We start from the raw sequence: 144,179 nt of genomic DNA, 5'->3' as shown, positions 1-144,179 counted from the left end.
CTTACAGGTCAGCCCGACTTTTGGGGCTATGGAACTGGCAGGAAAAGGGGACTTTCTCCTTAATCTGTTGTAATCATTGTATGATGTGTTGTAATATTTTATGATGTATTTCCAGGAATAGGATTTGCTTCATAGGTCAAAGCACATAATATTTACTCTCTCCCACAGCCATGAGAAGTTGATGTTTAAGCTGTTTGAGCTAACTAAGCTATGTGTGCTAATAACAACATACCTGGATTCGAACATTGTCGGCTAAATAAAATGTAATAAAAGCCAGTGTTCTTGAGGTGGGTTGTACCTTTTCATTAGGCAAACCTTTTTAGTCCATTAGCACCAGCTGTACCAGTTCTGCTGCTGTGTGTGACTTCCGAACCAATCAATTGTGCTGTGTGGAAGATTTATGGTAAGATTATACCTTATACTGTTATGTTGTTCAACTTTGGCCTTGTATGTTGTGACCATTTGAATATCAGAGTCAAGGTGCCATGGTATAATGGCACAGGTACTGGTATTTATTGTTTTAGGAACAGCTTGGTCCAGTGACACATGCAAGTTCCTCTCTTATCTTTGTATATACCTGTAGCTGTGCTTTTCTCCCTGCTTTACTCAGAGGACTACTTTACCACCATCCTGAATGTACTTCTCCCATGTGCTCATGTATTAAACTTCTATCCTGTAATGTCTCTGACTCGGTTTGCCTCAACATAAATACTGTACATACAACATAAATATGAACATTTACTGCCCTTAGAGGCCTATGTAATTGTGTGTGAGCGCCACACACAGGGAGTGACATTGATAAGTGATTGATGTCCACAGTGCAGGCTCAGTGTTCTGCTGTGAACAGTAATTGAAATGATGGCTGGAAATGAGGTGTTCCCAAAGAACATAAAGCAGCCTCCAGTTTGCCTAACCTACAGCTGTCCTTCAACTGTAGGGAGTCAGGGACTGTGTGTGTGTGTGTGTGTGTGTGTGTGTGTGTGTGTGTGTGTGTGTGTGTGTGTGTGTGTGTGTGTGTGTGTGTGTGTGTGTGTGTGTGTGTGTGTGTGTGTGTGTGTGTGTGTGTGTGTGTATTGTCTGACATGGGAACATTTGGTATGCAGCAAGGCAAACAACAGTACACTCCCCATTAAGCAACCCATACCAGACATATCAAATGAATGATGTCCAAGGGAGAGAGAAGCATGGGGAGTGTGTGTGCACGCGCGTATTGCTGCATAGACTCAATTAAATGGAAAGTGAAGGATATTTTCAGAAACACAAAAAGGCAGAAAAACTTTGTAAAACCGCTATATTTGTACAACTCGTACAATTGAGAGGTTATTTACTGCACAAGGAAGATACTGTATAACAGCAGTGAGTCGGATATCACAACAACAATGGCTGGCTTTATAACAAACTGGGCAGAAACCACTGACAGCGGGGCAGAAATACCTCATTAATGTTTGAAATAAGTGGAGTGCTTCAGACAGACAGGGCTGATAGTATCTTAGAACATTTGGCACAAATAAGGAACATACAGTATAACGTGCTGTTTGCGGTTTAGATAAAGGATGGAGAGCATGTAAGAATTATTCATAGAAAATGATGTAATCTATCACTCCCACGTTCCCAAAAGCGAGTGCTTTTGTAGACAAAGAAAAGCTATCACATTATTCTCATTTCTGGTATTAGAAAACTCCAATAATGGCAAGTGAATGTAAAATATAAAATGGAAGGTTTAAATCGTGTTTTAAATCATGTATTCATCACAACACAATTCTAAACTCCTACTTGGCACAACTCACCCCCGGGTACCGGGAGCGCTGCAAGTTGGAAATTCATGCCCCACCCAGTTATGCAAAACCCGTTGTAGTTGTTGTCAGAGTACTCATGGTTGGTGCTGTGTTGTCGGATGCAGCACAGAGCAAGTGTAAGCTCTCTACCTGTGCTCAAACAAGCATGACAGCACACTATCAAAATATAAATATCTGTTGCGTTGATCAGACCGGAGTTTGACCGTTCGTGGTGGAAAAAGTACTCAAATGTTGTGTGTGTGTGTGTGTGTGTGTGTGTGCATGTAAACCTATATATCGGACATACACCATATACACTAGGCTATATGTACTGCATGTGTGTGCAGTGTGCACAATCTATAGGTGATAAATTGTACATTCTGACTTATATGTATTGACTGTAAATATGTTAAGCCATTCATTAAGAGACCCAGTCTTGAGTCAGAGCCTATAAGCTTAACTATTTTAATTGATCTTTATTTTGAATGGCTCTTTAGTTTTACTGATCCTGTGTCCTTATCTTATGTATACACACATGCATCTATTTGAGTGTACGTATATGTGTATGCATGAACTGTATGTATGTGTGTATGAAAGAGCTTATCATGAGGAAGTGACAGCTATGGGTTAGGGTTGACAGGAACATCTGTGACGCAGAGATAGAGGGAGGGACAGAGAAAGAGGATCCAGAGAAACATATCAGGAGACACACACAGAGCGAGAGAGAGAAGTGATGGCGGAGACAGAAATGACATGGCTCAAAGATTCCTCATTTACATTAGAGGAGACAGGAAGGTCAACAAATGGTATAACCAAATGTGGCATTTAAAGGATATGACCAGTGCTTTTTCACACACACATGTATGGTTTCATCAGCGTAATCCATCATTGTCCAAACATGGACAAAAGCCAAACACTGCACTGCATTTACATAGACATACTTCCATGGTGACAGACTAGTACTACTCGCTATTGTGAAATCAGCAGAACCCTTTAGCGCCGCAATCATTAAAAGCCACTTTCCATCTGGCAACCTTATTTTGGGCACGTCATAATATTGTCAAATCCCCCCGCCCCAAACTAGCAGATCTACAAGCTCGTGTTGTAGGTGAGGAAAACGTACCATGGCTCGAAGCAACAGATAAAGTTGCTCAACAATATTATTTGGATTTACAGTATGTCATGCAAAGGTAGCTATAAAACCCAATTGACCTGTTTCTATCTCTTTCCCGTCTGCTCTCACTCTAGCTCTACCCTCTCTCTTCTCACAGAATACTACAAAGTGATGGAGCATGCTAAAAAAAAAATCACCCACTTCTTTACACCTGCAAACCGGCGTTGTTAAATATAAACCTGACAAAAATTTCTACCAAAGTTCAACAACACTCGACAAAGTAACTTATGTTTCCAGGAGCTTTTGACTGAAGATAGAGCATATTTGATGATCTTGTGGGCATTAACTTCGATTCATAACGATCATGCTACTGTCAATCTGCCTCTACATCTCCGAGTACTTCTTTTTGATATTTTGGGGCATATTTCTGCCTTTATTGATAGTTATACAGTGTACACTGTACAGAGACAGTAAGCAGGGAGAGAGAGTAGGGGAGTGACATGCAGCAAGGGTCCGCCAGGCTTGGGAATCGAACCCAGGACTCGCTGTCAGGCATCAGAGCCTATGGTACGTGCCTTAACCACTCGGTTATCATCGCCCCACATCTCCATGTCTTTTTAAGGAAACTACTGTACCTACAGTAATAGACCTCTTATTATTTCAAATAAGATCAAATCATAAAGCATTGGTTCTAAACCGTAGTCTTGAGAACCACCCGTAATGCATTATAAGAGGTACCACATTACCTTATAGGTGACATCTAAGAGGGCGTAGCAGGGTTTGAGGCTATCCACATCCACCGGAACCAGCAGACGAGGCTCAGCAGCCAACACCACCAGGTGACGCAGGGCCTGGAGGTGATAGCTGTGGGAACAGTAGTGACATTCACACTTTGACCTCGATAGAAAATACTATGAAGTACTACTACATCAGTAGCAGTAGTAGTAGTAGTAAAAGGAAGAGCACTGCAGCAGAGGCACATGTGTGGGAAATTAAATTCCAGGTCAGCAAAGGTACATGAGAGACCACCATGGTAGCATAGAGTATACAGTATATAGTATTACCTTAATAAATAGTACTTTATCTAAAAGTAATATATTATTGTCAAAGGATCAACTTTATATTTTGTGTCTGAATGTGACTGCTGAATGAGTAGAAGTGATTGTCCATACTGTGTGTGTGTGCGTGTGTGTGCATGTGTGTCTTACCGGTTGTCAGTGCTATGAACAGGAAAGTGGGGGTAGAGGGCACACAGCAGGGCAGCAATGGATGAGTTGGAAGTGCTCAAAGTATACCTGACACAAAACAACAACATAGTAAAAAGAAAAAAGGTACAAAGTAGACAGAGGTAACAGTCAATACAGGGATGTGCACTGGGGAATGTACCCTCACATACAGTAGTACTACACAGAAATGAACAAGCACATTTGAATTATAGATGTTCAGGCTGCTGAGTGAGCTTCACACCAAGATTTTTCACAGCCTGAAAATCCAGTTTCAAGTAGTTTATGGGGCATGAAACATTTGTGGCATAATACAACAACACAGTATACAATACAGTACATAATGACTAAAGGGTCACAAACCGTCCCCACAAGATGTTTTTTATATAGGATCATTGCCTGTGGTGGCCCTTCAACCACTTTTACCCTGGTGCCCTTATTTGTCATCATTATAGGTGACATTCTCCCAAAATGTTCAATTATTCTAACATTAAAATAAATAAATAAGACTATTCTAAATTGTTTAAACTTCTTCACATTTTGTTAGCCAAAGTATAAATCTGTCTTAAGTGGTTAGTACTATATTTAATATGGAGCTTTCATTTGCAATAGTCAATCCCTAACTCCATACCACATCACCCCAACCTCAAAGTGGAATCAACGTGCCAGCATCCGGGTTGTAAATTGAGGCTATATACGAATAGAAAATGACACTTTCCCGGTTTTAATGGGTTAAACAATAGCTTACCCCATTTTTAAAAGCACACAGTAAAATCCTGAGTGTTCGTTTAACTCAGGGGCAGGTGTTCAGGGGCCCTTAAAGGTCAATTTGGTTACATTTATACACCCTCAAGAGTAAAATGAACACTCAAGATTTTACAGTGCAGGTGTGCATGCAAGCTCACAAAAGACCCACTTAAACATAACAGTCAGCTCTTAAGTGTCTCCAACTAACTACTTCAACTAATTATAATTGCTGGGTCATAAGTTAAGGGCTTTTATGGAGAGGGAAGGGTTACTTGTTAGGTCAACTGAGTTGAGGGGTCAACTGTGTTCTCATAAAATGAATTCTCTAGAGATTGTGAACAATAGAGATAACCAGGAAAATTACTGTGCCCCTCTTTTATATCCATGTGTTTCATCTTGATTTATATTTATGTTAGCACAGTCTGCAGAGCATGCCACACCAACATTTCCCTGCTTGTACAGTGAGTGACAAATAAACTCTTTTGAATCACAAATGTTTTGCAGAGCATGCCACACCAACATTTCCCTGCTTGTACAGTGAGTGACAAATAAACCCTTTTGAATCACAAATGTTTTTCCTTTGCTTAATGTTTTATGTAAAGCATTATTGTTGAAATGTGCAAGCCAAATAAACTTGCCTTGCTTACAGTTCAATTTGGTTACATTTGTACAAATGGATAATGGATTTTACTGTTAAGTTAGTCTATACCATTGATATATCTTTCTTTATCTCTGTACTTCTGTGTAACAGCTTTTAAGGAAAAAAACAAGAATGACAAAGTCATATTATACCAGCTTGTGCCAAGCTATTTAACCCTTGAAAAGTACTGTCATGACTCTTGCATCTTACTAAATATTACCAAAAAAAAAAACGAAATATTAAACTACGGTTAAATTAAGGTTCCTTTCACATATAGTTTACTTTTTAAAACTTCCGGACCAAGAACCAAAATTGTTAAATTATTAGATCATTAGAAACTCTGCAGCTGCAACGAGGCACTCAGGTCAGGATTATATTAGATAAGAATTAATAGATTAATAAACTGTGTCTCTGAAACAGTGTACTGTGTAATACTGCAGTTTATATTAGAAGCATAGTAGTTGTTATTTACTTTTTGTCCGCTATTCTTTAGTTCTTTTCCCTATGCTTGCCAGAGGGTGAAGAGTAACGTGTCTTTGTCTACTGTAATTGGCGACGGTAAATTAGCAAGTGTTCCGCTGAATTCTGTGACCGGAGCTCTTACGCCTGTTCAGAGTATGGGAAGGCATTGCAGACACCCCATTGCCTTAAAGGACAGCCAATGAGGATAAAAAGTCACGACTAGCGCAGCAACTGAATATAGACCAGCTTGCTTCACAAGCTGGTAAAAAAAGTGTAACTTTCACTTCAGACTTCTGCTGAAAAAGCACCTTGAATGGGAACAGAAACTCCAGAACAGAAACCAAGCGACAGAGACAGCAAGGCTGATGAATGAAAGAGACAGATTCAGACATAGACAAGTCAAGCAAAACCAATGAGACGTTATCAGGTAGTAGTTTAAAAAATGAAATGAATGAGAAAGACAAGAGATACAAGAGCATGTGAAAAATACATAGAAAATGAATGAAACCGGTTAAAAACCAGAGCATGTGACTGATAAAACAGATGAATGAAAGAACCAAAGAAAGAGATGCCAGGAGCCTGCTCCTGTAACCACAACAAACCCCTCTCTAAATAACCTCACTGGCTTTACATTTGACTACAAATAGTCCTGACCAGAGAAAAATGAAAAGGCTGAGGTGAAAAATTGGTTGAGGTGGGTTGATATTTGGAACACATAATGAGTGAGGAGGCTCATTGTCTTGTTTATATAAACCTGGTGTGTGTGTACACTGTACATCTACATAATTCATGTGTCTTCTTTCAAAAATAGCAGTTCCAAGTCCTGCTTTGATATAAAAAAAGAAAAGCGGTGTCTTCTCCTCCGTGTCATCAGCGCCCATACCCTGGGTGGGGTTGGCGAAAGGGCCTACTCTGTGTGGAGTGTGCATGTTCTCCCCGTGTCTCCTAGGGTAGTTAATACCCTCACAAAAACATGTAGTAATGCTGTTCGCTATATCGCCTCCCCCGTGACAGCCTGATGGAGGGGAAGGGAACTGGTTGGAATAATGTGTTCCTTCCATGCGCTACGTCCTACCGGGGAAACTCCCCCCTGTGAGGTGACAAGAAGGTCAGTTGGCTCTCATGCATTGAAGGAGGCATGAGCTCGGCCCTGGGATCCCTAGGCTGTCGGGGTAGTGTAGCGCCCAGGATCACTTAGAAAATTGGCACCGGGTGAAAAAGGATTAAAATATCGTGGGATAAAACATTTTAATAAAAAAAGTGAAAGCCCTAAAAATGTGTCTCTTTTAAATTTTGAATTAAAGACCAATTAGGGTCGCTATTGTCTATTAGGGTAAGGTCAGAGAGACTGCAACAGATGGCGATGCCTGTGTAAGTGCACGGGAGAGATGGCGGGTTTCAGTTAAAGCCTTCTGATTACCACCAACATGCTACACATATCCCAAGCACCTATGACGTGCGCTTGCAAGCCCACAGACAGACAGACAGACAGACAGACAGACAGACAGAGAGAGAGAACTATTGTAATTGCTGCAGCTCTCTGGCAAGTGAATCTGAAATGGATTTACCCATATGGACCAGTTCTGCTTAATTATAAAACTTTATCTTTGGTTTTAAAATTAGACTTATGCATTGTACTTATGTTCATCATCAGCGGGGACGGTACTCACTCCCAGGGGTGTATTGGTGATTTTTTGGGCGGCGGAAAGCTATTTAAATGACGGAACAATGAAAAAAACGCACGGCACACGCACATCGCACGCATTTTATTTTACCTCAAAGTAGGAAACATGTTTTTATTGGAAATGTTTTTTAGCTTAGTTTTTAGCTTAGTTCTAGTCTTTTTATATTAATAAAACTAATTCAAGGAATGCCTTGAATTATAGGAGCTGAAACCAAAAGTTTGCTTTGAACGAGTATCTTTCTCTTCTTCGAAGGTGGCTGAGGCATTGCTGCGTGCAGATAGGATACTGGCAGCAGCGGCTGTGTTGCTTACCGTGTTGCCTATGTGAGGAGTGAGGATGCATTTACACACTGAATTGTAAACCTGTTATGCAAAGCAGCCATTTAGGTACTTGGCTCAAGTTGGCTGTGGCTCATGAATCGAGGTAGGTGGACGCGTTCTAGCCATAGAGTTAAGGTTCTAGCATGCACACGCGGAGATCCGTACCGTGCCATACCTGAGCGCTTGGCCGCACACGTGAAAAAATATTACCCCCAAGCCGTGGTGTCACATGAAGCGACCAAAAAACATCCCTGCTCACTCCTCAGATTTAATGCAGCCAAGACTGTCTGTGCTCTGTCTGTGACTGAGGCCTCCCCTCTGCTGTAGTAGAGGTGGGGGTGACAGTCAGAGATGGGGATCGTCTCAATGGGGAAATGAGCATTGTTTTACAAAGCCTTGCTGAAAATATTATTATACCTGTATAATGTAGCCTGTGCATCGGGTCCAGTAACCAGTCTAGACCCATCAAGCAGAAGGAGCGAGTGTACTTGCCGGCAGCGGTAGCTGCCAAGGCACTGCCGGCAGCTGCAAGCTGGCTATATAGCATAGTTTTAATTAGGTTAGGTTTAGGCATGGTTTTACTGAGGTTAGGGTTAGGCATGGTTTTACTGAGGATAGGTTTAGGCAAGGTTTTTACTAAGGTTAGGGTTAGGTTTAGGCATAGCTTTACAGAGGTTAGGGTTAGGTTTAGGCATAGCTTTACAGAGGTTAGGGTTAGGTTTAGGCATAGTTTATCTCACAGCCACCGGCAGCTGCTGGTGCCTCCAGTCGGAAAATGCACTTGCTGTCCCTCCCATTAAGGTCCGTTTCGGACCGGGTCAAATTATCCTCAGGTCCTTCCGGAAAGGTTCCAACTTTTTGGGCCTGTGCACACCTCCACTGCTTTTTTTCATACAGTAGATACTGTAAGTATAAAATATAAAACAATGCATTTTTGTTCATGCCCCCCTCTATTGCAAATCCCTTCGCAAATGTGTAATTCACGAGCATGCATGTGTGTAATCCTCTCTTTCTTTTCTGCTTCCATCAAAGGGTGACAGTCACAATGCCATGTTACGGGCCACAATTAGCTTTGTGTGTGTGTGTGTGTGTGTGTGTGTGTGTGTGTGTGTGTGTGTGTGTGTGTGTGCATCATAATGCTTACATTTCACCTCCCTCCTGTCGGGGATAATTGCTCAGGTCAGCATTATGTGAGTGTGTATGACCTCAATCGTACCCGTTTATGTTTGAGGTCCTGCGCATCACATTCATTTACTATGTGTCATCAGCTCATTTTCATGTTACCCCCTCCTAGGAAAGAGTGTGACCTATATTTAAGTAGGCGTACGTCTCCTATGGGAGTGAACTTCATATACACAGAGTGCACTCAATCCATGCCTAAAAGCCCCTCATTAACTCGTCTCCTCCCTTTCATCTACGTCCTCCCATGACTAAAGAGGGTTAATAGGTGAACTCAATTAAAGGAGGAGTTCACCCAAAAAATGACTTATTTTCTATCAATTACACACCCCATGAAGCCTTGATTTCATGGATTTATTTTTGTTTTTGTGGCATTCCTAAGACAATACTTTGATTACCGTGTGTATTTCTGGTAGGAGACACAAATAATCTACTTTGTGTCTCCTACCGGATACATTAGCCGGTAGGAGACAGGAATCAAATTATTAGCTTAGGAATGCCACAAAAACAAAAATAAATCCATGGATTCAAGGCTTCATAGGGTGTGCAATTGATAGAAAATAAGTCCTTTTTTGGGTGAACTCCTCCTTTAAGGGGTCCATGCTTTCACCTGGAGTCTACATCATGATGGAGGCCTTAGTATGTTCTCATTGAAAAATATGAGTGTTGTGCTTGCTTTAAATGATATCCTGTTTATTATGTATATTATGCTTGTACTACACCTGTGTGTATAACTGTGGCTGTTTCACACTTCACTCCTATGCACTGCAGAACCAAGGCCTAAACCATACAGTGGTGTGTGTGTGTGTGTGTGTGTGTGTGTGTGTGTGTGTGTGTGTGTGTGTGTGTGTGTGTGTGTGTGTGTGTGTGTGTGTGTGTGTGTGTGTGTGTGTGTGTGGCCTATGGGTGTACAGTATATAGCGTATGTGGGTGTTGTTGGTTGTCTCACCTCCCTCCCCCCAGGAACAGGAGGCCCAGGGCCATGTGATGAGCCATGTGGAAGCCATAGTTCATCTCCCCGCTGGTCCGTTTGTGAAGGAAGCGACAGAGCTGCAGAACCTTGAGGTTCCCTGACCCCGACATCACCATTGACAGGGACAACAGCACCATGGACAGACACGTCTGCAGGTTGTAATGACCAGTCTAAGAGAGACACGTTTAATACAGACAAATTAAATCAAACTTTATTTAGACCGTATGGAGCACATTTCAAGCATTAAGCATGCAATACGATGCATTTAAATATGAAGTGAGAAGGTAATAAAATAATAAAGCAATAAAATAGGGAGAATAAATGCTACCAGACAGAAAGGTGTAATCACCAGACTGAAGGAGTAAGACTGGCAAAAACATTGCATACTTTATCAGACCCTGCCTTTATTTATCCTGGATGAGGGGTTGACCAATGGACAGAGAGGATGCTAAGCTGGCTGATAAAGCAGCTGACCAATCAGTACAAGCTAAAGTGCCACTGTGTCTTGAACTGTCATCGTAATGAGTGACCTCGCTCGCTTTGGATGGAACTCACTGCATGTCAAACATGGACGAAAACTTGACTGTTAAATATTGCTCCTATGGATGATTAATGGCACAGGAGTTCATCCATGTTCAACAGCGACCTTTGATGTTCAGAGGATGGCTGTGAACGGTCGGGATGACACTATAGTTTTGTTTGCCAGAGCAGCTCTTCACTGACAGCAATGTTAATCAAATGCTATTTTCTCCTCTCGATGATTAAGTAAGGCTGTGTGTACGTGATGAACATTATCGCCTGTTGAAAGCCAGCGAGAGAAAGACAGACAAACTATACCAAGACGGCTGCTAAACAAACCATGCGCATACAGACACATCTGCAGGTCATAAAGGATACTGACCACAGTGGCAGGTGCAGAGGTCAGACACTTCATAAAGCTTCTGGCGAACTTGTAGAGGCATTCGAAGGCATCAGAGTTCGCGGAACCAGCAAAGCGGAAGCCCACAGCCATACAGGCCCCGGCGATGATGTAGTCATGGGCTTGGCTGATGACAGGAACAGGATTAAGTGTCAGATCGCATTTCTCTCCATTTGCAGAACATTCTTTTGGTTATGTTTCCACAAAAGTATGTGGAAAATAGAACACACACTGAGCGTTGAAAACATGGTAAAACGTAGTACCAATATGGGAAAGGAGAGGCACAGAGCAATACAGCTGACTGATTTAACCCTTGATATTTAAATGTCATTGAAATTGAAATTAACTAATAAAAAGCTGTAACTATCTAAACTCTCCATGTGAAATGGAAGACAGAAAAGGGCATCTGAGTCACTAGTCAAAAATCCTTTATTCAAGCAGAGAGACACCGACGTGTTTCAGGGTATTAACCTATACCCTGATTTTGGACAGTTTGACAGACACAGCTTTTTATTAGTCTATATTCAATCATCCTCAAAGAGCACCAGATTGATTGATTGATCTCAACAGTACATAAACTATTCTTTTACCCAGAACTTTCCTTTTGTTCTTTCGAAATTAACTTTTTAAATGGCCGTTTTATTTACAGCTTTGATCAAGCTGTAAATAAAAACGCACACTTTTTGGGGGGATTGAAAATATTTCCTTGTTCTCCAAAACTGAATCAATTTACAGTATTATTATTCTAACAGTGTTATAAGAGCATTCGATACTAGGGCTGTTCCCTGATATGTAAATGGGATAATACATTCCAGCCTTTGTCTTCAGTACTCACGCCAGTGTCTCCATGTTGAGATCCTCTGAAACCACGGTGTTGCCAATGTTCTCTAAGATGATCTAGACAGCAATGAGGTCAACAAAACTGTATGATTATTAAAACTTCAGTAGACGAACACATGATTTATTAGGAGGATACAGTGGCTGTCCTGTGGAATGAAGCTGAGGTGTATGTATATATACTGTATGTGTGTGTGTGTGTGTGTGTGTGTGTGTGTGTGTGTGTGTGTGTGTGTGTGTGTGTGTGTGTGTGTGTGTGTGTGTGTGTGTGTGTGTGTGTGTGTGTGCGCGCGCGCACGTTATTACCTGGGGAACATTACTGCTGACCCACTCAGCATTTGGCAGGATCTCATCCCACATAATGATACACCTAGCTAGAGTCTAGAGAGAGAGAGAGGACAGAGAGAGTGAGATAGACAAAAAGTAAGGAAGAGAGATATGGACAAAAAAAGAGTGATGAAGTGAAAGTGAGAGAGATGAATGAAGAAAGAGAAAAGGGGCAGGTGCAAATGAGCTGTTAGATGATTAGAAAAAGGTAGAGAAGTAGACATGAGAAAAATGGTCATTCACACACACACACACCCTCAGTAGCAGAAACTCAGGTTTGATGAAGTCCAGCAGGAACATGGTGTCTGGAGCTTTTAGCCAATCAGCAATCGACCTGGAAGACAGAAATCAGGAAGTGACAAGGAGGTGTTAATAAAACCGATAATGGGTTGCCCATTAGGAAGACAGACTCTGATGGATATGGGGGGGATGACTCAACTCTCTTGACCACCGGCACATCAGAGCAAAGCTCTGAAGGATGCCAGAAGGACCTGTTTAGGGCTTGCTCAAGTGTGAAGAATTTGTGATTTGGTGCTTGGAGATGAACAAACAGCGAGGTTACAGTGTGGTGTGCTGTGCTCTGTTCGGATGCTCAGTAGTAAAGCACCTTCAATAAGATGGAGCTAATTGTCTGGCTCTGTGCATTACAGCGCAGGTTGAAGTCCCCTGTGCATAACACGGATACACATGTCTTAGCCACAAAAAAAACTGTCTGTGTAGTGATGTACTATACTGAGGTCAATTCAATGTCATAGCCACACGTGGACACACACAATTAGGGTTGGGTACCGAAATTCGGTAGGAACCCGAATAAGAAATGGTGGGTACCGGGTACCCATACAAATAATCTAATTTCGGTTCTGCATATCGGTTCCTAGACGTGCTATTTTTTTCCTATTTTCTCCCCCTTTTTTTTCCTAGACGCGCTAAAAAATATCTGTCAGGACCTGTCTAACTTGACTGCGACTCAACTGTTGGAATAAAGGAGAAGATGTTACTCTATTCATTAAATGTCTTAAATTGACTATGGCTTAAAAGAACAAGTTACTTTTGTTAAATCAACATTTGACCTCTTATTTTTTACCATTTTGGAATCGAAATAGGGAACCGTTAGGAACCGGAACCGATAAGCAGAACCGGAACCGGACCCATAAAAATCCTAACGATACCCATCCCTACACACAATCCCTTAAATTTGATCATCTCTCAGGGTTGTATTAACTAGCGTTATTTTACTTAGTAGTCAATTTATTTCATCTTGTTCACATTTTTCCATTTTGATTCTGTAATTCAATTTAGTGTGTCTTTTTGAGTCATCATGATTTTAGTTTGTACTTTCTGAGATGTGATATTCTTATTAACGGATTTTGTTAAGGGTGTAACTAAGTGATGTAAAAGAATAATAATTCCCATAGTTATCATAGTTATATTAGTTAGTAACAGAAAATACATTATGATTTCATTTCATCACATCAGGAGAGGGAATTATACTGGATACAGGATAAACAAGTGAAATTGGATGTGATGAAACCAAGAAATAAGCACACAAAATTGGAATTGGACCATACATTTGGAGCTGATAAAAGGGTTCTTCTCTCCTGATTTGATAAAATTGGCAACCCACCTAAACATTTATTTTCTGTTTACTAAAGAGCTGGAAAGGCAGGGAGACCCCTGTTACAAACAAGCACTATAGCAACAATTATTATTATAAGCTTTTTCTCCCCAATTTAGTCGTTATGCCAATTGATTCCTCCCCAAACAAATTTTTCTATGTTGTCACTGCTGTTGTATCCTAGTGACTCACCTACCAGTGAGGAGCCCCAACGTATGACGTAGAGCTTTCACCCTACTCCTCCCGCCCAACACTGCCTGCTGACAGGTGCTGCCCCAGGATTACGAGCAGTGACAATGATCACCCTCCCTGCCCGGTTTCCATCCCCCGAACACGGGCCAATTGTAGCAACAATTACTATCAGAATATAGAGCTTTAACATTTGAACAAAAACATGTTTTGTTTTATTCAAAAATATAACTTACAGCACATTTAAAATCTCACCATGCACAAATTGCAACGTTTTTTTTCTACAACATGGCCAAGGCCAAGTCATGGCGAACAGGGTCTGTCTGTCTGTATGTATGCAAGTTATGTCTATACAGTGGGTCCCTGCAAAAGAACACCAATCAAATCACAGCTCACACCGCTATGGATAGACTGCACAACTAACCAGAAAATGTAAAAAGACTAAAAACATCTTAGTTAAACCAACATTGCTCTTGTGAAGCGGTTTTATACTTATAATGAAGTATTTGTCCAAAGGAGACGCAGACCGTCACCACACTAGTCAACAATGCAGTAGGCTGCATCAGCGCTCCTGTTTTCTGACCTAAAGGGGCGTGTTTAACATCTCCGGCGAGAACAGCCGTGTGATCCCATTGGTTCACCGATCTGTCCGTCAGCCCCCGCCCCGTCAACACAACATTACGAGCGACGCCCACTGCACTCTGGTTGGTTGGGGAAATGAAACACTTCCTATATCGGGTACACCGACGCGCTGCTCCAGGCTTTTATTTTTTAGCAAAACTAAGCCTGGAGATCGAGGCTAACAATGCAGTGACGATGCAATCTGAATATTTCATGTATAGAATAATGTTATCATCTGATGTCAGAGGTCCACATGGGAGTCTTGTTGTGTCCTCACCTGTTGTTGGTCTTCAGGTAGATCATAGCGAAGGCCAATGTGGCTCCAGGACAAGTGACGTCAACATTGATGGTGTCACCTTCCTGGGAAAGGTAGAATAACATAATCACCACACAGAAAAACTGGGCAACATTTCCTCTTAATTACTGATTGATTGTTGGTGGTATATCGTGTGTGCGCGTGAGGGGGGAGGGCATCCTTCTTGGTTGGCCGTGTAATGGGTTACCGATAGTAAATGCAACCTACAGTGAGAACTACATGTGGTTGTGTTTGTACAGTATTCTGTTAATTCCATAGTGGTAGTTGGACTTATACGGTCTATACATGTTGGTGTACCTTGATCTGGTAGCTGGGGGACTTGTGTTTCTCACGGTTGGCCCCGGCTTGTGTCCTGCGGTGTCCCCCGACCATGTACTGATAAAGCTGCTCAGGAACATTCAGGTCTGTCATACCTATCAGGTTACTACCATGCTACAGGGAGGGAAGGAGGAATGGAGAGCAGAGAGAAAGCATGAAGGGAGTAGGATGACAAGCATACAGGATCGAAAAAACGAACGAAAAATGGTAGAGGAGGAGTAGAGAAAAGAGGGAGAGGAACACAGAACAATCAATTCAGCAGAGGGATGGGAGGGGGGTGCAGTGTGAGAATATCTCTTCTTCCTCTTTCTCAGTGGACCAATACAAAAAGGACCTTTACGTGTATTATGACAGGTCGACATCATTCTTTTCTCCTGGAAACAAAGAGGAACTCATGTCATTCACTCAACCCCAACTGATTTGTGTCACTGGGCCTTTCTTTGCACCATGTGCACCTTTAAGCCATTGATATGCCTCTGAGGAATGAAATGTGCGCTTACTAATTGAATGAACATAACCTCTGATCTTCAGCTTGTACTGGTAAGCTATTGTTGTTAAAGGAGTATTTACCTACAAGGTGTTGTCTTTGTCTTTTGTCTCGTGCTGAGTTTTAGTTTGTAAAACATTCATAAAATTGTGTGTGTGTGTGTGTTGTTCTCGGTGTGTAAACCCATTTAGACCTGAGGCCGATTCTAAAAACGCCTTTTATATTTCTGACCTAAGTTTTCTGAAAAAATTACAAAAAATGTATGTTGCTACATACTGTACATAGCAACAACTACCCCAAAAGGGATTCCCAGATTGAAAGGTAAAGTTACATATAGGGGTTCCCAGTCTAAATGGGTTAATCTAAGGGTATGTGTATTTGTCTGATCCTGTCAGTGTCAGGCTATTGCGATATGTCCGTATGCATGTGTGCAAATTGCGCGCGCGTGCGTGCGTGCGTGTGTGTGTGTGTGTGCGTCTTGTGATACGCACCCCCAGACAGACCATGCCCAGTGCCAGTCCAGCAGCCAACGAGTAGGACTCTCTATCTGTAGAGAACTCCATCTCAGGACCTGGGAGCCGGCCTAGAAAACACACAACAACTTTACTGAATGTATTTACCAACACACCAGGTTATTGTCAATAAATTGGTGTAAAAATTCAATTTCATGACCAAAAATCTAACCTAATTTCAACCTGAATCTGCATGAACACAGGTTACAGAAAGATGAGACTCTCTGAGACGTATTTTAGATTTGCTGGGCTTATAACTGTCACTCCTAAAATGTAGGCTTTCCAACTGTTGCTCTTTATAAGTAGTTTTCAGCCCTTCTGCTCAGGTGACCACAAAAAATGAAGCAATTCCATACTCGCAGGCTCTGAGGCAGGAGCACCCAAAAATCAGGAAAGTCAGGGGAAAGAAAAATAAATGTACCGATTTCAGCAAGCAGGACCTCAGCATTGTGTCTATGTCCTGTTCCCTGGTACACTAGTCCAATGCCTACCACCGCTGCGACCTGTACAGCAGGAGAGGAGAGAGGAGAATCAAACACATCCATAAGGACACATGGCCACCCGAACACACACCTGCAGTGTATGTCAGTGGTTCTCAAAGTGGGGCCCACTCCGGGGACCCCCAGGGTACCACAGGGTCCCCAGCTAGATGAGTTAATCGAAATTTGTTTGCCCACACTTTAACCCTATTGTACAGTATATACAATGGCTATTTGAAAGTAGCCAAGCTCACAACGTGTTGCGTGGAATATTTTTGAAAGACAACACAAATCTTGTATGGTGGTCCTGGGCACAAAGTATTTTCAAATGGGGGTCTGTGGCCAAATACATATTAATATGTTATATTATATGACAGATCATACCCCCATATGTACTGTATGTTATATGACATATCAAACACACACACCTGTCCTGTACTTTATGTTATTATGACAGATCAAACATACACCGTAGTTATATAACTGTTCAAACACACACACCTGTACATTATGTGGAACATCTAGCTCAGTGGAAGTGGGCGGGAGCAGGGCGGGGATGTGGATGCTGAGCAAACGGGTGATTGACATGTCCATAGTTCCCAGTTTGGCTGATGACACACCCAGTAACAGACCGATACTGGTCATCTCATGACCCTGACAGAGAGTGTGAGGGATACAGTTAACAGATATAAAGTGGGCCTGACGGATGAATATGGCAGATTTAAACATCATTTCACACAGATGATGAATCTAAACGTTATTAGGCCAGTTCAGTTAGTTTCAGGAAAATACTTATATCACATACAGTAGGTGTTAAAGCAATGTTGGACTTTGGTAGAGCCTTGAGTTGTACAGCTACAAGGGAATGATGCAAGTCCAAATTACGGATGGGGGCAGGAACTATAATTATGTACACAAAAATAGATCACCATCCATTTAGTGAATAATTCACAATCTTATCTCAAATCTGCGCTACCAGCCCTTTAGAAACTGTGCTGTTAGAAACCCAATTAGAAAGGTTGACCGAAGGATAGCATTATAGGAAAGGCCATTGGATTAGCAAAATCAGTAGGGTTCATCCTGGACTCTCTACTAGATTATGAGATGTTTTGTGTGCAACTCTCATGCTCAAATAGTTAGGGACAGGGTGCCAAAAAGGAATCACTACTTCCGGTTCTTCTGATCACCGTGCACAGAATCAACAGAACAAGGAAAATATTCGGATTTATACCTTTCACAGGTAGCAATATACAACCCAAAGTTCAACCAAAGTTCAACATCATTTTAAATAGTGCATTTGGAAAAAAGATTTTACAGTGTACCATTTCATGTCAGAATTTGACATTTGTTGGACACTTATTACCTTTCAAAACCATGAAGGCATTTATTTAAGTATGGGTGGCCCCTAAATCCTGACAGTGTTAATACCTTGCTCTACACATTGATCCACTGCTTAACATTGACAGTGTTTTCCTTTAAAATGTAAACATCACATTATGTCACCAATTGTTCTCTGGCATGTTCTCTGTGGGAAGAAATGACTGCTCACCAGGGGCTGCATCTCTCATTAGACCCCTGTGGACAGCATTCAATTCAGTGTGCCTGTATGTGTCTCTGTTGCCACTTTTGTACAGGGATCATGCAGTAGTGGCGTAAACATGAGCCATAATTAATGCCGGCTTTGCTTACATTTTTTACACAGAACCTATTAAAGCTGCCCATGTGTGTGCTTTTTCATGGCATGCCGGCGTCCCAGAATCAGATGTGTTCACAACAGTGTCAACATCTAGTATCACACTAGGCTGTATGACAGCTGTTGTAGGCAGATTCTAAATTACATAATTTATTTACAGCTACAGTAATAACCCACGCATTTATTGGACAAAATACTAACACACAATGGTAGCAGACCACACAGCCACACAAGCTCAGTTCACTAAATCTCTTGTCTCACACACACACACACACACACACACACACACAAACTTAACTAACTTGCATCTTGCCCGTTTTCTAATGTATTACATGAGAAAAAGGGCAAGATGCAAGTTATTACAGTAATAAAGGCTGCCTGTCTTTAATGACAGCCAGTCAGGTCAAATTGTGAAAAAAAGTTGTTTGTGCGATCAGAAATACATTGCAGGAGAATTTGAAGAGAAACTAAATTGGATGTTGCTGAGTTCAATACAATTGAAACCCTTCAATTCATCTCTCTCACACCTTGGCTCATTTGTTATTAATTGATCACAGATATGTCTGTTGTGTGACATAGTGTGACAAGCCTAGATGTAAAGTTAACTACATTTATCATGTACACTACCCTGTACATCTATTTCATGCAGGTTCAAAAAGCCTTATAGCAAGAAAACATATGCCATAAATGCCGTTGCCATATTATTTTCAAGTCACATTTTGAGTTCAGAGTGAATGAACAATCAACCCCGGATCATTCTTTTTGATCAGCTGTACTTTTGATTTAGCAGAATTTAGTCCTATCTGATGGCATTTTGCTAGCAGCATCCTGTTATTTTGCTCATCTGAAACTGGGAGATGGCTCACTCTGGTTCACGGTTTTCAAAGACAAAGACTTTCAGTTTGACTGGTTCCCTGGCTCTGATGTGTGTTCACAGCTCTGATCTTTACTCACTCAGACAAATATGTGTGCGCGATTGTGTGTGTACGTGCATGCGCCATGCATACAAGCTTGGGATTTACATGTTCGTTAGTTTTTTTAATCTATGCTACAGTCTCAGCATACAGGAACACGCACAAAACACATTTACATGTGTAATAAAGGGAAACTTACAACTGAAAGGATTCTAATTAAAAATGCTTATCTGGAGCGCCTCAGTGTGGCTGCAGAGTTCAATGAATAATAATCCGATTTAATCATTTAACAATTGTATCAGACCGCTGAAAACGTCAAACTCCTTTCAACACAGTTTCAGATATATAGCGAATTTCGTTTACATTAATCAATGAATTCTTAACTAATCTCTCAATTGGAGAACCTCAGTGCCCTGCAGAGTTTAAATCAGACTGTTGACAACGTCGTCGTCAGGTCCTCTCAGTAAACGGTATAGTTTGGGAAATTCATCGATCAAATAAACATGTTTAGGCCTACATGCGATGCACATTTCCCTCTTTATGCAGCGCTAGTGCCTAGTTGTTTAGATCTCATAGTCTGAGAGGACGTTCGGCCTGGTGAACGTAGCCTATTGCACAACTGCCAGTTCAGTGAGTTACGAGAGAACGCAGACAGAAATAGTAGGCGGTGAACAAGGAAGAGACTCTAACTAGATTGCGCCCTCTGCTGTTTGCATCGCTTTCCAGTTTGAATTGACTTTAATCGTCTCACGATAAATCGTTACATGCCTATATGCTAGTCAATTAAGTACAGTATAGACTGTACTGCATATTGCAATATTTCAGGAGTTGCGTGTAGAGCATTTAAATTAACAGAAACAAATACATGCTAACATAAGGATCTGTGAATAACAGTGGTCATGCCTAAATTCTTTTGGGTATTTAGCAGTCTTGTCTAACTGAAGAAGGTCCTGACTTTGCAGCCAGACAATTGCAGCTCTGTGATGGACTGTCTAGGGCTGGGTACAATAACCGCATTACCACAGTTATGTGATGCATACCACGGGGTTGAGCTCATTGCCGCGATTTTAAATGTATTTATTTATTTATTTTTGCTGGTGAAAGTTAAAGGAAGGCATATGGTGTGTGATATAAAAACTAAGCTTACTATAAACATTGTTTAGTTAATATCATCATCACTGACTGTGACCATTCAAAATGTTTTTGGGGAGAAACTAAAGTCACTTCAGTGTGAGGAGGAGAGGCTGTGGATGATTTGTTTTGTGTCCATCGGCTGAGTACCGTACTTGATCTACAGAAAACATTCAGCTGAATAAACACAAGACACAGACAACTGGAGGTAAGTTGCGCTAATTCTCTATGTGGGTAAAATGCACAGAGGGACGAGTCTTGTTGACCTACTTTCATGTTACTTCCCATTGAAGCAATATGCATTTGTGATGAAAATACAGTATACCCACTGTAATCAAACAGACCAACTCTAATCTACAATCGGAACAAAAGATTTCCATCAACCCTGTCTTACATCATGGATTCATTTTCAAACTACAATTTTGGTTGGTCGAGATGGCAACAGCAGCAACTTGGTGACAGAGGTTAGCGATATTTATAGTTGAAATGCAGTATTGATGAAAATGTACTTTCTTTCTTTTTTTCGCTTTTACGGAAGAGGTCTACCTTATACCCCATGCATCCTGGTATAGACTCTAGCATGCCCAGTGAACTGGGCCAATGACAAAGTGAACAGATGTGTTTACCTTGGTGAGATAGTCATGTATATTGAGTGTGGCCAGCTTGGTGAGGTGTCCATTGAGTCCCAGAGCCATAAGGAAGCCTGCGTACTCATTGGCCAGCTCAGGACTCTTTGGCTTGTTGTAGGCTATCCATGCTGAGTCCACCTTAAATACAAACATACAATACACATGCTATTTAGTCCAAAGGCCAGCAACTTTTCATTGGATATGGATACACTGCTAATTGAAATGAAAGAAATATAACACACAAAAACGTCTTTAGTTTCAAATGACTTTATTTTTCTTTCTGAACTTAATTTGTGTAGTGATGAAAACAACATACATACAAACAATACAAAGATACCCAGATATCAAAATACAAACACGCACACATACCTGTGAGGCAGGGGCTATCTTTAGTCCAGCAGCCACTCCATTATGGAAGCTGGACCAGCTGGTCATATTGGGAGGAACGTCAATGTTACCACTGTTCAGGTCCACCATGGTGTTCCTGGGAGGAGCACGACCTGGACAGGATCAAAACAGACTTTTTATACCATCTACCAAATCAACCAACCAGTCAAGAGTTTCCACAAAATAAATCATGTTTCCATGATGGGGAAAGAATATTATTACCTGTGAGATTGAGTTTGGGAACTGGCAGGGGCTCGGTTGGTACAGGGTGATAGGAGAAGAGAGTGAACAGACCTCGACCCACTGGGAGAGACATGGTCCTCTGACACAACTGGAGGAGTCTGAGGGTGAGGGGGCAGAGAGGGAGGAGGAAGAATAGTGTTTGTAGGAGGGGGGGGGGGGGTGAGTGACACAGAGTGAGAGAAAATGTGGGACACAAAGGTGAAAGAAGAAATTAAATTAAAGAAAAATAGAGAAGACGAACATTTGAAAATGCATGTACCACACCACTTAACTCACTTGTTCTCTTTCTCCTCTATGTACTCATGGTCTGACACCTCTGGTAGCTGGACCACACTAACCCTCACAGGCCTGGAGCTCTGGAGTAGCCTGCGAACCTCATGGACCCTCAGGTCCTGACTCCAGATCAGACCCGTCACCTGAAAGAGGATGGGTGGTTAAAACAGAGGATGTATTTCTTTAGGCTGGTGCTGAACCAGATTGAGCTGGACCCTCTCACCTCCTGGATGATGTCAGACATCCCGTCCTCCTCCTCGTCGGCCTCTGTGGTAGTGGGAGGTTCCAGAGTCAGACCCGAGCCTACAGACTGGACACACAAACAGACAAACACACACAGTGAAGAGACGCACATGTAAAGCTAGGTCCATATAGTCATTGTCGGGCAGAAACCTTTTTATGTCCAAAGAAGCCGTTACTTTTCAGGACATGGAAAAAAATGTCCTTGTTCCAATGGATCTAAATGTAGTTATTATTTAGTGAAAAGCTCTTGTTAATATTTTTCAGTGGTTAAATAATTACAAAATACACAGACAGACATACCGTAACCACTTTCACTTTCAAAATCTTTCAAAAGTAGTGAAAATAGCTGATCTACAAGCTCACAATACATCAAAGAAGCTCCCACAAGCTCCCACTACCACAAAAAAAAAAAGATTGTAAATAGTCTATTTTCGCTACTTTTGCACAACATTGTTGTACAACGAAGTAGGGTATTAAAAAGGTGTAGTAAGCAATTTTTCAAAATAAGTATTAAATAGTTCTATTTTTTGATAGCAATACCGGTTCCGATTCTGATACCGGGGATCCCCCTGTATATCCAGTTCTAAGTTAACACGGGATACCAATTTCATCCAATCAGGGAAAGAACTACCATTTTTTCATTTTATTTATTTATTTATTCATTCGATTCTAACATTTAAAATAAAAAAGTAATCAAAAAATGGCGGTCCCTTCATGCATTAGAAGGACAACATCAGTCACCAGAATCACCAGAACCATGCGTTTCAATGAGTGTAATATGGTCAATATGGAATTTGAAGTTGAATGGGCTTCGATAGGAGGGGGGCGTGTCTGATCTAATATTTAAATATTGAATAAAGCAAATTAAAAACTGTAGTGGGGTGCACACAAAAGCCAGAGTAGACCTCAGAAGTGTTTTAAAGTGAAATTTCCCTTTAACCCTTAGAGCGTAAACCCTTACTGCCTTGTTTTTGGCCAAGGTCATCTTGTGAGCTTGCTTGGTCAGGTCCTGTCGCCCAATCAACAGACAGACCTCCTCCGACCAATCTGAAACCGGTTGTTCCCGACAATGGTAGATGGCCTCTCTGATTGGCAGCGCCACACCAAATGGGACGGACTCCAAATCTTTCAGGGTGAAGCCTGGACGAATGAGAGGAAGAGAAAATGAGATAATAGAGCAGTCCTTCAAAGTTCTGGTCTTTGTGACTGATCCTACTGCTAGTTTTATATTCCATGTATTCCATTCCATGGATGTATAGATAACTAACTGCATTTACCAGCTGTCCCAAGTTTAAATTAGGTGGGTAGAAGAAAACCAATCTCAGGCCAGCAGTATGGCCCACATAGGGGCACTGCAGGCCTGAGATTGGAGGTAAGCAGGAAGCCATGACCCATGCTGGCCTGTGATGGAAACCCCACCAGAGTCCATCTCACTCAGTTAATATGGCCTGCTTATTGTTATTTTATAAACATGTGCTTGTCTCACCTGCTGAGGTAAGCCAGACAACAAGCTTCTCAGCCAGACTCTCGTTGGACGGCTCAGACCTCATACTGCTCTGCCTGGAATTAACACACAGAGCATTAGCAATTGCAGCTGAATAGAAAAAATGAAACTTACAAGGACTTTAGCATTAGCTTTCTGGAGTGTGCTTTACCATTAGATAGATTTTTGTTGATGAAATACAGAAAATAAGACCTGGTTTACCTTCTATAGGTTGATTCACTGACACACGACTTCTGACCTGAGAGAGGAGGTAGAAGGGAAGCAGGAGATGTTTTAAGTAGAGAAGACAGAAACAGAGTGTAGAAGGAGAGAGAGAGGGAGAGAGATTCAAACGCTGATGAAGGCCTGAATAGCCGAAACACGTCCATTTGTCATGTCAATAAAAAAATGCTAAGAAAAATCACCTTGTGAATGATAAAAATCATTTTCAATTGTATTTCACTTTGCTTGTTTGAGAGCTGATGTAAGTAGAGTATGACTGTTAGTCGGGCACAAGATATCATCTCATATCGGTTGTATTTTTTTGTAGAATCCATATGCTATCTTTCCATTACGATGCTTGTTATTTACACCCCTAATATAAAAAATGCATATGGACACACACACTGAATAAAGTCAAATTATGTATACCAACATTAGACACTCACCTGCAGTAAGCTTAACCAGGTACTTTGAGATGTCAGATGAGATGGCATTCTCATCACCAACGATATAGAGAGCATAACTCTGATAGAAAAGATCAGGAAGAAAACAAGGCAGAGAGAATAGTGAGAGAGACAGACAATGAAGAGAAGGAACAACAGAGGGGGAAATGGGACAGGGAGAATTATGAGGAGAGAGAGAGCAGAGGAGGACAGGAGAACAGACCAACAAGAAGAGAGACAGAAAAAAGTCAGCATCGTCTGCGCATTTAGACCAGAACAAAACTGGACAAGCACATTAACAAGACATACAGTACTGTACTGTATGTCTCATATTATGAGTCAAAGCTAAGCACTGAGGGCTAGGGAACTTATCCAACCTTCACATAATGATTCACTTTTTATTTCCAGGATGCTTTGCTGTTAAGCATCATTCAAGCCAGGGCTTACATGAGAGACTTCAAGTCGTACATGAACGTTAAGTTATTATATGGCTGTGTCATGATGAGACAAGCTCTATGTTTTGGGACATTGATTTGATTTGGTACACCATTACATTAAAGACAATCATAGAATGTTTCAACACATATTCCTTTCACGTGATTGATGAGTTCAAGCGGCAGTTTGCCACACATTTTTGGAAGGCAACAAGTAGGTGTGTAAATGTTGATATATATATATATATGTATATTTTTTTTATAAAGTATAAAGTATATATATATTTTTTTTAAATAAAGTTTTACCTGTTCACCGTCAATGGCGGTGAACAGGTGGATTTGAAATGACGGAGATCTCCGTCAATGGCAGGGAATGTGTTAAGTACAAAACACTAGCATTTTTTACATAAACTGACAAAGATTTCTGCAAAGTGTCCTGTAAAACCCTCAGTCTAACAATATATTTTGTCTTTCAACTTTATCTCTATACAGGAAGCGTCACAAACTATATGGAGATGAACTGCAAGGCTAGCTTGTTCACATTAAATTCATATCAGTTATACAGAGAGAGACGGACACATTTTGCAGACAAACACTGCATGACCATCTGTTTTTTGTGACGGTCTGTTTACAGAATCAGAATCAGAAGACTTTATTGCCATGACATGTAGACATGTTAGGAATTTGCAGTATGCGTCTCTCTCAGGCTGGTAGACAGACATTTCGATTTTTTCCTTCATTAATGTCTTGTATTCAATCAATATTCCACATGTTGGCCAGCATATAAAGATTAGAATTCTATTATTTATGTCTTTCTCCACTGGCCTGAAGTCGGTCTGCCTTACAGCAAGTCTCTCCACCAGCCTGTCTGTCAGTGTTTGTCTGCCCACCTGTCTGTCCGTGTGCTGGTCTGGGTGTGATGGATAATCATTGTAAACAAATGTTTGGACTCAATTTGGTGTTCCTTATGTGGTTAAATGAAGGTTGGATGAAGATGTATGAGGACATCAGCACTACACGTACACACTCCCACGTGTGTAAATACAGGACATACTCCTCGGAGAGCAGATCTGCGCCAGGCTGGGTTGCCTACCCAGGGTTGTGTCAGTCACGGGGAGAGACTGTGAGCATGCGAGGAAGGTGCGCAGGCAACTACAGGCAACAGGTACGGAGTATCAAAACCTTGTTTGACGTCAATAATCAAATTTCTGCAACAAACAGTGACATTTATGTCATTTGTGGCGCCCCCTATGGGTGGAAGTTAAATTGGTTCTGGCTTGGCTTGTTCATCAATGTGAGATTCAACCAAAGAAATGTGGTCTTCGTCAGGTGAGACCTCACCTAATAATCTCAGACACAGATGGTGCCCGTCCGGACAGACGAACTGCGATAAATATAAACATACACACATACATTCTAAAATCACACCTCACTCTTCTCCATGTACTTATGACAGAAAATTGCCTTTTATGTTCACCAACAGAAAACCAAGGGAAACCTACGCAGTAAAATCCTCACAGTTAATGTATCCATTTGTACATTGTCTGTGTAGAGGTGTGCATAGTCACGTAGCTCATTGCCAGATGACGTTTGACCACCAAATTGCACCATATGTCAGGTACCGAGTTACAGATCTAATGTACATTAAATGGCCCTTTGTTCTGATTTGATGAGAATACACTGTATTGAGTCATTGCATAGTTGCTGTCAAACTCTGATGAAAATCAGATAGTAATAAAATTAGATGATATGTCAGTGGAGAACAGTTCAGAAGATAGTATTTTTGTCATAATTGGGGGTGTGTGTTTAAAATGTTCCCATACCAGAACCAAAAGCCTCGTCCTCTGGCAGATGCCTGGCAGGAAGGGGAAGGGCAGGACTTCCTCCCCTCTCAGACAGCTGCTGAGCCAACTGAAGATGCTGGGAGGCTCCGCCCTCAGGAATAACGGACGCTGCATCTGGCCAATCTGAGCTGAAAGGAGTGTGTGTGTCATTAACACAGTATATGTGAGGTTTCCCCTCACATATTGTGTTCAGATTTGTTGTTCAGATTTGTTTTACAGTGATCCGAACAACTAAAATATTGATCCACATTACTTGTCATTTCTACTGCATGTACATTCAAAAAGGCAGGACTCAATTAGGTAACCGCTCCTGCTCACTCAGATCAGCTAACACAGGACTGAACCCTTCCTATAACACCCTGGACAAAGCTCCCAACTGTAGAATAAACTCCCCATAGACCATATCCATATTCACACGGTGACCAGGTTGGCAAAAAACGGGGTGGCAACGGGGTGGCATTTACCTTAATAGCCGCCGTGTGAATATGGTCTATAGCAGTCTCACTCCCAATTTACTCACTCCCTAGCACTTCACTATCCCTGTACCTCGCAGGCAAAACTGTTCTATTACAAAGCTGCCAATATTTCGACAAAAGCCTTCTTCAGGCTATCAATACCATTAATACCCCCCCCCCTCCAACTGTTTACTGTACATATTTTTTGTCTCTTATTTTTAAAATGTTTTTATGATGTTTTGCATAGTAGTGTACTTTACATCTGTCCGTCATTAGTGCAAAGGACCCCAATGGAAATCTTGGGTTTTAAATCATATTAGCTGACCGTGTATTGAACTGTACTGTCATGTGCTCAAGAAAACTTTCAACCATGTTTCCCCTCGCTTGAAATGACTGCAATTTGCTGGTAGTTTTGGCATCCTGTGGGAACGTGCGCCGATTTCAAATGCCAGTCTTTCCGTATTTTTTGAAAGATTTGGAAGACATTAGAAAAACACATTTCAAATTGATTATTTTGTTATAATTTATCAGATTGATTATTTTGATTATCTCTTGCACCACTAATGAATTGGTAAATATGTCTTACCTTGGTCTATGAGGCATGTTTCAGTGAAGCTGCTGATGAATGAAGGGTAGTCTCTCCAGTACTGATCTACATAGTGTTGCAACTGCAGGTCCCTGGATATACAGAATAGTTGTGAAAATCTATATTTCTTATCAAATAATAAGGTTAAGAGTACTAGTACTGTTAACTAGTACTTAATCTAACGAGTTACCACCCAGTGGTAAAACAAATGTGAAAATCTCAGTCCTCTCTCATCACTGGCATCCCACATCTTTTGCCCCAAAATCTATTCACTAAGAAACAGACTTACCATCAATTCATTATTAACCCATTGAGACCTGAAGCCGATTCTACATGTCTCCTAAATCTCAACAGTATTCTGGAAAACGTATGTTTCTATATCAGTGGTGCTCAATCTTTTTCATGTCAAGGACCCCCAAAATGATATGTATTTGGCCGCAGACCCCCATCAAAATATTTTGTTCCAGGGATCCCCCAGAAGCAAAGATTTGAGTTAAAAACGGTTCGCTTTAAAAATATACATATTCTAAGATTTGCACACATTTTCACGAATTTTCAAAAATAGCAGATCTACAAGCTCAGATCTACAAGCTCGTAGCACGGCACCGAGTGCCGCACTACGAGCTTGTAGATCTGCTATTTTTGAATAGCCCAAAGTGTAAAATAATGCTTTTTAACTCCAATCTAAAAATGACACAGTTCCAGGTCTTAATGGGTTAAAAACAGAGAAAGACTTGAGTGTAACTAATTACCATCTATTTATTAACAAACAGACTTCAGTGTAATTACCATCTTTTCTTATTTCTAACCACAAGTGTTACATAGTTTACCCAGTATTAATGTACATAGAAGTATTAGGGGTAATCTATTCTATCCTCACACTGTGGTATTTGGACATGTATACTTTGCCAAAACAATTAAAATAAAATATATTTTAAATGTAATAATATAACATAACTAATAAAGAACATATTTATTATTTTTATGATCCTGTCCACTAATTATCCATGTCAATAATGTCCATACTGGTTCTAACTCCACTCTTTTCTCATGGCTTTAAATGCTCCTGTCACTTAACGTTGTATTATTCTTATGTATTTGTTACATAATATAAGAATGAGGGCAGCGTAAGTTGAATTTGGAGTACATTTTGGTGTGGGGTGAAAATTATTAAATATGTCAGTAATTTTTATAAGTTATTTGTCATATCTGCCCTGTGCCAATTTTTGATTACGAAGCCTAAAAGGCAAACATACATTTAATTTGTATTCATATGTTCCATGTCCAATGCCAAAAACCCAATGAAATCGTTAATCACAATTATTTGTGTGACAATTAATCGTCAACTTAAATGTTGTAATTGTGACAGCCCCTACACGCCACTTCCTGCAGACCCACAGCTACCTGGCCAGTTGTTGCAGCACACAGACCAGAGACTTGGCTCCAGCTCGCTGTAACTCATCCAGCAGCAGTTCCTGGTAGAGCAGATGGAGAACATAGAACAAGGCAGGGATGTGGGAGAACAGAGGAGCTGAACTGTCCAACCTCAGGCACGAACTGGAATGATCCGTGTCCGAGGGAGGGGTGGCATTGCCAGCAGGGGCAGGGTAGGACACCGTCGGTCCACACACAGGCTGCCTGGCCATCTGACGGTGGTAGTGGGAGCCCATGAGGTGCTCCCAGTCCTTCACAGGGAAGTCATGAAGAGGTCCGTTAAAGCAGTGTTTCTCAACCTTTTCCCCCCAAAATAATCATATTTGAAAAAGTTCTTAACACATCGGGTGCCAGCATTTTTTCATAACAACTTACCGTGGGTGCCAGCATTCTCCCCATTGACTGCGCTTTGCTGTTTAAAGTTTCCGCGTGCGTTACAAGCAAATCCACGCAAAAAAAAGCATCGATTCATGTTCTGCCATGAGCCTGGCTACTGCCTGGAACCATAACATTCCCCTCGCGGGGTTACAACGGGGGGGGGGGATCGCGCATCGCGCATGACCGGTTTTCCCCACAGGAAACAGATTCGGAGATATAGGCGTTTCAAAGTAGGAAATAGACAGGAAGCGGATGGGGGAAAAAAAAATGTTTCCGGTGAGCGATCTGGCACTTCCTTCGCAGGATTACAACGGGTGCTCCCAGAGCTGCTCTAGCCCCGCCCGCGCGGAGAAAAACGAAAAAAACAAAAAGACTGAAATCACGGTTCAGACCGTGTTCGGCACCGAAGTTTCGGAACCGCCACTATGTAAACACACGGTTCAGACCGCGTTTGGCACCCGATGTGTTAAAAGTCCAGATGACATTAAAATTGTCACTTTAATGTCATCTGGGGAACCCCCCAAAATCATGTGGGCCCACATGAACTCAGATTTGGTTCTCGACCCACAGGTTGAGAACCAATGCGTTAAAGCAATACTTCACCTATCAATTACTCACCCCATGAAGCCTTGAATTAACAGAGATGTTTTTGTCCAATAATTGACTAATTTAAGTTAATAGGACACTTATCTTAACAAGAGCAAAACCATATTTAAAACCATTCTCTCTGAACCTGGAGCATCAGTAGGCTTAACAGAGATTGCACTGTGAGAGTTGTTTTGGAGTTTATATTATTCTTTTATATAGCTTTGCTTTGGTCTCCTACCGCAGCGGACACAGCAAATATTGAATTATTGGATCGGGAATGCGAAAAAAACAAAAACATCTCCATGAATTCAAAGCTTCATGGGATGATCACAATTATACACATTTCCAGTTTTCCCTGCATGTTCTCTAAAATGATAAATTCAATCAGCACAGCACGCAAAACAGAAACTTATGAAAACAAGAAAAAACGATAAATTATCCATAATGACATGGGCTGATGTCTTTCTAAACAATCATGTCTATGCTAATATTAGGGAGTAGTACTTTTTTTAAACCTGCACCCCTGACAAGGAAAATGTGAAAATTAAGCAGTGAAAAGAATAAAAAATAAATCAAAGGGAATCTAACCACCAACCTCATCAGAGCCTCCGTCTGAGGGACGAGCCTTCTTGGCTGCAATCACTGGAGAGAGAGGCACTTCAAAGTGGAGCTGGAGGGACAAAAACAGGTGCAAGCAGCTCAAGAAACAGCTAGCTGTAGCAGTCATAACACAACATCCATACATCATGGTATACAACAACAGTTTTCAACTCCAGTACTCAAGGGACTGCTGTGCTGGCTACCACATTGTTAATTGCCATCACCTGGTGTTCCAGACCTAACCAAACCCTGATTAGAGCGCTTTAAAAACAAGGGCACTAGGTGCCTATGATCATATATAACTAGACCATACCCGGTCGACGCATCCGTGGGGGGATATGCGCACATGATCTGACAACCCGGGAGGCGACATTGTTTGACACATAAACGCTGATAAGAAGCTGAGATTTGATGAAATTAAAAAACGGGCTTCACAGTTGCGTTCAGATGGTAATGGTCAATGGCTGTGTGCAAAATCAGAGCAATTGGTCCAGCCACTGAGGAGAACCGGGTTGTGACACCACTTCACCATAGGTTACTAGAATTATAGTAGGATATCTCACAGCGTAGAAACAAACAGAGAGACAACTTCCATTTCCCATAATGAGGCGGTGTGTACACCACAGTGTCACATGCCAGCATACTCACACTGCGTGCCCAGCTCAGGTGTTCAGTGTTGTAGCCCATGAGGGACATTAAACAGGTGACAAACAGGTTCCATTCAGTATGAATGCCGGGACCACCAGGTGCATTGTAGATGTTGTACCACTTCACTAAAACCTAGACGATAAAGTTCAACATAAATAAAACACAATACATTACATTACATTACATTACATTACAGTCACAATCACAATACAATCGTCACAATACAATCGTCACAATACAATCGTGACATTAGATTGAAAACATTGGATTTGAGGAGGAACATCAGTGTGGGTCTATCATAGTTACAGGTATTATGTATTATTCCAAAACACTTTCTTAAGTATAATATATATTAGCATTGCATTTGATCATGTCTGCAGAGAAGAATGGGTAACATTAACATTTAAGCTTAAAAGTGCAGGCCTGTACCCGTGTGCTAATTCACAGTGGGGCAGTTCTGGAGAACGGCTCATCCGATGGAAGTCACACCTTTGCGTCATTTTGCAGCAATTGAAGGCGATAAAAGTCATTTGTGGTGCGTTATTAGCGGGCGACTCACAGTGCCAAGGTGCATGTATTTGCGTATTTATTTAGTATTATTGTGAACACTTATCAATAAGGCTATTGTAATTGTAAATGTCTGCACACATGACACGCTGTCTATGTCCTGCTCGTTTATACGTTTAGAGTACTAATGTGGTATTGGCAAATGTTTTCATTTTTTTGTTGTATTTTATAATTTTTGGTTGAATATGTTGCACTCCTTGTTATTGTTTTGTAATTTGTTGTACTGCTTTGGCCCCATCTTGGTCAGGTCTCACTTGCAAAAGAGGTTTACCTCTCAGGTTTACCTGATTCTTCTGGTTAAATAAAGGTTACATTTGAATACATCTTGTTAAGTGATGGTCCAGAATGGCAAAGCTTTGTTAAGTATTAACCCTAGTAGCAAAGCAAAACCCTGTTCTATTCAACACACCACTGTTTTCTTTCTTACCCACCTTCATAGCAGCTTCCTTTGGCAGGATGAAGCGGATAGCCTGGAGGCACTTCCTCACTGGTGTGGGAGCAGAGAAAGGCGAGTAAGACAAAGAGTGAAACAGAGTCACCCTTTCGACAGATCTATGCAGGTGAGGAAGCTCTACAAATGGAAATGTCATAATTTCATATAATAATCCCTCAATACTGCTAAATAATTGTTTTTAAATTTGCATTAGGCATGATTTTTGTGTTGCTGTTGATAACAAAGGCAATTCCCTGATATGGAAATTATATGGCAACAAGGAACAGACACTCAGTTGTTTGATTAATAATGTTTACTTTTCTACAGTCATCTTGCTCAACAGGAAACATTGTCTCTTGTGTTTGTAGAACATTACCACATAAGAAAACATCAGGTAAGACCATTTATTTGGCTTACGGTAATTATAAGTTTGCTTAAAATTCTCTACACAAAAAAGAAGGAATAAGAGTAACACCATCATTGCTACAATGATTAGTGTTACAGTGTTATTTCTCTCCTTCCACTAATCAGATTCCTAATCAACTTCCTCCTGTGATCTTAATTGGACGGCAGAGCTAACAAAGGTCAAGGAAGAGGTAGATAAATGCCATTTCATTAGAGGAAGAATACCTCATCTGTGGAATCAATTATTAAATAATGGACGGAACAGAGCAAAGTAACATAGTATAATACACACACAGAACAATGCGGACACAGACGGACGCGTATGAAGGCTTTTAAGATTCCTAGGGCTAGCTGTAACAAAGACTATGGGAGATTAGATGTTGGAAGGTTAACATTAAGAGAGGAACCTGAGGTCTAAACAGACACCGGCACCAATTAGTGGTTGCTTAAACGAAAGCAGAGATACATTAGTTCACCTCAGCTTTAACCGGCTAAATGATAATAGTGAGGGCACAATGTGTGCTAACAACCCCTACATAATTGGTCTATAGCTAAAAGGAACTGGCAGGACACAAACCTTCTTACTCTGTTAATTTTTATGTGACTGGTCAAGCATCATTAGTAAACTGGTTAAACAGAAACAAATTACAAAGTTAGTCCCACCAATCATCAACGCAGACTTATTTTATTTGTCTTATTGGATCCCCTTATATGCAACAAAAATAATACTAGTTATGATTAGTTCAATTCGATATAATTCTGGACTGGTCCATTATATGGTATTCATTCATATATTCACTGTATATTTATATTTACTGATAGACTGTATGTACATACATATGTTCACTCATTCAGAGTTCCAGTGAATATCCAGTATCTAGGGCCAGCAGTTCAATATTGTATTTTATCTATATTTTCAGTTATCTTGGTGTTGTTCTTGACTCTTACCTATACCGCTGGTGTTTCATTCTCACTGCTGATGCTACTTTGACACTGAATTTACCTTATTTGTTCTATTCTTTTTCGTTTTTGTCCATTCTATTATACTCTGTTCTATTCTATTGTCTCCTCTAAGCACACACATAGGCCAAGGAAGAAATGCCACACACCCTATGATTGGCTTCCAAAGTTTGTGGTGGTGGCTGTTTTGCACAAAGTCCACACATTATGAATGCAGCACCCTATTGCTGGGAAACTTTGCACGCACATTACCACTAAGCCAAGGAAGAACCTCCCTCCCACATTACTAAAATCTCCTCATGGTGGCGCGACAGCCCACTTCACGTTTTGGCCTATAACTCTTGAACCGTAGGTGGTACAATCATCAACATCTTTTCCCTGTATTCCTTGGATCATGACAGAATGTATAGGCCCGGTTTGTGCCAGATTATTTTTTTTGCTACAAGCAAACAGATTTTGTCCAAAACTCACAAATCGGTACACATTATCTCTGGGGTCAAGTTATCAGTATAACTTAGATTTTTCACCTCCCATTCTAAATTGCTATGACCAAAGTTTGCGGGCGCTGGGTAGGCAGCCTGGAGAACACCCGTGCTCCGTGGGGAACAGTTTTCTAGTTTATTTTGTATTTATATCTATCCTTAAAACACAAACCTCGAAGAAAAGAATAAAACGGAATAAACTCTTTACTAATGTAGGTGGCTTAATCATGATCAGTCAATTGATGTGTTTGTGTGTGTGTGTGTGTGTGTGTGTGTGTGTGTGTGTGTGTGTGTGTGTGTGTGTGTGTGTGTGTGTGTGTGTGTGTGTGTGTGCAAAATAATATCCTCCATCCATCAACATTTTACGTCATTGTTAGCAGCATGCAGCAGCACTTAAACCTAATTTCCACATCCTAACTGCAGTATGACTCAGCCGTGTGTGTGTGTGTGTGTGTGTGTGTGTGTGTGTGTGTGTGTGTGTGTGTGTGTGTGTGTGTGTGTGTCCACATGCGAAAAACAAAATGTTATACAATCGTAATTGGTCAAATCTCTTGCCACATACAGTTGTGTGCTTGTGTATGTTTAATATTGTGAGTGTGTGTGCATGCCCATGTTGCTTGTAATGCAGCCAGTGTTAATCTCACCCAGCTCTGAAGTAGCAACCTCAGGGACAGAAATCCTCAGCATCGACCCGTTACCCAACTCCTGCATACCAAGGAGAGAGAAGGGAGAGCGGAAGGGACAGAGGAACAAACATGGAGAGAGACAGACTTAACATACACCGTTTGTCAGTAATGGAAATGTCACATTTCAAACACTCAATTGGCAGCCTTGCTGCAGTTTAAGATGTCATTGAGGTAATATCAATGTATTGAGGTCCAATACAATACAGTAAATAAGTATATATATTTTTATTGTATTGTTTGTTAAAATACACATCATATTAAATAGCGCCCAAGTCTACATGTGTATGTCATATTGAAGAACTTCTTTGACTACACATCATCATTACAAACATGAATAATAAATAGTGTTGTGGAGCACCCCTACTAAACGAAGAAAGGAAATATATATATTCTGAGAGACTGTCTCTACAGAGTAATGACAGGGCTTCAATCAGTGGGTCCTGTGGAACTCCAGCTAGCTGCATTAGCTTCCAGAATTAGACGACAGGGGGGACAAAAGGTTAACTGATTGCTTGTAGCATGTGTCATGACAGCAGCCTTAAGACACATGCTGTATGTCAATGTGTGTGTGTGTGTGTGTGTGTGTGTGTCTGTGTCTGTGTCTGTGTCTGTGTGTGTGTGTGTGTGTGTGTGTGTGTGTGTGTGTGTGTGTGTGTGTGTGTGTGTGTGTGTAATTAAAAGAGCATGTGTTTGTGTGTATCCGTTGTTTGATCTGTGCATGATGTATATACACTTTTTCCCCGCACTGGATAAGAACATCTGTTAGTGCTAAATGCTTCAAATGTAAATTATAATTGTATATGTAAGCAAGAATGTATGTATTTGTGTTTATGTTTATATAGGCATTTAGGGGTATGCAGTACATGTGTGCCTGTTTGAGTGCATTTTTCAAGTGTGTGTGTGTGTGTCCCTAGGCTGTCAAAATTGTCTACACTCAATCTGACAGCACTCCTCCCGAGAGGCAGACACACGCATGCGTGCACAGTGCACACACAATCATAAACTTTCACTCCCATGTTGTTTCCTAGGCACAACCACTGAAAAAGAATAACACACACACACAGAGCAGTGACAGGAAAAGCCTTCCAGGTGTTGTTGCATGTCGCATTTTAAGGCCAGACGGACCACACATATTTTGAAATAACCGTCCTCCGGCATCTCCTGTTAATGCTGCGTGTTTCACTTCCACACTACAACACCTTGAAATGACTATATTGACCTAGATGCTTTCAGTGCCTAATGAAGAGGGTTCCAACATAATTACTTCAAATGAACAAGAATCTCTCTGCAGGAAGGAAATATGGTCCACCTGCTGCTGGAGATGGTCAGGACTCGACACCCAGAACATTATGCTCAGTTTATGGCTTTGGAGGTGTACATGGGTTGCAAAGCAATATGCGAGGCTGACCAGCTCCTTGTGACGAGACACCAATCAGTTGTTTGTTATATACTGTGGCTGGTAAGCGTGTGCCAGAGCAGTTTGGGGGTTCCCAAACGTTTAAGCTCGAGACCCAAAAGAGAAATTTGATTTCCAAAACAAGTTTGAAAATGTGGATTTCAAAACTTGAGCTTGTTGATCTTCCATTTTCACTACTTCTTAAAAGTTGTTTTCCCCCCCTAATTTAAGGAATTTCCTAGATTTTTAATTTATCTATGAAACTTTTGACATTTGTTTTTATTAAATGTATTATTTTATGAAAAATTGCAATTCTATGTATGTATGTATGTATGTATGTATATATATGTATATATGTATATATGTATGTGTAGATATTTACACACACCTACGCATCTATACATAAGCATACCTGAACACACACATACATATACTGTATATACATACACATACACATATACCTATACAATATACACATCCACATACTGCACATACCAAATTTCACACGTCCATATCTGCTATAATGGCAGATTTGTATTACACAGATTAACATATTAAAACATTTATTACTGATTAATAATAAATGCATGAATCTATATTTAGAGCATTTAAGCAAATAATGAATGTATTATTTTTCAATATTTACTATTATTACTAGTGATTTGGATATTTTTAATAATATTGTTTTATGTGTATTTAATGCCTTGGTTTTAAATATATTTTAGAATTTAGGCCACATCCAGGGCTTTTCTATGGGGAGGTCCACCATCTCTGAGGCGTGTGCAGTAGCGATCTAAGGCTCATCAAGCAATTTTGCTAGATTCAGGTCACCCACCAGTGAGACGCGGTTGCAGACAGGATCTCGGAGGGCGTGGATGTATGGCGTGGGCTGCTGGAGTGGAGTGGTGTAGTCATCCAACCAGGAGGAAGTGTCGTGCTGTTTGTTCTCCAAATGCCTCAACCCTGACACTGGAGAGGGCAAGGCGGCCTGGTATGCAGGGAAGAAGAGGGAAAGAGGGAGGGAGAGCAGGTACGGAATCAAGGGAAGAGGAAGGATAGATGGAGAGGCAAATAAGTGGGAGGGAAAAACAACGGAAAGAAGGAGAGAAGATGGGGGATAGGGATGTGAGCACAAAAAAGGTGAGATCACAACTTACTAAACTCTTTATGTATTTTATGTATTTTTGTGACTGTCAAGAACCTGCTATGATGGTGACCAATAAACTAAATTAAAAACACATACATCGTCCAGCCTGTGGATGTGTCTGCTGGCTGCATTGGCTGGTGTACTGATGTTGTCCAGTGGAGTACTGCGGTATGGGATGTGGTTGGACAGGTTGAAGGTAGGGGACAGGAGGCCTGGGACAAACACCTTACTCACCTGGGAGAACAAAAGTATAACAAATTAAATTCAGAAATGTATGTATTTATTTATTTAGTTAGTTTGTTAGTTGTGTAGCTGTGGTAGTAGTAATAATAATTGTATAATTGTATTGTATAATAAGATAATTATTTTCTTCATAAAGTTGCATAGAGCCCCTAGGAAATGATTCCACTATGTAGGATCCAAAGAAGCAGGAAAAAGCCTGGAGAACCACCATCTTAAAATAACGTTGTGATAAAACCTTAAAAAAGCAGCACATATACATACATGGTGACATCTGACATGGATTGAATGCTCACAAAAAATCAAGCCACAAAGGAAAGTTTTGTAGAACGTCATGACACCAGGTAGTGCGGATTGGCACCAGCTCCTCCTCAACACTAACAACTGTGTGGCCACGCACAGCTCAGATTCCATTATAAAGTTTTATGGACAACACCACCACCGCAGACCTAATTACAGATAATGATAAGGCAGCCTACAGAGAGGAAGTGACAGTGTTATCTTGACATTGTGGTGTCAGGGTAACAACCTCCATCTTAATGTCAGCGAAACAAAAGGAAATGAATGTGGACTACAGGCTGCAGGGAGCACACACATCAACAGGTCTGTGGAAGAAAAATTGAGCAGCTTCAAGTTCCTCGGGGTTCACATCAGCAAAGACCTGGGCTGGTCACATCACACTGTTGTCAAGACAGCAAAACAACGGCTCTTCTTCCTCCACAGACTTACTGGTTCATCAAGGACTCCAGAATACTTGTCCAAGTGCACCGTAAAGTGCACCGTAAAGAGTATCCTGACTGGCTGCATCACTGCCTGGTACAGAAGATGCTCAAAATACGACCACAAGGCTCTACAGTGGGTGGTTAAAACAATAGCACATCACCTGAACTGAGCTGCCACCCATAGGAATAGGGTGACGTTTCTATCCCCAAGGGATAGTTTCTATCCCCAAACCACAAGACTTCTGAACTTAATACAGTGTTGTAAACTATAAAAGGACTACAGTTACTGACACCGACTGTACCTGCATTTTGTATATACAGTATATATTCAGGGATTACAGCAAAAACAAAATCTCACTACGATGTTTTTTAGATCCTGCATTAAGGAATAATTTCTTGAGTTCTAAGCAACTTTTTGAAGAAAATAACTATTCCCACAAATAAAATTATTACTGCTATTATACTACTGCTATCATACGACTCGCACAAATTGTAGAATTATGATGTTTAGATATTACCATTCTAAAACTATGATCATGCTGTTCTACATACAGCCAAACATTTGAAGAAATTGCAGAGGCTTTAACCTTTGCGTTATATGAAATATCCGAGACCATTAAGGTTTCATGGAAGATGCTTCTGATAGCAAGTTTGACCCATTCCAATTCTCAATCTTATAAAAATGACTGATCCATGAAAAACTTTAATCCATGTGCTAGTAATGTACAGCTGTTGTGAAGTCTCTTTGCACCTCTATTGGATGCTTCATCTTCAAATATGTGTACATTGTTGATGATTTGTGGTACGATAATTTGGTGAGTGAGTGAGTGAGAGAGAGAGAGAGAGACTTGCGGGGCAGAAGATTTGAAATGTGTGATTGGTTGTGATAGTAGCAATAAATTGCAGCGTATTTTATACTGTTTTTACTGGCCAGGATGTCCCCGGGAAATAATATTTTCTGGCTTTTGTCATAAAAGAAAAATGTCCAAAACCGTCAATTACCGGACTAACGAGATCTCTAGTGTCTGTGCAATTTCTTTTTACTTTTTAAAGGCAATAAACATCTTGAACATGGAAGTAAAATTAAGTTTAGTCCTTACCCTGTTTACTCCTGTGTAAAGAACCAGACTTCCATTGGCCTCCAGAACCAACATGGCATCTATGTCCTGCAGAGCAGAAGTATTGTTTAAATATCAGACATACAAGATACTAGAAAGCAGTGAAGTGTAACATTACATTTCATATTGTGATGAATATCACAATAGGTGATATTGCACTTAAGCCTCTCCAAATGATCCAGAATTCCACAGCATGCTTGGTCTTCAACCCATAGAAATATAAAGGAAGACGCCTCCTCTGGCTCTGAGGCGTCTGTATCCTGGGCGCCATTATTTTCCGTGACTTGTCAGAAACTAGTTGTATAAAAATATCCTGTTACATTTTTATACAACTAGATTCTGCCAAGTCCCGGAAAAGACGCGCTGTGATTGGCCAGTAGTCAGGAAGCTTGCCTTCTCCAAAAATGGCGGCCGCGATACAGGTCGTTCAAATGAACCGCAGAGGCCAATGAGGTATCTATGTTTCTATATCTATGCTTCAACCAGCCCAAATGTCTTCCCCCCTTCTCCGCTCCATCCATTGGCTCCCATTGCTGCCTGCACAGAATACAAAACACTGCTGCTGGCCTACAAAGCAAACAAAGGCCTGGCACTCCATACCTTCAAAGCCTGATCCAACCCTACAACCCCTCCCGCTCACTCAGATCAGCTAACACAGGGAAGCTCTCTGAACCTTCCCTAAAACATCCAAGTTTTCCAAGACTCATCTCTTCAGAGTCAGACTCCACCTTAGCCGGTGGTACTTGATCTAGTCTTGACGACCGTGCAGACATATGCAGTTAAAAATGTAATTTAGATGTTATTTAGACAGATGCTAGGTTAATTGTTTACCTGGTATCCTATAGTTTCAATGTACAGATTATACATTTTGATAGTATATTGTTCCTGGTTTAGACTGATGCTAAGTTCTTTGTTTACCTGTGAACCTAGTTTACTAAACTGTCTCTCTGCATTTGATGTATGCGTTTACCTTGTTCATTTTTCAGAAAATGATAACTAAACTAAATATATTTTTTTCAGGAAATGAAAACCTTACATTTTTAAAACAAAGCAATACTGCCTCAAAGTTGGTATTGTGACTCTATATATTGTCAGATACTTGCAAGTGTCATTATATTATCACCACTTCACCCCAATCCAGCTCAAGTAGGAGGTTTTGTCCACCATTGATAAGAACAGCTGACTGACAATGGATCTCCAAGCTCACAACGCATCACAAGGCGTGAATTACTGCCCTGATGCTTCATGACACTGCTTATATAGGCCTACAATAATAAGCAAGACTTTAAATATTACAATAACTTCTGCAAAGAGGGGTTCACAGACTTGCAGTTTCAGTAGCGAGACTGCGAGAGAAATGCTATATGAACTAATTTCTCCCCAGAAAACACAGGTACACAACATAGTCACTTTTAACAGACTACGGGGGGAAAACCCCTGCCTCGTTAAAGTTTGTTTATCTTCCGCTCTGAGTCTGCAGCAGCTCTGAGCTCTGTGTGCAGCGCAGGGGAGAGGGGGTGGAGTTAGCTGGTTTAGCCGACAGTTTGAGGACCCAATGGAGTTAGCTGGTTTTGTCACACGCGGATACTTTTCATTGCTTCAATATGTTTTGGGGTAATATGTACTTTAGAATACTTCAGTATTTATTTGAGTACATACTTTGTCCACCCCTGATTATGATGCATCAGAACCTTCATGTACCTGCAGAGGTGCTGCGTCCTTGGCAGGGATGGCTGTTACATTAATGAATATGAGCTGTGATGTATCGTTGCTCTCAATAAACTTCACACACCTGAGGAAACATTGAAAACCACATTATAGATATTACTAACATCTTGTACAGAACCTTTCAGGCACACAATATCACTCAAAATTCTTAAGACAACTCAATAAAACACATTTTTAAAACAAAACAGCATTAAAACAGAGGAAGGAATTACATTTGAAAATTGAGGTGTAGTTATAAAGTGGAAAACTCACATACACATCAATAAGAAGGGGAATGAAGAAAAGAACAGACAAATGCATCTCCAACGCTTTTTAATTTACTCATCAGCTAAAACTATTTAATAGAACAATGTGTAATGGCAATGTCCCCAGTTTGATTCGTTCTCAGAGACCAGAAACCCCTTCATCTGTGTGCGTGTGCGCGCGCGTGTGTGTGTGTGTGTGTGTGTGCGTGCGTGCGTACCTGAGTTGTTGGTGTGACTCCACCAGGAAGCAGAGGTAGTGGTTCTCACAGAGGTCAGAGGTCAGGAAAACTTTAGATGCCTGGCTGCTCATCTCCCTTCAACATACACAGCACAGAGATACATTACTGTCAAATAACTGTTGAAACTCTGATTGAGATTTAAAATGTCTCTACCTGTCAAAAAATAATGCTTTTATAAACACATGATAATAGATATGATCCATATACCCCCCCACACAGCTAGGAAACTTGAACAAGATAATAGATATGATCCATATACCCCCAGCTAGGAAACTTACCATGAACCAAATGTTGGTGAATTTTAGGTGAAGTTGTTATGTTGGCAAGAACACAGAATCTAGCCATTGATTGAAAAAAAAAAAAGAATCATCATGGATTTCAGCCCAATCAACTGGCCCCAGCTAGACAGAAAACCCCTCAGTGTTAATTGTCCCTCCACGAGTGGAGAGGGGTCAGGGTATGGATCGGTCTCCGTCTGTTGATTTGTTCGTCTGTCATACTGGATGTAATGCTGACTTTGTACCACTAGGGCACCATAGGGATCCCCAGTTCCCTGCACAGCTATTGTTTTCCCCAGGAGGGTTGGGGAAGAAGAACGCTTGTTTTTGTTACCCCAACAACATTTTCTTTGTAACTCTGAGAATGTACAAATAAAACAAAATAGACACTTAAATTACAGGTCTGTTTGGTTACATGTGTACACTCTCAGAGGTACATTCATTTTAATGTGTATAGTTGAAGCTGAAGCTAATAAGTGCAATATCTCGACCAAGCAGGGGAGAGCGGTACAACTTATGCCTCCCAGGCGGGAGACCCGGGTTCAAATCCCGGCTAGGACATTAACTTACAAATTGCAGCTGCAAGGCATGTTCTAGTCTACCTGTTTGAACCAGCGGACGCGGTCTCGCTCCACAGCTGCTCCATGCACAGGTCTGGCATGATGGGCTCCATCTCTGGCACCAGCACAGACTCATTGGTGGTGCTGTTGGGAGAGGGCAGCAGGCTGTGCTGCCCCCTTGAGGACGGGCTGTGGAACGATGTGTTGAAACGAGCCGCACCAGAGAAGGATGGAGTCGCCATGCCTGGGGAGTGGGAGCGGCTATAAAAGGGACAAAGGCAGAACGACGTGGATGGAAGAAAAGGATGAAGAGAAAGAAAAAGAGTGCGAGAACTGATCACCAGGAGCTAGTTTCTAAAATGTTTCTGAGCTTGAAAGTATGAATGTATCAAACTAAAACTTACCTGAGGGCAGCCATGTTGGATATACTCGGGGAGTGCACCCGTGAGTGGAATCCCGGCGACGACGGCACAATCCTGCTCTGGTGTCCGTGCAGTGCGCCGAAGTGGAGAGGAGAACCTGTTGCAATGCCAGAAGGTCCTGATCCACTAAGATCAGAGAACAGGGAGGGAGTCAGGGAAGGTACAACGTTGTAATGGAGCAGAAGTAATGCTGTAGTAAATCAGGCAGTAATGCTACTGCCGATGTGACCTTGAGCAAAGAACTCCAATATATCCTATTTCCACCAACATTAGCGTGTATACGTAGGTTTTTTAAAACCTGACAAATCTGGCAAATGAGTTCTTTGACGTTGGAAGTAAATGAGTATACCTTTGTGTTTTGGTCAATAACACGAACGTGCTGGTGAAATATGCAAATACTGTAGCACTCTCTCTCTCACACACACACACACACTCACACACTATCTCTCTGTCTCTCTCTATCTTCGTCTTAGGCGATCCAGAGGCAATACCCAATTACAACTATCCAAACCGATGATGGTAATTGTTTTGAGATTGCTTGCGAAAAGGCATGGGCACGGCCAGATTAAGACACGCACGGATTAAGACAAGCACGGAGCACAGGATGGAAAAATAAAAGACAAAACTGTGTTGTTGATTGGCACTGCCGGGAGTGTTTGCGGCCCAGGTTGCAGCCCCGTGAGGCTGTGCTAATCCGACCCTGGGCATGGGGCTGAGAGAGTATGGCTGCACAATGCTATTCACCTTGTAGCGGGACCGGAACAGCTACCACCGCTGCCCCCGGGGGAGTCCAGTCGGGAGATGTTGCGGAGGTGAGAGGTCAGGAAGCCTGGGGCCATCAGATCCATTGGGGTCCCGAGCTGCTCCACTGGACGCCTCAGCACTGCAGACTGCTCCTGGTGGAGGAGGAGAGAAAGGAGGCATGGGGACGGTTAGACCATTTCCGAAACTGCAAGTAGTGAATTGAGAAACTAAGTGATTAATATTGTGTGAGTGTGCATGTGCGTGTGCATGTGTGTGCGTGTGTGTGTGTGGGGCGCTTACATCAGCCGTGACTTTTCGGAGGGCCCACACAGAGTGTGTTCCCTGTATAGTGTCGTAGGACACAACTAAGGAGGGTTGACAGCAGCTGAATATAATCTTCATGGTGCAGTCTGACACGTACTGAACACGACTCCCTTCGTTAACACCTGAAACACACAGAAATGTACCGCCATGAACACCTCACAGACAGACAATACACGCACTCAAACATAAACACATACTGTATGTCCACACATACTGCCTAAAAGATTTACATACACACAAAGCCACTGACACATAAAATACAATATTATATATTGAGGTGTCTCACCTGCTGGCTTACACACCACTGGTTTAATTTCATCCAGAGGATGCAACATACTGAACACTGTAGGTAGAGGTTCCCTACAGACAGAAAGATACAGTACAGTACAGTTTAATCAGAAATATAGTTTAGAGTGTTTTAGGTTATTCCGTTTCCATTTTTTCCTCTGGTATGATTGCAAAATCATAGAGAAATCCTCAAAATAAAAAAATACTTTATGTTGGACGAGAAGTATTTATTTCCGTATTGTAAAAACACTAGTATTTGTGTCTATGATTTGGAATATTTATGTCTGTCTATTTGGTCACTGCATAAATTCATGTTTTACAGTTAGTCAGTGCTTCACCATGTGCGTGAGCATGCATGACTGTCCATATTACTGTGTAGATGTGTGAGTATATGTGTGTAAGAGAGAGAGTGTGTGTATATCTACCCCGGGAGGCTAAGTGGTGCATCAGTCGCAGTAATTTTGCGTTCGAGCAGCAGTCCATATTTGGTTGACCACAGATTGGAGACCTGAGAGACACAGAGATTCATTTAGTTCATCTTTAGTATTTTATTTTAAGACAGGTATACAAGATATATACATTATGTCAAAAACTGTTTGACACATATCGATTGCCAACATATAAATATTAGATACATCTGAAAATGTGGCTGCAGGTGTGAAGCCAGTTACGCACAGTTGACAGAACACACCAAAAAAGTGCCCAAAACGCGCTTTATTTCGCGCTCTAAAAAAAATCTTCACGTGACCAAGCGGAGCGTCCGTGCAGCCAGTGAGAATGGCTGCATAAGCAAAATCCTGAGTGTTAATTTAGAGTTTACAAGATCTCCGTGCTGAATTAACACTCAGGATTGTACAGGGTAGGAAGAATCCACTACACTACTACAGTGTCCTTAACAAGCAGAACTTAAATCTCATTTCCTCAGTTTCCTCCACACGCTGTTTGCCACAACACAGCAGTCAAACATACCCGTGGATCCAATTACATTCAACTAATGACAACCACACGCACAAACATACACGCTGAACAGCACACACACAATGCATTTGGTCTGTAACAGACCCCATCCACACACACAAATGTTCGCACAAAAATGTAGTAGTTAACACATGCAAATATTGTATGTGCACAGACACACACGCCCCTCAAATATACAAGCACACACATACAGTACACAGTTAATTGCAGGCGTCTGATATTGATGGCACTCATTCCACCAGTCAGCTGTCAGTGATCCAACGTCTCCATCATGATTGGTTATCCTGACAACATGCCACGCCTGGGTAATATCTGCAGTCTGGCTGACGCACAGTCATGTGCGTCAGCACAAAAATAATACACATTCAACAGTAGGGCTGCAACTATCGCTTATTTACTTAACGATTATCGCTTTTTTAATGTTTGTTTTTTTATATACTGTATAATCATGCAGAAATGTAGATCGGCTATTTTCTGTGTTTTTTTTATCGATAATTGTATTCTTATCTATTATTTCTATAATTGATTACAATTGATTGCTGCTGTGATAATATACGGTAAAGAAAGTAGGGGTGTCGGAAAAAATCGATTCGAATACGAATCGCGATTCTCATGTTGGACGATTCAGAATCGATTCTCATTTTAAAAAAAAAACATTTTCAAAAAAAAGAAAGAAAAAAAAATTGGGGGGGAGGATCTTGGATTTACCTTTGTGTGTTTACATTATTATCAGTTGATAAAACCTTTACAATTATAAAAGTTACATAAATGTATCCTATGTTTTGAATCAAGAATCGTTTTGAATCGAGAATCGTTTTGAATCGAATCGTTTGAATTGGAAAAAACGCTTTTGAATCGAAAAAAAAATCGATTTTGAATCGAGAATCGTTTATTTTGAAAAAAATCGATAAAACTCAGAATCGTGACCCCAAGAATCGGAATCGAATCGTGAGATAGCAAACGATTCACAGCCCTAAAAGAAAGCTGTGGGGAACCTCTTTACTGGGATTATGGGTGTGAGGTCTAAGGTGCAGCAGTTATCAAGGATCATCCTGTGAGCATCTTCTCATCAAAATGTTCACCGATGCAGCAACGTTCCATCAGGTTTAAACAGTCCGCTTAAACTATGAATGAAAACTATGGGATGGAATTTGGTCGTCGGGGTTGTGGTCCACTTGGTTCCATTTGCACTCTCTCTGTTAAATTAACAATATGGATTTTACTTTGTACCAGCTTATTTATTTTGTCTCACCTGGAAGGGCAGCGGTGAGGTGAAGTCTTTCCCGGTGACACTGTGAACGTTGACACAGTTGCTCTGAACAATACACACCGTCTGCTCGATGTCCTCATCCACTGCAACACATCACACATCAGTCCGAGACTGGAAACATCCAACTATTCCACACATAAAACTCTGGAATCGATGCTTTTCAGACAGATATTTGTTTTAATGTAACAAACTGTAAGTACAAGTAAACGAGTTTATGTATTACAATTTTTAGAAAATGGATATAGTAGAACTAATCCATCTTTTACTTTTAGAAACTTTATTTTTGTTTTTTGTTTTGAGCATAGGAGCAGTGCTTGTTTATGATGAAATCTCTCATCCACAATGTACTCATTAATTTCACACTCCTAAGTGACACCTTAGTGACACCGTTACTAAAACATCAATGAAGACGTGGGGCTTGGCGGACAGTGCGGCATGCGAGTGCGGTGACCCTGAGCAGACCGCCGACCATATAATCACCATCTGCCCCTTATATAGACCACCCTCGGAAGCCAGCCTCTTTGACCTAGGACCAGAGATGCGGGCATGGCTACACGACACCGAGTTGGACCTCTGACGTTACACGAAAGAAGAAGACACCGTTACAACTGGAATTAAACCACTTACCATCTTTCTTCGACTGTGGAACTGCAAAGTTACACCAAAGAGCCTGCAGAGAGAAGTGGAGAGATAATGTTGTTCTCTTTAACTGTATATTTTAAAATGTTTACCCATTCCTATACTTTAAAATAAACATATTTCACTTTTTGTTTTTAGGCAGCAGGTGCAGAGACGCAACAAATCAGTTTGTTCCAAAAGGGCCATCATCATCATCATCTCTGAGAGGTCCATCTTCTCAGTACAGGTCCATTTTACTCAGTACAACTATCACATTGCTCTAATAGTGTTAAACTCTCCCCTACAGCTAGAAACCACTACACAATGCAGCAGCCGCAACAGCAGCAGCAGCCAACCTGTTACACCAGCCATCCTAAATCCGATCAAATCTCTCACTACTGCAGTGCAGACATGATGGTATTCCATAATTGTCAATTATGAAGTTGTGATACATGATGATATGCAGCAGTTTTTTAGCTCGAGACCCAAAAGATATATTTGCTGTCTTCCCGAGACCAAAACTAGTGAAAAGTGCTACAAGCTCTCAACGCGTCGCACTTGTAGATCTGCTATTTTTTTAATGTTTTTTACATTCATTGAATTTCTTCGATTTTTTGGGGGGAGATTTAATTTAATTTAAATGTAGCAAATGATTGGGAAAGAAATGTTGTATTTCTGAAATCTTTTGAAATATTTCTTTTTAGGAAACATGAAAAGGGAATATTTACTCGTGACCCATAAAAACGGGTCCCGACCCACTGTTCGGGAAACAGTCATATACAGAATAATTGTGCAGCCCTGCTAACCTGTTGCACTGGGCTGTCCACAGTGAATGCCTTATAGACACTGGACGCCTGGGAGCGGCTGCCTTGGCTCCAGATCACCATGTTTCCTGCCGTGTAAAGCTCCTCCTCAAACCCTGCATTCTCCTCTCCAGATCCCACGCAGCCCTTCCTCAGCTGCCAAATTTCCTGTAAATAGACAGATAGAGAAAAGTCCCATATTATAGCATTCATGTTTGGAACATTCCAGTGTCTATTTAACAGTTATTGTACCGATATTTACAAATCAGGTGCCTCTTTCTGCTTTTCTAACACACAGGCCGTTTTACCTGCTATAACTGCTGCTTATTAACACATCTGGTGCCGAACACGGTCTGAACCGTGTGTTTACATAGTGGCGCTTCGGTGCCGAACACGGTCTGAACCGTGAGTTTAGTCTTTTTCTTTTTTTTTTTCTCCGCGCGGGCGGTGCTAGAGCAGCTCTGGGAGCACCCATTGTAATCCTGCGAAGGAAGTGCCAGATCGCTCACCGGAAACTTTCCCATCCGCTTCCTGTCTATTTCCTACTTTGAAACGCCTATATCTCCGAATCTGTTTCCTGTGGGGAAAACCGGTCATGCGCGATGCGCGATCCCCCCCCCCGTTGTAACTCGCGAGGGGAATGTTATGGTTCCAGGCTGTAGCCAGGCTCATGGCACAACATGAATCGATGCATTTTTTTGCGTGGAGTTGCTTGTAACGCACGCGGAAGCTTTAAACAGCAAAGCGCAGTCAATGGGGAGAATGCTGGCACCCACGGTAAGATGTTATGAAAAAATGCTGGCACCCGATGTGTTAAGCATAAATATTCATTAGCTGACAGCTGATTGGCTAAGCGCGAGAAAAAAAAACAGTGAACAAATCCACAATTCAACACATTTCATGCGTCTTCTGCAGACCGGTCTGCCTGGGCGTTTTGCAGAAACCGAAAAGTGGAAAAGCCAATCAGCGTCTGTCAATCACACTGCCCTGAGCACAGACTGTGATTGGCTCTTCCACTTTTTGGCTTCTGCAAAACGCCAGCCAAAAGCTTGGTTTACCAGGCTAACACAATATAGCCAGTAGTAACAAACAATACAGACAGTATACACACTTGCCTCAGTGTGAAATATGAGGAACTCTGAGTTCTAACTTGCTCTAGCACGGTTACAACCTGATTCTATTGACCTTGTTTCTGGGAAGCTCAGCAATGATTGCTCAGCCAAGTAAGAGCTTTCACATATTCAGTGTTTAATACATTATTGATCCCAGAGGTGAAATTCACTTTGCCACAGCTGCCAGCAGCAGACAACATACCCCTACCCCTTTTACCTACCCTCTCTATCTCCTGCAAGGTAACTTCCTGGAGGGACCCCACTAGGCCAGCGGCTCCGTCCGAGGCCCAGAGCTCAGAGGCGGGCTGCAGCTGTCGGAGCTGCAAGTTGATGGCGTTGGGATGGTTCCTGCAGTGCTCACGTCCGAACGGGACAAACGACTGCAATTCCCCTGCGGCGATCATCGTGGCTCTCTCTTCACACAGGACGTCCGACATGAGTTCCAGATATCAGCATTATTTCTGTGGGGGGGGGGGGTTCCCAGGGATAGAGAGAAATCAATGAAAAGGCTAATGCAGGGGTCTTCAACAGGGGGTCCGTTTTTTTTTTACATTAACCACTTGAACCCTAGCATTTCTATTCTGAGGAGAACTTTAGCCAAAAATAGATCTATAAGCTCACAAGGCCTTAGTATTGTGAGCTTGTAGATCTGCTATTTTTAGCAAAGAGGTTTGGTGTAGAGGGGGGAAAGAGCAGACTAAGTACAGAGTGAAAGCTCAGGTTTACTAAGTATTGAGGCTTAAGTGGTTAAATGTCCAACATATTCATAGAAAAGATAAACATTAACTGTCATCAACACTGATGACAGTGCTGTCAAACAACTCTATGAAGCTATCTATAAAATCTATGAAAAAGTTTAATCTGCAACACAATTTTATAATCTTGATATATTTTTATCAAGATTATAATAGATGTATTTTGTCGATTTTGACATTTTTATATCTACGATACGAAAGTAAAAGTCAGACTCGATAAAATACATCTATAGTCTTGATCCAAGGCTAGGTGGGGTAGAGAGCAAGATGACCGTCCACTGTCAAACAGGACAGCTCATTTCAACAGATGACAAACAAGAACACAATGATAAACAAACCTTGAACATAACAGCACATTTCGGTGTACAATTTAGTCCATGTAATCTTAATTGACACGTGTGCACGATACGATCACGGTAATAACACAAATCAACTTGATTGAATGTTGCATATTATGCCGTAAACAAAACAAGGACACAAACATAAAGATGTTTACATAGACACCGTTTACTCAGTAAGATACCAAACGTCTATTTAGGCGTTTGTCGGTGTTGCTATTAGTTAACTACTACTACTACTACTATTACTACTACGTACTACTAAAGTAGTGCTTAGCAGGTTTGGTTATAACAACAAACGAACAACATGAGAAAACCTGTCATGCAGTTTAGGTTAGCCTGCTAGGCTAGCTAACAGCTCCCTATATGGCATGCTAGCTGTCTAGTGTTAGCATATCAGCTAATGCTAGCAGTGTTGCCAGATTCTGTGAGAGAAACAAGCAACCGGGTCTAGGAAAACCAGCCCCAAAAAAGCGACTGTGGGCCACATGAGCACTTTAACATAATACATCAGCTATTTGAAAATAGCAGATCTACAAGCTCACAACGCGTCGCATCGTGAGCTTGTAGATCGGCTATTTTCAAAAGAAATCGTGCGGGGAAATTATAATAAGCAGATCTGGCAACCCTGAATGCTAGCCGAGTGTTGCATATTATTTATGCAGTGTGAGACACCGAACCTGATAATAAGGAATAGTCAGGCTCTTGTCGCGGACTAGTCGTCTTGTTGTCTTTTCTTTGTGTGAATCTTGCTTGAGCGCCGCGTAGTCAACAACAACAGCAGCATAAAAACAACTCGTGTCAAGTGAAGTGAAGTCCAGAGAATTGAGAGATTTAGCAGCACCAGGTTTTCAAATGTGCGCGGACATCTTTGCTGTCCCGAGAGTCTCTTCCTCTTCGTGCCAACCAATCAGGAGGCAGGACGAAGGGTAGCTCTAGCTCAGGGGCCAGTTGCACCACCTCACACATTTTTAGAAAAATCGTGAAAATTTGTGCAAATCTTTAAATATATATTTATTAATTTAAAAAAAAAAACATTTGTAACATGTTTTTGTTCCCCAACAAAGGGAATTAACTCGTTCTCATGCTATTCATCAAAAATGTGGAACGCCCTACCAAAAGGAGTAAAGGAGTGCAAAACCCTACTCACTTTCAAAACTGCCCTAAAGATACACCTTCAGGAGGCTGAAGGTGTATCTTAACCTACACCCCCCTACATTTGGCCACGGGCTGACCCCGATCTGAAAGAGTGTGTTCCATGGACCCCCATAAAAGACTTGTGTTGTTGTTAAAATGTTTCAAAAAGGAGTTTTTGAAAATAGTAGATCTACATTCACAATGTGTTCTAAGCTTGTAGAGTATAAAATAGGGTTAAAGTGATTTTTATGCTATATTGCTGGGGACCCGGGAACCCCCTCAAGAACCCACTTTGAGAACCACTGTTCTACGTCAGTGATTCAACAGTATATAGAGTTCACCAGCCCACTGCAGTACAAAAATATAAGGTGGAAAAAGTAAACAGCATTTAGAACTAAATGAGATGATATTTACGTGAGGAAGTGGTGACTAATATTCTCTAATTAACAGCATATTCAAGGTCACATCTCTTGTGAGGAGTGAGTGTAACAAGGATTTTTCCTTTTAGTGCAGCTGCTAACAGCAGAATATAGCAAGAATCGTTCACTTTGTGATGCAAGCATGAAATTTGGTACATTTACTCTTCAAACCCCACTCTTTTCAAAAATACCGCTGGCCACGCAAAATTCCAAAATGGCGGCCCACAAATCCAAGATGTCCGTCCAAAAGTTAGGTTTTTCCTTTATAACTCGAAATGTATTGATTTTAAGCACCATAAATGTATTAAAGGTGAATATAAATGTGGGCATTGCGGATATTTTGGTACCAAGTACATGTCTGTATCTATTACGGTTCTTGAGATACAGCATATAGGTACTTTTACAGACTCGGGAGAGCAATACATTTGTTGCTTGTAACACTGATTGTTGTTAAGTGAATATGGCAAAATAAAAATGTTATTTTCATAACCTGTTTTCAGTAGGGCTGTAACATAAAATTCTAAATCAAAAACTAAAACAACTTAACAACTCTTAACAACTATGAAACTTTCTTTTTGGCGTGCACATGTTTTTGGTCTATGCGTTCAAATGGGGCCATTGCAGTACAGAATTTAGACATTGATAAAATCTTACAAATGCAATAGAGTGAATGTCAGCACACAACCAGGGCACACATCACTGCTGTGTAACTCAGCATGGGGTTCAGTGTCGGCTGATCTAGATATACTAATGTTTTATTAGCCTTGTAGTTGTAGTATAGTTCAGTTTAGTGTCCCAAATGCTGTCTGACTGCCCCATATCCATTAGCTAGTAACCCATAGTTGGTAGTTAGTAGATATAGTTAGATAGCCGCACCTGAATCGACAGGGTGTGCCAGCGCGGGAGAGCCGAGCCAAGGGTAACGGGGCTTAAGTTACCCGGATGGTGTACAGATCACAAGGGACTTAAATGGCATTGGATGAATGATCGGGCTAGGTGTAGGTTAACCGATAATAACTGAACCTAGTTGTAAGGCACTGGAAGACAATCCATCCTTCTTCTATGAGCCAATCAAGAAAAACAAAGCTGACTTCGTCAGAGAGGATTACTCTTCTGCTGAACCCTCAAAGCAGAAGCTTCTCAAGGAGGACTGTCAGCTGTTCTCAAAGCTTTTCATCTCCTGTCAGAGCCGAGAGTGTGACCTGCAGGAGTTCTTTCAGCATGAGAACCAGTCCTTTCCTGCTGCGTTGAGCAAGGGTGGAAGCTGACCTCTATCCTTGAGACTTATGTCCCACCAGTTGACAAAGAACATGAGGCAGATGTTCTCATTGTAGATGGGTCAGCTTTGGTCCATGTCCTGCCACCAAAAAGATCCAAGACATTTGAGGACTATGCAGCTCTTGACTTCCTACCAGTGATATACATGTACAGCAGCAAGTACACAATGACACATCTGGTCTTTGATGTGTACAGCCCATCAAGTCTTAAAGCTGAAACCAGGTCCAAACGTGGCCATGGAGGAAGACGCAAGGTGACAAATAAGAACACTATGCCATCTAACTGACATAACTTCCTGAGGCACAATGACAACAAGACAGAGTTGTATCACTTTCTTGCCGACAAGGTTGCACAAATGTTCGATCCAAATATTGTGATTGCCACAAAGGGACCTGCTGTCCTCAGCACACATGAAACTGGTCTTGATGGACTGGATGAATGCTCTCATGAGGAAGCTGATAGCTGCATCTTTGTGCACGCCAAATATGCTGCAGAACATGGTAGCCAATCCATCCTGATCAAGGCAAATGACACAGATGTTCTCATCTTAGCACTAAGTGTCTTCGCTGCTCTTCAAGAGGCTGGACTACAGCAGATGTGGGTTGCATTTGGACAAGGTCAGAGCCTGCGCTGGATCAGTGTGCATGACCTATTTCATTTTGTTGGCCAGGAAAAGGTCAAAGGCATGCTATTCTTTCATGCCTTTACAGGATGTGACACTGTGTCAGCCTTCCGCAACAAAGGCAAGAAAACTGCTTGGCAGACATGGGACATATGCCCAGAGGTCTCGTCTGTATTCTCCAAACTGGGTATTTACCCTCCCACAGTGGAGGATTGTGACCTACAGATTCTGGAGAGGTTTGTCATCCTAATGTATGACAGATCCAGCACAGCTGCTTCTGTGGATGAGGCCAGGTTTGACATGTTTGCCAGAAAGCAGAGGCCTTATGAGTCAATCCCACCAACCAGAGCAGCTTTGCTCCAACACACCAGGCGTGCTGCCTACCAGGCTGGTTGTGTGTGGGCCCAGGCAACCCAGTGTCAGCCAGGAGCAGAGGACCCTGTAGACTGGGGATGGCAGAAGGTTGGTGAGGAATGGCAGGTCTTCTGGACAGCCAACTCTCCAATAGCCAAGACGTGCGAACAGCTTACCAAATGTGGCTGTAAACGTGGCTGTCGTGGCAGGTGCAAGTGCTATAAACTGGGTCTCATGTGTACAGCTCTGTGCAGTTGCAACTGTGAGGTGTAACTCAAACCTCTTTTTTATGCTCTCCCGATTCCGTAAAATAACCTATAAGCTGTATCTCAAGAACCGCAATAATATAGACATGCACTAGGTACCAAAATATCCACTTTTATCAACGTCTAAATTCTGTACTGCAATGGCCCCATTGGATTCATAGACCAAAAAACATATGCACGCCAAAAGAAAAGTATCATAGTTGCTAAGATATGATTACTTCAAGTTAACGGCAGCCATCTTGGACGCCATCTTGGATTTAGAATTGTATGTTATAACCATACTGAAAATAACAGGTTATGAAAATAACACCAAATATCACCATATTCACTTATTAACAATCAATGTTACACATTTCTTACTCTCCTGAGTCTGTAAAAGTACCTATATGCTGTATCTCAAGAACCGTAATAGATACAGACATGTACTTGGTACCAAAATATCCGCAATGCCCAAATTTATATTCAACTTTAATACATTTATGGTGCTTAAAATCAATACATTTCGAGTTATAAAGGAAAAACCTAACTTTTGGACAGACATCTTGGATTTGTGGGCCGCCATTTTGGAATTTTGCGTGGCCAGCGGTATTTTTGAAAAGAGTGGGGTTTGAAGAGTAAATGTACCAAATTTCATGCTTGCATCACAAAGTGAACGATTTTTCTCTTAGCAGCTCCACTATTTGTATTTTCAAGATAATCAGTAGGAAACTGAAAGGGATCTTGTAAGCATAACCATATCATAACATTGCACAAAATATATTTAGGTTACATTTTCATTTTGTGGCATTGTGTGGAGGTTTCTCTGAGGCTGTAGGAGCCCAAAGTTTAGAAAAGCAGACATGGGACTTCATGGAAAGTTGTCAGTTCAAACCCGCAGCTAAGAATCTGGGAACATAAAGGTATAGTGGTTAATGATCTACTGATGAGCTGCCTTTGAGCAAGGTTTGTACAGGAATCTGCAATGACTGTGGCTGGCCTGCAGTTAGTGTTTGCAAATGCATCAATATAAACAATATATAACAAACCCTGCATGATGAATTAAACAACTGATGTTTTCTTGAGGCAATTACTGGTGCATCTGTCCCCTTTTCTAAAATCAAATGTAATTCAAGTCACAACACGGATGGCCAAGTGGTCAAGACGCGTACCACTGTTATGCCTGACAGTGTGTCCCGGGGTTTGATTCCTGAGCCCCGACTCTCTCCCGGTTTCCCGTTTCTCTCCACTGTGCTATCAAAAATAAAGGCAGAAAAGACCCCAAAAATGTCTTTAAAAAGAAAATCAAGTCACGTGGTACAGTCAGACATTAAGGCTAAAAGGATACGCAAAAAAGTCCTGGGGACTTGTTTCCATTGTGATCCCATGTAGGCTATTCAATTAATCTACATAGCATTAAAATTACACAATAATACACATCAATAAATACAAAACACGTACAGAGGAGAAAAAGGAAAAACGGTGGCAGTGAATGAACCTGGTTTACTTTGTGGAAGCCACCTAGACCAATTGGGAGGTGGGCTGATGTCTATGATGGATGAGTTAGAGGAATATGGTGTGATTTGAGTGAGTTAGAGACGGTGTCCTCTTCCTCAATGTCTGACCCCCTCTACAGCAGGGGTCTTAGACAATATCATGTATGTTCCCCAGGGTGTGTGTGTGTGTGTGTGTGTGTGTGTGTGTGTGTGTGTGTGTGTGTGTGTGTGTGTGTGTGTGTGTGTGTGTGTGTGTGTGTGTGTGTGTGTGTGTGTGTGTGTGTGTGTGTGTGTGAGTGAGTGAGTGAGTGTGAGTGCGGCATTTCTTCACATCTGCTATTAAACTTTATTATTTTTCAATATCCTATTCAACACCACGTTCCCCGTGACTGAGACTTATTCCTCTGTATTGCCATCTGCCAGGCCTTTCTGGGCTTCAAATTGTTTTTGTATGATTTCTGGTGATGTATTCCTTCAAGGTTCATAGCGGAGAAAAGCAGTACATGAATTTCCTCTCAGAGGACATTACAAGTCAAGCCAACATTTTACTTGATTGATTGACCAAGAGACACATGGCCCTAGAGTTGGAGCTGGTACCTGGGCACCGGAGAATGACTTCCCAGTGACCACTGTTCCTTTTTTCTTTTAATTTAGAGTATAGGCAATCATTTTTACACATTTTTTCTCTCATTTTAGTCGTTATGCCAATTAATTCCTCTGACTGCTTGCCACTGCTGCTGTACCAACTGGCTCACCTGCCAGTGAGGAGCCCCTACCAGGAGGACGTAGCGCCTCTGTCCTATATACTCAACATTCCCCGCTGACAGGTGCCACCTCAGCCCGTATAGGAGTACATGCAGTGACAACTATCGTCCTTCTGCCCGACTTCCCTCCCCGAACATGGCCAATTGTGTTTGTATAGACACTTGGCAAGCTGGATCCACCGTGGAGGATATATATATAAATGTACTTGGCACACTTAATTTCGAGTATTGCGCATAGCACTCTAATCCCACTGCTTGCCAAATTGTGCATGGTGCTTACTCTGACCTAGCACTTTTAAAAGTCACTCTGGAGTAGAGCCTGTGATAAGTGCCTTAATTATAATTGGAAATCATGGAAGTGATATGAAACACATATTTTAGAGCACATTATAAGCTACGTGTGTATATATACAAAAGAATACACCAAAAACACTGACACAGACACAGCAGGGGGAAAGCAACCAATTAAGCTAACAACAAAAGAGCAAGCTAAAAATGGGTGGAAATAAAGAAAGATGTAATCAGGTAAATGAAACTGTCTTTGAATGAAGTGGAAGGCTCTTCAACCGTTCCAGAGCCATGGAGAGGCACTGCTTAAAATCTCATAAAAGCCATATTCCCAAGGTTTGTACAAGTTCACACAGGAGCTGGAGGATGAAGATCAGCAGGAAATCTGTGGCCAGATAAAATGATTGCGTATAAGTCCTTTATTCAGCTTAACCTCTGATGTGTGTAACAATGCTGTATATACAATTTGGACTTACTATAGGCTACTGTATGTCCAACGTCCCACCGGACAGACGACAGACAGACAGACAGACAGACAGACAGACAGACAGACAGACAGACAGACAGACAGACAGACAGACAGACAGACAGACAGATAGATAGATAGATAGATAGATAGATAGATAGATAGATAGATAGATAGATAGATAGATAGATAGATAGATAGATAGATAGTAATGACAGACTTGTGATGTACTGTTAATGTCATTAGTGCTGAAATCTATCAGCTATGACTCCTGAAAGCAGACATCACCGGAGAGGAAAAATGCTGTAATCTGATTGGTCATGATGACAGTCGGACCCAAGTGCACCGTGGGTAGGGCTTTGTTGGTTAACAAGCACTAATGATGGAATTGCGTGTACTTACTGTGTGTGTGTGTGTGTGTGTGTGTGTGTGTGTGTGTGTGTGTGTGTGTGTGTGTGTGTGTGTGTGTGTGTGTGTGTGTGTGTGTGTGTGTGTGTGTGTGTGTGTGTGTGTGTGTGTGTGTGTGTTTTTTATGTGCACAGGTGCGCGTGCCCATGTCCACTTGTGCGTATGCCACTAATGAAACTTATGAGATGACATTACTGTACGTAATGTCTGCTAGGAGGCTGAATACAGACCAAATGTATTTATGTGTTTAGTTAATTTAGGATGCAATGAAGAGCTCTGGTCGTCTAATTGAGCTGGGGGCCTCAGGTCTAAACATGGGTCTCCATTAGAAAAAACCCTTGGGACACAAACAATGTGCGTACCTGTGTGTGTGTGTGTGTGTGTGTGTGTGTGTGTGTGTGTGTGTGTATGTGTGTGTGTGTGTGTGTGTGTGTGTGTGTGAGTGTGTGTGTGTGTGTGTGTGTGTGTGTGTGTGTGTGTGTGTGTGTGTGTGTGTGTGTGTGTGTGTGTGTGTGTGTGTGTGTGTGTGTGTGTGTGTGTGTGTGTGTGTGTGTGTGTGTGTGTGTGTGTGTGTGTGTGTGTGTATGCGTGTGCGTGCGCGTGCGTGTGTGAGAAAGAGAGAGATTAAATATGATCAAAGGACAAGGACGTTTTTGAGACAAAGACAGTGACTAATCAAGTGAGTGTGTGGAGGGGATAACTGCAACAACAGAGACGGTTGCATGTGTGTATTGAAAAAAACATAGTGTTTTGTTCAGTAACACTTGTCAAAAGTCTCACTTGAGAAAATATAAATGATCTGTAATATTTCTGTGCCACCTTGGCTGAAAAGCTTTGGGTGAAAGAAAAGTGCATTATTTTCTATTGCTATGATTTGATATATTGTTACAGTAGCTATACTAAGGTATTTTATGTGTCAAAAAAGGTGTCATGCGTAAGCACAGGCGTAGGAGGTGGAATTCCATGTGGGACTTCCATACGGAAATTGAATTTGACCCCAGCTTCCATAAAGACATTTTGGACGTGCGTAATACCAGGATTTTGTCAAGGGAAGGATCTCTTCATATCATCCTGCCCAACACACACACACACACACACACACACACACACACACACACACACACACACACACACACACACACACACACACACACACACACACACACACACACACACACACACACACACACACACACACACACACACACACACACACACACTGGAAATACCATTAGTGTAATAGAAAACCTCTCACCGATTTGAAGGGGACATCAACACAGGACTGACTCATCACAGGGGCGTAGCTGCAGGTATTCTCTCTGCCTGTCTCTGTCTCTGTCTCTCAACCTGTTTCTCTCTCTACCCTCTCCTATGTCACCCATTTCCCCATTGTCTATCTTTCTCTCTTATTGTCACATATCACCAAAGTAGAAACACACACACACACACACACACACACACTGAGAGAGAGAGAGAGAGAGAGAGAGAGAGAGAGAGAGAGAGAGAGAGAGAGAGAGAGAGAGAGATGCCAGAGACCTCCCGACTGTAACATATGTCCCCACAGGCTGCCAGCAGTAATCTCCCATCAAAGTCATCTCTCTCTGGCTGTGTGTGGGTCAGTGATTGGATAATGTGGTCCGGAGTAGCACTTAACAAGCCGGGGGAATCCCCCTGCATCATGCCAGCCACCATCAGGTAAATGGGTAGAATGCCACTTAAGTGTTTAACCACTTTAATCTTGGCGTCCCAAATAAAGGGACACAGGCAGACAGACAGATACAGAGATTGCCATACATGGGCATAAAAGGGACACAGATAGACAGGTACAACAGGCACAGCGGGTACTCTGACAATGGGTATATTGCATAATCGGTTTGGGGGCATGCATTCCCAGCTTGCATTGATCCCAAGTCGGTCGATACCCAACGGGCCCATCTGGCACGGTCTAGTTTTCTAGTTTTTATGTTTCTGTGTATAATGATCTTGAACTCTTCGCTTAGAAAATTGTGACATATAGGGGAAATGTATCTATTTGTGTTTTTACCAGCAATGTTTTTTCATATTTGACTTGATAGACTTTTAATATTTGTAATTTGACTTTAAACATTGTAATTTGGAAAAGTAAAATGATTAAATAAATTGCTAAAGTATTGTGTTTACGTTTTTTTAATATATTTTTTACTGTAATTGCATTACAGTAAAATAGACATACTACCTTGCTGTTAGACTTATTCAATCTGTTTTATTTATGAAAAGAGCTAGTCCTGACATTTTGTACACTCACTGCAAACGCAGGTGAAAAACTCCATCAAGGGAGTTTTTCACTCCCTTGATGGAGGGAGACTAATCCATTTGAGATGTTTTTTGTTACTTTACTCATTTGCCCTTTGTAACTTGGTCAAGAAAGCGCTGCACAAATACATTGATCTAGATTTTCAAAGTAGTATATGGGACACAGTTGTAAAGTCACATGCTTTTCGGGGGGGGGGGGGGGGGGGGGTTTGGGGGCCGTTTATGCCTTTATTTGACAGTACAGTAGGCTGAAAGGACATGGGGAAAGAGAAGGGGAGTGACATGCAGCAAAGGTCGTCGGGATCGGGAGTCGAACCCACGACGCTGTAAAGCTACAATGAGCCTGGTGCCTGGGCCGCTACGCCAGCGGTTCAGTCCAAAGTTGTGCTTTTAATGACTAATTTATTCTGCATCACAAGCAAACTTACTGATAATATCAATGTACTGTAGTCTGCACTGAGAGTGTTGTTACTCTTTAATTGAAAACATTTTACATAACAAAGGTTTCTGTCTAGTTTGTGGAGTGTGTGTGTGTGTGTGTGTGTGTGTGTGTGTGTGTGTGTGTGTGTGTGTGTGTGTGTGTGTGTGTGTGTGTGCGTGCGTGCGTGCGTGCGTGCGTTCGTGCGTGCGTGTGTGTGTGTGCGCGCATGCGAGTGAGTGAGAGCAACAGCGAGGCAAAGTGAATATGTGTGCATGCATGTACAGCAGGTGTGCATAGGTCTATGTTTACCAAAGTGTGTGACTCATAATAATATGTTCTAAACTCCGCACTGCACATTTTCATCTTTCCACCATTATTGACTCAAACAGTTGGGTATACTCACAAACCAAACATCCAGTGGAAGAACTTCTAATTTCATGACAAAGCTGTTTGCTCTCGTCAATGTATATAGCTCATCAATAGGTTCAAAACTGAGCCATTGCTCACCTATGGGAACTCACTGTTCTGTACATTTGGTCAACATAATAGCACTGCTGTTGTTGCCTCCTGTGAGTTTTCCTTCCTACCGGAATCTGTTTCCAATCACCAGTGTCAATTAGACAAGCTTGTTTGGCCATTTTGTTGCTCCCTAATCAACTTTCTCTCTGCGTTGATTGCATTACAACTACTGGGTGACTGGGGGCATGTTCATTGAGAGAAGTGATACCAGCAAAGATTGATATGTTTATTTCTACATAATATTGTATATGAATTAAACCATAGCCTGATAGCATTATGATATATTGAAGAAAACAATATACTATTAAAAAGAATATATACAAATGACAATATACAATAATGCAGTTTATACACTGTAAAATCCTGAGTGTTAATTTAACTCTGACAGTGTACAACTGTAATATTCTTTTTCGTTCTCCAAATGGACCCAAGAGGGTGCATCATAACACTGAAAAAAGAGGGGGGGGATGAATACAAATTGAATTAAAACACAACAACAATAATATCTATATACCACATTATGTTTGAGGGCCCCTTTCTAACAGACGACATGCAACGCCTGGGATTTGAACCTGAGTCTCCCGCGTGGAAAGCCAACATTACTTAATCAACTAGTCTATGGGGAATTCCCCATTCCCCAGTGCATTACACACAAGTGACCGTAATTATTATATTTTTGTATCCACTGGTGAATACTGGTTTTCTATGTCCAGTGGTTGTGATTTGTGTGTGATTTGCTGCTTTATGGGGGAATGACAGTGACGTCATCCATGCAGTGCCTTACTCCATCCATCCATTTGTCAACCATGTACTTAACCCATATTATGAGAGAAGATAGGCTAATTGGTCCTGACATGACTGAGAGAGAGAGAGAGAGAGAGAGAGAGAGAGAGAGAGAGAGAGAGAGAGAGAGAGAGAGAGAGAGAGAGAGAGAGAGAGAGAGAGAGAGAGAGAGAGAGAGAGAGAAGGAGCACAACCAGAGGAATTGACAGCAAGGTGGGGTGAGAGAGAGACATGGAATTGGACGATGAGATAAAGACAGAGGAAAGTTAGAATTGCAAAAAAGAGGGAAATGGACAGTGACAGTTGGGTTGAGGCTACACAACGTATAGTAGACGTATAGCAGAAAGATGACCTGGAGAGACAAATAAGTTTGAAAAGACCCAATATTTTGAGAGAGAGAGAGAGAGAGAGAGAGAGAGAGAGAGAGAGAGAGAGAGAGAGAGAGAGAGAGAGAGAGAGAGAGAGAGAGAGAGAGAGAGAGAAAAAATATGTCTATATATATATATATACTTTTTCTCTCATATGGGCATATGGTATATGGGACACAGCATAGGAAACAGACACTTAAACAATGCCTTCAAATGTTTTTTTATTAATGTCATCCTTCATACATATTATATATATGCACATGTTAAGTGTTTATTATGATTGTTTCCCTGCTACCCACAGAGATGTATCTTATGCATCATGTCATACTCACATCCTCGTTCTGTTTTTACCAAATAAAATATACCTATATTATAAAGTTCTCTATAGTTTCTCCATTCCATCAACACACTTGCGCAATGAGTTGGTAAATATCTAAAGGGATTATAAGGCTGTACCACAATCACACAAAAAATGAGAGAAGAGAAAAAAACTATTATATCATCATGTATACGCATGTTTGCGTCCAATTGAGCAAGGCCAATGACGGAGGCAGTCCCAAAGGCTGCCTGCCTGCCTGTCCCAACGGGATAGAATGACGTCTCACGTTTCAGCACGCCTCACAACGAAAAGAATTCAGATGTATAAAACCTACGAGCATCGTCAGAAGTTAGAAGAGACCTTAACCCGGTGAAGAAGCATCCTTCAGAGACAAGAGTTTCTACTTCTGGAGGAGAGATTCAGGACCTTGGAGAGAGAGCTCTACTTCTTATCAGAGAGCAGGACCTTGGACAGCACACAGTCGAGTGAGGGAGAGCTAATAGAACGGATCACTTTTTCTAAAGCACATGTAAGGCTTTTTCTATGACCATGATATTATCATTTTCTGGTTTTCGATTCATTGGTGTGTGTGTGTGTGTGTGTGTGTGTGTGTGTGTGTGTGTGTGTGTGTGTGTGTGTGTGTGTGTGTGTGTGTGTGTGTGTGTGTGATTTGTTTTTGCTCAATTTATTTTGCTCAATATTTTCAAGATAAATCTGAAAATTGGATGTGGGGTCAAATTATGGAAAAATTTAGAGAGTAGGGACGATACGTTAACAGCATTTGTAGGCAAAAACAACTTTTTTGTCACCATATAGTCAACATCATTTCAATGGTAAGAAAAGTCACGTTTTGGATGTAGCTGTGCACAATTACGCACGGGATTCCAATATTGTCCTGTTTCTCTTGTCTAATTCCCACAATAACAAACTGTCATAAATCAATAGGACTCCTATAGCCTAATTAGTTACCGCTGCAAGATAACTTTTTTTAATCAGGCTTTTATAGTCGGATGACTCGAATCCTGTGCGTAATTTGTAAGAAATAGCCTAGGACTTCTGATAAATAAGTGACCCTCTATTTCATACCCATAAATGTATTCGATGTCCAGAATAACAATCTGTCGACCATATTTTCAGATTTAAAGCGATGTTACAGAGGAACGGCACCCAACTTCTTCTTCTAATAGCCCTGTGCAGTGTCTTATATTCCCGGACCGTCGGTCTGCCATACACATCCATGAGGTAGGGAGACATCACCCATATGGACTAGTATGTCCTGTTAAATTCCACCTTATGTTAATTGCCAGGAGCTGTTAAAACGTTACTTAATTCCCTTGAGGGAAATCTGTAGCACGGATTTCTTTTAGTTTTTACTGATTCGAGTAAATTAGTAGGCCTACATTAAAAGAATTTTGGACAATCGAACCCTATTGTTTGGCTAATGCACCATGGTTGATGATCATCCATGGTGCATTAGAGGGGTTCGATTATCCAACATGTTTTAACGTTGTAATTTTAATTAATTACTTAATTATGTTGTAATTTATCCTATGTGATGAATCAATTATGACTCAACAAAGAAATATCTTAAAATATTTAAGCTGGTTTGGCCTTGCTACAGACCAATGATTGACAAATAACATAAAAGACGACATTATACTGTACATTATGGTATAGTTTTTTTTCTTCATGTTACTGTATTAAGCTTATTGTTTTTTTTTAAGAGAGATGGAAAGAGATCATTCTGCAACTTATGCAGCATTACCCTTCTATCTGCCTCTAAAGGAGTAGGATAGTTCACCCAAAAAAAAACTTCTTTTCTATCAATTACAAATACATACCAACACACCCCACCTACCGGAGAATCCGCCGATCATCAAATTATTGGCTCAGGAATGCGACAAAACCAAAAACAATCTCCATGAATTCAAGGCTTCGTGGGGTGTGAAATTGATATAAAATAAGTCATTTTTTGGGTGAACTACTCCTTTAAGCCAAATGTGAGGGGATAGTCTGCTCAACTCAGTGGCGTACCCACCATAGAGGCAGGGCAGGCGGCCGCCTGCCCAACTAAAATCTAGCCTCCCAATAAAGTAAAAGACTGAAAAACAGGCAGTGAAAAAAATCCAAAGACAATAGTGGCCGTCGGACCTCCTCGTCCATTCACGCGGCAGAGCGACGTCGCCTATAGTGATGCAAATGTTTTCCTTTATCTTCATGGGGTGCCACCGTGCCAGGAGTGCCAGGTGTGGGGGTCTGGGCCATCACCTCACCTGTACTCACCTGGCATAAAAGGGGCTCTGAGAGCAGCTTGAGCCATTAAACTAGGCTACAACATGAAGAGACCACCGCTGAATAATTGATTGATTGATTATACTTGCATATTGTTTTTATTAACGTTTTTCAGTTTTGTAGTCAGTGTAGTGTTGTTGTTAACTTGTTTCCCCCAAGATTTCCCCCCGACATTTTCCCCGAGTACCCGGGGGGGGGGGGGGGGGGGGGGGCGGTGGGGTAGAGAAAAAAAAATCTCGCCTGCCCTAAATGTAATTTCTGGGAACGCCACTGGCTCAACTGCCCGCTTGTTAAAACAGAATGCATTGCCTGGAGCGCAACAAAACAGACTTCAACGGATCGGTATCATAAATATAATGAAAAAAATGTTCTTACTCTTTGGCAGACCAACGAGACACGCAGATGGACTCTTTACCAGCGGATACAGCAAACTTCTGGGGCAGATGTCAGCGCGACGGTACCTGGAATCCTTGATCGGAAAGCGAGTCAGGTGGGCATTTGTTTACAGTAGTGGTTTCAACCCTTATCAACCCTTTTCATATCAAGGTCCATTATGTCCGTGGCATTTGCGCCACGGACCACCATTTGATGAGTTTTAGCCTCTCAGACACAAGACTTATATTTTGAGAATATTTTGTTGTCGTTTGAAAAGATTGTGTCCATAATTCCATGCTGTATTGATGTTAGTTGGCACCATAGGAGAGATAACAGGCAAACGTTGATCAACATAACAATTCTACATTCTCTAATTGTGTAGACTTGTGTAGAATTGTGTAGACTTCTTGTAAATTAAGTAATGCAGATGTTTAACAATAATTGAACTAATGAGAGAGTAAAACGAAACCAAATGGTTTCCATTTGGTTTCATTTTACACTCTCAAGAGTTAAAGATCTAATAAGGGTCCATTTGGTTACCAACTCTCCATCATTTAGCTGGGGACCACCTGGAACCCCCTCAAGGACCACTGGTGGTCCCCGGACCTCTGGTTGAGAATCACTGTTTTTTACAGCAAGCTTCGAATAAATTGCGATAGATTAGGTGTACTTGTTCAACATTGTCAAATGAGTGTGCTTTTCTGTTCATGTCTTTTCCTGAATCTCACCAATCAGACGATATTCCCAAACAGTCTTGAACAGAGTTTTTTGTATTATTTATTTTAATGTTTTAACAATATCTGTTGTTATTTATTATTATTATTATTATATATGGGGAACCTTCACCAACAGCATAGGTTCACAATTCAAGAAAAAAAGAAAGAAAGAAAGAAAGAAAATATTGCCAGGGGAAGGGGTGTGTGACAAGAAACAGATTAAAATCCATGATTATTGTCAATAGAAATCAGTTGCACATGCATTCACATGGCATATTTAACATGTAACATTTAACAACCATTTTTTTTCATCCTCTGTGCAGTGATGACCTGCGTGACGGGGAGCCGGTGAAGCGCCACTCAGATGCAATCTTCACAGACAACTACAGCCGCTTCCGCAAGCAGATGGCTGTCAAGAAGTATCTCAACTCAGTGCTAACAGGAAAAAGAAGGTAGGCCTATATGTGAAGTGTAGACAGTGGTGGAAGAAGTACTCACATTTGGACTTAAGTAAAAGTACCAATACCACAATGTAGAAATACTCTGTTACAAATAAAAGTCTGGTATTCAAAATGTACTTAAAAGTACAAAAGTATTCGTATTAAAATATGCTTAAGTACTGAAAGTAACAAATACTGATTTTACAGAAAGTCCCATTTCACAAGTTTCCAAATGTTTAAAAATAGCAGATCCACAAGCTCACAACGCGTCGCAAAGCGACGCATTGTGAGCTTGTGGATCTGCTATTTTCAAATAGCCTAATTAAGCATAGGGCTGTGGTTAATGCATGTTTTGTAATAAGGAAAATCTACAAAGTAGTTAGTAACTAAAGTTTACCATTGTAGTGGAGTAAAGTAAAAGTACAATATTTGCCTCTGAGATGTAGTGGGGTAGAAATAAAAGCATTGAAAATTGGAAACACTCCAGTAAAGTAAAAAATCCTCAAAAGTGTACTTAAGTACAGTAGGCTACTTGAGTAAATGTACTTAGTCACTTTACATCATTGATCATCGTCGCTATATCTGTCCGTTTGTTTGCATGCTTGCTTACCTGCCTACTGTAGTTAGCTGCTGATCTGACATGCATTTCTCTCCCTACATCTTTGTTTCCTCCATCTGTTTCCTTTCTCTCTCTCTCTCTCTCTCTCTCTCTCTCTCTCTCTCTCTCTCATATGCACACTTCGTCACACTTATCAATCTTTCTTTATTCATGTTTGTGCATTGCTCCAATCTGTAGAGAACATCATCCATGTAAAGGAGCTGTGTTTGTTGCATGTATGTTTAAGTTTGGTGTGCAGTGCATGATGTGTGGGCCTGCGTCATTTCCCATTGGTCTGTCTGTATCTCTGTGTGCTTATATATTTGCGCAGCACAGACCAACACGTTCCTGTACATGGGTGCACGTGTGAGTGCACGCACACTACTTAACCACTTGAACCCCAGCATCATACTCTGGGGTTCAACAAAACGACCTGTTGTGAGCTTGTAGATCCGCTATTTTTGGCGTAGAGGTTTGGTGTAGAAAAGCAGAGTACAGTTGCAACTGTTTGCAAAGTTTTACAAAGTAGAGAGGGTTTAAGTGGTTCATTTGTTTTTAATACCCCACGTCCCACCCAGCCAGCATATATACACAAAAGGTATTTGTGTGCGTGGTATTTGTGTACTTCAGTGCTTGTGTAATAACTCTCTGTTCTCTCCACCCCTTCACCCATATTCCCTCCCTACCCACTATTCCCATACCCACCCATCACACCCCTACACACCCCAGCCTAGAAGAGCCTGGTGCCAGTGAACCAGAGGATTACAGGAGTGAGCCCACTGCCTTTCAGGAGAGTTATGATGACATCAATGTAGACCATCTCATAAACAACTTAAAACTGGTAGGCTAGCACGTGTGCGCGCACACACACACACACACACACGCACACGCACACGCACACGCACACGCACACGCTCACACACACACACACACACACACACACACACACACACACACACACACACACACACACACACACACACACACACACACACTTCACTCACATTCAATGTGTTTATGACTATCACTCTCTCTATACCACTTCTTGTATCTCCTTCCTGCATTCTGACCTTTTCATTCTCTTTCCTTGCTTCCCTTGTTCTCTGGGTCCTGTTCTGCTGCAGCCTCTTTGAGGAAGGCCAGTATGTGTGAATACCTCAAGTAATCTTCATAACACCGTCCATTCCAGAAGAAACCAGTATTACTCCAAAGGACAACCAGAAAATATCAGTCCACTGTCCAAATGTGGTTATCTGTCCTATCTGTCAATCAATGAATCAAACATTCAATCATTGAGCAAAACTACCTGTTTACATTGTATATAAGATACGTAACACTTAATATTCTGGGACAGAGATTATTCGGGCTGCACTGAAGTGTGTCCACGTGTAGTGCTGGAATTGCCCCAGGCAGTAGTACGGTCAACTTTGTGCCACAAATTCTTAACACAGCAGTTGTTCCATTGACTTTAAATGGCACAATTGTGCCGGTAACTTTGAGTGGAACACTTCTCCCATTAACCTTTTAATGTCATAATTTCCCCCTTAACATTTAATGGCATATTTGTCCCATTGACTTTGAATGGAGCAATTGTCCCATCAAAGGAACAAGGATGATCAGAGGGCTTGGGTTGGGTTTTTGGAAACCACAAACCTGATGGGACATCAATAAGGAGGAAGAGGAGGATGGACACATTTTGCATTATAATCAGTTTATACTATTCACATAGAGATTAAAGAGGCTAAAAATGATTCATAAACCTGCCTAGAACGTATACTGATGTACACCACTCAAGAAATAAAAGATGTTGGTTTATTTTTCAAAGCTGAGTTGTTTGTGTTAAGTGATTGATTGACTTGTACACTCTCTGTAAACAAAAGTGTGTCTAAAAGCCCCACTAGCATATCCCCAAGAGTCCCTAGAGGTCTAAGGGTGGCGCTAGAGGAAGGGTCAATCCAGCCAGTAGTTTTTGAGATATCCTGTTTGGGAGCAAAGTGTTGGACAGACGCATTGACCTGTCAACCAACCAACCTACCTTTATTGCCTTGAAGAGACAGTGTTGTTTTTGAAAGAATCTGCTCTCTCATATTTGTGCTATATTTAGGCAACGGATCATTTTATGTATTTCTTATTTACAATATAGATTTTCAGCTAGGTGGTGGATTTCATCAGCATTGAATTCAGACAATGTGAAGTGCTCAGGTTCTTTCGCAGTCAAATTATACAAGTAATTCAGATTCTGGAGTAAACAGAATTAGCTACCAAAGACTGATGAACATAGAGATGTTACAACAAACATCCTCCTTTACTGCTAGTGTTCACTGTTTACTCTGGCTGACTATTCTATTTGTAAAACTCGGATGAGTGCAATCAACTAGCCTTGTAGAATAGAAAATTAGGAGCAATCTTCCATCCAAGTTGAGCGCCTCTGACGGTCCATTCACAGAGCACCACTTCTCAGTCCCTTTACCAACAGTCTCTCTCTCTCTCTCTCTCTCACGCAAACATGCACGCACGCACGCACGCACGCACACACACACACACACACACACACGCGCGCACACACACACACACACACACACACACACACACACACACACACACACACTGTAGCCATCTGGAAAACAGATAGATCCGTCTTGATCACATGACTATAGAGATAATGTGTACAGATTTGCGTGATGTTTGGATAAAATCTATAAGAGTAATATCCAAAAATGGGTTTTGCACAAATCGGCCTCCTGGTGGCGCTATAACCGGCCCATGTGAAGAATTTGGGTCAGAGGTTCTGAATTGGCACCCAGGGAGTGTGTGTGCACAGTTTCGCAGCGACCGGGCCAACGGTGCCGGAGATTAGTCGCTCGCAGACAGATGGACACACGGACACATGGACACACGGACGGACGGACGGACGGACGGACGGACGGACGGAGGGTAAAACATACTCTCTCGCCATGCCTTTCGGCCTGGCGGAGACAATGAACAAGAATGGAATTCATATCAACCCTTTTATTAAAGGTACTACAGGTAGAAAAGGTCACGTCACAACATATTTACAACAGATCATATGCAGAATATCTTATAATAACAAAAGCTGTAATACCACATGGCAAAGAAAATGATGAAGTTGTCTGTAAAAATCTATAGGTCCTATTTACTTATGCTGTCAGTCATTTGTAATGGTGGTCCTTGAACCACTGGATCAGGCCCTTAACTGTAGGGAACATGTGAGAGCGAAACTGGAAGCCATTTGGGGTGAGGGTCACATGTTTACCAGTGGTTTCGAACGAGGGTTCATACTGGGCTGGTAGCCCAGTCCCTGGCAGATCTTTGCAGGCTAAAATAAAATATGGTATAAACCTGGGCCTCTCTCTGTTATATCAACAACTCCTCGATTTTATCCCTTACTCCTCCATTGCAGTCTTGGAAGTTCTTGAGCAAAACACCATTGGCTGAATGTAGCGAGCTGTGATCTCATCCGGATCTCTGTGTTGATCCAGAGCTTGCATCCCAAGCTGAAGCCCTCCTCTCTGACACACACATGCTGGCAAATACCTTCCGCCACCTTCCAGGTCACAGAGAGGTGGTTCTCACCTTGCTGCTGGGCCTGAAGACCAAGTCTCCCTGGTGCATGGACCCCATCAGCTTCTCTGCTTGCTGTAAGTTGATTATGTGGAAGTCAGGGAGGTGGATGATTGCACACTTTATATTGGGTGTTTGCTGTTGTTGTTTCGGCCTGGCGAGAGAGTATGTTTTGCCCCCTGTCCGTCCGTCCGCCCGTCCGTCCGTGGGTGTGTCCGTCCGTCCTTCTGTCTGTGACCAGCTAATCTCCGCCACCGTTGGCCCGGTCGCTGTGAAACTGCCCACACACACTCCCTGGATGCCACAGCAGAACCTCTGCCCCACATTTTTCAGATCAGCCTGTCATAGCGCCACCATGAGGCCAACTTTTGCAAAACACATTTTTTGATACTACTCCTACAGATTTTGTCCAAAAAACACGCAAATCGGTACATAGTATCTCTATAGTCATGTGATCAACACGGATCTGTCCGCTTTTCCATATTCCATCCTGATTGGCTAAGATTGGCTTCCAAGTTTGCAGGATTGGTCAACCACAACGCTCAACCTCTCTGTGTTGATCGCCATGATGCGGCTGTAGACCGTAATGCCCATGCACGCCAGCCCACCTTGACCCTCTCCTCAGGGTGTTTGACCACCTTGTCGCTAAGGAACTTGGTGCGAATGAACCCGGTCCGAACACCAATGGCCTGGCCTGGACAGAAGCTGCTGTCAAAGTGGTTGGCGTCTCCCGTTGCGGCTGCTGCTGGTGAGCGATGCCCATTACCACACTACTGATCAGCTTCCCTATATAGAAACTCTCTGGTGTCTCCTTTGTGAGAAGGTTAAATATCTGCTCAGTGTCTGGGACTCTGTAGGGAAATGTATTTGGCCGCGGACTCCCATCTGAAAATATGTTGTGCCAGGGACCCCCAGAGGCAAAGATTTGTATTAAGAAATTGTCACACTTTTTCAAGATTTTCTTTTTTTTTTAACTTTGTGACGTGCTATGAGCTTGTAGATCTGCTATTTTTTAATGGTTAAGGAGGTTAAAATGATTGTGATTCTATATTAACTAATTATGCGTTATGATTTAAAGGACTGTACCCGTGTCAAAATAATGACTGTCTATTCAGATCTTTGGCCATACGATACATCCTAAATAAACACTGACCACTTTTCCATGAATGGCTTTATTTTTTGATTTCTTTACATTTTTCAAAAGTAATTACAACGTTACAGAACTTACCTGGATGCTGAGTTAATGTTTTCTGAAGATCATTGCAAGGTTAGGAAGTCTTGGACATTTGGATTTTGTTCGTAAGTCAATCTTTTCTCTAAGGACTATTTTCAGTTCGACCTTTCAAATCAATCCTCATTTTAAAATGCATTAAAAGGCAATAATATTATAATAACAATTTGAAGAATATATCTGCATCATTGATATTTAGTGTGGTGGATTATTTGTCAAATGGAAGTTTATACAAGGGTTCAGCTGAGAGACTGAGAAAACTGTCATTCATTACATTCCTCACATATCACCTCATTGGTCCTGCTCCAATCAGATCAGCTGAGCTGATTGACAGAGTCCCTTTAAAAGGATCCCTCCTCCTTCCCTATCTCACTCATGCTCTCTGTTCAGGTCACCCACCACCTCCCCGACACCACCCAAGCAGCAGGCACTATCTAAAGGGGAGCAGTTGGCCCTATGTTGGCTCCTGAAGAGCCCCCTGCCTTGGGGCCCACGCCAAAGTGTTCCAACAAATCAAATATAATTGTATTCATAAATACTACTGCATTCATGTCTTCATCATCTGTATGCATCAATAAATATCATTGCATTAATTTTGTGTGGCGAAGTCTTCTCTTAAGTTGAACTAATAGCCTCTGCATGTTGATTTCCATACAGAACTGAAATTAATGGAATCCACTGGCTTCCTCTAAAATCAATCAAACTAGCTTTGGAAAATCAGGTCGTCAGTAATGTCAAGTATACTGTGAGTCATAGTCAGTGGGCTAAATATACCAGAACCACACGTTTTCAAACGTTTTCATTTGGCTGCGGACCCCCATCTGAAAATATGTGTTGTTTCAAAAAAAATTAAGATCTTTTGAAAATAGCAGATCTACAACCTTACAATGTGCTGTGATGTGTTGTAAGCTTGTAGATCAGCTATTTTCAAATAGTTTACGTATACATGTAGGTTTAAAGTGGTTAAATATATTTTTGATGCAATATTAACACTATATAAATAAACTTTACTGTTAGATCAATATTAAGAACTTTGTTGCTTTTCCAATGGCGGAGATGACATTTTGAAACAAATAGCTTTAGTTTATTGTTCATTGCAGAAGGACAACGAGTCACTGTGGCCTGGGCTATATGCTATAGAAGTTGTAAAAAAAGCGAATCCTTTAGGCTACATCTTGTAATTGCAAATAGCTAGTATTCTGTCAGGCTACTGGCTCTCTTCTCTTTGCGGTCCGCCTGCACTCCAAAACAACTTGAACTTGGGCCTTGGGGTTTATCTGGGGTAGCCAGGCTACCCCAGATCAGAAGGTGGTCCTGCAAATCAATCCATTGCCTACCCAAAACTCTAGGGGTATCTAGGGGTAGGCAATGGATTTATCTAGGGGTGGGCAATGGATTCTAGCATGATGGACTCCTTAACCACCGCACCACACCATCACTGCATTCTGACTCCTTAACCACCCTACCACACCATCACTGCATTCTGCGATTCTGGCAACTGACAAAAGATGATGCGTAATCACTCTGGTGTGAGTCAGTTTGTTTAAAAGTGTCAAAATGGCAGCGGATATTTGACTCATAAATGTCATGAGCAATGAGCTGCAGGGTGGAGTTCAGAAGTGGGCCACATTATTATTAGAATCCAAGGTCTCCCTGTTCTTGACCATGTGAATGGCTGTTCTTGTGCTTTCTAGTCACACAGACTTCCATGGATTGTGATTACAGACCCCTTGGCTGTCGACCGAGGGTTCCCATGCTGGACACATTTTTAATTGCTTTCACATGTTTTATAACAATGCAGTTTAACAAAAGAAAATGATACATACGCTCAAATCAAAAACTCAACATATATAAAAAAATAAATACACCGATGACCAGATAAAAAACACCATTGAATACAGATATGTATATCTCTGCATGTATCGTATAAATCTGTATTTCACACTATCCATATACCTTAATAACCAAAAAGATATGTACGTGTACATAATATGGGCAAATATATATATAACATTTGGACTCACACGTCATTCTCTCCAGGTCTACAGTCCACACACCCTACAATACAGACTTACAAACTGAATGACTATTTACTAAATATAAATCCTATTTGTTACGTAAGCCCATAACTGACATGTTTTGGAATATTACTGTATAATCCTTTGATAAAATCAACATTTTCCCTATTTATCATGGTACATGTCCAACCGGTTCATCATCCGAGCTATTTTACTTTAATGACAAAAGCATACTTTGGATGGAGGGAGATCAATCGATTTCCACACCCCAACGAGAAGCTTTCGGCTCAGCGTGACGGCCGTAAGCGCTCATTTCTTTTGTGCTTCAGGAATCCTCATTAAGGTGGTTCCTTTGTGTAGGGCAGGCTATAGAGTAGGCTATCACTTCACCTCCTGGTCCACCCATGTCTACATGTCAAAGTGTCCTTGAGCACTTGACCCCTTTCAGTTTCCCCCGAGCGCTCAGCATGATCATCAGCTATGTAAAGCTGAAATGGATTTTCCCCCACAGGGATAACAAACTAACCTGAGCTGGGGGCCAGTTTCAAGGGCTTATGTGGTGCTTTGTCGATCTTTAATACTAGAATTTAAGGAAGCACCTTATATCACCCAGTTTTCCTGAACAGTATAAAACCGCCTTCAACCGGCAAATCAGTCTGACATAATATGAAAAAACATGTGTTTGTGTCGGGACCCCGGGTGTTTTTGGACACAAATGCAGGAACTCAAAAGTAGAGGCAGGAAACCAAGGAGGACAGTTTAACGACGACTTTACTTAAATAATAACAAACAAAGGTACACCTCACAGGGTGAAATACAGGACACAGGGGAAAACACGGACACTCGGGCAAGTGTCATGACACTACATAATGAGCCAACACAAAGAGCAGTCATGACAGTCTTAAATAGTCTCTGGGGTTAGCCAACTAGCCTCCAAGGGACGGCTCCAGACGTCCCAGGACAGGGACAGGGGGTACCGAACAGGGCCACAGGTGGAGATCCTCGGAGGGGGGTGGGGGGTAGCTGCCAGGGCTCTGGCACTAAGTGGAGCAGAGGGCACAAGCAGCAAGGCGCTCAGTGTCACTGGACCACGGGGTACTGCGTCACCACCCGGGCAGCCCGCACCCGAGAAACAGCCCACCAAGCAGGGACCCCTGCCGTCGGCACAGGCGAGGGCGAGGGATGGACCTGCGAACGGTTACCACTCATTGAGGCGGCACTGGGCAGTGGAGACCTCAGGAACACCGGGCAGCAGTGGGAGCTCGATGGGGAGAAAAGGTGAGGACCCCTAGGGAGGAAGTGGGCACTGGGCAGCGACGAGTCCACAACTTCAGAACACACATCTCAACCAGGGATGACTCTCCAACAGGAACCCGCCTCCAACGACGAACCGGATAGGCCATTACCCCAGGGAACAAACGACCCGGTTGGCTGACGACGTCTCGTCGTCACTGGATCCATGGAGAACTCAGACACCACTAATAGGGGATTGCGACGCCGGACAGCGGTGGCACCGTGACATCAGCTGGGCAGCAAGGCACTCGAGAAACGGCCCACCAAGCAGCAACCCCTGGCGTCAACACTGGTGAGGGCGAGGGACCTGCGAACCGTCACCACTAATCGAGACAACCAGCCGGCCACAGTGACGTCTCGTTTTGCTGGCCACGGAGAAGTCGACACACCCAGGAGCAGGAACAAAGAACTCGAGGACACAGGGTGGAAGTTCCGCTGGGTCCAGAATGGTTGGTTCATTCTGTCAGGACCCTGGGTGTTTTTGGACCCAAATGCAGGAACTCAACTCAAAAGTAGAGGCAGGAAACCAAGGAGGACAGTTTAACGCCGACTTTAGTTAAATATTAACAAACAAAGGTACGCCTCACAGGGCGAAATACAGGACCCAACACAGGGGAAAACACGGAGACCCGAAACATGCAACGTGACGTGTTTGTATGCATGCTTGTGTGTGTGTGTGTGTGTGTGTGTGTGTGTGTGTGTGTGTGTGTGTGTGTGTGTGTGTGTCCATTCTCCCTGGTACTGGGTGATATGTGATTACTGCTTGGTCGATGGAGAGGCTTCACTCATTAAGCCTCATCACCGCTAAACTTAATGGACATACAGAGTAAAAATAGACAGGGCTACATCCTTTTAACACTGACCACCCATGTATGTGTGCGTTTGATTACCACTTACTAAAGGGAAGCCGTGCCTGCAGGTACGGAAGAGAAACATTGTCAGTCATTTTGTGTGTGTGTGTGTGTGTGTGTGTGTGTGCGTGCGTGCGTGCGTGCGTGCGTGCGTGCGTGCGTGCGTGCGTGCGTGCGTCTGTGCGTGTGCGTGTGCGTGTGTGTGTGTGTGTGAGAGAGAGAGTGATTACTGTCATTTAGTAAAAGGAAAGGTAGAGAAATATTGTTAGGCATTGTACGTGTTTGGGTGTGTGTGTTTGGGTAAGTCAGAGCTGTTTTGATATCTTTCGGTGCAAGTTCAACAACATTGTAAAACAAAAGCACTACAGCTATATTCTGCAGCAACTTTAGGAATGTATGCTTCTGTAAATTATGTGTCAAAGAATTGCGCACATTATTTAATGACTATACATCTTCAGTTTTAAGTTAACTCCAGAGAGTGTATAATACAAATGCACCAAATGGACACTCTTACAGGTTCAGTTGTACACTCTTCAGAATTAAATGAACACTGAGGGTTTTTACTGTGTTTTATTTTTGAATGCAGCAATTTGACCCCATGCAGCCCAGCTGTATTCCGGGTGTTCAGCGAGCGTTTGTGTGTACCCTAATATGATGCTTTTGATCAATCGGGTTGGGTAGAGTTGTCTGGGACTCACCATATGGTGCTATGGACCTAGTTGGTGGTGAACACCTGTTTGCTATGGGACCTTTCTGTCACAGACACATAGACATGCACGTGTGCACATTCATGACCATCATGCATCACACACACGCACACACGCACACACACGCGCACGCACGCACGCACGCACACACACACACACACACACACACACACACACACACACACACACACACACACACACACACACACACACGCACACGCACGCACACACAGCTATCGTGAACAGCCCTAATGACGTTTACAATTAGCAGCAGTAGCTGATTGTGTTTGTGAAGTGTCTGGGCATCGCCAGGGATCAATAAATCAGACAGATAAATGACCCTGGGAAACAGAGAAACCTAAAGGCCACAGCAGATTAATCTTCATGTACACAACAGGGACTTGAACACTGCCAGTAGGTGACATTTTGCAAAATGACTCAATTTAGCTGCTTTTTCTCCCCTTGCACTTTAGGTATCTAGGTGCCCCTAGCACAAGTTTCAAAATGTACAAATAACTAGAAGTTCGGGCCGCTACGCGGCCCGAACGTCTAGTGTGACGCGTCGTTCACTTTGCAGTGCCACCTTACAGGCACCTCACAGTGTGAGAGAGAGTTTTGTGCTCTCCTAAATCCACGGCAGGCTTTGAAAGTACCCACTTCAGAAAGAGGTGACGTGCATCACCTCTCCAATGACCAAAACCCACTATGGAAGCCGTCGAACTGGTGCGATCTGACGGCATCCTAGAATTTATAGGTAGGATGTGATGTCATGCGTGATGTCATGCTGTCGTGAGATTACGTCACACTGGCGTTGTGTCCATATTCGGGACGACCGTCTCATCGTGATGTCAGATTACGTCACACTGGCGTGATGTCAGATTACGTCACACTGGCCACATACAACGTTCGTACATACTGACAACCGACATGGCGCAGGATTCAAATTGTATATATATAGATAAGCAACTAGACGCGTCGCAATTCTGGGAAATTGCAAAGTGTGGTTGCGCCGACGCCGGTCGCGGCCGCCGGAACTCGAGGAATACGCCTGGAGGAATACCGTCGGAGGCCGCGTGACGTGCGATTTGAATATGGGAATTCGTGACCCGTGACGTTTTGATTTGAGGAAATAGGCCCCTCCCACTAAAGAAACAGGCCCCTCCCACAAATGTAGCAGGCCAATGACATCATCATGTCACTCCTGAGATCACTTGCTTTTCTTTTTGAGAGAACTGATTCCTCCAAAAATCAAAAAGTGTCAAACGGTTACATTTTGCGCATTTGTGGCGCCCCCTATGGGTCAAAGTGGAAATGCTTTTGGGGATTAGTTGAGTAAACCATCCTCGACATGAGATTCAAATTTGGGATTGACTGGACGTTTCGTTCGCGTTTTTTGGCATTTTTTGTAAAACAGGCCCCTCCCGCTAACTTTGGAATCCAATTACGGCCGAACGGTATGGACTATCAAAATTCCGCTTGGATATGTTTATCGCATGGGTCCATAGATCATGTGTACCGATTCTTGTGAGATTTGGACAAAATCTGCAGGAGGAGGAGCTAAAAGTGTGTTTTGAAGAAAATTCAAAATGGTGGAAATTATATTCAGACGGAAATGGGCGTGGCCTATATGGAGAGATGCGTCATGACCCAAGGAATCCAGGGAGAAAAACATTTTGATTTTACGACCTACGGTTCAAGAGTTAAAGGCCAAAACGTAAAGTGGGCTGTTATAGCGCCACCATTTGGCCGACTGAAGTGATTATTTTTTAAATAATTTTGCAATAAATTATGAACCTCCCCTCCAAGTCTTGTAACTGTAGCCCTTACGGTTTCCGAGAAAAAAATACTTGAATGGGAGTTTTTGCAATTCCCATTAAAGTGAATGGGGAAATTTAATGCACTAATAAATCAATATCAAAAAATCTATCCAGACGCAAATGGGCGTGGCCTATATGGGGAGTTGCGTAATGACCCAAGGAATCTAGGGGAAACATTTTTTTGATTTTACGACCTACGGTTCAAGAGTTATAGGCCAAAAGGTAAAGTGGGCTATTATAGCGCCACCATGTGGCCTGATGGTGTAATAATTGTTTCAATAATTTGGCAATAAACTATATACCTTCCCTCAAAGTCTTGTAACTCTAGCTCTTATGGTTTCTGAGAAAAAAATACTTGAATTTGAGTTTTTTCACTTTTCCATTAAAGTGGATGGGGAAATTTAATGCACTAATAAATCAATATCAATTAAACTATGCAACCAATCTCTTAGCCTTATACAAGTGCACGATTCCCGATCAGACCGGTCATTTTGACATATAGCACTAAATTGGGAAAAATAAACTGTGGGAGGAGTAGCGGCCCGAAATAAAGTTTATCTATAAACCCCATTCGGGCAACCACACTAAAAAGGTATACATTTGGAAAATATATGCTGGACACTGGAATACATTTCTCACAAATATATTATGTAGATACAGTCAAAGATATGTTCACATATTACCAAATGATTTATTTGTATATCTCAAAAAAGCTAATACGCCCTACAGACATAATCTATAAAATAAATTATTTGGACAATGACATATTCTTAAGCAGCAGATGTTAATAGTGAGTCTTGCCTGCTTTGTACAGTAGGTCTAAGCGTCTGGTCTTGAAAACAAATTATGATAAAAAATGCTCCATTCTGCCATAATACAAACTATTTGATTTGTACATGACTAGGCTGGTTATCTAAATTCATATAAACCAATTTCCCATTCTTTGTGATAAATTGTGAGCTTTTCAGCCGAACACAAGTTCAAGGTACACAAATAACTTGTCTCATTAATGTGTACAGTTGACATCAAAACAGAGACAATGAGTGAAAATGGAGAGGAGAAAGAATGAAATGGGTTCTGGAAAGGTCAAAGGTAACAAAGTACTAATCTTGGCTTTCTTACATCTGATAAAATAAAATGAATATTTTCCATGTTTTTGTCACTTTTTGATTTAATTGAAAATTGCATTGCACTGCACTGCAGTAACCATCTTACCCAATTCAATTCAAGGTGCAGAAGTAACATACCTCATTGTTAAATCTTCCAGGGGTGTTCTAACTCTAGGCCTAGGCTAGGGGATCCCTCCTTTATTACCAAGGCTCAGAGAAACTATTTCATGAAAAACATTTGTATTTTGCTAATATAAATTGATATCACGATTAAAATGATTGTTTTAGTATTAAATGTGGCCAAGTTGTTCTGTGATATAAATTCATTTTTTTCAGTTGGGGTAGAGGAGCACTACTGCATGAATACAGTGCACTGTCATGGAGGTGTAACATTAAAATCTCAATGGGTCAGAAACACTGCAAATGTGAAAGGGGGAAGAGTGTGTGCAAGCTCTAAAGCCATTTCCCATTCCACAGCATTTAACTATACGACAAAAGAGTGGCACTGAACTGAAGAAAAAGATGTGCAGACATAGTGATTCAACGACTGTCACAATGCTACCATCTAGTGGAGAAGACATAATTGCATTACATTACATAATAGCTTGATGCAAAGTTTCAAGGTTGCACTTTGTTACACCTTGTGTACAGCTACATAAGAGTAAAACTTATTTTGGTTTGGCTAGTTAATGCCAAGTACCCAATCTACTTGCCCAGCAGCACATCAAGAGCTTACACAAGCAATACTGGTCTTTCAAGCTACAGTCAGTTCAATGATCTGATGGCTGATCAACCGTAGTAAATGCAAGTAGAACAAGTTCATCACACCCTACAGAAAAAGAACAGTCTATGTAGCCTGTAGCCTATATAGAAGGCCTGTGTCATATCGTTCAGTAAGTCACCACATCATACAGAAAAAGAACAGTCTATGTAGCCCGTGGCCTATATAGAAGGCCTGTGACATATCATTCAGTAAAACAATTATTGATAAGGTTACCTTCTTTTAAAGAATTTCATGAGAGCAGGAACGGGGAAGCAGCCAGGATGAGTGTATGACGGGCATCATGTTCTGGGCTTGAACACATGACACTGTAATTAGGTTGTCTGAGGCCGCACTTTTTCAGTTCCCAAACAGTAAGATCTGAATTCTTAATCCATACTCAACACTGGTGGGGCTGATGTGTTGTGCATAATATATACAAAGTATGTTATACCAATGAATGACTAGTTGAGTACTGTATTGTATTTACATGCATAACAAAATGATCCATGATCAAATACTAAAATAAAATTTGACAATACATTTATTGACATGACATGACAAAACATATAAATATTTACAACATGACATGTTGAACTTCCATACAACTGTACGGAAAAACATTTAAAATGCAATGAAGCACCTTTGGTTGAAAACGTCACTGAATAAAACTTCAATTAACTTTTACATTTAAGAGTCCAAATATAAGTAGTGGCTGGGGCTGTGCATTTGATTGTTGGTCGTTGTAAGGCAGATATGGATGGATATTCCTTCCACATAGAAGATATAACTGGCCCATTATGGTACAGTCCACTATCTCCCTTGACAAACAGACCCCTTTGTACACAGAGCACCACATTCTGTCCGTCACAGGCGCCGTACATTTCTCTTGCTGCGAGCACTGCCTGGGAGAATAGCGGGCATCTTGGAGTGTCGAGCAATGCGGGGCGTCACCGTTCGGCAGGGGGTAGAGCCGTGGAAAGGTTCTTTGCAGCAGGTGCAGACTTCGAAGCCGCAGCTGGCACGCGTGCATGTTGCCCTTTGAGCCTCCGCCAGGTGCTTGGCAGGTGAGCCACAGCGTATACAAGAACGCAGAGACTCGTGTTGCTTTAGACCACCGGCCGCCTGTCAGGGGAAAATGAACACGCATGTTAAAAGGGAATGAAATGCTCAATGAATGAAACATGTCTTTGCTTGAACAGGCAGATTTGTTTTACACTGTGCCATAAGACTACCAAACCAGGTTTGTGATTTGTTTCTGCTCACCCTAATGCCAAATTCATACTTTTTGTCAATGTCATGTGTCGAAAATAGCCGACATGAAAGCTAACAACGCATTGCATCCGAAAGGCAAAAACTCTTAGGCGAGCCTGTAGATCGGCTACTTTTGCTGAATGTTCACCTTATGACATGCCCAGTTTTTAAAACATTGGCATAATTGCCCTCATCAGTTAGGGCCAGATATCGCACAAATTGGGCTTTAAAAAAAACAGTACTGACGCCATATAAACAACAACTCAAACTCACCTGCATGTATTCACTGAAGTGAGAATCATTGGACTTCTGAGAGGAAGAGGTTCGTCTGCCAGCCTTGTAGTTCGGGGTAGATGTGGATGAGGAAGGGGTGGGGGACGCAAGCGACTGCATGCCTGACAACACTACCCTGGAGAGGGTGGCATCTCTGGTCAGAAGGCACCAATTCTCCTGTCCTGAAGAGTTTCTGGACTCCTACAGAAAACAAATAATTAATATGAGGGGTGATGAACACATTATGGTACAGCAATCAGGAATTAACAGGTGCCAGTTCTAAAGAAACAAAACATTATGATGTTGATGTGAACATTGCATGTTTGTAGTACAGTAGAGAAGCAATCAGTACTTGTTCTGCCCTTGGTTAAATATAAAATGAAGGTCCAAACCAGAAAGGGCCAGAGTTATAAGTTTACGTAAGTGGAGGAGGAATCAAAGCGGTTAACTTAAAGGGTTAACTGCCAAAGATAGCAGATCTACAAGCTTACAACTCATCACAAAGCTATTTCTGCTATTTATTTATTTTCAATTATAAAATGATTAAATATGTCAGTAATGTATTTGTATTTTTAAGTTATTTGTCATATCTGCCCTGTGCCGTTTTTGATTACGAAGCCTAAACATTTTTTTAAATTCATATGCTCTAATGTGCAATGCCAAAAACACAATTAAATCGTTAATCACAATTATTTGTATGCCAACTAATAGTCAACTTGAATTGTGTAATCGCGAAAGCCCTACGCCTGAGTCGCTCGTGAGTCGTGACCATCCATTCAGAAAAGATGGGAGTGAATTTGTGTCCTTACCTTCAGCATCGCCTGAGCCTGTTGACACCTGTTGCGAGCAGCTGCATCTTCATTAATTATTTTCCTCCAGGACTTGCTCACCTTTCTACATCTGGGAAAACACACATGAAAACAAAAACATTAGAGTACAAGATGAAGATGGACCAGGTATACAAATATGCACTATTAGCTAAACAGGACGATTCAATAGTCAAAGCAACATGGTGTTTTTGTTTGTTTGTTTCGAATGGATTGGTTATGGCACTGTTCAAAGTTGGGGGTGTGGGAAAGTAGGAGACATTTGTTCTCCCCTGATCCGGCTACAACAGTTGTAGTACACATTTTTCTGACCTCAATACAGCTTATACAATGAAATGAATAGTACTGCATTAGAATAAAGAATATACTTCTAATAATAAAGAATACATCTGTACTTAGTTTATCGACTTATTCTTGTTCTGCACGTTGAACATTGGCTGATAAAGAATTCAAATTCAGGGTCCATAAAAGGTCTGTCAGCTAGCCAGATTTTCCACTCAACATAGATTTCCAGTTGCCCCATTACCTGATGAGGTCCATGTCTCCCAGCAAAGCCAGTACGTTGGTCAGCATCGCCCTCATGTTCCTGGACAGCAGAGAGTCTAATACATCCACATATTCCCTCCCCATATGGCCTCCGATTACTCTGTCCAATAAGTGGTGCTCTGCAACCTTATCCACCACACTCCAGTCATACCTGTAACATCAAAATCATAGAGATCAGCAGGTTGTTAAAGTTCAAAATCCACAACTTTTTAAATGTATTTGTTTTATGCCAGTGATGATGACATGCAAGATATATTGTTGCTGTGAGTGATGCAACTGTACCTCTTGCTTTTCTGGAAGCTCTTTCCAAGCTCTTCACACACAGCCTGCTGGAACTTCACTATGGGCAGCAGGTTGTGGTCACTCTGGGACAGAGAAGTGCTGGATGCCACAGAGTTTTGTGACGGCTTCTTAAAGTTGCACAGTTTAGGCGTAGAAGTCAATACAGTCCCAGAATGTGCTACGGCTGCCTTAAATTTGGATGGAGATCGAGTCGGCGCTCTTGACTTTTCTTGACGGAGTTTAGTCGGGGTGGAGTGCTCTTCCTCGCTTCCATGGTCAACATCATTTCTGCTGTTGTACAGGGACAGGTAGCCGCTGTCCTGCAACGACTCAACCAGCTCTCCATTGTGACCATTTTTGTTTTCCTTGTTGTTGACTGGCCCACTGTTGTTGAGAGAATACAATTCAGTAGTCACATCCACGGGTGTGAACTGGGGTTTGGCTGGGATGTGTTCTTTCAATGGGGAGGTTTTGGTGTGGAGGATTTGCTTAGCTGCTGTAGCTGCAGCAGACAAGTCTTTCTCCATGTTGCTGCATGGAGCCCTGACCTCCTCATAACTAGATGGGCATTTCATTGTCATCAGTTCACTTGGATATGCACAAATCATGAAGTCCACCCCTATAGGAAAAGCAAACAGAAATTGTATATTAGGCTAAGGGATATATAGTAGACTTATTACATCGAGCTGAACGACACCGTTCATGTATGCTAACTAGTCACAGCACTCTTAAAAACATATTTTAGACACATATCTCAATACGGGAGACAGCCTGCTCAACACAATACCTGAAACCATACATGTGTATTAGGAATATAAAGGCCATTTTCCTCTAGTAGTGATTTTATGCAGAGAACTGTGCAACATTCTACACATAGTTTTGGCGCGGTACGAATTTGGCGCAAAGACTAGGAGACGCAAACAGCTTGGTTTTAAAGTCGACTAAACAACAAACATTAAGTTTGACTCCTAAATACAACAACTATGAGACTATCTAGACTCTAGCTAGTTAAACTTTAAAGTAAAACTATTGAATTGCTTTAGTAATAAAACAAAGTATCGGGTCGCACTCCGTTTACGCGGCAACTCAGGCTATTTTAAATAAAATACAAAGACGACATGGCGGTTTCTAACCGTGCAGTTAATGTTATAGGACTAAACTTGTTTCTTAAACCAATTAGAAACACCTTTGAACGTATAGGCTACTATAACAAGTAAGAAGGTTAGCTGTGGCATTAGCTTGCTAGTAACTTAGCTTCAGTTGTGGACACGTCAACCAGCTACTTCTACCAAATACATACAATATAAAGCACTAGCCTCGGATCAAGACTATCATAGATGTATTTAATTGGTTTTGACATTTTTACATCTACATACATAGATACTAAAGTAAAACTTTGACTCGATAAAAAAAAAATACACCTATGATTCCAGGGCTAATAAAGCAACATCAAGCTGTATATGCAGTACGTTCTATAAAAACCTCTTACCTCGTGTATAGATTGTCTTTATTAAAACAATAGTCTCCTAGTTCTCCATGTAACAACAGGCTCTGGCTCTCTGGTCCAGCAGACTACACCATAGATATACCACCACCACCACTACTACTAGTACTACTACTTCCAATGCAGAAATATAAAGCGTATGAGCGCTGAGCCGCGAGCGCCAGATTGCTCGTTTAAAAATCGGTGCTAAAAGTCGTGCAACCAATGAGAGTGCAGTACGCCCAGCTGCACGGCGCATGCCAGTGTTGCCAGGTTTTGCGAGAGAAACAAGCAACCGGGTCTATGAAAACAAGCCCAAAAGAAGCGAGCCCTTTCACATATTTACATAGGCTATTTGAAAATATCAGATCTGCAAGCTCACAACGCGAGACATCGTGACGCGTTGTGCACTTGTAGATCTGCTGTTTCCCCCCCACGAAAAACCTTCAAAAACGTGGAATATTTTAACATTTTAACAACACAAATCTTGTATAGGGTCCCTGGCTTAAAATGTTTTCAGATGGGGGTCCGTAGACAAATATTGAAATATATATTAATTTGGGGTATTTCCTTGACTTGAAAATGTTTGAGAACCACTGGTTTAAACAACATCAGCAAACAAGCCCAAATAAAACTACACTTTAGAAACAAGCCCAGGAAACCGCAGCCCACAGCTACCAATATTTGACAAGCAACTTTGCAGAAAAACAAGCCCAAAGTCGCTTATAACAAGCGGACATGGCAACACTTCTAGCTGCACTGTGTTAGCTTTAAATCTGCACCCAATGGCAAGCGCGAGACAACCACGCCGGCGTGATGACGTCATAGTACTTGACAGGACCCCGACCCAGGAGGACCAGAGCGAGGCCTGTATATAATATAATATTGACAGTGGTGGAAAAAGTACTCACATTTTTTTACCTAATTAAAATACTGCAGTGTATGTATGGATACAATGTAGGTATGCAGGGGTCGTCAAAAGGGGGGCCCTCAGTGTTACTACAGGGGGGCCTCCAAATCTTTGTGTGATTGGGACTGTTTTTTTTTACATTAACCACATGAACCCTAGAATCCTTATTCTGAGGGGAACATTAGCCAAAAATAGCAGATCTACAAGCACACAATGCATCGCCTTGCAGAATGGCTATTTTGGCAAAGAGGGGGGAAAGGAGCAGACAAACTACAGAACCAACGGCCAAGTTTACTAAGTAAGTATTGAGGGTTTAAGTGGTTAAAGGTCTGAAAATAACATGAAGCCAACATATTAATAGAAAAGATGAGTCAACCAAAAAACACCAATTTACTCAACACTGACTACAGTGCTGTCACAGTCACACAAGATCTATGAAGCCATCTATGAAAAAGTTTAATCTGCAACACAATTTTATATGGTATGTAGTGGGGGTCCCTGCTTCATCTCTCTCTCAGCTAAGGGGTCCGTGGCTTGAAAAACATTGAAGACCCCTGGTTTACATGATCACTGCCAGGAGGGAGAGTCTGTGGATCATGTTATGAACTGTAGTCTCTTTCAGCGGGAAAGAGCATAGTGGCATAGCTAAGGGAGGTGGGAGTTGAAAAGATTACTTTAAAAAAAGCTGATTAGTGCAGCAGAGAACACGGGGAGGCAGTTTTTAGATTTATAAGCAACTGGTTTGTGGGATAGATTGTGAGTAAGGGCACTACTTATGTGATAAGCCCGATTATTAAGCCAGTGGTTCCAAGTGACAGAGACAAGACAAAAGAGAAGTGTGGCCTTGAACTGATGAGCAGAAATTGAAAAGACCAGTGAGTCGACTGTCACAATGCTGCCATCTAGTGGAGAAGACATTACATGTGATGTGCTCGATACCAAGTACCATAACCAAGTTACTTGCCCAGCAGCACATCAAGCTTTCAAACACAATACTGGTCTCCTGCAGTTGTTAATTTAAAGTTTAGCTCTAGAATTTCCCATGGATTGTCAGTTCAATGGCTGATCAGCCAAGTAAAATAGGTTCACCACACAGCAAAACAACAGTCTTTGTAGCCTAGAAGGCCTACCGTATGTGATATTGTTTAGTAAGACAATACTTGATACGTTTACCTTGTTTTAAAGAATTTCATGAAAGCAGGAATGGGGAAGCAGCAAGGATGAGTGTATGACAGGCCTCATGGTATGGGCTTGAACCCATGACACTGCAATTCAGTTGTCTGAGGCCACACTTTCAGTTCCCAAACAGTCAGATCTGAATTCTTAATCAATACTTGACACTGGTGGGGATGATGTGTGGTGTGCATAATAGACAAAGTAAAGAAACAGACTAGTTAATGAAAGGACTGCATTTACAAACAAAAATAAAATTTGACAATACAAATTTATTGAAATGTGTATTACAACATTGACAAAATATAACTTCCAAACTGTACAGATAAAAACATTTAAAATGCAATGAAGCACCCTTTTTGGTTAAAAACGTTACTGAATAAAACTCCAATAAACTTCTAGTTCACCCAAAAATACTTATTTTCTATCAATTACAGACCCCATGAAGCCTTGAATTATGGAGATTCATTCCATCACATTCCTGAGCCAATAATTTGATGACCGGCAGAGTAGGAGGGAGACTGTGCCGGTCATCAAATTGGCTTAGGAATGCGACACACTTTAAAAAATCTCCCTTAATTCAAGGCTCCATGGAGCGTGTAATTGATAGAAATCTTTTTTGGGTGAACTACTCCCGTAACAGTCCAAATATTCCCAACAAACAGACCCCTCTGTCCTCAGCACCACATTCTGTCTGTCACAGGCACCTTAGATTAGATAGTTACTGAATAAAACTCCAATAAACGTCTACATTTAAGACAAGAGTCCAAATATTGGTAGCAGCTGGAGCTGTGCATTTCAATTTAAGGCGGATATGGATGGATATTTCTTCTTCCACATAGAAGACAACTGGCACATTGTCCTCAGTGGTACAACCCATCTCCCTTGACAAACCGACCCCTTTTTACTCAGAGCACCACATTCTGTCCGTCACAGACGCCTTACATTTCTCTTACTGCGAGCACTGCCTGGGAGAATAGCGGGCATCTTGGAAGAGTGTCGAGCAATGCGGGGCGTCACCGTTCGGCAGGGGGTAGAACCGTGGAAGGTTTTGTGGCAGCAGGTGCAGAATTCGAAGCTGCAGCTGGCACGCGTGCATGTCGCCCTCTGAGCCTCCACAAGGTGCTTGGCAGGCGAGCCACAGCGTATACAAGAACGCAGAGACTCATGCTGCTTAAGACCGCCGGCCGCCTGTTAAGGGAAAATTAACGCATATGTTAGGGAGTGAAATGCTCAATGAATGAAACACAAACCCATTTCTTTGCTTGAACGGGCAGATTTGTTTTCCACTATGCCAGAAGTTTACCAAACCAGGTTTGTTTCTGCTCACCCCAATGCCCAATTCATACTTCGAAAATAGCCGATATGAAAGCTCACAACGCACTGCATCCGCAAGACAAAACTCTTTGCCATAAGGCTTGCAGAGCGGCCATTTTTGCCAAACGTTCACCTTATGACAGGCCCAGTTTTGAAAACATTGGCCTTATTTATCAGTTGAGGCCAGTGCCAGATATCGCACAAATGGGGCACCATATAAACAACTAAAACCAAACCCACCTGTGTGTATTCACTGAAGCGAGAATGAGAGGAAGGGGTTTGCCCGCCAGCCTTGTAGTTTGGGGTGGCTGAGGAAGGGGTGGAGAACGCAATTGACTGCATGCCTGATAACACTACCCTGGAGAGGGTGGCATCTCTGGTCAGAAGGCACAAATTCTCCTGTCCTGAAGAGATTCTTGACGCCTACAGAAAAGAAATAATTAATATGAGGGGTGATGAACACAGTATGGTACAACAATCAGGAATTAACAGGTGCCAGTTCTAAAGAAACAAAATATTATGGAGGGATGTTGATGTGAACATTGCATGTTTGTAGTACAGTAGACAAGTAATCAGTACTTGTTCTGCCCAAGTACCAAACCAGAAAGAACCAGTTATACGTTTACATAAGGCAACGTGTTGCATGACACTAAAGTACGCAAGATTGGAAAGCCTACAGTCTACCCCTTTCTATGTGTACTTTAAACATATGCATGAGTCGCTCATGACGATCCATTAAGAAAAGATGGGATCTGTGTCCTTACCGCCAGCGTCGTCCGAGCCTGTTGACACCTGTTGCGAGCAGCTTTATCTTCCTTAATTATTTTCCTCCATGACCGGCTCACCTTTCTACAGCTGGGAAAACACAAAAAACACACATTAAATTGCAGTACAAGATGTGGATGGACCAGGCATACAAATATTCACCATTAGCTAAACAGGATCATTGTTGCCAAAACAATATTTAAATGAGTTATATAGCACAAAGTTGTTCGTTCTGTGCTCACCCTGATGCCTATGCTACCTAAATTATTGAATAAAAATCAGTTTTTTTGGACTGGATCAGTTATGGAACTGGGAAACATTTTATGCAGCGCTCATGTTTTCCCCTAGTCCGAGTGCAACAGTAGTATTTTTCTGACCTCAATGCAGCTTAAACAATGAAATTACTCAAGATTACACTTCTAATAATAAAGAATACAGCTGTACTAGTTTATCGAACATTGCTGATCTAAAAGCTGATAGAATTCAAATTCAGGGCCCATAAAAAGTCTGTCAGCTAGACAGATTTTCCACTCAAACTAATGATAGATTTCCAGTCGCCCCGTTACCTGATTAGGTCCATGTCTCCCAGCAATGCCAGGATGTTGGTCAGCATCGCCCTCATGTTCCTGGACAGCAAAGAGGAGAATACATCCACATATTCCCTCCCCATATGCCTTCCAATCACTCTGTCCAATAAGTGGTGCTCTGCTACCTTATCCACCACACGCCAGTCATACCTGAAACATCACAAATAGAGAGCAGCAGGGTGTTAAAGTTAATATATTTTTTATGCCAGTGGAGATGCACGATATATTAATATAATAACGCTGCTGTGAGTGACGCAACTGTACCTCTTGCTTTTCTGGAAGCTCTTTCCGAGCTCTTCACACACAGCCTGCTGGAACTTCACTATGGGCAGCAGGTTGTGGTCACTCTGGGACAGAGCAGTGGTGGATGCCACAGAGTTTTGTGACGGCTTCTTCCAGTGGCACATTTTAGGCGTAGAAGTCAATACAGTCCTAGAACGGGCTACGGCTGCCTTACATTTGGATGGAGACCATTTAGATGGAGAACGAGACTGGGCTCTTGACTTTTCTTGACAGAGTTTAGTCGGGGTGGAGTGCTCTTCCTCGCTTCCCTGGTCAGCATCATTTCTGCTGTTGTATAGGGACAGGTAGCCGCTGTCCTGTACCTCATCCTGGATCAAGAGCTCTCCCGTGTGACTATTTTTGTTTTCCTTGTTGTTGACCGGCCCACTGTTGTTGAGAGAAAACAATTCAGTTGTCACTTCCATGGGTGTGAACTGGGGTTTGGCAGGGATGTGTCCTTTCAATGGGGAGGTTTTGGTGTGGAGGATATGCTTAGCTGCTGTAGCTTTCTCCGTGTTGCTGCATGGAGCCCTGACCTCCTCATAACTAGATGGGTATTTCATTGTTATGAGTTCACGTGGAGATGCACAAATCATGAAGTCCACCCCTATAGGAAAAGCAAACAGACATTGTATATTAGGCTAAGAGATATATAGTAGAATTATTGCATCAAGCTGAACGACACAGTTCATGTAGGCTACGCTAAACTAGTCACAGTACTCTTAAAACATTTTACACATCTCAATATGGGAGACAGCCTTCTCTTCACAATACCTGAAACCATACATTTGTATTAGTAATATAAAGACTATTTTCCTCTAGTAGTGATTTTATACAGAGAAATGTGTAACATTCTACACAGTTTTGGCGCGGTACGAATTTGGCGCAAAGACTAGGAAACGCAAACATACTAGATTGGTTTTAAAGTCGACTAAACAACAAACATTAAGTTAGACTCTTAAATACAACAACTATGAGACTATCTAGACTCTAGCTAGTCCAACTTTAATGTAAAACTACTTAATTAATCGCTGTAGTGACACATTATCGGGTCGCACTCAGTTTACGCGGCAACTCAGGCTATTTTAAATAAAATTCAAAGACGACATAGTGTTGTTTTTGAGTTTTCTAATAGTGCAGTTTCAGGCCTGAACTCACTTCTAAAAATCACACAAAACACTTGAACGTAGGCGACTATAACAAGTAATAAGGTTAGCTGTGGCGTTAGCTTGCTAGTAACTTAGCTTCAGTTGTGGACACATCGTGTAAATCTACCAAACACAATGAAGCAGTACGTTCCATATAAACCTCTTCTTACCTACTACCTCGTGTGTAGATTTTCGTCAAAAAAAATAGCCTCCTAGTTTTCCATGCAACAGGCTCTTATCTCCACAGGCTCTCTGGTGCAGCAGACTCCACTACTACTGCTGTGCAGCTACTACTAGTATTTCATGAATTAAAATAATGCGCCAGATTCCTCCTTTAAAATCGGTGCCAAAACTCGGTCAACCAATCAGAGCGCAGCTCGCACAGCTGCACCGCGCGTGCTTTAAATCTGTATCCAATGGCAGCGCAAGACATGATGGCGTCATAGTACTTCACAGGACCCCGACCCAGGAGGACCAGAGTGACGCCTGTATATAATATAATATAGTGGTTCTATATCAGTGGTGGAAAAAGTACTGAAATGTTTTACTTAAGTAAAAGTATCAATACTGCAATGTAGAAATACTCTGTTACAAATAAAAGTCCAGAGTTCAAAATTTACTTGAGTAAAAGTACAATGTCACAGTTCACACATTTTCAAATGTATAAATTGTATAAAAATCATTTGAAAAAAAAGATCACATTGTGAGCTTGTAGATCGGCTATTTTCAAATGGCCGACATGTATAGTGGTCGGCATGCCTGGAATGTTGTCATTTTAGTGGCAAGGCCACTTGGTCTTTGGTGCTGTCCATTTTTTTGAGGGCACAAAGGCCAAATGTCACGTCAGGAAGGCCATCAAATAAAACAAGAGTTTAGTCCATTGAAAGAATTCATTGAATTTAAGGAAGAAACAGAGGAGAAAGTGGTACAGTGACAGTCAGCTGGGGCATTAAGGCCACTGTGGCCTCAGGGCATGCCATTTTTTTTGAGGGGCACAAGGGCAAACTGGGTGGCCTCCCTGAAATTCCTGCCCTGGTGGTTGTAGTGTATGTTTTATAATAATAATAATAATAATAAAAATCTACAAAGTAACTAGTAACTAAAGTTTTCAAATAATTGTAGTGGAGTAAAAGTACGATATTTGCCTACAATATGTAGTGGAGTAGAAGTAAAAGTACTGAAAACTGGAAATACTCCATTAAAGTAAAAATACCTCATTTTTTTACTTAAGTACAGTACTCGAGTAAACATACTTAGTTACTCCACACCACTGGTTATATATGACTTATTTTAGTTATATATTATAGGAGGACCCCACTGATTTTCACCCATCCCAGAATGAAATGCACTACTTATGGGACTTAAGGCCAGTCCACACCAATGCAACTCCTTGCAACTCCTTGCAACATGCAACTTTAAGTTGCAACAACTTGCAACCATTATCCCCAATGGCAGTTGCGACTAGTTGCATTGGTGTGGACTGACCTTAAAACTGTTTTGTTGCAAGGAGTTGTGACTAGTTGCATTGGTACGGTCTGGCCTTTACAGTCACAAACCTGATTAGAAGTAAGCCAGTGGTTCTCAAAAGTTTTAATTCCGAATACCCCCGGGTCCCTGGACCCCACTTTAAGCAATAAAGTCTATAGTTACAGACAGTGAATGCAGTTATGGCAGGCCTTCTGTTGTGGTATCTTAACCTATGCTTAATATAGGCCCTTATACCTGTGGTATAGAATTAGGCCTCATGCTCATACCACATTTCACAAAATAGCAAAGAAAACAACAACAACAACAATCTGTGACTGTAAAATCACTTGGAGTCATGGGCCGTTTGATTTTTAATTAAACGTTTTGTTTGTAATTGCTGTGGTAGATTGGTGAAAACCATGGTGTCTTATGCCACGCTTTATTGAAATAAGAAAGGACAACAATATAAAGAATATACTAAACTAATTAGATATCAACTTAATATAGTGTTTGTGTGAGTGCCAGACCTAGGAGGGGGCATTCCCAGACACAGGGAGTCTCTGGGGCCCCCATTGTGAGACTATTTAGACTGGAACTCTCATATGCATAGTTTCACACCCCTGGGTGGAATGTGTCGGTGGGCTGTTTCAGTGAAACCACACAGCAGCCTGGGATGGGGGATGTTTCTTCTTCTTCTTTACTTTAGTTTCTTAAAAAAGAAAGAAAGAAAAGAAAAAACACAAGAAAATGTTAAATGACAAAATAGGCCTATATTTAACAATATCAAGGTTCAGGGATTTTAGTTTCACATGTAGGTCTACAGCTGAGGAAACATTTGCAGGCACATTTGCAGGCAATGTTCTTATTGTCCTCAACTGTGTGTGTGTGTGTGTGTGTGTGTGTGTGTGTGTGTGTGTGTGTGTGTGTGTGTGTGTGTGTGTGTGTGTGTGTGTGTGTGTGTGTGTGGGGACAAAAATGAAATAAAAGTGACTATGAAATCACATGACATCGCGCACGGTGATATAATAGGGAAACGTTCTAAAAACAACAGGAAAAATTGTTGTCCGTAGATTATAACACTTCCATACTGAAATCATTGTGGTCAGTCACAGCCTACATCATTTGCATACCAACCGGCATATGCTAATTCTTTAATGAACCAAGAGCCACAATGGGCGGCTTAAAGAGTTGCTAATGCCTGTCAAAGTCAAATAGATCCATACTGTGACAGAGCAGCAGAGGTATGGTATTGGTATGGCGGTCACTTCACGATAAGGCAGTGGTTCTCAAAGTGGGGACCGGTTTTACAACTTTACCCTATTGAGAATATTCAGATACTTGAAAATAGTAGATCTACAAGCTCACAGCTTGTGGCGATGCGAATTCCCTGTGAGCTTTTAGATCAGATATTTTAAAAAAACGTGAACAATGTGCAAATGTTTGAATGTATTACATAATACATGGCACAAATATGTTCAGATGGGGCCCAACATACATAATATTCATTTCGGGGTCCTCCTGAGTTGACATGAACAAGTTTAAGAGCCCCCCCCCCCAGAGCCCCCCAAGAAGAGAAGGTCCTTCGAAAAGGTTATCCTGCGGAGGGCGGCAGAGAGCTGTCTAGCGAGCCCATATTATAACCATAGAGGTATAATATAACGATTATAACTCTATGGTAGCGTTGGCAGGTTTTGTGAGAGAAATAAGCAACCAGGTCTAGGAAAACAAGCCCAAAATAAGCAACAAGGCCACATGAGCACTTAAAACCTATGATGCGTCGGCTATTTGAAAATAGCCGATTTACAAGCACACAACGCGTCACATCGTGACACTTTGTGAGCTTGTAGATCTGCTATTTAAAAAAAAACTTGCAATAAAATGTGGAATATTTGGAAAAATAATTGAAACATTCTAACAACACAATGCTCCCTGGGCACAAAACCTTTTCATGAAAATATTTGAGAACCACTGGTTTAAACAATAATTTAAAATGTACCCATTTTTACAAGCAACTATACAGAAAAATAAGCCCAAAGTCGCTTATAATAAGCCGACATGGCAACACTGCTCTAGCCTTCCGTGATTTCGTGTGCAATGCGCATGTGCAAACTACATCCAACATGTCTGCGCCCTTGGACGCCGACATGACAACAACGGTGGGAAATACATTTGCATCAACATCGCAAACATTTCATTCCTAAAAGTAATTTGAATAGTTTATGAATGAAACTCATCGCGTGGTTGTAAGGTGCAAAGAGCCAAGTACTAGTTGAAGAAGTATTTTAGGTCAAAACTAGGCATTTTTTACTGTACTTTTTTCTCCTCTGTTTGTACCCTTTCAGTCATGTTTATAGGTGCTCTTTTGGTAATGTTGCTTGTTTTATGTATGGGGACTACGGATGAAAATTACCATTCTTGCTAAATCCGGTGTATTTACACGGCATTGTATCTGTGGTGTTTAATTGAATTAATGTGCGCTGCCCCTTCCAAATAAACATATAAATAAAGTAGCATAATGTTCCACAGACGAGTTTCTCACATGTTTCCCATTGGGAAGAATATTGTTGTGGGTCTGTTGGTGCCTCATTGTTTTCCAAAACCACCAACTGTCACGTTTCATCAGAGATTTGGATTTCATAAACGGTCCTCCACCAGAACTCTGCATACTGGTCTGCCATTGATGTTGACTAAATTACTGACTGTCGATGAGATCTTTGCTCGAAGATCTCTGCAGGACTATTGTAAGAAGCTGGAGAGTGATTATGGTGAATGTTTGAAACTGGTCAACAACAACAGTATGACAGGAGACCAGGGGGGTGAAGAGGAACTGAAGGCAAAGAGGACTAAAGTATCGCGGCTGGCACCGCTCATCCACTGCATCAGAGCGCTGGAAACCAAACAGAAAGATATGGCAGAGACTGAGTCACTACTGAAAGGTGAGACCTCACCCAGTGGTGGTAAAAGTACTCACATTCAAATAAAATAAAAGTATCAATATTGCAATGTAGCAATATTCTGTTACAAGTAAAAGTCAAGAATTAAAAATGTATTTGAGTAAAAGTACCAAAGTATTGGCATTAAAATGTACATAAAGTACGAAAAGTAAAAGTCCCCATTATGCAGAATGGTCCCATTTCACAGGTTTCAAATGTATAAATGTTTAAGAATCTTTTGAAATTAGCAGATCTACATCTATTCACAAAAAAGTTTTAATAGGGCTGATGTTAATGTATGTTTTATAATAATAATCCAAATCTACAAAGTAACTAGTAACTAAAGTTTTCTAATCATTTGTACTTGAGTAAAAAGTACAATATATAATATAAAATGAAAGTATAACAAATTGGAAATACTCCAGTAAAGTAAAAGTACATACAAATTGTACTTAAGTAAATGTACTTAGTTACTTTCCTCCACTAGTGAGACCACAGAACCCCTGGCTAATGTTTGCCAGACAAGTAGAAGCATACACATTAAAGCTGTTTATGTTCATGTTCTGTCAAGATGTTAAGAGTAGGCCTCAGGAGGCCCAATCAGAGTTATATTTATTGCAGTTAGTAGTGACGCTAATTGCGGTAGCTATAAGTGTCACTTCTTGAGGTTACAAACGAGCACAGCACACCAAAAGACAACATAACGACTAATGACTGGAAAACATTGCCTGGCACAACTTAGTGAAGCATAACATGTCTTGTGTTGTGTCCTCATAGATGAAGATCCAGACCTGCGTGAGCTGGCAGACCTGGAGAGAGAAGCCTGTCTCTATGACATTCATGACATCAGACAAAGGGTACAAATTATACACATACAAAAGAAGACTGAATAATATTTTAAGTTACTACAATAGAAGATACCGAAATGTAAACAAAGGTAGCTATGATTATAGTGTCAGTTATGTAACTTTCCCCCGGTTTTCTGCGCAAGTGCTGACATTTTTACAATTGAGATAATAGAGCCTCAACAGAAGAGCAGGGAGACAAAATACAACCACCCCAATTGTATAAGTTATATTGAATTAACAAACTCTACCATACAGATTGAACAAAACATAGGCTATTTGTTCTCACATGAACTTGAATGTCTCAAGCAACCCGTTCTGTTCCATCAATTAGATCCTGGGTCTGTTGATCCCTGAGGAGGAATTGGACCAGAGCGACCTTGTCCTTGAAGTCACAGCTGGTGTCGGTGGTCAGGAGGCAATGTTGTTCACAGCTGAGGTTAGAGTTTTAGTAGTAATAACAAATAATTTGTATATGAGTGAATTCATTATTTTATTTAAGTGTTATGCCACCTTGTGGCCCATCCTTCATGGGATTATATGACACCTTTTCAGACAGTTACAATATTTAAAAAATATATTACTATTATTAGTATATGTCATTCATTGCTAATGAAATGCCGTTGACATATAGCATGCAACGAAGGAAAGTGCACACTAAAAGCAGAATATTTTTCCACTTCATCATCACACAGCCATGTATTATTTCTGGTCTTTGTCATCAAGGGCTGTGTAATGCCTAATGCCCAAGTTGCTGCTTGCTTAAAATAACAGATTTTCAAGCTAACATTTAATAATGCTCTTATTTGTTCTCTGTGTAACAATGAATATTTCTTTGTTATTTTCTGACCTGCAGGTATTTGATATGTACCAGGGTTTTGCTCAGCACCAGGGCTGGGCCTTCGATATCCTTGAGTACATGACCAGTGAGATAGGTAAGAGATTCGCTCTGTAACATAATTACTGTACAGTCAGTCACTGAATGACTGTAATAATATTCAGTACTTTTGGGCTTTTTTTGGGTAATGCCTTCCTGGTAGTTAAACCTATAAGTGTAAGTGTTGGAAAGCGTCTGACTCTGTTGCCGTTGCACGTTGTAGGGAAGCGTCGAATAGCAGTGCGCTTGTTGTTGAAAAAGAATTCAAGCCATAGGCTATTTTTAGCACCATAGTAGCAGCCTGTCGGTGTCGTCTCTCAGGTGCATTCAGCAACTTTTTTTCACACCTTCCAACCCACATTCCCGACTTCATTCGACTGCCAGTCTGTAGTAATCTGTTGTATTCTGTTTGGTGGAGAGCTAACATGTATCTTGTGTCCATCTTGTGTTTTCAGGTGGGTTGCGGCACGCTTCAGCCAGCATCAGTGGCCTCCAAAGCTACAAGAGGATGAAGTTTGAAGCTGGGGTCCATCGCGTCCAGAGGGTCCCCAAAACAGAGAAACAGGGACGCATGCACACCAGTACCATGACTGTTGTTGTACTGCCACAACCAACTGAGGTGACACTTAAAAGAGTTAAAGGAAGGCTTCACCCCTTTTCAACCTTATCTTTGTATAATTGGTCCTCAATAATGCTCATAATGAAATGTTACAATTTCTCTCTACTTGTTCTGTGTCTCAGAGGGCTGTGGCCAGTTCAGAAACCCGCCTACCAGCAACATCATCGTTAGGCAGAATTTTTTTCTTAAACAATATTTCCATTTTTCTACTAATGCTAGAACAATGGCTTCCACTATAGTAAGCATGCTAACTTTCCAGGAATAAATAGCCTGCAGTTTCTATTAGCTTGGATTCCCCATAGATGATGTCACTGGTAGGCAGGTTTCTGAACTGTCCACAGCCCTCTTCTGAGACACAGAACGAGTAGAGAGAAATTGTACCATTTCATTATGAGCATTAGTGAGGACCAATTATACGAAGATAAGGTTGAAAATGGGTGAAGTCGTCGTTTAATTAATTGCAGCATTTTCTAAACACTTATTTACACGGAAGAAATGGCAAAAAAAAAAAACGTAGTCATGGTCTTGGTGAGTGTTGATATCGCTATGCGTGTCTGCATTAAATGTGGGTGCACATTTTGGCTGATCGTTTGCTTTCCCTCCTCAGATCGCTTTCACTATAAACCCTAAAGACCTGAAGATAGAGACCAAAAGGGCCAGTGGAGCTGGAGGCCAACATGTCAACACCACAGACAGCGCAGTGAGAATAGTGCATTTACCTACTGGTAATTACTGTTCATTACTGTACTAATAATAATGTTGAACAGAAATGAATAAAATGATAGCTATTTGTAGATGCAATTCAAAATGGTGCTAATTTAGCCATGCACCACATGGCAGTGTTATATGATCTAATGAGCCTGGCCTGGCCTAAATCATTCATACTGGTTTAACAACGTTGTTTGTATTGATAGAAAAGGGAAATTGGTCATGATGATTTCTCAAATATTTTTTTTGTGTTTGTAGGTGTGGTGGCGGAGTGTCAACAAGAGCGATCACAGATAAAGAACAGGGAAATGGCCATGAAGAGCCTGAGAGCCAAACTCTTTTCCATGAGACTGGAGGAGGAGACTAGCAAACGCTACAATGCACGCAAAGTACAGGTGGGATAACATACAAATATACCACAAAGTACAAGTGGGGTAATATACAGGTATAATGCAAAGTACAGGTGCGATAACATACAAATATACTACAGGTGGCATAACATAGAGATATAATTCAAAGTATATAGCAGGTATAATGCAAAGCAGTGGCAGCTGGTAAATTAAATAATCACAGAGGAAGGGAGAGATATGATATAAGTACAAAAGACATGCACATCCTAGACCTACTAGGTAGGATACTGTATCAAAACAGCTCACCAAGCAGAAAAAAATACATCTGCACGAGGTAGCTCTCGTTTGCAAAGATTTTATGAGCACTAGGCTTCATGAGACGTCTACAATAAAATCTTTGCAAACGGAAGCTACCTGGTGTGAAGATTTATGGGAGATGGGAGAGATAAACCATTTATATAAATAAGTCAGAAATTCAATTCAAGATTTGTTTTACTACATGGGGCATGTATTGATCATATTCATGATAAATTACAAATGCAAAAAATCCTTGTCACCTGTAACCTGACAAAACAAATTACAGAAGACTGGAAGCAATAATCATTATTCTCTAAAGAGTAAAATAAAGGATATTGTTAAAGGACTGGACACTTCTGTTTCAGAGGAAATATTCTGAGATCAGGACTATGTTGGACACACGTCATTTAATCTGGTGAAAAATAAAGGCACACAATTAAAACGTCTTTCGTCAAAGATTTTATCAATTGAAAGCTGACCATTCCTAGGCCTATTTGTGTGGTATGCTACCAATTTAACCAAGTTAAATGTACCTTTCTCAATAGAATATGGAGTGTTTTAGGAATTCAGAAATACAATACAGTAACCCAATTACTGCTTTATTTCTCCCGTCTCCAGATTGGTACCAAAGCCCGGTCAGAGAAGATCCGTACGTACAACTTCGCCCAGGACCGGGTCACTGATCACCGTGTAGGGAAGACTGTGCATAGCATCAAGGAGTTCCTGATAGGGGAGGAGCTACTGGAGGAAATGAATTCCTCCCTGGAGGATTTCTCCAATCAGGAGATGCTCATGGACCTCCTTGGAGAAAATGAGTATTGACTGACTCTCTGTCAGTTTCAAAAAACAGATAAATCTTTGGATTATAGACAATGAATAGTCAAGGATCTTTGTAGTGCAACAGGGTGCATCATCTGTACTAGAAATGTGCTGGTTCCAAATGGTCAAATTCCATGTACAAACTGGGAAAAATCCTTGACCTCTCCTGAAACGGAGCACTTATTTCAGGAATTATGACCTGCCTTAAATTGTATGTAAAAACTTTATGGAAATGAACAGCATATATTCTATGTCAACACGTGAAATGGAAGCTTCCTGGTGAATCTTGTCAAACCTATTGCACATGTACTATTGTGTTTACACTGACCAAGGAAACCCGAAAATAACTTATTCTGATCTGGTAGCAGTGTTATACAATAAACAGCCATAAGGAATCCTGAGATTTTATTGAGATGTTATTTTACTGTACTATGAAACGACAATGCGGTTCACACAGGAGAGAAAACATACTAGTGTAGTGGTGTCATCAGAGTCCATATAGGCTGTTATGCTAGGTAGGCAGTTTGACAGGTTGTATTAACCACTTTCAACCTTATCGCGGAAAAAGCAGATCTACAAGCTCATTACGGACCACGACGAATGACAAAGTATAAAATAGGGCTTAAGTGGTTATTAAGTCCACCAGGTGGCATCAAACAGAGAGAATCCATAGAGTCCAATGATCTCACAAGTTGATCTGGATAGTAGATGTAAAAAATTATAATAATACAATTCCGAGGACGGCTGGGGTCCCATATATGACAATGACAGCACACTCCTCTCTGGGAAGCAAACTATTTCAAGGGAATATACACATCTATATTACATTATAAAAGATCAATTACAAATAAGTAAATCAACACATTTGTTTATTTTAGTTAGCCTAAATATTGCTCTGTTGTGAAAAGTATATGACTTGTAATCATTAAGATTGTGTGATATAAAATCTGAAGACACCCATCTACCTTTACTAAACGATGTAGGCCTATTAACAACGCTGCTTGAGGGCAAACTATAGAGCAAACCAGCCCTGTTAATCGATGCTCACATAATAGAATAGTTCTATTATATAGCTAAATGTATATTATGCTGCAACAAATATTTAGCAGTATTTGTTAGATTGGTTTGGTAGCGCTGTGAGGCGTTGTGAGCTTGTAGATCGGCTATTTTTGGCAAAGAGGTTTGGTGTAGTGGGGAAAAAAAGAGCAGACCAAGTACAAGTTTTCTAAGTATTGAGGCTTTAACCGGTTAACTGAAAATGCATGAATCCAATGCAACGCTACACAAGTCTGAAGTTATATGAAATCAATGAAAAAGTTTAATGTTATACAATATGTAGTGGGGGGGGGTCCCTGCTTCATCTCTCTCTAAGCTAAGGGGTCCTTGGCCTGAAAAACGTTGAAGTCCACTGCTCTAGTAGATACTACCCTGTTACTACCAGGCCCAGCAGCAGCTCATGTTACAATAGAAGAGTCCATCCTTCTTCAACTACATATCCCAGGATCCCAAGCACCAGCAGCACCAAGGTTGACTAATTGAAAGTCGATTCATCGTGCGGCTCCCCTCGCCCACTCTCCTCTCTCTCCGTCCACTCCAGTTTTCTCTCTCAACAAACAGTCACATCCATCCTTCCAGCCCAGCGCTAGTACCGCTAGCCACGGAGGATAATATATAGCTATCACTGCAATAGGGGAATATTGACACGCAATGACATATCGGATTGGAAGTCGCTCGGGAAAATGACTTTTCGGCATCTTCGTGCTAATTCGTCGGCGTGCATACTCACTTATCATCCTAGAAGTGTCGCTTTCACTTCGAGCGTTGTGGCTAAGAAGCTAAGCTAGCGAGTCAGTTCATCAGCTGTTCGTTGTTTTTATGTGGGATTTGTTTTTGGACAAAGCCTGTCGGATGCTGGACGAATGCGGTTAGTGAACTTGTCAGTGCAACGGGCGGCTTGCATATGTCTGGCCATGTTTGTGAACTGAGTACATGTAGTTTTTTCAAGAAACTAGCGAGAGGGGAAAGGTTCTGTATGAAAGAGGAGGGGGGGGCTGTGTGGAAGACAGAACAGAAGAAGAGGAAGGGGAGCTGAGGAAGACTAGACACAGAGCAAAAGAAGAGGAGGGGGACAACAGAAGAAGAGGAAGAGGAGCTGAGGAAGACAGAACAGAAGAAGAGGAAGGGGAGCTGAGGAAGACAGAACAGAAGAAGAGGCTCGTAGAGGGAAGACATCCTGATGCCAGTGATGGCAAACGAGCCGATCATTCTAAATGTTTATGACATGGTAAGTTGCCTTGGTGGGAAACATGTCACAAAAGATGTCACTTAATAACTTATCACACAATAAGGCTCTGGAAGTGTGTCCAACATTTTGATGAATGAACACTGATTTTACTGTGTGGCATCATTCAATGTGACACACACACACACACACACACACACACACACACACACACACACACACACACACACACACACACACACACTCAGATGTGTGAAATATTGTTGTGTTGTGTCGGCGTAGTTTCATTGCCATATTGGGAGTGGAGCAAAATGACTAATTGGGAACGCTAAGCTTCTATGGCCAAAACAGTGAAGTCAGGTGAACAGAAGTCACACTTCCAGGCAGAAGTTCTGCCCAAGAAAGTTGACCAGTTTCCCCTCATAGCACTCATGCACTACTGAAAATAGCCACAGTTGCTAGAGACAAACTTTACCTCAACAAGTAGAGGTTAAGTGTTTTAGAATAGTGATTGAGTGGAGGGGTTTACAATAATGATGTTAAAACCTGTGCAAAAAGCAACAATAACTGGATGTGAAAGTCAAAACAAGATTAGGCCACGCCAGACAGACACCTAGATTTGGCTGTTACAAAGGCCAGAGGTTGAATTTGTCGCGTTGTTGTCATGTACAGTAGTAGTATTGAGTCAGTTTTCCAGCAATAGTAATTTCTCCATTGATGAATCATTGATTGGTACTGATTGCTTCATTGCAAGCGGGTTTGAGTAACTTGTTTGTTGTAATATACAGGCAACATTTGTATGTACTGTACTAATTGTGCATAATAAGGTCATTACACGCATCATTCTTAACATTTTCTTTTTACAACTGAAGTCATTGTCCCTATGCAGAGTAACTTCAAATGAATTAAATTCACCAATTGAATAAGCCAAAATTCCATGCTTATAAAATATTAAGAAAAAAACAATTTCTCCATCACATGAAATAACAAACGGCTGTATCTTGCACCTTTATCCCAGTGTTGTGTTTTATTATAGTTGTCTGTGTTATGTCTCACTGTGTTAGGCTACTTGACACCTGCAGTGAGATGTCATTAGAGACAACCAACCGTGACTTGGCTCACTGCAGTGTCATCATGTTGGTGTGACCTCATTCTGTTATAGGCACAGAGTGGAACAGGACTGAATTGAATCATTGGTTCTCAAAGTGGGGTCTGGGGACCCCCAGGGGTCCACAGCAAAATTAGTTAGTATAGCGTCACAATCATTTTAACCACTAACCATATTTTATACTTTGGCTATTCAAAAATAGCAGATACACAAGTTCATTGCCCCGCTATGAGCTTGAAGATCTGGTGTTTTTCAATAGCCAAAGTATAAAATATTTTTGAGATGGGGGGTCCGCAGCCAAATGCATATCATTTTGGGGGTCGTGACCTTGACATGAAAAAGTTTGAGAACCACTGGAATAGATCTTCATGGGCCGCAGAGGAGAATTTGTCTTGTACAGTACACATACTGTACAAGGAGTCCCAGCAAAGCATGAAAATTATAGTATGTCTCATTGGATATGCCCATTGACTATAGCTTATATGTTGAATGCTGCTGTTGGATATTAGACTGTAAAGTGACTGGCAGGATAGGAGATGCAATAACATGTGATGAGCTGTAAATAGCCATATTTGAACTAACGATTAACCCATTCTATCCTTGAACATATCTGTGTCATTTTAGATTTTATCTATAGCCATTATTTTATACTTTTGCTATCCAAAAATAGCAGATATACAAGCTAGATCTACAAGCTCATATGAGCTTGTAGATCTGCTATTTTTGAAAAATCATGAAAATGTGTGCAAATCTTTGAATATCACTTTTTTTAAAGCGTATATTTGTAACTCAAATCTTTGCTTCTGGGGGGTCCCTGGAACAAAATATTTTGAGTTGGGGGTCCACGACCAAATACATATCATTTTGGGGGTCCTTGACATGAACAAGTTTGAGAACCACTGATATTATAGCAACATACAGTTTTCAGAAAACTGTCAAGATGTAGAAGACATTTGTAGATGCGTTCCTGGATTGAACGGGTTAAGAGTGCACAGTGCAACCCGCTGAGACACTAGGATGACATTTCTGGACAGTTTTCTACATTGCTTCCATTGCTACCTTCGTCTTCCGTCTCTTGTTTCTCTCCTGTTCTATATCTCGCTCTATCTGTCTATCTTCTGTCCACCTCCTGTCTCTTTCTCTCTGTCTCTCTATGCTGCTGTTGTTAGTGAAAGTCTTTTTATATGGCAGTCCATTATGAGCCCTACCAGAGGAGATGTGTGCACTGTGCACTGTGCATGTGTGTGATGGATGAGGAGGGTGAGGGCTGGGTTAACGAGGAGGAACAAAAACATGCAACGCCAACCGGAACACACCACCAGAACACCATTTTTCACCCCCTTTTTTCTAAACCGGATAACGCGGGCCAGTTTGGAACAAATACCAGGCTTTCCTCCGTGTTGAAAAGCCTGCTGAAGCGAGGATAACAATAGCCTAGTTAAATTCTAAGTTCATTAGAAACTCTGCAGCAACAATGAGGCGCTCAGGTCAGGATTATATAAATGTATGATTAATAAGAATGAAATTCTCGATGCCTCTGAAACAGTGTTCGAAAGGAGTTGAATATGTTATTTAATACTACAGTTTTTATTAGAAGCCTAGTAGTTGTAAGTTATTTTTGTTTACAGTTAGATGTTGGAATGGTTGTGCCTGTAAGAGTGCATGAATAAATCGACTAGTGAGCTTTAGATGTGAAGGCACCTTAATTGAACTCTTGAGTTTAATAGATATATATATATTTTTGGTAATGTTTAGTTAGATGCAAGAGTTTTAGCTTGGCACAAGTTGGTATAATATGATAATATATGAATTGATTTCTTTTTTTTTTATTACTTAACTGTAACTTCTCTTTCAATCCACTCCATTTATAGACATGCTGCCTCTCTGTCTATTTGCAAAGAACAGAGGAGGTGTGAAAAGTAGAGGGGCGTTGAGAGAATGAGGAACGGAGACATTGACTTACAGACACAGACAGACTGATTGACTGACTTTGCTGCCATTTACTCTTAGCTTGATTGGGTAATAATCAAGGAAGACGGAAAGGAGAGAAAATGAAGGAGAGAGGGGGATGGATATGTCCTAGGCCTAGGGCAAAATATAACATACAGTCTTTCTGAAGATCACTGGGCAAACAGTGTGAGAAATGGAGATATATACGTACAGAGGGAGTGAAAAACAATCAGATACATGCATACATTCTAGCCTGCAGAGATCAGTGGGTAAGGGATAGAGGGATCATTGTTCCTATCTAGCTGCGAGTTAAGCGCCTAGAGAGTGAGTGTTAGAGAGAGAGAGAGCGAGAGCACTCACGGTCTCTCATGGTATCACGGTCGGGAGACGTCTGTTAAAATAAATTGGAATAAAAACAAATGTATGTATTGGGTCTGACTCTGGACAGCATCCTAGTGAACTATCCTGCAGTGTGTAATCCCTGGTCGGGGATCAATCTATAGGGTGAAAACCACAACGATATATGACTGCTGATTTCAAGAAATAAACTCCTGCAATGTGTAATGCTTAACGATCAGATGACTCCCAGACCACTTTAAAAGTCCTACAGTGTGTACCTGCCCTAAAGACAGAAATACTAGGATGACTTATTAGTCTGCCATGTCCTACTGCTTAAAAAGATATAAGAAAGGATGAAGAGAGGAAGAGATAGGCTCCTCTTTGCTGCCAGCTTGCAGAGAATAATGGGAGAGAGTGAACAGAGAAATGAAGAGAGAGAGTAGTAGTGACATTAAGAAGATCCATCCAGGCCTGCCAGGGTCTGACATTAAGTTTTTTTGCTACTTGCCCTGCAGGGCAAGTACTTCTCCCATCTGCCCTGCGTTTTGGGTACCATTGCCAGCAGTGCATTGCATAGATTATTTTACAGTATACTTCTCAAATCTATCGTCTGTAAAACACTACAGACATGACTTTCTTCAAATAACAATTTATTATCTAATCTAATCTATATTACATTGCCCGGTCAAGGTTCACTAGTGTTGAACCCGACGCTTCACACGCGTCGAACTTAACATGCTTCAGCTCCGCCAGCAGGACTCTGCCCCTTGTCTCCCATATAATGGAAGTGAACGGGGAAGCTCTGTGTGATTTGATTTAAATTAATTTCTGGGGACATGACATGAGTCATGTTATATGTGCGTTTTATAAACGTACACACACACACTGATGATTTAAAGGGATATTTCACTTTCAAACATGGTTGGGGTTATTTTAACATCCACTCTGGCTTTTGTGAGCACACCAGACTGTTTTTAAGTTGCTTGATTCAGTATTTAGATATTTGATATTTATTTTATCAGACATTTTATCAGACATCCTCCTTATATAAACCCATTGTAACTTCGAACTTTTTCAACCCTGATAGATTCATCAAAACACCCGTCCTTGAAATGACCCCAAACATGTTTGAATGTGAAATATGCCTTTATTGTGAAGCAGGGAGAGACCAACCTAATGATCAGCATGCACTCGCACGAATGCGATCAGGTTTAACTGGAACACTTTCAGAAGACAGGCAGGCAGTCAGCAACTGATAGGAGAAATCAAGAATGAAATCTAAACGAAATATTGCACTCAATTGGTACTTGCCCGACCCGCAGGTCTAGACAGGTTTCACTTTCCTGCAGTTTTCCTTTTTTTTAATTATCCTGGGCAATCAGGCAATCCGTTAATAGCGGACCCTATGCCGCCCTCTGTGGGCTTTTACATGGCATGTCTGCATTGTGGAATCAGAGGTGTGATGTGTAAAACAGTCTCAGCATGTAGTGTTAAGACTATTTTACAGGTAATTAGGCCGCAGTCACAGAAGCTTTTAGACCGCAGTCACAGAAGCTCTCCCATATTGAAGCATTTTCCTTCACAGAGCAACATAAAGGTGTTTTTCCAAATAAGAAGTGCATGCTAATGCTAAAGTTGAATAACCTCAGTTATTCTATCCTACTATAATTCTAGTAACCTCTGTAGTGGTAGGTGAAGCTACCCGGTTCTCCTCAGTGGCTGGACCAATTGCTCTGATTTTGCACACAGCCATTGACCATTACCATCTGAACTTAACTGTGAAGCCCGTTTTTCAATTTCATCAAATCTCAGCTTCTTATTAGCGTTTATGTGTCAAACAATGTCGCCTCCCGGGTTGCCAGATCATGTGCGCATATCCCCCCACGGATGCGTCGACCGGGTATGGTCTAGTATTATAGAATTAAGATAATTCCAAAGTTACAAAAGTCACTTCATAACGTAATGTCACTCTCTCCCTTCCTCTCATTCGCTCAGTCTATTTATGTATCTTACACGCGCACACAACATGAGATGACAGCTGTCTGTGTCGGTAGACATTTTCACAACAATGCCGCACGATTCCTTGTCCACAGAACAGGGAGGAAGAATAGCTGCACAACAGTCCTGCCTTGAACAAGCTGTGTAAAAGGTGTAAAAAGAAACATATGGAGAGAGAGAAAGAGGTGTTGCCTGAGTGTGTGAGAGATGGAGATATAGTTCCTTGTGTTGTCATATACTTTAGCTCAAAAGTCTAATTTATTTATTCAATAATAAATAAATATTTATTTATTAAATTTATACTTTATTGCAGGACGGTGTCAATCTCACCATCGAGCAATAATGAAAGGATAAGCTACAACAGACAGAAAGAGAGAGAACCCTGCTCTGCAATGCTTTTCTCCTTTCCGCCTTTTATTGATTTGAACATTTGGGCAGCAGAAAGTGTGTGGGGGAGATGGACTGACTTGCTGGTTAAAATAGCCTCTGTGCATATTATCTGTAGTCCTGGGTTTTCAAGTTCTTTGACCCATAGCTTGGTTATATTGGCTCAGAAGCAGATTTGAAATGGAAGCGTGTGAAGGTGTCATGTGTGAAAAGTGTGCTCAGAGGAGCACACTTTTATAATCTTTTTCTCTCTTCTCTGGCTCATTTTGTGTTCAACTCATCTGTGCCATACTTTGTTATTGTCTCCGCCAGGCCGAAGGCGTGGCCGAGACTATGTTTTGCACCCTGTGTGTGTGTGTGTGTGTGTGTGTGTGTCCATCCGTCTGTGGACAGCTAATCTCCGGCACCGTTGGCCTGATCGACGTGAAACTGTGTGCACACACTCCCTGGATGCCAGAGCAGAACCTCTGCCCCAAATATTTTACATGGGCCTGTTATAGCGCAACCAGGAGGTTGAGTTTTGCAAAACAACATATTTGATATTACTCAGATCTGTCGCAATTTTCATATTCCATCCTGATTGGCTAAGATTGGCATCTAAAGTTTGTATGAGTGCCCCGTTTTGAACAAAATTCCTCAAATCATGAACGCAGCGTCCGATTGCTGTGAAACTTTGCACGCACATGCCCACTACGTTGAGGAACAAATGCCACCCTTTTCACATTGCCCTATTATAGCGCCACCAGGAGGCCGATTTTTGCAAAACACATATTACTCCTACATATTTTGTCCAAACATCATGCAAATCGGTACACATTATTTCTATAGTCATGTGATCAAGAAGGATCTGTCCGATTTGTCATATTTCATCAACATAGAGCACCGAAGTCTGACGTAATTTACACATCCTAGGTTTGTCTACCTGGTTCGCGGTTTTCCACCCCCATTCTGAATCCCATAGACGTATTTATTATCGCGTCAAATAAGAACTGTGTTCCAAAGATAAACAAATGACCCCGGCGGTTTTACTCTTATGGATATGAAGCATCAACTGACGGTGAGAAAACGATAATGTTACTTCCGCCGAATTAGTTAAATTTTCGCCAGAAACAGACTGTATAAAATATAAGTGACTGACTATCATATACGATACAGAACCTCCTCCCTGTCAATATCGCCGAGACAGTTTGTTTATTTTTGGACCACAATTCTTATATGAGACGATTCTATGATGACCCAATGTTATTCTCCATAGCTAAATGACTTTACAAACCTGGGGATGAACGAGTGACGTCAGGACTTCTGTACTTTATTGCTGGCTCACAATACCCTAACCTGACCTGGTGGAGACCTGTGCTCCAAGGAGCACTTTTTCTGGTCTATTTCTGTCTCACATCCTTGCTCTCCCTCTCAGCCTCAGTTTTATACCCTATTCTTTAAAAATCTTGCATCAGTGTCTTTAATTTCTCTAATCTCTAATATGTCTAGACTGTGCATGCTCATACATACCGCACACACAGGCAGGTAGACAGGTAGTAAATAGATAATGAGGTGTCATTAAACAAGGTGGCTTAAACACTCAGAGCTGTCCAGGGAATCCACTTAACTGGGATAGGATTCAAAGAACTGAGAAACACTGGGAATTCTGAGCATAGATACACTTTACACACTTAGATACTGCTGTTCATCGGAGCGACACGCCAGCGTGTCTGCCATATTGGCCTGCAAGCCATATTTGATTAGCTCTATTCTTCCAGAAAGAGCTGGCTGAGTAACAGCTGGACAGTCTGGACCTAATTATATCAACTAATTATATCAACTAGTTGAGTTGTTGCAGGTTCCATTTGCAGTAAGTAACCCATGTTTTTTGTTTGTTGCTATTTTAGTTGTCTTTTATGTTGGATATTGTACTATGAATGTATGTATCATTGATTTTTTTTTTTTTTTAAATGTCTCTGCCAGAGCCTTGTATTAGAGAGTTCCGCCAATGAGGGGCAGAAATGGCACCGGTCACGTGGTTTGTGTAAACTGGAAATAGTTACAAGGAGCTGTAGACTTCAGTGCATTCCATAAACTTCCGGTTTAGGGCTTTGTCACTATTCGCCAATAGACGGCTATGTAGAAGACCTGGGGCCGATGAAGGGAACGTGAGTGTCAGAACTCTCTCTCTCTCTATGGCAGTGGTTCTCAAACTTTTTCATGTCAAGGACCCCCAAATTGACACTTATTAGCCCGCGGACCCCCATTCAAAAAGATAAGCCAGGGACCCCCATAAGAGAAGATTTTTACGGCTCTCTAGCAGTGATTCTCACCCATTTTAATTTCAAGGATCCCCAGTTTGACCTGCATTAAGCTATGGACCCCATTCAATGGCATCTCTATCTCTGGGACCCCAATTCCTATTGTAAAATGAATGTTAATTTAACTCTGAGAGCGTACAAATGGAACCAAATGGACCCGTTAGGGTCCATTTGGTTCCATTTGTACGCTCTCAGAGTTACAGAGCCATAAGGGTCCATTTGGTTCCTATCCATCATTTAGCTGGGGACCCCCTGGAACCCCCTCAAGTACCCCTGGGGGTCCCCGGACCCCACTTTGAGAACCAATGCTCTATGGGTCTGGTCTCTGCCTGCCCCCTCCAAACATGTGACTCTCGGTTTACACACATATTTGCACTCAAAGGGCCACAATGTAAATAAGCAATCAAGTATGTTTTTGTTTTATCCTTTCGACTGTTGTGTACAAATATATGAATATGTATTTTTGTTGATAAAAATCACACCTGTGTGAAGGTAGCGGCGCCTTTGATATATTTTGTCATAGATATGTGTTTCTACTAGAGAAACAATATTAAAAGGCTTCCAGTGGCACTAAATAGTGCCATTGGAAGCGAATCACCAAATGCATTCCAAGGTAAGTGGCAAAAACTGATCTGTCATAGCTGATAGAGTGGGTACCTAAAAAATAAACTCTAGGTACCCACTCTATCAGCTTCTATCTTCGTAGCTTTTTGTAGCAGATATACCTTTAGGTATAGAGCGGATATTAGCCCTCTATACCTGGCTTTTGCGTCAACGTTCTGATTGGTCAGGCTCGCCAAGGTTCTGATTGGTCAGGTCCGTCAACGTTCTGATTGGTCAGGTCCGTCAATGTTCTGATTGGTCACTATTCATGACATCACTATGTTACTATTCATGACATCACTATGATGTCATGAATAGTGACCAATCAGAACGTTGACGGACCTGACCAATCAGAACGTTGACGGACCTGACCAATCAGAACCTTGGCGAGCCTGACCAATCAGAACGTTGACGGACCTGACCAATCAGAACCTTGGCGAGCCTGACCAATCAGAACGTTGACGGACCTGACCAATCAGAACCTTGGCGAGCCTGACCAATCAGAACGTTGACGGACCTGACCAATCAGAACCTTGGCGAACCTGACCAATCAGAACGTTGACGGACCTGACCAATCAGAACCTTGGCGAGCCTGACCAATCAGAACGTTGACGGACCTGACCAATCAGAACGTTGACGCAAAAGCCAGGTATAGAGGGCTAATATCCGCTCTATACCTAAAGGTATAGAGCTATACCTAAAGGTATAGAGCGGCTAGCGCCGCTAAAAACATGCCCTGTATGGTAGATTTATTTCCTCTCACGCAGGCACAGAACAGCGCCATCAGCTGATTGTCAGTAGTCTGTGCATTGTGTTTGGAGCATCTTTAAACATGAGATGTCACCTGATCTGATCTCCCCACATTGTCAGGAGATGTCAGCCAACTACAGGGTACGCAATCAATTAAATAGAGTGCTAAGAAAACAAGTGTATGCTAGGATAGCAGATACACATCAAACTAGCATCTGTCTAAATAACATAATATACAGTGATGGTGCGTGGACATTTGTGAACCCTTTAGAATTTCTATTTCTGCATAAATGGGACCAAAACATCATCAGTGTTTGCTGATGTCCTACACATAGATAAAGAGAACTCAAATACATTAGACAAGAATATTATACTAGTAGTTGCAAAAGTATGGGATATCTTGAAATGTCGGTGGGCAGAGCCTTATATTAGAGCGTTCCGCCACTGAGGGGGCAGAAACGGCGTAGGTCACGTGGTTCATGTAAACTGGAAATAGTTACAAACGCCCATAGACTCCAATGCATTCGGTTTAGGTTTTTGTCACTATTCGCCAATAGAAGGCTATGTAGAAGACCTGGCCCGAAGAAGTGGACGAAGGTGACGTAACTCTCCTTGAATGGCTCTGGCAGTGGAGTGTCAAATTGGAGACAGTCAAAGAAATCTACATTTTCTAGTACAAAAGGACAATGGCATGCTAACAAAAATGTCCTGCTAGCATTCTCGTTACAGTATGTGCATCCTCTTTTAAGAGCTATACCGTATTATATATATATATTTTGTTTTTATTATTTACCCCAGCAGATCTGCTTCATTTTAATACTGACAGTAAGTGGAGGGACAGGAAAGGCGGTAGAGAGGCTGACATGCAGGAATTGGCCTCGGGTCGGATTCGAACCAAGGCCAGCTTTGGGAAGGACTTGCCTTAATATGCAGTCTTACCAGGTGAGCCTCCGGGGCAGCGCTGCTTTTATGCATCTTTTACCACACTGCCACACTGTGTAGTGGATCAATAGTCTATTATACTGACAGCTGAACCTGCTGTTTGTCTTGGTCTCTGTCCCACAGTATCTTGCTCTGTGTAATTCAGTCATGTACACACTTTTCTGTTAATCTCTGTAACACACATATATAGTTATATACATACATTACCTTCCCTTCTCCATGCTGAGGAGGAGGGTGGTTTTAATGGGCTTTAAGGTCATTAGGGCCAGTTAAGATAAGACTCTTACTTCACAACCAAAGCAGAAGGAGCAGAAGGCGGGGGGGGGGGGGGGGGGGGGGGTAGAGCAACACGAGCAGCTTCTTCTATTGTGAGAAGCGCAGAGAGCGCTTGTTGGCAGCAGACTACCGACCTCTGTATTGTCTTTATTGACCTATATGGAGTGGTTCCCGTTCCAATCAATACGCTAATGACAGAGGATTACTTTTTTCATAGTTTTTTTTTATTAGACACAACAGTCCTGACCTGTTCTCTGACACGGTACCATGGACACCCAGTGTGCACACCGCTGCGTGAAGTTTTCACATGCATTTCTACTGTGTTGTTAACTGACACGCTAGAGTGGCACCACTGTGAGTGCAGAATGTGCGGTGGGTAACACGTATTAGAAATATTTTTTTTTCATTGATAAATGGTCTGTTAGAAAGTCCTTAATTCACATTTCCTGTAAAGAAAAATCCACCTGGCAATGCTACCACCTAAGCTTCTGTAAGCGCATCATTTTGAACTCAGTTTGGTACAGTTGAATGTATAGGTAAGAATTAACATTGTCTTTACTATATTGTACTATATTTATTTACTATATTATGTGTGTGTGTGTGTGTGGGGGGGGTTCACTAGCTTGCATCCACTTGCTGAGTAACCCACCTCATATAAATCAGGGGTTCATTGCCGTATGATGTTAATTAGGAGATTATAAAGGGGGACTGCCCCTTCCCCATCCAAGACATGCACGCATGTACATTGAAGCTAATGTAATGATCAAAGGAAAAGGAATATCCGTCCTAACCCAATGAATCTTGCTAAGCTCTAACCTACTATTGCAACATTTGAATCAGTCACAGGCGTCTGCCAGTGGTCTCATACACGTCTGTTTCCTGTTACACAACCCACGTTTACAAGCAAGCCACATTCAGTCAGTGTGTGACTGAATGACCCCCCCCCCCCCCTTTTTTTTGTTAGTTTCTGTACCTTGTTTTGAATTATCATACACTGCAGTTGCAGTCACAATTGCTGTTTCAAATGCAATCACATTTCGTCAAACTAGAAGGTGCTTCACAGACAAACACCCTTTCTCTAAGAAGGATGTTTTTGGACACTGTGGATTCTCAAGTCTCAAGCTCTTTGTAGAAAATCTTTTATTATATTCAAACTCTGTAATCACTAAGAATTAATGTCTCGTTTCAACAATTTATGTTTTCAAGTAAGTGCAGAATAAGAGCAAGATTGTTTACACAAAGCCATGATGTTGTATGTGCAACACAATACCTGTGGAACTAGTGCTCCAAATATGGATTATTTACTTTTTTGATTAATCAAATCATCGATTAAGCACTTATTATTTTATTCTTCACTACACAATCATATCATGTAAAAATATTTTGTTTTTATTTTCACTCATTTTGATTTATTTATTTTTGAGACTTTCCACCTATAATTACTTTCCCAAAATAGGGATTGATTATTCCCTTGATTAAATCAAGTAGTTTGATTAACTGTTGCACCCCTAAGTGGAACAATAGCAAACAATATTATTTGTGCCTCCTTGTCAAGAGAAGAGAGGACAAACAGTGAGTACTATATTAAAACGCCACAAAAGGAAAAGCAGCTTCCTATGAAATCCCTTTCATGATTCATTACTTCCTCCTTCAGGCATGAGCAGTCGCTAGCAGATAGGATTAGCAAAGAGGATGAGAGGTGACTGGTGTACTTAGCTGACCTTACCTCCCAGACATAAAGACTCCACACATGGCTGTAGGTATTCATTACCCAGAGGGGCAACACACAGAGCCTGAGCAATATGCCAAAGTGTAGTCATCAAAAAAGACTATCTTTGAATATGATTAATTAACAATAATAATTAGAAAAATCCCCAAATTGACTCAAAACGCAGCTCTACCACTTTTAAAACACATGCCAATTGCTTGTAACATTAGTGCTCTGATCTTAGAGTTCTACAGTTCTACTTCATTGTTACTCTCTCTTTATAAGAGCACTGATTAAAATGCCTCAAGCACCAATGTACACATTTTGCACATTAGAGCAGTCCATTCCTGAACATTGTGTACTTAGCCAGACAGACATAACAGTAGTTGACAACACGTATCTAGCTTGCACCAGCCATCGTCACTCCCCACTCTGCATTAGTCTGGGTAGAGACTAGAGAGGGAGACACATTCAGAGGAAATTACAGTGCGGCACTCACCAATAATAACATATCATTTGTTATTTAAAGTGTTCAATCAATTTGAAACATGGAGACAATTTGCAATGCAGATCTGTAATAATTCTACAAGTTATACCGCGGGCTATCACCAGTAATAGCGCAGATCTAGCTATTTGCATAACAACAGATTGGAGGCAAATGTTTTTTACAAGCAGCGCTGCTGTAATTTTGCTGTTATTTTTTGTTTGCTACATGGTTACAGTGGGGCTTGTAATGCGAAGTTATATGTTTGGCTGCTTCAAGGGAATTGAGAATTTTTATAGCCTTTATTTATCTGAGGTTTGCTGATCTAAGAATTGCTGAGCTTTGCATGGAGTTTCAGCAAGGTTTTTCTGAAACAGTCAACACTCATTCTCATCTGGGAGCCACACAGTGCAGACATATGTTGTCAGGTACTGTTGACCACTGAGAGGCTCCACTGGAGCATTTGTTTTATTTTTATTTTTTATTTTTGAACATACATTAGGGTTTGAGTAATACTCATTCTCTTCAGAGTTCTTCCAATAGGTGCCGATACTGCCCAAAATGCTGGTATCGGTATTGGCAAGTATGGCAGTCTATGCCATTCCGATACCATGTAATTTATCACGGATAATTCATTGACAGTAATATGTTTAATGCTCCAGTTGATGTTGCACGACTGTTTTATACTCTTACTGTACTATTTACATTATTGGTTTACTAACTTGTAGCTGCACAATTATCAGCTGCACCAGCATAACTCTTGAGTGTACAAATGGAAGGGTCCCTTCCCTTACGGGTCCATTTGGTTCCATTTTTACACTCTCAGAGTTACAGACTCCGTAAGGGTCCATTTGGAACGCCCTCAAGGAACACTGAGGGTCCCTGAACCCCACTTTGAGAACCACTGACAGAACAACTGTCAATGGACAGATTATTTTTAAATTACACATTGGTATCGGATCGTTACTCGTATCGACTGATACGCAAGTTATGGGTATCGGAATCAGTATCGGGAAGGAAAACTGGTATCGGTACAGCTCTAATTCTTTTCCCTGCTGTTTTTCTCCAGACAGTCCAGGGAAGTAAACCAGCCATGTTGAGGTCACGACACCCTCTGAATCCTTACGGGACTCCCTCTTTCTTTGGTGTTTCGCCTTGATTGGGCCTAAACCCTAACATTTAACTTCACTAAAACTATGCCTAAACCTAACCCTAACCTCACAGAAATAATGCCTAAACCTAACCTCAAAACCCTGTCCACTTGGGCGAAACACCTGGGAAAGACATCCTCCCGAATCCTTACAGCTAAATAGCTGTTTAAATAGCTGAGTGCTGCTTTTCAAATGCTGAACAGTAATTCCTGGAATGTAATTTCATTAGTTGTGATTTTCATGTGTTTGCTGCTTAAAGGAGACATCCGGTCATTTTAAGTGTTATGTTTGATGTGTGTCAAATCACTTACCAACGTAGAAATGAAAATCGCGTGACTCCACAGATCCCCCTATCGACCCCCACCGTTGGCATTATAGGAGTATATAGGATAGCAGCAATTCGCCTATTTTAACAAATGTAAAGTCTGTTTTTTTCTCCTAGTACTCATTGTGGAGTCCCATGATAACGTAACAGGCGCTAAAACTCCGAGAAGCTAACGGCTAATAACAGAACGAGCTAATGCTGGGGCTGCTTATCTCTCTGCATGGCAGCCCCAGGTTGCCAGGTCGGGAGAGAAACCAGCAACCAGCATTAGCTCGTTCTGTTATTAGCCGTTAGCTTGTCGGGAGTTTTAGCGCCTGTTACGTTATCATGGGACTCCACAATGAGTACTAGGAGAAAAAAACAGACTTTACATTTGTTAAAATAGGCGAATTGCTGCTATCCTATATACTCCTATAATGCTAACGGTGGGGGTCGATAGGGGGATCTGTGGAGTCACGCGATTTTCATTTATACGTTGGTAAGTGATTTGACACACATCAAACATAACACTTAAAATGACCGGATGTCTCCTTTAAAACCTACAACCCTATGGTTTGACTATGCAGTCCTGTATTGAGATTCTCTGGTTACACACATACCATAGCTTGTCTATTCTACTAAAAATATATATAGAGTTAAACGTGTTTTTTTTTTTTTAAGAAAATTGATATTATTATATAAAATTGTGATATTGTATTTTGTCCATAATTGCCCAGCCCTACACACCCTATCCATTTCACATCAATGAATGAACTCTGCCCAGCAACAACCTGGCCAATAGCGTTGCAGCCTCCTAACACACATGCCTGATAAACGCACTACACAGAGAAGATGGAACCTAATGACAGACATCAATGCAGCTCTGATCAATTATTGATTTTGTGTGTTTGTGTCCGTGTCAGTCTGTGTGTGTGGAATTCAGTGAACATGTATAGGCTTATAGTTACATATCATGTTACAGGCAGCCAGGCTCACAGAGAGACAGAGCTAAGAAAACACAGTTGTTATCCACTGAGTTGTGAGGTCATTTTCCTTTTAAATCTACAGTACATGTTTGTTTTAGATAAGATTAGATTTGGTTAGATTAGATTAGACCTTATTAAAACCTCGAGGGAGAAATTGTCTGCAATAGTCACGTTATCGGCTGCAATATTGTGGAGTCGAAACCAGGAATTTTACTCGATTTTACTAACGATAAAAACCTCCAGTCTTGAGCCTGCACACAGAAAGGGAAATGAGTGGCAAATAGAAAACCTGTGTGTGTGTGCGCTATTGGTATACAAAGGTATACAACTAGTTCAGTTGTATACCTTGGAGTTATTCTGCTCCATACTTAATCAATTCTCAATACCCTCTATCCCTTCCCTGTCGTTTCTTCCCCAAATCTACCCCCTTCCATCTGTCTCTTTCTCAACACATCCATCTCTCTCTTAACCCCCCCTCTCTCTTTCTCTCACTCTCTCTCCCCCTCACAGTATTGGGTCAATGAGTTCACCACCGCTCTGGGCATCGGAGTCTATCACTCCGGAATAGAGATCTATGGCAGAGGTAAGGTTCTGTTTATTGTACTCTGATCTATCACTAGTGGTGGTGCTAGCTGAATTCTCAAACCTCAATGCACCTTTATTTGAGAAGTTTCATTTCCAACATCAAGCAGCCACCAAATGAAAATAAAATAGATTATACTTACACAATATGACTGCTGGCTGAAAGTGTATACTACATACAGTATACTGCATAGCTATACTGAATGAAATCATTTAGAAAACTGCTTCATCATCAGGCATTGATCAAATTCGGCCCCAAAATACTTGCTATCCCTCCACTTACACATGTTGAATGGGAAGAGTATGACGCAGGCCCTACATCCTCCCGATAGGGGCTCCCCACAGCGGTGCGGTTGAGTTGTTTTTCACTAGACATTCATTAGGCGATCATTTGAACGGATCATTGCCTTGAAACAAAATCGTTCGTTCACTGAAATGAACGTTTTTTTTCACCACTAGCCAGGAGTGGTACAATAGCAGCAACAGAAATGTGTGGGGAGGATTTGGGAAAACATTATTGGCTATTTAAAAAAAATATATATATGATACACATTTTAAAATTGTTCCCTTATGTCCGTGTGTACACTGTATGTGTTCAGAGTTTGCCTATGGAGGACACCCGTACCCATTCTCAGGGATCTTTGAGATTACACCAGGCGATGCCACAGAACTCGGGGACACCTTCAAATTCAAGTGAGTGTTCAAGTGACTTACTGCAGATCCCACACATAGTGCATGTGATGTGTGAGTATGTGGACAAATCATGTACTGTTAGTGCATGTGCGTATGTGGACAGATCACACACTGTTAGTGCATATGTGAGAATGTGGACTGATCACACACTGAATGCATGTGTGAGTATGTGGACAGCTGGCAGTGAGTCAGTGAAGCCAGTGAGTCATTCCATTTGACAAATTCTGAGACAGAATACATCCCTTCTAGACAAAGGTCTAATATAAGTGTTTCGTAATTTGTAACTTCCTGTTGATCATCCCAACGGACTGTCTGTCCCTTTCATCTCATGTCTCTCTGCACCTCCACTGAAAATCTCTGCTGCCTCATGGCATGCTTCCTGGCAAAGAGCTCTATACTGAGAGCACTTTTCTATAGTAATTATCTCCTGAAGGCCGGGAGGCAGAGATTATGTTTTCGCCCCTGACTGATCAGTGTTAGATTCTTCGTGCTTGAAGCTAGTAGGCTAAATCTTTCACATAGACCCATAGCCAATGGGTATTGGGATAAATATTTCCCTGGCTTGTGGGATATATTTTATATATACCTATGGGTATATATAAAATATACAGCGACAGCTTCCTCGCGTCCTGACGGCTGCAACCCACAGCTTACATACTGTAGGCCTGGCTAGGCAACCCAGCCTGGCTCTGAGGAGCACCCCTGTCTAGTTGTACATTGCTTTGTGTTGATCTGCAACTTTCTATGTGGTTTTGATTCTGCTCTCTTGGCCATGTCTCCCTTGGACAAAGATTCATTAGGACAGATATTCAGTTGAATTATAATCTGTATTTGTAAAACTGTTGCAGTCACTCAGTTATTTAGTCAGTGAGTCATACAGCTTGTACAGTCAGCAAGTGTGTGTGTGTGTGTGTGTGTGTGTGTGTGTTCTGTGCAGCTGTGTATTATTTCTGCTCTAGTTGATCCACCCCATAGCTCAGCAGAAACTGCGTGAGACACACACACACACACACACACACACACACACACACACACACACACACACACACACACACACACACACACACACACACACACACACACACACACACACACACACACACTCGTGGTCTTTCCAAGTAAGTCAGTGGAGCATAAATGTGGATGCTCCAAGACAAATAGCTGTATTGTCCACTCTCTCTGTCAAATGGATCAGCTCCAGCAGTCCAGTGATCAGCAGTCTGACATGCTTTATTTCTCTCATGGTATGAACGTATCAACATATCAGTGCACAGCATGCGAAATATTATGACCATGAAATGGACTGACCACGCGGATGTGTAAAAAACTAAATGCATTGCAACATTAGGAATGTTGTGATCGTAATGTTTTGTAGTATGACACATTGCAGTAAATCAATTTAACTTGAAACATCCCATATTTCTGTTCCACCCTTCCCTCATTGTCTCCGCCAGGCCAAAAGGCATGGCCGAGACTATTTTGCACCCCGTCCATCCGTCCGTCCGTCCGTCTGTCCGTCCGTCTGTCTGTAAACAGCTAATCTCCGGCACCGTTTAATTGATAGCAGCGAAACTGTGCACACACACTCCCTGGATGCCAGAGCAGAACATTTGACCCACATTTTTCACACTGTTATAGCGCCACCAGGAGGCCGAGTTTTGCAAAAAAAAAAATTGACTGTACTCCTACAGATTTTGTCCAAAAATCACGCAAATCAGTACACAGTATCTCTATAGTCATTAAACCAAACGGATCTGTCGCATTTTTCATATTTCATCCTGATTGGCTAAGATTGGCCTCAAGTTTGTAGTAGTGCCCCGTTTTGAACAAAATTCCTCAAATCATGAACGCAGCGTCCCATTGCTGTGAAACTTTGCACGCACATTCCCACTACTTTGAGGAACAAATGCCACTCTTTTCACATTGCCCTATTATAGCGCCACCAGGAGGCCGATTTTAGCAACAAAATAAAATGTTGATCCTACTCCTACAAATTGTGTCCAAATCGGTACACATTATCTCTATAGTCATGTGATCAAGAAGGATATGTACGATTTTTCATATTTCATCAACATTGCTGGCCCACAATAACCTACCTGAACTGGCAGAGACCTGTGCTCCAAGGAGCACTTTTTCTAATCTATTTCTGTCTCACATCCTTGCTCTCACTCGCGCTCCCTCAGCCTCTATTCTTTAAAGATCTTGCATCAGTGTCTTTAATTTCTCTGATCTCTATTATGTCTAGACTGTGCATGCTCATACATACCGTACACACAGGCAGGTAGACAGGTGGTAAATAGATAATGAGGTGTCATTAAGCAAGGTGGCTTAAACACTCAGAGCTGTCCAGGGAATCCACTTAACTGGGATAGGATTCAAAGAACGTTCAAAGAAGAAACGTTAGGAATTCTGAGCATAGATACACTTTATACACTTAAGATACTGCTGTTCATCTGAGCGACACCCCAGCGTGTCTTCCATATTGGCCTGCAAGCCATAGTTGATTAGCTCTATTCCTCCAGAAAGAGCTGGCTGAGTAACAGCTGGACCTAATTATAACCATCAACTAGTTGAGTTGTTGCAGGTTCCATTTACAGTACCCTATGTTTTTTTATTGCTATTTTAGTTGTCTAGTACGTTGGATATTGTATGAATGTGTGTATCATTGATTTTATTTTTCTATATGTCTCTGCCTGCCCCCTCCAAACACGTGAGTCTCGGTTTACACCGGTTTAACATTAAGAATGTTGTGATTGTCATTTTTTGTAGTCTGACACACTGCAGTAAATCAATTTAACTTGAAACATCCCATATGTCTGTTCCACCCTTCCCTCATTGTCTTCGCCAGGCCGAAAGCACGCTGGGCAAGACCTGGGATGTTGGTTGTTTAGGCAGAAATGGTTGCATTTGGCGGAAGTACCGCCCAAGGAAATGACATTGATGCTTTACAAATCTGTTAACATTGAGTGTTGTGATTGGTCAAAAAACATAGTTTCTGGGGGAAACGCGTACGATGGAAATCCTGTCCACTCAGGACTTCCGAGACACTCACTGGTTTAGGTCGTGACCAGGCTCTTCTCTTCGCAGATGAGTGAGGCTGGGAACGAGGCTAGGCCGAATGGCATTTCCGAGACTATGTTTTGCACTCCGTCCGTCCGTCCATCCGTCCATCTGTCTGTGTGTCCGTCCTTCCGTCTGTAAACAGCTAATCTGTGCACACACACTCCCTGAATGCCAGAGCTTTTCACATGGGCCTGTTATAGCACCACCAGGAGGCCGATTTTTGCTAAACAATTTTTTTGACAGTGCTCCTACAGATTTTGTCCAAACATCACGCAAATCGGTACACAGCATCTCTAAATTGTCATTAAACAAAACGGGTCTTTTTTCATATTTCATCCTGATTGCCTAAGATTGGCTTCCAAAGTTTGCCGGAGTGCTCAGTTTTTAACAAAATGCCTCAAATCATGAACACAGCATGCAATTTCCGTGAAATTTTGCACGCACATTCCCACTAGGCCGCAAAAGAAATGCCACTTGAAACATTTTGCACAAAAATAAATGATTGTATAAATGATACGAAGTTTGTCGAAACATCACGCAAATCGGTACACATCTCTTTAGTGAAGTGATCATGTCCGATTTTTCATCTTCCATCCTGATTGGCGAATTCCGAACATTGCTGGCCTACAATAACCTACTTGACCTGGCGGAGACCTGTGCTCCGAGGAGCGCTTTATGTAGTTGTCCCTATTTACGCTACGGCTATTTTAGCTCTCACGTCACACGCGCCAGGGGTGGAGTGGTGACTCACATGAGATCAGAATTGCAACCTTAGGAATATGGTCAATCACCCCACCTCCATTCATCTCTTATCTCTCTCTAACCATGTGCCTGCTTTTCTACCTCCCTCTCTCTCTCCCCGCAGAGAAGCCATAGTGCTGGGCAGCACAGATTTCACAGAGGAGGACGTGGAGAGGATCGTAGAGGAGATGGGGAAGGAGTACAAAGGCAACGCCTACCACCTCATGCACAAAAACTGCAACCACTTCTCCTCGGCCCTGTCAGAGGTGGGGCATGTGCATACAAACTTGACCACGCTGGTTTATATGCTCGTTGTGTGTTGCCTGCTTAATGCAACAGGCTGTGTGGGGGTGATATTACTATGAATTGAAGCCATTGACTGCTAAATAGATTCAGTTTCTGGCTGTTAGACAGCAAACAACAGTACATTTTGAATGACCAGATTTATTCGTCAATTTATTTCACTCAGCCACAACCCAAATGCAAATTGTTCCCATTGTGACATCACAACGAGAGGAAATTCTGAGTGGCTTATTCAAATGATTATTTGAACTATTTTAGGCTATTTCATCACCTAAAGAAATCTTATACAGCACTTGAATAACATTGTGGCAAAATGCAATCCAGGACCAGACTCATTTTGTTCACCATAATACAATAAACAATACCAAAGTGGATTTTTAAATTCACTTTATTCAATGTTTATTGAACGGTACAAATAAACATGCATTAAATAATCTTACTTTTTTGAGGTGCCAAAAGACTCATCATAAGACAAGAACATCAAAAAGTCAAATGGAATGGGGGCATGGGATAGATAAGAGGGTTGGGTCACGCTGATGATGATTTATGATGATTTCTGTGTAGTATTCAGTGTTATATTTATTTCAACGTTCTCCCATCTCATCCTTTAGCATGCCTATAAAATTAGATAAAGGAATTGTTGAAGTCAATTCCAGGCAGAGTGAGCAGAGAACATGAAGGGTTTGTTTATGGTTATGTCTGAGTCTTACTGACGTGGCCGTGGTCCGCCCACCGGCCGGCCTGCCTTCCCATTAGCCGATTATAATATAGGATGTAAAGCACATTTTCTACCTGGCATCCCTATTTTGGGCATGTCATTATAGTCCAAACTGCAGCTTAGACACTTTTCTGTCTATTCCATACCCACTTGTATTGATTGACGTGTACACAGATTACATCACCACTTGCGTCTTTGTCTTAATAGCGATGAGATGGAGCGGGCACGTCAAACTTAGTGTGATTTGCAGTTGCCTGGGCAACACCAGACAGTTATGGCAAAAAAGCAAGTTTGGAAGCAGTGTGTGGTTGAGCACAGTCTGTGCTGATAGAATGTTGCACTAGGCACTATACTCTCGATCGCTCTGGAAGGGGAAATTGTACAGGAATGTTTTATCACGCACAATCTAAGATCGTCCTGTCACCCACTCCTACTTGCACCCTAATACATAGTCAAGCATACACAGACAAAGTTGTATCCCAGTAGGCACACACTGACAACATTCACCAACACATATAGACACAGAGTCAGAAAAACAAGCAAGCATACATGAATATACACACTAAAATACAAAACATACATGTCTTTATAGACATAAACACATTCATAATCAAACGGTCTCATTTGCTCGCACACGCACACGCACACACACACACACACACACACGCGCGCGCAGACAGGAAACCTTAGGTGGTTTTGCCCTCAGGGCTGGAACATCATGTTTACTCATGTAACCTCTCAGACATGCAGCGTTTGAGCATGAGAGAGATGGAGAGAAAGAGGGAGAGGGTAGCTGGAGGACAAGATAATGAGTGGGATACAGAGACAGGGTAGGATAGAGGGAAAGAAGGATGGGGAATGAATTGGAAGGAAATATATGAGAAGAGGCCGCATGAAAGATTTAAGTGTGTGTGAGATGAATGGGAGGGGGTCTCATGAATGGGAGGGGGTCTCATGTTTATTTAGGCCTGATAGATCAAGCATGGCGGCTAATTCTCCAGAGAGAGAGGGCTGTGTTTGATGTGTGTGTGATGTATTTGGTGTGTGCTCTTTACTGAAATTAGCATAGTATGCTAGACATGCACACTACATATATTATCAGGGGTGCACATAACTGGTGCGCAGGTGCGCATGCGCACCCAAAATAAAAAATGCGCACCACATCAGGCGACGCGAGGCGCTTTTGCGCACCAACAGCTGGGACAGGAATTTCCAAGCTTTTATTTTTTAGCAAAACTAAAAAATAAAAGCCTGGAGATCGAGGCTAGGAATTTACTTCCTGAAGCCACACTCACACAATCACTCTAAAGCACCCGTCGGCCCCATGTACAGCCATTAGGCACAGGGGTAGAGATATGACTCGCGTCGCCTCGCATCGCCTCGCTACGTGCACGCAGCCAGCAGCGGCTGCTAGAGGCACTCGTCACCGATGATGAACGCACCGTAATGGTGCAAAATATGCCCTGAACGTCCCAATCTGGCCCCCCCCCCCCCCCCCCGTTGACAAAACTGTCCGGTGGGCACCGTTACTTCTCTTCACTCACTCCATCCCTTTCCATGCCTCTCCTCTCTTGTCTTTTCTTTCCTTCTTCTCTCTGCCCATTCTCTATTTTCACTCCTTCTCCGAACTTATACTCTCCTATTCCTCCTACTGTCTGAGCAAAACAAAAAATACCAAAGACTACGATTTTATTGAATCTAAATCGACATGCAAATCCACGTATTCAATCCGAAGCCCTTTGAAACCTTTGGATAAATTGAGGCCAGACTCGACTCGAGTGAGGAAAGCTTTCCGTTGCTACATTTCTTTTCGCAAGAATCTGTACAGCTGTTAGTTTATACGATACTCTTTCAGCCTTGTAGAACACCATAAATGATTTGAAATGTAAACGTGGAGCAGACTTCAGATATGGGTGAAAAGATTCGCTAAGAGATTAGTTTGACTTCGAGTGCATCGAGTGAGAATAAATTAGCTTATACCCTCCTTTTCATTTAAGTAAGCGGTTATGTAATACATGATTAAAAGGTGTTTGTGTTTGTTATAAGTGAACATGCTGGCGCCCGGGTCTCTGTGCTCCTATATCTGAAAGAGGCAGTCTGCCAGTAAGATGATTCAGTTTAACCGGCTGCGGGATCAAAGACCAGGGTTCTTGGAGGTCCCTTGTACCGTAATGGCTTAACTCATTCAATCCGGTAACGCATCTGTGTCATTTTAGATGTCTTTGGCTATTCAAAAAGCTCATAGCGGTGCTGCGCTATGAGCGGACCCCAATCTCAAAAGATTTTGTTCCATGGACCCCTCCCCCCACCCCCCCAGAAGCAAAGATTTGAGTCACAAATGTTCCCTTTAAAAAATATAAGATTTTTCAAAAATAGCAGATCTACAAGCTCGTAGCGCAGCTCTCGGTGGTAAATAGAAGACACCCTGCCAAATAGCCAAACGTATAAAATAATTTAATAGCTAGTTATTTGATTGGCATATCCATGAATTAGCATCATGTCAGTTGATCTGTTCATCAGTCAGTGAGGTCATTGTAGAAACTCAGAAAGATGCCTCCTGTATACATTTTGAGGTGATGGTCCGTCTAACTCTATCCGTTGCCCAAAGATAAGATGACTTGCCTCAGACTGAAGACGAGATCAATGACATATACTGTACCGTCAGTGAAAATGCCCCTCTGTGTAGTTTCTTTCTTACAACTTCAGGGAAATCAGGAAATGTTCAGAAGGGGATCTCTGATAATCAAACCAAAGAAAGAGGTCCCGCACACTAAAACTTGCAAACATGTTGCTCTTTATTTAGGTCGACGTTTCCGTCGTTAGACCTTCATCAGGACAGACAATACAGGGCACTGCAACTACCAAACATTTAAAGACTACACCCACAGTGTGTAAGTTGTCCATTCAGCCCATTGGCTGCACAGGCAATCTCAAACCCCAAAGACACTCCAGTCAACATCATATTAGACCCACCCCATTGGAAAACAAAGTGTTTGGTAATCTTGGGAAAAGAATAGGCCTAACGTTTTATAATCAACTGGTATTTTAACTGCATTGTTTTGAGAATGAGGTTGTGTTAACTGCCAGGCACTTTCTCCTTCAGCCAAATAAGGTTTTGGTCGGAAGGGGGCGCCAAAACCCTGAGCCAGAGAAAAATACACTAACATAATAAAAATAACATTAATATTTCACCATAAAACTGAAAAAATCTAATACAAATCTTTTGACTAGATATTTAAAGCACTTACGAGGGATCCCTTTTTCCCCTCTTGATTGATGACTCACCCTCCACCTGGGTAGACCTATCGGGAACTTTAACCCATTAAGACCAGGAAAGCATCTGTCACTTAAGATTTTAACCACTTTAACCATTATCTTATACTTTGGCTATTCAAAAATAGCAGATCTACAATCTCATGAGCTTGAAAATGTTTGCAAATCTTTAAATATATATTTTTTCAAGCGAACATTTGTAACTCAAATTTGTAGAATCCCCAGAATGTTGCTGTATGTTGCAAACTGTTTTCATGTCAAGCTATTTTTTGAATAGCCAAAGAAATCTTAAAATGACACGGATGGGTTCTCGTCATAATGGGTTATGTAATTCCCCTCTTCCTCTCTCTTCACCAGATCCTGTGCGGCAGGGAGGTCCCTCGCTGGGTGAACCGGCTGGCCTACTTCAGCTCCTGTGTGCCCTTCCTGCAGAGCTGCCTGCCCAAGGAGTGGCTCACGCCGGCCGCGCTGCAGTCCAGCGTCAGCCAGGAGCTCCACGCAGTGGCGGGCAGTGGGGCCGGAGGAGGAGAGCTGGAGGAAGGAGAGGACCCGGCGGCCGCCATGTCGCCCTGCTCCTCTCCGCCTCCGTTTCCTTCCTCTTCCCGTTCCTCCAGCCCTTCCTCCTCGTCGCTCCTGCCCCGCCACCAGCCTCCTCATCGCTACCAGCCCAGACGGTAGGGGGCGTCCTGCGTGCGAGTGTGGGGTCGGCGGTGGGTCAGGGACTGGACAATCGACATATCCCAACAGCAGCCCATGTGTGTCTTTGAGAAGACATTGAGCCTACTTACCTGCTTGGCGGGGGGGGGGGGGGGCTTCTTTGGATGAGATGCAGGCTGAATTGGGGTGGGATTTGGGGCGATTTGTAGGGCACCGGAGAGTGACTTTGTGGATTTAAACAGTGTTTCTTTCAATCTATCCCTTGGAAGGTGGCATGTTGGCTTTCTAGTGGGAGTTTAGTGCCACAGGTTTGAACCCTGGGAAGCAGATTCTGTCAAAAGTGTCCTAACACTCCTTCGCTGGTTCATTCATTGTGCATCTCTCTCTGGATAGCAGGGGCAGATTAATGCATAACATCTTTAGAATAAGACTGAGCATGGGTGTTTTGGTCTGTAGCAGGGGAGTGCAATCCTAAACGGGACAAGAAGCTTACCTTTCACACCTGAAGCTGACAAATGAGGGGATGAGGAGGTCGTGATCAACATGGACCATAACAATTCTGTGGTCGTAGTAAATAACCATATTTGCAGCAATTTATTTCTTGAGATGCTTGTGGTGAGCATGACTATTTCTGTCTCTAGGGGGCTTTGTCTTTTCTCAAAGCTGTTTACACATGGAGGGAATATTGGAAAGCCTCCCAAATCACAGAGCTCCTCCTACTTCCCATAGCTCCTCCCACAGCGCTCAACTCAAGGGCCTCTCTTCCTCCTACCGCTGCCCTGCCCTCAATCTAAGGCTGTATTTGACAAGGAGTTCTATAATCTACATAGCTGACGTGAAACTGACAAAACAATACTGTAAAGCCTGATTCATAGTTTGTCGCATGACGGTGTCGCATGTCGAAAATAGCAGACTTACAAGCTCACAACGCGTTGTGAGCTTGTAAGTCTGCTATTTTTGGTGTACGCCACCGTCGTGTGATGGACCGTAAATTAGGCTTATGACCCAGGGGATGCTCCCAACTGTTGCCATGACAACTCAGTGGGATTCCTTTGTGAGACATCTTGGTGCTAAACTGAAACCGCTTACCTGAGACCCCAGCCCAAAGAACAAGATTCACAGAACATTAAGGCAATGTCAGTGGGAAACACAGCTCGAATAAGGGCAGAAGTCTGGTCAGGGGAGCTGCTATGTACTTTAAAGTACCCAACAGCGTCCAGTACCCTTTGCCAACTGCTAAATACGCAACAGCGTCCGGTACTGCCCCTTTTGCCACAAGCATGAGTGTCCAAACTTTGTGTCTATTCGTTCTTGTCTGACCCAAGAACAGAGGTGGACCTAAATGCTGTGATACAAGCAGGCTGGTTTTTATTTACCATTTATACAACACCTGTTATGCTATTAAGAACTGTTGGGCCATGATCACATAGGTCGTTAACTTGAACACAGCTGAGTATTTTTTCAGTTGTTTTCAGTGGTTTGCTCGCAGCAGGTGTGCGTCTCCTCCAACGTGGAGGAGATGTGTTTTGCGGCGGTGCGTTTTGAGTGCTGTAAGTTGAACCTGTCTCAGCTTTTGCCTTGACATGGGTAAAGAGGAGACAGGCACCTCAATATTGCCCTCTGATCATACAACCAATCAAATTGCTTTAGAGGAAATACTTTATGCTAAGTTACACTAGTTGTCAAATGTTACGTTGTGCTCTTGTAGTAGTGTTGCTCACAGACGCACCTAGCATTTGATTATGAATGAAAAGTGACCTATGAGATCATGGCTTTAAGAAAACAGCTGTGAACAAGCATCCTTATTCACAGCTGTGAACAAGCATCCTTGTTCACTGAGGCTTCATTGTAGACACCCTGGATACACAGTACATACGTATATACTGGGACAAAAGAGTGTAGGTGCTGAAGCAGCTTATCAATCCGAACAATTGTAACATTTCCCATTTACATTGGTTCTTAATGTAATCTGTATTTCAGGACTTTCAAGGTTCCTATTGCTGCATTCTTGGGGTTTGAGGTGATTTTCCCCCCCCTCCAGCCTCTGAACTAGAATCCGTCTTTTTCCTATATCCTACCCAAAACAAGGGGTGTTCAGTTCCAGTTTGTACTTGCTCTCCCATAGTACCTTCCTATTTTCACAGTTTTTCATTATTGCCATGAATCAAACTTCATTAATGCCATTGCCCGTTATAGGATGGAACCATTACTTGCTCTGTCTCACAGAGGCAGGCTGTGAATAGCTCGGAAATGTACCCAAATTGACATAATTGGCAGGGATGTCAAGTCTGACTCGCTCACTGTAGAGGCCCAGAATGGGGCAGAATCTCCACATTCACCATGTTGTGTACCTTTTGAGCTAGCAAGTAAAGAACTCGAGTGATGTCACTCTGGTAATATTCTCAGACCTTTTCATTGCTCACTCTTTTTGAGAGATGGAACACTTAAGAAAATGGTTAACATGCTACAGTATGTTTTACCACAAAAGATTGGCGAAGTGAACATTTAAGTCATGTGGAGCCAACTGTATTAGCTATCCTTCTTCATTTACATCTATAACAGGTTTCACATGCTTCTACACACGCTACACACACACACACACACACACACACACACACACACACACACACACACAGAGGTCCAGACAGGAGGGCGACAAACTTGCATACACATAAAAGCAATGGCAATGTGAAGAACATGCATGCACAATCACATACAGTACTATACTCGGATGCCTTCAGACAAATAGAAGGGAAAAGCAAGAAAACGTGCATTCTAAACACGAAGAAGCACATTCACACCTTAGAGCAGTGAAAACTGCTCCCTGTCCCTCCGGAGGAGACCACCCTCCTACCGGCTCCATCATAGTCCAGCCTGCAAAACATCAATGTTTTTTTTTCTCCATCTGTGTGACTTGTTTGGGACAGCACATTTCTGTTGCTACGGGGAAATAAAACGTATGCCAAAAACGATACATAGCATTTTTATCCAGTGTGCTAAATATCCATTAAATAACTAAACAAAATATTTATTACCAAGTTGCATTATTATTATTTTTATATAGAGGATTAAAGCTACAATCTGGGATTTCTGCTCATTGTCTCCCCTTGAGTGGCATGTGACGATGAGCATAATTTATTTTGTATACATGGCAGTAGGCCAAGGAACTCAATCCCTGAATATTTTTCCAATCCGTCTCTAACAATTGTTTTTTTTTGTGTGAATTCATAATCTCTCACCCACCGTCCCTCCAGGCTATGGAGTGGAACTAGCCAATCAGGCGCAAGCTGTCTGTACAGGGAGCGTGCGTAATCCAATACCACTGTTTTACTATTCATCAGAGAGATAGAGAGACAAACACAGACCGCGTGCACCTCACACAGAAAATGACAGTCAGAGATCGTGGGCACCTATGACACACATGGAGAGACCTTCAACGTGCACGACTAAAATGACTAGTCTAAAATGAAGGAAACGCTCAGAAAACAGCCCAAACTGAGCACATTTAAGGCCAAAGAGTTTGAAAGCCTTTTGAAAATGCTTAATATAATAAAATCCTATTTTAAATGCTGAAAATATATTTAGAAAAGATATTTTGTGACAATGCATCCTAGCGTAATGCAACCTAGCATAATACATTGTGCACTCACACCGGACACTGGGAGGCAGAGAGACGCACTTTGATGTTACTGCATCAGACAGTGTACCTCCTGGTTGATCATGCTGTGAACAAGAACATTATGTAACATTGCTTCATGCAATAATATAATTTCTGACATCCAATGCTTCTATGAAAAACAGTTACATTCATTCTGCTACTGCAACATTCAGCAATGTTACTCAAAGCACCTATCATAGGCATCAACAGCTTTATCCTCCAACATGCGTCCAACAACATACATGCTTTTTTTTGGTTGACGCAATGTCACATGTCATCACTACCAGTGTCACATTCTTCCACAGCCCTGAGTTGGCCACCAGGGCTGGTGGTCAAAATGATGAGTGTTACTCATCTGTAGTTCGCTTCCACCTGTCCAACAGCGCAAATGGCATCAACTGCAGTGATTCAATTAGTCTTTAAAATAATAGCATAGGATTATGTAAATGTTGCGATATAACGGTAGGCTCACAGTAAGTGATGTGTAAGCTTCTAGCACTGTCTAGAACCTGGAGAGATCCAACAGTTTGATCAATATTTCGCAGTAGCAGAGCATCGAGCGTGTCTCTGACCATGGCAAATGTGGCAGTTTTACTGTTCTCCTACACCACCTTAAAGGATAAAATATTAATTAACTACAATAAATCCCTGATTTCAGCTTTAAGTCTTTAAAAGTGTTATTTTCTTCTTCCTACAACTGGAGGGAAGTAAGTAACTGTCCTATAAAATATTTTTTTTTCTTGTGCAATCTTGTAAAATGGAACAATACTCATTCATATATGAAAGTAATTTGTGAAAAAGAATGTGTGCTGTCCCAACCTCGACGTGTGTGTGTGTGTGTGTGTGTGTGTGTGTGTGTGTGTGTGTGTGTGTGTGTGTGTGTGTGTGTGTGTGTGTGTGTGTGTGTGTGTGTGTGTGTGTGTGTGTGTGTGTGTGTGTGTGTGTGTGTGTGACAGAGAGAGAGAATGGCACGCACCCTTTTTAAGTTAATCTTTATTTCAGGCCACACTGCTATGGCTATACATTTTCTCTTCTTTTTTTATTCAACAAAACTAAGACATTGTTCAAATGGTGTCCCTTTTTATCACTTGTATGTTGTTGTGGACTCTGGCCTTTTTCTGTTTTGTTTTGTATAATAACTCAGGACTCCAAAATGCTCTGTTATATAAATAGTTTTTATTGTCTTTTCCACACACACACCCTTGTTTTTGTTTTCTTTCTTTGTTGCTTTCTTTCCTAATGCAGTAGTCTTTTTCCCAGAATGCACATTGGCAGTGCATTTTTGTAATCCTGTCTTTGATAAAGAAAAAAAAAGAGCTTTTGTTTACAACTTGACCGTGTATGTATGTTTATATGCGAGCATGTTTCTCTTTGTTTGGGATTTCTGTGTGTTTGCATGCGCGTGTGCGCATAGGCTTGTATTTTATGACAACCAAGAAGCTGCCACCTGGTCCAACCCCCCCTCCCTACCACACACACACACACACACACACACACACACACACACACACACACACACACACACACACACACACACACACACGCGCATACTGTACTGTACTGTACTCATAGTCTCATACAGTCTAAGAAATCCCATTCTTCCATCAAGCTTACTTATTACTTATGGATATTTGCAATGCAGTCATCTTGGTTATATAGTGGTAAGCCTTGAGGTTCTGATATCACGCTTGTGCCTGGAATGCTGCAAGTTTGAATCCCCTGTTGTGGTAGGAAAGTCCAGGTGAGGAACGTGACTGCGAACGTGACTGAGAAACACCTCGACTAACTGCCGCCATTTAGGAGGAACGTCAGAATTACCCACTGCAAAAGTTGAACTCTGTAAAAAGGCACATTTTTACACTGACTTAAAGTAAAACTCAACATTTCGCAGTGTCTTCTTTTTTTGCAGCACACCCACGATGTGGGAAATCTGAAATGTCCATGAGCCATCTTCCGGATACTGGGAAAAGTTTTGACAGCCTCTAACTTTTCTGTTCTAAAACAAATCCAGCTGTCTGGGAAAATAGTGAGTGACTGGTGTATTTCCTTCGCCCCACACACACACACACACACACACACACACACACACACACACACACACACACACACACACACACACACACACACACACACACACACACACACAGAGTACATAATCTTACTGCTGATGTCAACCCCTCACCATGTGGTGGCTGTGCCTGATGATTTTTACTGTACCCGCCCGGCTCACAGAGCTCTGCACTGTTTTCTTCTGCCGTTTGTCTGTCACCAAACACAGACAGACATGAGGGAGGAGGGCCAGGTTTCCCAGAGTTCTCATAGCTTATGGTTGTTCTGAACTAAAGGGGAGTCTCTATACCTGTATATTCCAAAAGTCGATGGAATATCATGGTTTCTTTTTAAGTTGTATATCGATGTACAGTATATATAAGTACCGTATATACTGTATAATAGAAAGTAATTGCTTATTTTTGCTAAAACAAAAATATTGCACCGATTTTGCTTTGTTTTACCTCTAGGAGAAACTAACAGGTCATACAATAAGAACATCCTAAGCTATGATAGTAGACTGGGAAATCTCTGCCTACATCCCTTCTTAACCCTGGAAAACTGACTACAGATGTTTTACACCTTTGTTAGAGCCTTCAGTGGAGCTGAACAGATTTGTAACCTGTTTTAAAGTCATTAAAGAAAAATATATGGTTTACAACATTAATTTGTGTCATGATTATTTCATTTATCCGTGTTGTTGGACCCCGGGAAAGGAAACTGTAGAATGAATATGCACATGAAGAAGAAAATGTATGATTTACAGTTTTATGCTTACATAATTACTCCACCAATGTTGGGGAGACCAGTATTGCACACATCTAACAGTTGCATTACCATATTTTTTTTTACAGGTGATTAGAGCCTTGTCTCAACAATCTCAGACACCGTGTCCACAGTGGGCTCTGGCCCCTCTGCTACTCTCTTCTTACAACACGGAAAAACTTCCAGTACCGCCCTGGGTCCTTGACTCATAAATAAATAGAGGAACGGGTCCACCAGAGGGCTGAAGTAGAGCAATAAGTGTGAAACTAGTCCCAGGTAGCGCACCTCATCTTGAAAAGATAATGACTCCAGTAGCACACTCAGGATGAAGGGGAGATAAAGGAGGATGTAGTTGCTGCATATGACCATCAGTCCCAATGCCATACGCTTTCTCTCCACTGTCTGGGGGGTGGACTGAGGGCAGCAGTGTATTGCCCTCCAGGAGTCCAGGGCAAAAAACAGGAGGAACGGGAACGGGGCAAGCAGAGCCACCGCGAACCAGAAGTAGTAGTGGAGCATGGCGAGGGCCAGGACGGCAAACGGAGCGCCCCAGACAGCCATGGAAATGATGGCATTTTTCTTGAGGGTGGTGAAGCAGCCCTGGCACTGCGGGTAAGCCACCAGCAGATGGCGCTCCTGCGCTATGCATGTCATGAAGGTGACGTTGGACACAATGCCGAAGAAGAAGAGCAGTCGTGTTGTCATGTCACCAGAGGGCAGGACGCCTGTGGTCCCCACCTCTGGCCTCCCAAAGAAACTCAGGACATCAGCCACCAGCAGGCTAATGATGTAGATGGGGACCTTGTTCTGACCTTATGTGGAAAATACATTTGATTACCGGTAGTCATTTACATTCAAACAAATGTTATGCTAATTTTAGAATTTGTTTACAAAACACAGGATGTAGCTTTGCTTTGTGCAAGCACATACTGTACATGGGAGTGTCCTCTTGGTGATGAAAGGTGGACACAAGGGAGCCAGGGTGTTATGTTGTAATTTGGGACGCATCATCAGTACTTCCTTTGGTTCTTGGTATGTTTAGACCTTTGACCCTATACGCCCTCCCCAAAGGCGCCAGCTATAGGGTGATCAGACCTGAGCTTGCCTGTCTTGCCCAATTAATCATGGGAGTCGCCTTGATGTTGAGTGGCAGACATCCCAAGGGACTATACATGGCACCATTACCAGGGGTGTCCTTTTTCCCTGAGTCAAGCTTAAGCTGACTACATACCTCCTGGCCTGCTACTTCGGGGCCCTGTCTTTCCTCTTCATAAATAGCCACAACAAACATCCATTTTATGCTAATTTGGGAATTAGTTGCTTATTATAATTTGATCAGGGGTGGAACGGGGTTAGTGGTAAAGGCTACTCTTGGTACTGTATAAGTTTCTCACGTAATTGTCTACTTTGCACTTTGAAGCTGTTTTGAAAGGTACTATTACTACTACTTAGCTCATTATTACTTTCAATTAAGTACATTAAGTGTTGTACTCAACTTTTTGAATTCTATAACAAGAATTATGGAGTTGGATATGCTGTATATGCTATATACAGTACATCTGGTTGAGTTTGGATATTCTTATAAAGAAAAGATGGTCACCGCTTTAGAGATTTGATACAGATAGTAAGGATGCCACATTGGCCTAATCATTGTGGCCAGTTACGTAACTGTTACTTAGAGCACTGGTTCTCAACCTGTGGGCTGGGGCCAAATACTTGGCAAAACACTAACATTTTAATGATACTATGACATGAAAATAAAAACTAAACAATGTAGAAAAAATGTCATGATATTGTTTCTTTAAAACCCTCATTCTGTTATCGATAAATAAGAGCTTAAAGTATACTACGTTAGTTTTGTTGATCCAAGCCGGAACACAATCTATTGATTGATCATAACATGCTTGTAAAATGCAGCCTATCGGCTGCCGTGTTAAGTTGGGTGGGCTGTGAACGTTATTGAGATTCAAGTGGGCCCTGATCCAGAAAAGGTTGACAACCACTAACTTAGAGTATTCCAAACAGCTACTTATTTGTTAATTTACTTCAGTAGGTTTGAATTACCTTCTTCTAATATAATATTTAAGTCATGTAATTGCACTTCTGCTTGAGTAGAAATGTCTTTGTCCCAGGTTCTTGTCATCTTTCCAGCCCTGTCGACAAAGCTTTATAATTGTTCATTGTTTGATTCTGTTTAATTAACACTGACAGAAGCCAAGCAATTTTTTATTATTGAGTTATGTAGGCTACTTTATTCCTGCGTCATTCATTCAGGTAATGCAACCACTAAGCAGCACACAAACACACATACGAGCAATGTATGTGTGCTTACTGGGATCTAATCTTGCTTCTGAAGTGTTTGGCAGCCTGGTGTACAAGTACACCCTCTGGAGAGCCTAACAATAGAACACACCTTATGACCCTAACAACAAGGCTACCATGTCCTAAACATACAAAAACAAACTGATGTTAAGTGAAATTGTCCCAGCTAAAATGTTTAAATGATATATGATTTTTATATACTGGGTAGGTTTGATGGCCCCAATAGTTCATTAAACTTTTTTGAAATTGTCATTCAAACAAACAAACAAACACACACACACACACACACACACACACACACACACACACACACACACACACACACACACACACACACACACACACACACACACACACACACACACCTTCCCCCTAAAATGTTAATGTTATTTTTTAATTGCAGTTTTCATTTCAGAAAATATACCTTTAACTAGGTTCTTCATGACGTAGACAGCCAATCCGATGGCAGGCAGCCCAATGCTGAAGGTCAGCCAACCAATCACCTTGGCAACATAGTCTAAAGGGGGCGTGGTCGTGTTGGTCGTGTTGTTGGTGAAGAAAGTGACGGCTGATATCACTGTGTTGATGTCAATGGCTGCCATACAGTTGTCCCAGTGGTTGAGATTAGTGTTGGGATTAAGCAATTGTTCAGCTGTGGAAGGCTACTGTTTAGGAAGATGTTATTAATATGAGTGTACAGAAAGGCCCATAGTACACACAAAGGGAATACATTTGAGATAATATATAGATTTCATTGTAGGCTACCTTTGGCAGGTGTTCTTATCCAGAGCAATTTGGAATAAGAATTACACAGTTAACAACACCAACAGTCTCCATGCAGATTTGGTCACGTTGAACGTTTTTGGAAATTATCAGCCCACAATGTCAAAAGTCTTTGCCCACATATTTTGTGTATTTACGGCACCATGGGTTCCAATCCAGCATTTTGTCATGTCATTGTCCATTTCTACATATCCCCTATCAATCACTCCAGTGTGCATTCTTAAAGAAAGTAAAAATAATTTCAGTACTTGAAAGAAAGTTGCTCTTGTATCGTAAACCTTTTAGTACTGAAAATCATTGCTGTAGACTGGACTGGGCATCCATAGCTTGTCAACAGGTGACCTGTTTGCTTGTAAACCACCTAAACAATAGGACCCCAGGAAAAATGCCTCCCATTCCACCACGCATGTTTTTAGATGCTCCAGTTCCCTTCTTGCAAGTCCTCCAGCATGCTCCTGGTCTGCAGCTTTAAATCAAGGGGCCACTGGAGCGATTGTGAAATCTTCATCAACAACTTCCAACATTCCTGGAATCAGTCTGACCACCTGGCTTGTTCCAATTGATGTATTTGTGTAGTCGTCTGTCAAATGCGTCCATCGCTATTCCCTTCATCCAAGGTTTACAGATGCAACCTGCCAGCATGTTGCGAGATGAGTTTCGAGTGCTCAGTAAATATGTCAATACCATATGCAAAGTGCCAACTTAGGCTTATCTAAATGTCAATAAATGTAATTAGTCCCAGACAGTGTGTGTCAGCATCAACTCATATTTGCATCAGATTGGCTTCTGTGCAACTGACTGAAAACCTTGTAACTCCACTGTCAGTCTGTCATGTTTATTTTTTTCATGTTCTTCTTGGGCAAGTTTCATGACCCTGCTTGGGCCTATGAAACATGTTTCAATTTATTGTGCAGTTAAAGATATTTTCTCATTTCCTGATGCATATGCTTTTCAGACTTTCAGTAAGTGGATGTTTATTTTAGGGAGTTGTTTATAGCTACTCTCTTAGAACTTAGACATGTATTTTCTTATCTGCACAGAACTGGCTGATAAGCAGAGTTGACTGGGGCCTTTGTTTCTGTGTTCTGCATGGATCAAACACTGTGTTGATTATGAAACATAGGGAGAGCATTTGCATTGAAGTCCACAGTTCAGTGTTCATGTAGATTTACTGAATGTATAGGCTCTTCCTCCTTGTAGTGTATAACGACATTGAAACCATGTGCATATTGTAATGAAGACACACCCTATTCTCACAAATACACCCACCCTACTTCATATTTTATATATGATTTCTTCTACTTTCTATTATTATTTTAATGTTGTATGTTATACTGTATCCTTGTGAAAATCACAAAATAAAATGTCTTTAATTTGCTTATTTCTCCAAGGCTCTGATACAATGTAAGAAGATGACTTCGTAACTCAGTTCATATGGCTAACTCTAAAGGTTGTTTAAGGCGAAAAAGCGAAGCGAAAAAGCGTCTTTTAATTATTCGGAACGAGTCCGAATTTTGCGTATATTCGCTATTTTCGCCGGTGTGTAAGGACCTTAAGGCAGCAGTTACAAACTGCACATGCCAGGGGGACTTTTATTTAAAAATAAATATATAAAAATCAGATCTGAGTGGTTGAAAGTGCTCCACATTTTAAAGTTTTTTGTTTGTTTTAGCAAGTCTCGATGAATCAAATTCGAATACACAGGACCTTAATATCTTGGGATATCCTTTTGGCATGCTTTTTTATAAATCTGTGCCACGTGCCATTTTTTGCAAACTGTTAATAAAGTATTCAATTCAATCAACCAGGTCAGTGGTCAGCATGGCACTCTGACACAGTCCCTGAGACTGTGAGGTCGGGGTTCAATCCCTGGCCGAGTCAGACGTTATCAAAGGCTATAAAAATGGTACCCAGTGTCCCTGCAGCATACAAGCAGTATGTCCAGGGGGTGTACTTGTACATCAAGCTGCCTCACACTATGGAAACAGGAGATGACCTATGGGCCACATGACATGGCTCTTCAAGGGTGCTTGCTTACTTTAGTTTTAGAAAGGCTTTTCTGCGTGGAAATTTCCATACAGTAGATCACTTACTGTATGGGGAATAACCTGGAGGTACTTCCTCCTATTTGTAGGATTTTTTTGTTTCGTTTGTTACTTTGTTTATGCGTTTCTTGACTAGGCCTACATGTTCCAAATAAAGTCATTCATTGATGTACTTTATTTAGTAAGACATGAGAACAGTACATGACAGTACATAACAGTACATGGAAGTACAAATTCACAATACAAGGTCTACTAAACTGGAAAGCTCATTAAGCACTAAGCTTGTTTAAGATGAGATCCCCATGCACACAAATCATGATGACATATAAGAGACAGACAGATATACACACTACTATACAGAATGTCATACAACCAGTTTGCAGGTTACTGGTATGAAGAGTGAAACATATGTACAAAAGAAGAAAGAGAGAAGGGGGGGGGGGTAGGGGGCTAGGTTAGGTTAGGACATGGGGTAGGTTAGGACTTGGACAGGGGCCATTTTTGAATTGCAGCCTCCTGAAGGTGTATCTTTAGGGCAGTTTTGAAAGTGAGTAGGGTTTTACACTCCTTTACTCCTTTTGGTAGGGCATTCCACATTTTTGATGATCATAGTTACTGAACCATTGTTTGTTAACTCATTCTGTGCCATTGACGTGTTTGATGTATTTTTCCGCATAGGCCCAACGTGCCAATGACGTGTTTGACGTGTTTTTGAAAAATAAACACAGGACCCTAATATCTTGGGATATCCTTTTAGCATGCTTTTCTATAAATCTGTGCCACCGTGCCTCTTTTTGCAAACTGTTAATAAAGTATTCAATTCAATCAATCAACCAGGTCAGTGGTTAACATGGCACCCTGACACGGTCCCTGAGACTGTGAGGTCGGGGTTCAATCCCTGGCCGAGTCATACGGTATCAAAGGCTATAAAAATGGTACCCAGTGTCCCTGCAGCATACAAGCATTATGTCCAGGGGGTGTACTTGTACATCAAGCTGCCTCACACTATGGAAACAGGAGATGGCCAATGGGCCACATGACATGGCTCCTCAAGGGTGCTTGCTTAGTTTGAGCAAGGCTTTTCTGCGTGGAAATTTCCATACAGTAGATCACATACTGTATGGGGAATAACCTGGAGGTACTTCCTCCCATTTGTAGCCATTTTTTGTTTTGTTTGTTACTTCGTTTATGCGTTTCTTGATTACATGTTCCAAATAAAGTAATGTATAGTTTCTGAACCATTGTTTGTTAATGTCAATTTAGGCTACTACCTCTGGAACAGGGACTTATTTTGGAGCAGGAACTATGGTCCAGAAACCAAACTAGGTTCCTGCAGTTGAAAACGGGTTAATAAAGGCATAAACTGTCAATGGGAAAAATGAAAGTGGCATTTTGCTAATGGATCAACATCTATGTGTGTAATTCAAAGGTGTATGCGGGTGTGCTATCATTTAACCAAACCTTAACCTATTATTTATCCAGTAAACCTTTTATCTTTCCGGTCTTGGCACTGCTGTTAATACTTAGTCATAGATAGTCATCAGGAAGTCCTCTTACAGATTGTCCCCATAATGACCACAACAGCTTGCACAACATAGCTGGGGGTTGCTGCATTGTAGGGAACTTGACAATGTCTGCTGCTGTAGAAGCCGCTATTTAGCTATTCAAGGGACTTGACATGGAAAAACCTTCAAATGTAGGTTTAATACTATACCTCAGTGGTGTAGTGTTTAAACCTTGAAGCATGATTTATTTAATGATTGCCAGGGATAGAATTCTGATACCTCCTTTCCCTCACCTACTTTGTCTCCATCTCAGCTTTCATTCTGTCTGTCGCAAAGAAAAAAGAAAAAGAAATATGAAGAGAGGCGTGTCTGGCTGTCAGGTAGACTCACCTAGAAAAGGCTTGCGCCTCTTTCATTCAACAAGGTTGAGGATAATTGTGTATTGTAAATTGTGTAGGACTGAGCACCCATCCACAGTACAATAGTGTGACAGTATAAAAAATGTCCAATAACTTGTCTGCTATCATTCACTATTCAAGTAATAAGCTTTGAGGGGACCTTGAAAACACTGGAGCACCCCATGGCACTTTATTTTCTATCTTGAGAGGTGTTGAGTTCAGAGCTTGTTACTGGCTTATATACAGCTGGCCAGCCTGTAGCCAGTACAATGACACATTATATGATCACAGGGTTTCCGTGAAGTGGCTGAGGGTTTTTCGCTTTGCGTGGTGGGAATTTGGTTAGAAGTCGTTCATGAATATGGATGGATGTTGAGGACACATGGACTGGATGCTCTCTCGTGTGTTATCAGTACCGCTGCTTCTTCCACTGAGTTCAAACTCATTTTGTGGAGGGTTGATTTACTGCAAAACAACTCACACTTGCAATAGAAAAAACACCGGAAACAACACGGTCATTAAATTAATAATGTCAAGTGCAGAGAAGAATGGGCAGGAACATGAACTTGGGGTAGAGAGTCCTGTTGCAGTTGAGCAAGTTTACGACAGTGACAAATTAGCTCACCAGTGTGTGTGTGATTTAAGACAAGTGATGTCAGACTATTCTGGGCTTCTCTCCCTATCAGAATCACTAATAAAAATAAGAAAGTGATATACTGTATATATATATAGTTCAATTTAAAATTGTTTGCACTAATGCTTTTAACCAATGTTAATATTGTTGATTCATTACATGCTTATCTACAGCATGTTGCACCAGATTACTTTGTTGACCAGAGATATTATAATTACCTTTCACATTGACAGCATTCTAATAGTACCACCATTATAAATGCATTGCTTTCGCATGCCAACAGATAGGCAAATATTACAAATAAATAACGATAATAACATAAATGTGTTTATAAAATGCTTTAGACAGAAAATATGGAAGTGAAATAGTAAAATATCACAATTTACATGAATGACTAATACATTTTAACAAATGTAAAATTTTAAACTGAAAGAGCAAAGGTTGTGATGTTACACAAAAGGTCTGGGGGAAAAAAACTATATAAAAGGAAGTGAAAACACACTGACTCACCCCAGCACCCCATGCACACACAAACACATACACATACACAACCGAAAGAGAGGCTGGATTCCCCAACTGACACGCTTGATTTGCACGCTTGATTTGCTGGGAATTTGCCCCCAAAAAACACGGTTGATTTGCTGCTGACAATTTTTAGGCTATGGGGGCCTAACCATCCCCACACCTATCTTAATTTTATGGGTATTTTGAACCAATGCTGTCAATGTCTTAATGCATTCATCCCTATGCTGTATAATTGTGAGGTCAAAAAAAGTAAGGGACATTCCCAATCTTCCCTTTAGGGCAGCAGGTGCACTGTACACAGTGAATACTCCATTTTTGCACCATCTCTCCGGGGCACCCGGTTCACAGGTCACTGTAGAATTGAAACAAAGAGCTCCTTCTGCCACTCTGATCAATACCCACCCTCACCAGGGAAGAATGGAGGGAGGAATAGAAATGATCAGTACCCCCAATTGGCAGTGGCCCAGGAGGTAGTACTGTCACAGCCTCCTCCTCAGTTTTTGGACTTTAATTGTAATTGTCAAATTGGACATTTATTTCTCTTGTGTTCTTGCTCCCTGTTTAGGTGTTTAGTTATGTTTTTTCCTGGTCGTTTGGTTCTGTAGCTCTTTGTTCAGAGTATTCAGTATAGTGTTACTAGGTCTTGTATCTCTGTTAGTCTGTTCTTTCCCCCTGGTGTTTCTTGTGCATCTTATTTTGTTGTAACGTTCTTGTGCCTTCCTGTCTACCCTTGTAGATTGTTACCTGATGTGTTGTCTCTTCTCACTCTGATTATTGGTTGTTCACCAGTGTTCTGTCAATCTCGTCCAGTCCTGTGTTGATTGAACTTTGAGTTCACCTGTGACTAGTTAGGTCCCTGTCTATATACACCCTTCTATTTCCATGTGTTCCTGTTGGCCCGTAAAACTCTGTTAGATGTGATTACCTAAGCTGTCTGTTGCTCTCTGTGTTGGTGCAGACCTGTCCGGTTTAGATATAACTTTTAGTTTAATAAAATACCATTTGAGTTGAACTGCCTGCTCTGTCGCCCTGTTTTTGGGTCTTGTTCTACACTCACCCTGACAAGTGCAGCCGGCCATTTGGGAATCGGAAGGTTCCCAGTTTGATCCTCGGCTCCTTGTCCTTGAGAGCAAGACACTTGACCCTGAACTGCTCTTGATGAGCAGATTTGTGCCTTGCATGGTGTCCTCTGCCATTTTGTATGAATGGGTGGGTGAATGTAATATAAAGCGCTTTGGGTTAAAGGCACTATAAATGCACCATTTACCAAATGGAAGGATGGATGAATGGGGGTTGTACCAAATACCCCCTGGAAGGAAGGATGAATGGGGGTTGATTAACAACAAACCCCCCCATGGGGGTCGGTGGTCATTAGCAAACATCCCATGGAAGAATGGAGGGATGGGGGATGATCAGCACCAAACCTCCAAAGGAAGGAGGGTTGGATGGGGGCAGTGTTGGAAGAAGTACTAAAATTGTACTTGAGAAAAAGAACAAATAGGCTATTGGCATAATACTTACAATACCAAAGTAAGAGCTAGTATTTCAAAACATATTTTTTTAAATAGCCGAAGCAGGCATATGAGGTTATGTCCCCATAGTTTGTATTAATAATCTAAATCTGCAAAGTAACTAGTTTCTTAAATCTGAGCCAGAGTGATGTATTATTTTCAGGCTATTCAGTTAACATAGCTCACTCACTCTTGACAGGAGAGGTCGATATGGATTGACAGCTATTTATTGTGTGACTGGACTGAGACCATGTAATTAAATAAATGGCCTCTGCTCATTGAACCGACTCAGGGAAAAAGGCAGGTTATTTGATAATGGAATAGCAGCAATTTCTCAATAAAATCTGTCTAACTGGCCTCGTCTTGTTTTATTTATCAGTCCTTTAGGCTACAGTGAAATCACCAGTGTTAACGTACCTATGTAAAATGTAACACATTGTAACCAAATGGGCCCTATACGGGTCCATTTGTTCAC

General features: G+C 41.6%; 5 protein-coding genes across 6 annotated transcripts in view; 3 read left to right on the top strand and 2 right to left on the bottom strand.

The window, feature by feature from the left end:
* The window catches only part of anapc1 (anaphase promoting complex subunit 1), a 62,682-nt gene extending 11,590 nt beyond the window's left edge, over nt 1-51,092 (bottom strand). The window contains exons 1-44 of the mRNA XM_084076908.1: nt 50,905-51,092; nt 49,353-49,592; nt 48,023-48,187; nt 47,226-47,268; nt 46,581-46,681; nt 44,776-44,858; nt 44,349-44,422; nt 44,039-44,184; nt 43,739-43,890; nt 42,977-43,120; nt 42,615-42,833; nt 41,714-41,809; nt 41,224-41,314; nt 39,505-39,570; nt 37,539-37,676; nt 37,131-37,283; nt 34,858-34,918; nt 32,365-32,420; nt 31,367-31,498; nt 30,714-30,788; nt 29,123-29,403; nt 27,719-27,810; nt 26,657-26,805; nt 24,403-24,481; nt 23,957-23,993; nt 23,738-23,811; nt 23,213-23,391; nt 22,232-22,318; nt 22,012-22,151; nt 21,715-21,833; nt 21,475-21,605; nt 21,103-21,243; nt 17,240-17,392; nt 16,681-16,762; nt 16,239-16,330; nt 15,240-15,374; nt 14,904-14,986; nt 12,457-12,535; nt 12,181-12,255; nt 11,873-11,934; nt 11,020-11,164; nt 10,095-10,288; nt 4,098-4,184; nt 3,636-3,753 (exon numbers count right to left, since the gene is read on the bottom strand). Of these exons, the coding sequence (XP_083933034.1) occupies nt 3,636-3,753; nt 4,098-4,184; nt 10,095-10,288; nt 11,020-11,164; nt 11,873-11,934; nt 12,181-12,255; nt 12,457-12,535; nt 14,904-14,986; nt 15,240-15,374; nt 16,239-16,330; nt 16,681-16,762; nt 17,240-17,392; nt 21,103-21,243; nt 21,475-21,605; nt 21,715-21,833; nt 22,012-22,151; nt 22,232-22,318; nt 23,213-23,391; nt 23,738-23,811; nt 23,957-23,993; nt 24,403-24,481; nt 26,657-26,805; nt 27,719-27,810; nt 29,123-29,403; nt 30,714-30,788; nt 31,367-31,498; nt 32,365-32,420; nt 34,858-34,918; nt 37,131-37,283; nt 37,539-37,676; nt 39,505-39,570; nt 41,224-41,314; nt 41,714-41,809; nt 42,615-42,833; nt 42,977-43,120; nt 43,739-43,890; nt 44,039-44,184; nt 44,349-44,422; nt 44,776-44,858; nt 46,581-46,681; nt 47,226-47,268; nt 48,023-48,187; nt 49,353-49,568 (5,025 nt within the window). The 5' untranslated portion in view covers nt 49,569-49,592; nt 50,905-51,092. The remainder of the gene's footprint in view (nt 1-3,635; nt 3,754-4,097; nt 4,185-10,094; nt 10,289-11,019; nt 11,165-11,872; nt 11,935-12,180; nt 12,256-12,456; nt 12,536-14,903; nt 14,987-15,239; nt 15,375-16,238; nt 16,331-16,680; nt 16,763-17,239; nt 17,393-21,102; nt 21,244-21,474; nt 21,606-21,714; nt 21,834-22,011; nt 22,152-22,231; nt 22,319-23,212; nt 23,392-23,737; nt 23,812-23,956; nt 23,994-24,402; nt 24,482-26,656; nt 26,806-27,718; nt 27,811-29,122; nt 29,404-30,713; nt 30,789-31,366; nt 31,499-32,364; nt 32,421-34,857; nt 34,919-37,130; nt 37,284-37,538; nt 37,677-39,504; nt 39,571-41,223; nt 41,315-41,713; nt 41,810-42,614; nt 42,834-42,976; nt 43,121-43,738; nt 43,891-44,038; nt 44,185-44,348; nt 44,423-44,775; nt 44,859-46,580; nt 46,682-47,225; nt 47,269-48,022; nt 48,188-49,352; nt 49,593-50,904) is intronic.
* Nucleotides 51,093-63,543: 12,451 nt separating this feature from the next.
* vip (vasoactive intestinal peptide) lies at nt 63,544-68,052 on the top strand. Its single transcript, XM_084075653.1, has 5 exons — nt 63,544-63,642; nt 65,078-65,182; nt 66,107-66,235; nt 67,551-67,662; nt 67,946-68,052. Exons 1-5 carry the CDS (start codon nt 63,548-63,550, stop codon nt 67,952-67,954), a joined length of 450 nt encoding a protein of 149 aa, XP_083931779.1. The 5' UTR covers nt 63,544-63,547; the 3' UTR covers nt 67,955-68,052.
* Nucleotides 68,053-80,715: 12,663 nt separating this feature from the next.
* On the bottom strand, nt 80,716-91,308 carry fbxo5 (F-box protein 5). Its single transcript, XM_084076059.1, has 11 exons — nt 91,214-91,308; nt 89,871-90,495; nt 89,586-89,756; nt 89,019-89,109; nt 88,495-88,677; nt 87,894-88,128; nt 83,372-83,990; nt 83,070-83,240; nt 82,526-82,616; nt 81,717-81,917; nt 80,716-81,314 (listed from the first exon to the last, which is right to left on the bottom strand). Exons 2-11 carry the CDS (start codon nt 90,482-90,484, stop codon nt 81,057-81,059), a joined length of 2,634 nt encoding a protein of 877 aa, XP_083932185.1. The 5' UTR covers nt 90,485-90,495; nt 91,214-91,308; the 3' UTR covers nt 80,716-81,056.
* A 3,326-nt stretch (nt 91,309-94,634) lies between these two features.
* Nucleotides 94,635-100,285, top strand: mtrf1l (mitochondrial translational release factor 1-like). Its single transcript, XM_084076344.1, has 8 exons — nt 94,635-95,439; nt 96,214-96,293; nt 96,616-96,720; nt 97,138-97,216; nt 97,614-97,777; nt 98,385-98,502; nt 98,744-98,880; nt 99,751-100,285. The coding sequence occupies exons 1-8, from the start codon at nt 95,019-95,021 to the stop codon at nt 99,952-99,954; spliced, it is 1,308 nt and encodes a 435-aa protein (XP_083932470.1). The 5' UTR covers nt 94,635-95,018; the 3' UTR covers nt 99,955-100,285.
* A 1,284-nt stretch (nt 100,286-101,569) lies between these two features.
* On the top strand, nt 101,570-133,877 carry desi2 (desumoylating isopeptidase 2). 2 transcript variants are annotated; one of them, XM_084075689.1, is made up of 5 exons: nt 101,570-102,235; nt 117,990-118,062; nt 118,661-118,754; nt 122,683-122,824; nt 127,210-133,877. In XM_084075689.1, exons 1-5 carry the CDS (start codon nt 102,188-102,190, stop codon nt 127,528-127,530), a joined length of 678 nt encoding a protein of 225 aa, XP_083931815.1. In that variant the 5' UTR covers nt 101,570-102,187; the 3' UTR covers nt 127,531-133,877. The 2 variants fall into 2 exon arrangements, with proteins under 2 accessions (XP_083931815.1, XP_083931816.1); XM_084075690.1 differs by lacking the exon at nt 101,570-102,235 and adding an exon at nt 112,508-112,570.
* Nucleotides 133,878-144,179: the final 10,302 nt, after the last annotated feature.

Source organism: Gymnoscopelus microlampas (genome assembly GCF_963454915.1).
Source record: "Gymnoscopelus microlampas genome assembly, chromosome: 13".
In the NCBI taxonomy this organism is placed as follows: Eukaryota; Metazoa; Chordata; class Actinopteri; order Myctophiformes; family Myctophidae; genus Gymnoscopelus; species Gymnoscopelus microlampas.
Note: the sequence above shows the minus strand (reverse complement) of the source record. Positions and strands in the feature narration are given on the sequence as shown.

Coding starts and splice junctions, on each gene's coding strand:
- vip (XM_084075653.1), top strand. CDS start 63,548: ATGTTACAGAGGAACGGCACCCAACTTCTTCTTCTAATAGCCCTGTGC. Junction 63,643..65,077: donor CTGCCATACACATCCATGAG/GTAGGGAGACAT, acceptor ACTCTTTGGCAG/ACCAACGAGACACGCAGATG. Junction 65,183..66,106: donor TTGATCGGAAAGCGAGTCAG/GTGGGCATTTGT, acceptor TCCTCTGTGCAG/TGATGACCTGCGTGACGGGG.
- fbxo5 (XM_084076059.1), bottom strand. CDS start 90,484: ATGATTTGTGCATCTCCACGTGAACTCATAACAATGAAATACCCATCT. Junction 88,678..89,018: donor AGGCTCGGACGACGCTGGCG/GTAAGGACACAG, acceptor TCTTTTCTGTAG/GCGTCAAGAATCTCTTCAGG. Junction 83,991..87,893: donor TCTCCCAGGCAGTGCTCGCA/GTAAGAGAAATG, acceptor CTTTTCCTATAG/GGGTGGACTTCATGATTTGT.
- mtrf1l (XM_084076344.1), top strand. CDS start 95,019: ATGTTCCACAGACGAGTTTCTCACATGTTTCCCATTGGGAAGAATATT. Junction 95,440..96,213: donor GACTGAGTCACTACTGAAAG/GTGAGACCTCAC, acceptor GTGTCCTCATAG/ATGAAGATCCAGACCTGCGT. Junction 96,294..96,615: donor TTCATGACATCAGACAAAGG/GTACAAATTATA, acceptor TCCATCAATTAG/ATCCTGGGTCTGTTGATCCC.
- desi2 (XM_084075689.1), top strand. CDS start 102,188: ATGCCAGTGATGGCAAACGAGCCGATCATTCTAAATGTTTATGACATG. Junction 102,236..117,989: donor TTCTAAATGTTTATGACATG/GTAAGTTGCCTT, acceptor TCCCCCTCACAG/TATTGGGTCAATGAGTTCAC. Junction 118,063..118,660: donor AATAGAGATCTATGGCAGAG/GTAAGGTTCTGT, acceptor GTATGTGTTCAG/AGTTTGCCTATGGAGGACAC.